Below are 116,390 nucleotides of genomic sequence, written 5' to 3' on the forward strand. Positions count from 1 at the left end.
ATGTAGGCGTATTACATTTTAACTTGTCAAACTTTAAATAAATCGAATAACTTCTAACGGACTATATTAAATAAAAAAATGTATTACAACATAAACAAATTTACTTGAGATGAAATGACATAAATGTAATAGACTCTACCGTCACTCTAGTAATAATGTAATATGGTATTTTGAATAAAAACAAGCTCACTACATTCTGGCCTTCTTGAGTCGTCTCGTGTACCCAAGACAGCTTATGACAGTGTCGTTTATCTTGCATCATTCACAGTGCATAGCCACCAACCAATCCCTAACCTCTTCTCAACGTCGTTAGAGAAACACAACACACACACACACACACACACACTCACTCCATAAAAATGAATGAAATTTCGTCCGCATGCATGCGCAAATATTCTTCCACGGTAATTATCATGGTACTCCGTCAGTCATATTGCAGTTACGTTCCTTGAGAGTTGAAGATAAGTTACATCCTAGCCCAAACTTGCTGTAGGACAAAGGAGGATGGCAGCGGCAGGGTATGAACCAGAGACCATCAAGACTACCGAACGACAGTCCAGCGTGTATATTGCACGGCAGCTTGTTATCATCGGATACGCCCATATGTTGTTTACTGTTTTAGGCTAACTTACCTAGATGCATGAAAATAACATCTGCATGCTATCCAGAATCATATCAGGCCTCTTTATCTGAAATCATACCAGGTCTCTTTTATCTGAAATCATATCAGGCTTCTTTTATCTGAAATCATATCAGGCCTCTTTTATCTGAAATCATATCAGGCCTCTTTTATCTGAAATCATATCAGGTCTCTTTTATCTGAAATCATATCAGGCCTCTTTTATCTGAAATCATATCAGGCCTCTTTATCTGAAATCATACCAGGCCAATTTTATCTGAAATCATATCAGGTCTCTTTTATCTGAAATCATATCAGGCCTCTTTTATCTGAAATCATATCAGGCCTCTTTATCTGAAATCATATCAGGCCTCTTTTATCTGAAATCATACCAGGCCAATTTTATCTGAAATCATATCAGGCCTCTTTTATCTGAAATCATACCAGGCCAATTTTATCTGAAATCATATCAGGTCTCTTTTATCTGTCATATTGCAGTTACGTTCCTTGAGAGTTGAAGATAATTTACATCCTAGCCAAAACTTGCTGTAGGACAAAGGAGGAAGGCAGCGGCAGGGTATGAACCAGAGACCATCAAGATTACCGAACGACAGTCCAGCGTGTATATTGCTCGGCCAGCTTGTTATCATCGGATACGCCCATATGTTGTATACTGTTTTAGGCTATCTTACCTAGATGCATGAAAATAACATCTGCATGCTATCCAGAATGTTTGATTTTATTATAGATTGATATCAACCCATTCTCTCTGTCTGTCTGGTTAGTAGTACACGTTATTTCTCCGATACCCAATCTCGGATAAAGCTGAAATTGTGCACAATTAATTCTTTTACCTGACAACATTGGAATCAATTAAGAAAGAACCAATTAGTTAATTAACTATTGGTAATTGATTATTTTGTTTGGTATCTTAAACAAGGAAAAGAAACTGTACTTGACTGAAGTGGTGGTATAAACTGAATTAGTGCCTTTTATAGGTCACCGCTCTAAATTGGAGTACCTCACTGGCAGAGTGGTTAGCAGGTCGGCCCAAGAAGCTATGAGCCACGAATTCAAATTCAGGTCGATCCCCCTACCAAGCTTCTTCCTAGTCCAAACCTCTCGCAGAACGAAGAGGGCCAGCAGGCAGGGTACGAGCCTGGGACCATTGAGACAACTGACCGACAGTCCAGCGCGCATACTGCACGATCTGGCAGCCATCCTGGTGGTGTGCTAGTTTTATAACCAATCAGAATGTTTGGCTTTGACCTCATAATTTAAATAATTTGACCTCAACCGATTAGAAATGTTGGACTTGATAACTTTTTATTTCCGCAATATTACTAGAAATGGTAGCATACACATGTTTAAAACCCAGATAAAAGATAACAACTATATCAGATCTAGTCTTTATGCGACACATACGACATATAACTCAGATATGGAAAAAAGCTTTACTTGTGTTAACAGACCTCTATACGCACATAGTAAATAGTAGGTGTCAGGGTTGTGTTAAAGCCTTAGCTCGTTTGCCCGGGCCCCTGACATTCAACAGGCACCTTCGTGCTTACAATAAATAATGGACTCACTGTTAACAATGTAACTGTTTAATGACATGAATATAAGTAATAATGACAACTGATGGAGTAATGACATTGAGTCTAAAATATTTGAATATTGTGGTTATAGTAATTAAACAATAATTCTGCACCTTGCTATCACACAACGCCACACAATATGTTGTTTGCTATTAGATTATATTTCTACTACTTTTAAATACAAATTATAATTTAGTATCATATACTTTTCCATAATTAGTTGTACTTCTGTAATTATACCAAGCCTCTTCTATCTTGGCTACCCTGTACTTTGCTAGAAAATTGCCTCTGTGGATAGTCTAGTTTTTTCTTTTGATCACTGTAAGTCGATCAGCGAAAACGCTAATGCTAAACACCTAATTGAAAAGGTGCTGTTGGGTCAAGGCAATCTGAGATGCCCGAGCTGTACAGTTCCAATTTAGGGACGCCACTCTTGTACTGGTGTCCCAAGCTAAGGCTATAGCCTGCCCGTGACAGGTCGAAAATGTATTTGGTCCCTAAACCGAACAAAGTTGGCCACTTCTGTTTTACATCTACAAGATCCATTGAGTTAAACATCACATCTTCTCTTCATACCTTCGTGGTATTGTCTCTAGAGTCTTTGCTATTTGAAATAAAGTTTGGTGTTGGCTCTCTGAAATCTACAAACATTATAAAGCTTCTATCAACTCGATCTGTGTCTCCGTCTTGTAAAAAGTTTATACACGTTCTTTCTTCCACGTTTCATCTCGGATCAAGCCGAATTTTCGCACACTTATTTATTTTACCTGACTAAACAAGAATCAATAAAAAAAATTAAAAATTTACCAATTAGTAAAGTAACTATTGATAATTATTTTATTTGGTATCGAACAAGGGAAAGAAGTTGTACTTGACTGATGTGGTACTATTATAAGTTGATTAGTTCCCTTCATACTTTGGTTTAAAGTTTGAAACTAACAATACATAAATATAAAACCTAATATTTTCATAAGCACTTCTCTTGTACAGTGGTTAGTATGTTAGCTGGATAAAGCCGAATTTCTCACACTTATTTCCTTTACCTGACTAAACAAGAATAAACAAAATAAATTAACCAATTAGTAAATTAACTATTGATAATTATTTTATTATTAATTATTTTATTTGGTATCGAACAAGGGAAAGAAATTGTACTTGACTGATGTGGTACTATTATAAATTGATTAGTCCCCTTCATACTTTGGTTTAATGTTTAAAACTAACAATATATAAATAAAACCTACTATTTTCATAAGCACTTCTCTTGTACAGTGGTTAGTATGTTAGCTTGAGAATGCCCTTGAGTTCGAATTCAGGTCGTTCAACTTAATTTGTTTTTTAGAAATACATTTTAAAAAGCGATCACGGTAATATGTCCTTCTTACTCCTCGTCCTATATGCTAGGACAAATTTGTACAAATACTCCTTTTTCCCTAGTGCTATTAGAGCATGGAATGGGTTGCCTGAGCTAGCCAGGTAAAACCAGTGACTTGGCTGAATTTAAGTCATTGGTTAATATGCATGACTAAATGCATGACGCGTAGGACGTAATCATCTTCTTTTTTGAAGTAACGTCTGTATTATATAAGATAAGACCCATTTCTAACTGGTCCAGACAAGTGATAGGATCATAGAGTTGATATAAGCTTTGTACAAACAGATTATTTCAGTGATTTAACATGTTGAGTAATACAATAATATATTTTGTTAGTAGTTTCACAGCGTTTCTATCAAAATTGACTCTGAACTAGATCAAACAAAATGTTTAGTATATAAATATAAGTAAAGTAAATCTATCACTAAGATCTAACAGCTGACAACCACAATCTGTTCATATTTATAACAGTTTTATGTTTCCAGATTTCAAGCAAATATAAAAGTTGCTTCATAATGGGAATTCAATATGATTATTTACTTTTGAAGCCTAGGCATGACATGTAATCTTGTCTATCTTCATAAATCTGACCTGCGTTATAATCTTATTGAGAAGATAATCTCTACATGAGTGAACGTCCCTCCTGGCTATGTGTTCAATGGTTCAGAGACTGTATATAAAGGAAGAGTGGGCCCTTTAAGTTTTCATCTTCTTCAGATCCTCGATCAGTCTTTGAGACGGACATTTCCGTAGTCAAACTGCCGTAAGTTGTTTTTTTTTTCAATTCATAATTTGTAAACACAAAATGAGTTGTTTTTTTAAAGTTATATTATATATGTAATATGAGTTAACAGAATAGTACTACCTATAGTGTATCACTATCGTGTGTTGTAGGTTGTAGTTTACTTTGTACTAATTTGTACTTGATCAAAAACGATGACGATACATATTGTAAGGACACGATTAGGAATTTGGCTAAATAGGTGTTACAATAGTGTGTCATAATTAACGAGATTGTTTTTCTATAGCCAAATTATCGAGATAAACTCGTTTCTTGTACATTTAAGCATTTAATTTCAAACAGGGTTCTAACGATTTACCTATAACATTTTCTAGAAAGCTTATGTTTATCTTTGCGAAAAATATTACTAGCTCATTGGCTGCAAAGGGAAAACTCTGGTTTTACCGTTATAGTTTTTTTCAAAATATAATCATCTTAAAATTTTAATTTAGTCTGGAGATTTATATCTTGAACACGTCAGTGGAAATTCCCGATTCTATTTACTAAACAGTTAAAGAAACACACACAAAAACGTTCAGGAACATTTGCGCACCGTCTAAGGTAGAAGTCAGTTTAAGAATATTGTCTTCTTATGTGTGTAAGTGTGGATCTATGTCACCAAGCAGGAATTGTATATACTTTGAGTAGATTTATACAAGGCCGTAACCAGGTTTTTGTTCTCGGGGAGGGGGAAAGAGAAATAGCCGCTGGTTAATAAAATTATATTCATTAGTTATTATTATCGCTCTTATAAAAAGTCATCAGCTTCATAAAAGAGAAATTGTCTTTTTAAACAAAATGTTTTAGGGTCACTTGTTTTTTTTTTTTAAAGATTAGTTTTGTGTTTATAATTGGCGTGACGTTTCCAAGGCCTTTTTTTTTTTTTATTTTTGGTTTTTATCTCCACAGATAATGTACAAGTCTGTTATCGCTGTTCTTCTCTTGGTCGCCATGGTTACCGCCAATGGTGGATACGGAGGTGGTTACGGTGGAGGCTGGGGAGGATTCGGTGGAGGATGGGGAGGACTCGGTGGTGGATATGGAGGTAAAGGTGGATGGGGCTACGGTGGAGGACTAGGAGTCGGCCTTGTTGGTATTGGTGGATTCGGTGGACTCGGCGGATGGGGACGTGGCGGCGGATACGGATACGGAGGTGGATACGGAGGCGGATATGGTGGTGGATACGGCGGTGGATACGGTGGTGGATACGGTGGATACGGCAAAGGTGTTGTCAGCGTCTTGCCCGTTGTTGGAGTCAGTGGTGGCTATGGAGGCTACGGCTATGGTGAGTAATACATCTTTATTGTGTTTATGCTGCTCTGTGTCAGGATACATTGTGTACATTGCACATCAAGATGAAAGAAACATTTTATTCACAAAAAGTCTTACTACATAACAGTTGGCTACTCCACTGATATATATATTTATTTTTATTTGTTCAATTCTTTCCCACTTCAACTAACCGTATTATATTTACAATATTAATAATTGTTGATTTTTTTGTATGAATTTTTTATAAAGCTCTTAAATAATAGACTAGAACACCGAACAAATAGAAATTCTTGAACATTTATTATTTAAGCCTAGTTACAGCTTTACTGTGAATCATCATTTACTCTTCAAAATAACATTATGTTATATTCTTACAACAGCTGGTGGCAAAACATTGCTGTAATTCAGTTTCCAATTAGATTTCAGTGTACTCAGGGGCATGCTAAAAATCCCGAATCAAATCTAAGTGTTCAGATGCGAACTCGAAACCTCTTGGTTCAGAAGCAAAAAGTTTTATTCCTGAACCACCATTCTCCCCCTTGTCTATCAAACTCTTGTTCTATTTATATCTTTTGACCTACATTGTATGTGTTAAAACCATTTTATTAAATTCTTATTATTTGAATGCGTGGGAAGGAGGGTGCCAGAATACGCTAAGTATGCTTAAACTTTGCTTGGCTACCTATGAAAGGGGCTCGAGGTTCGACACCCAACTCGAGCAGATTTGTGTTTACTGAGTGCCTAAAGGCAGCACGGAAAATTTCTCGTAAATACCCCCTCCCCCACCACCACTGGTCTATAAATGAGATTGGACCACGGCGATGAAAGTAGGGCAATATAAAAGCTATAATTTATTTATGTATTTAATGATTACAGTATATGTGTGTGTGTGTGTCCTAAACGCTTCATTAAATGTAATATATTATTGTGTCTATTGGTTTCATTCTTCTGTTGTACATTTGTTCATTCTATATTAGACTAAACACAATATTGTCTTGTTTTTTTTCCCCAGGCGGCAAAGGATACTACTAGAAGATAAATCTGAGCTATTTTACACATTACCATTTAGAATACAATCATGTAATTAAAGTAACAGAGATAGATCAAACTTGGCTTTGCTTTCATTCTTGACAGTTTTGACAGAACGTTGTTGTTATGGCTGTGTAGATGTGTGAATAGTTATTATCACTCTGATTTGTGTTTGTGTCTGAAGCTAGAATGGTTAATAATTAATATTTAAGAGACTCATAGAGATGTAACTTTGTCTCAATTATTGGCTCTATTGGATGCTGTATATTAAACACTAGAAATAACAAAGGTCTGACGACACGAACTGTGACGCGGCAACACGCTATTGGTCTAGACTCTAGACTGTCCACAGGTTCAGACGTCGCAGGTCAGTGTTCAGGCCTTCTATAAGGACTGGTCTCGGCCTTAGCAATGATCTAGGGCTTAAATACTGGCTGCCCATGACGCCCTCTAGCAGGTTTGGGCAATGACTTCCGTGATTCTACACACATACAGTTGACACCCATTATCGGGAAACAACGCCCCTCGTACTTCTAACGCCGCCACTGAGTCTATGAACTAACGATGTAGAATCTTGGCCAGATTAAACAACAGAATCCTCTAGAGCCACCAAAAGACTTTCTCACTGCGTGTATTTATAATGTCGAGTTTGAACAATTATTTACCTTCATAGGAGATAAAATATATTTTTACAATGAATATAAAATACAAAACAAAAATGTTTTTTTGAAATAACTAATATCAGAATATTTATATATATATATGTATATGAATTAATTAAAGTGTGTTCGCATTTCAAATATCTCATTTAGAGACTTTTAAGATATGTATTAATTAAAGAAATGAAAAACTATGTTACAAAAATAATGCTTTGAACGAAGGCAATCAGATTAAAAAATACATTTTAACAAATTACATTTTGAAATACAAAATCATATATACATTCACAGATAAATACATCCCAAAATGTATCTATTTACACTATAATAACATTTACACAATGCTTTATACAATGAAACATACACACTGAATGCCATGCTGAAACTTTGAAATAATTGATTATAACATTTCTTCGTAGTTTATGCAATGTGTTTAAATAGTTTAAGTATCAAGTTTTAACGTTCCAAGAACGAATGCACAGAATTATAATCAATTCCTTTCTGCATGCTTCAAAATAGCCGTGCAGTCTAATCTTTGCTGTTGATCAAACAAAGAAAAATAGATAGATATGATGTTAATTGGGCTATTGTAGATGGTTGGTACAACGTGCGCAAATGGCTTATATACATGTTTATTAAATCAAAGTTGTTTGATTTGATTTTTATGAATATTTTGAACTAAATCAGCCTCACTTATGATGTTAATCAGGCGTCTAAGAAAAAGGGTTGGTACAACTTGTGCAAATGGCATATATACATGTATATAAAATCAAAGTTGCTTGATTATGAATATTTTGAACTAAATCAGCTTCAGTTTAGATCTCAAAACATAATAAACAATATAAGAAAAAGGCGTTGTTAAATGTGGATAATAAAGAGTTTCTAAAGAGTGCATATTGTATTCTCATTAAATAAGAAAAAAACAATTTCTTTGAATCAAAAACATTGTGACTTTTTTGTTTAACATCGCCACTCTTTGAATCTGTTTATTTGATCGATGTCAAGCTGGTCTTCAACCTCCCCACCTTAAAAATCATGGACGTAGCCGGGGATGGAGGAGATGGGGTTTAACACCCGAAAAGAAATCCCCCCCCCTATAAACTTCTTCCGAAAGAATGAAGAGTCGGAATATAATACAGATTATGTATACACACACACATGGCGAGGGGTGGGGAGGAAAAAATCAGCCCCCCAACCCCCTACAAAAACGTCCTGGCTATGCCCATGTTACAAATACACTCAATCCCTTTTAAACAAAGTTATAGCACTTTTGTTACAAAACCTTTTTATCTTTTTAAAGTCTGTAAGTTGCCAAATCATCATTGGATTTGATCGCGGTCACTGACTGAAGTTCACTGTCTTGTGAATGTTCGGAAGAATCTTCTGACTTCCTTTTCAATGGTGAAGTTCCGTTCTGTTTTATTTCTACTGTCATTTCCAGCGAGTTGTCAGCATCGGAAGTTTGGCGTAATTTTGTACAGTATTTGCATGTAAAGGCTCTTGCTATTAAATTGTCTACAGGCTTTAAAGAATGGCAACACAAGGGGAGAAACTCCCAGGTGCGGAGTTTGCTTGGCAGAAACTTCGGTTTTTTCTTTTGTAGGATGTTGATAATGATGACGACGATTAAAAGCAGTACAACTGGTCCTCCGAAAGCTCCGAGGTAGATCCAGCCAGCCATCGACAGTCCAAAGACGATAGCAGGAATAATTATAAACATGAGGATGATGTAGAATATGGCAAACCATCTGTACTTTGAAGTTATTTTGCCAAGAATCTTTGCGAGAACGATGGGCCATCTGAGATACGGGATAGGATAAAAGATTGCAATGCCCGTAATGTTAAAAAAGAGATGGCACAAGGCTATTTGCATGGCTAGCCTAATCTTATCACCGCTCTGGGAGAGCGCAGCGAAAATAGCTGTAATTGTTGTCCCTATGTTAGAGCCTAATGTCATGGGGTACATTCTGTCGACAGACACGATCCCCAGGCCAACCATTGGGGTCAGTGTTGAGGTAAAGACGGAACTACTTTGGATGATCATGGTCATTCCGCAGCCCACCATTAGAGCTACGTAGCCCGTGAAGTAAGCGAAAGGTCCCGGGAAGTCCGCGTTGATAAATTTTTTGATCACTTTGGTGACGGACCCTGAGAGCATTGAGTTGAGAATCTTGACAATCAGGAACAAGGCGAGTAGAAGAAGTAACAAAGAGCCGATGAGGATGATGGCTCCTACAGAGGCGTCGTTCAGATCGGTCAGTGAAAACAGACTTTTACCTAAAGAACAAAAAACATGAAAAAGTTAAGATTCGTAATTGAAATTCAATAAAAGATGATAAAACAAAAGCATTCTCTTCGAGATGGAAAATTCAGGAAGAGTAGAGTGTTTCGCGTGGATATAAACAGCCAGAATGACCTACATAGATTGACATAACTGAAGTGTTGTGTATTTATGTTCTTGTTGTATGTTGTGAACTGATCTGTTCTTATGTGTCAAAATGTCTTGGTGTCCAGGTCAGCTTGTGTGTGTGTGTGTGTGTGTGTACTGTGTTATCGTGAACTGTTTTGTCATTCTTGTTCAATAAAGCCTAGAATCAAGACATGTCTTCTTGTAGTGTTTCATTAGGTTACTACATGAAGCAAACAAAGCCTGCTGGGAATCGATTTTTCAATTTTCGGGGGGAGCGGGGGTTTAAATGTATGTTCGACGGTCGGAAACTGGTTGTTGCCCCATGTTCCTTTGCAATGCAGTAAAAAGAAGTTCCCTGATTCTACCAGCGCTTTCGGCAAACTGAAAAACGATGATAAGTTAATATTATTGTATTATTATTATTATTTAAATAGATCCCCGGCGGACATCACCCGTTAAAAAATATATAGGTCGTGTCCATGTGAAACACTGCGCTCATCCTTAATCTTGGAATCGAGAACATTGTCAATAATGTAATTGTTTATTAATTATGTCAATTTTTAAGCCATGAACATACCTATGAAAATTCTTGTTAACAGTCAGAGGGAAGTATATATATCATTGATTATATTTCAATGATGAAGGCAATAACATATTAAGTTTTGGCGTCTTCTGCGTCTGTATGTGTAGTAGAATTATCATGGCAACATGAACTACTGTACTCTATCTTAATACTCGCAGTTTACGACATTCGCTTTATTAATATTTTTATTTATATTTTTAAAAAAGCAACACAAGATCATTTTGTTTTATTTATCTGTCCATGTAAATGAGGTTTAAAATTGTAATAAACACTGGTCAAAGCTGAAAAGGGACTCAGTTTGTCCGTACTTATGATCATGATTAAGCTTAAGATATATGAATCATTATTAATATAGCTCTATCATCGTTTTTTTATGCTAAGGTTTTTAACACCATAACCTATTGTCACTTTTTTTTTAAAGAAATGCTTTAATATTTCTGATATTTCCAGATTTAAACCTTTTTTTCTCAATATATATTATTTTAATGGCTCGTATTGAAAAAAATGATTTTCTTGCGTATTAGAGTCAACCAATGACATATAAGGTATACATCTTTAAGCACAGTTATGAAAAAGAGTATTTATTTGAGTTTATTCAGAGAATTTCTGGAATTACCGAGCTAGATCAAAATATTGCTAACTTCAAAAGTATGAACAGTTTTTCTTAGTCAATATTCTGCGAATTGTAAATGTTAGGGGCTGGATTTCACTTTTCTCTTTTGTCACAGAAAGTACAGAAGTAAAACTGTGCACGTCGTGGTCGTGGGATAGTCGATTCGGTTTGTTCTCACAATGGTACCCCGTTTGAACCTTCCTCACCTTTGTCCTCTGACAAGCAAAATTAAAAAAAAAAAAAACTTTTTTTGTAAACAAAGCTTACAATAAATAAAGGGAAGGCAGCTATCAATAGCTTCCATATCTCTCAATATGCAATTTCTTTTTTATCCCCTTTTGTTACATAAAACAAAACTATTTATCGCTAATTCGTTAATTAATTAGTTTTCTTTTTATTCATGTATAATAAATGACAATGTATAAATGTGCCCAATTTCAACTTGATCCAAAATGAAAATTTGGAGACTTCTTCTTCTTCTTCTTGAAACTGTCAGGTAGAGTTGAGCCTTCGACTCTCGGAACTCTAGGCCAGCAAAAGTGAACAAGAGCTCCCTCTCACAGGCCTGAATAGGAACAGTGTACACTGTTCAGTCTGGCGGGTGGGTCGGACTCACGGCAAGAGGCCGCATACACTAAGACCCCCCGTCATTTTTCTTTTCTATACCAGGCTAACCGTGCGGGACAAGCCATTTATGTAACGGCCCCTTGAGGAACAGCGCCTGGATTGTGACAAGGTTGTGGGAGCTTTTTTCAACTCCGCGCAGTGCAATCGGAATGCTCTCGCACCCCCTTAGGCACCCCCACGGGAGTCTTGTTTTGCTACCCTTTATCCTAATCGTTTCCTCCTACGATTGTTTCCACCCGGGCGCCACTATGAGGCAGGGTAGCATACCCAGAAAATTTGGAGACAAAAAGTGTAAAAGAATCCACCCAGACAGACAGACTGAGTTGATATAAGATTTTTAAAAAGCCTTTACGTATAAAAGAACGTCATTAGCCTGAAGAGGATTAAGATGAAATGTGAGAATGAAACATCTTACATCTTTCGAGATTCACTGTTTGGTTGATCACATCCTTGGTGTCCCACTCAGCAGTAAGTTTGACCATGGTCACACCTGCATTGATCTCATCACAGAGATGACGCAGTGAGCCGCTGAGACTGGTGTCGCTGCAGTTGACCTCTACGTTGTCGTGGTGGTTGATGGCTGTGTCCACCTCTCGGACTTGGCTTTTGCACCATATTTTCAGGACGTTGCCAGTCGCGTTGACGTTTTTAGCGACGTCTTTGATAACGTCTTCGTTGATCTAGCGAGGAAAGATATGTACATTTATAAAATAGAAACACGCTGGATATAAAAATACTGTTTTTAAAACAAAGCTTATATAAGGGAAAGAACCTTACAATTGCTGCCATATTTCTCAGTACTGAAAGATTTATTTCCCTTTTTATATAAAAAAATTATTAAGTAATTGGGTTTTTTATCATTAATTCATATTTTAATAGAAAATGAAGTAGGAGAAACAGCGTGTTCAAAATTTGTACCAAACAGACATTTCTAAATACGTAATACCAGTAAAAAATCACAGTAAATTAATGCGATTAGATAATGTCTAAAGAATTGTGATGTATATTGTTGATGAGTTGTGTATTTTAAAGGCGATATAATATTTTAGCTCTGTAATATCTCTTTTCCTAGCTCTTTTATTTGTAGCACAAAGAAACTTTTTTTTATCTTAGAAATCAAATACTTATACATACTGTATAATATTTGTTGAAAGGGAACAGTCAATATAAAACGTAAAGGCAGAATATATAGTTTCAATGTTATATACTTTATACCGGATAAACAAAAAACTCTTACTATTTATGGATTAGCCTCCATGTAAAACAAATATCCATGATCTACTTCTACTAGTAGACCTAATTCAATACAACTTATATTTATTGTAAACGTATTATTGTCAAGTAATCAAACACGTCTCTGCACAATTTTTAGTATTGCATTGTAATAACTTAAGGAAGGCAACTCAACTATATGGATGCTTATCTACATTGGGACATCACAAATACATAGAACAATGTCTGCCTTGAGCACACAGCCTCTTTATAAGTTCTAGACATGGGCGTAACCTCGTTATCTTCTCCCTAACATAATCATCCTCCTCCGTCTAGTCTTTAACAATGGCACCTTCTGCAATGGCTTGGATGGCGGTGTGCATGGCAGGGTTATAAATTAAATTAAATTAAATTATGGCTTTTATATAGCGCTATTTCATGCTTATAGCATGCTCATAGCGCTTTGGTCCAATCTCAGTTGTGGACCAGTGGGGAGGAGGGGGTATCTAGGAGAAGGTTTTTCCGTGCTGCCTTTAGGTGCTCAGTACACACAACTCTGCCGAGACGAGTGTCGAATCTCGAGCCCCCTTCATAGGTAGCCAAGCCAAGCAAAGTTCAAGCGCACTTAACCTCTCGACCACTGTAATAACAGTATTTTAGTATCTAGTAGAAGTATTGTAGTATTTTAGTGCGGATGAAAACGTTTGGTAACTTCAGTTGATTTGGCCGAAACTAAATTTAACTTGAAAACGTTGGTCATAAAACTATTGTGTACCTGGACTATAGCATTGATAACTGGCTTAGTGATTGCTTTCAGCATGTCTGGAGCTTTGTTTCCACTCCCAGCTTTCAGGCCCATTGAGTCGACCAGGAGACCTGAGAGCCAGCTCAGGTAGCCCACGGCGATTTCTAGCGGTAAGAGAACAACCACTGCCAAACAGTTGAACATGTCGTGTACCTATAGTAAGTAGAGAACCAATCATTAGTTCCAACCCTTTCCAATTACTGTCAATTTAGTAGACATTTAGGTAGATTTAAACTAAACAGTTTGCAGAATAGATAGATAGATAGATAGATAGATAGATAGATAGATAGATAGATAGATAGATAGATAGATAGATAGATAGATAGATAGATAGATAGATAGATAGATAGATAGATAGAGAGAGAGAGACAGAGAGAGAGAGAGAGAGAGGGCAGATAGACAGATAGACAGACAAACGGACGGACGGACGGACGGACAGACAGACATATAAATAGACAGACTGACAGATGGATTAATGTATAGATAGAAAGGGAGGTAGATAGGTAAATAGATAGATAGATAGATAGATAGATAGATAGATAGATAGATAGATAGATAGATAGATAGATAGATAGATAGATAGATAGATAGATAGATAGATAGATAGATAGACTTACGGTAGCTCCCGTGAAAGCCCTTCTGAAGACGCTCCTATCACTTATTTGTGCAAGGGAGACAATTATATTGGTGACTGACGTGCCTATATTAGCTCCCATGACAATATAAACAGCTTTCTCTAAAGGAATTACTGCGAAAATAAAAAGTGCGCTTAGAATTTGCCAAAATGTTTGAAATACATAGCAATTTTGATATGTTTTATTTTTATTTTATTTTTGGAAAAAGTTTTTAGACAAAGTAAAGTTAATATATGGTTATAAAATTGAATATGTGTGCATATAATTGTATATTTGCTACTCAATGAATATATCAATTACAGAGTAAAACAATAAATGCATAGAGAAAATACATTTCAAAAATGTTGGCATTTTCCATAACTTATGAAGTAACTATTTCGAACCTGAGAACAGGATGCCCAAAGCATGAGTGACTAACAAAAGCTATTGAACTCTTTGAAGTCAAATTACAATTAGGATAAACATCAAACAGATTAAAGAATTCGATAATGGTTACCAAAGACAGTTTCTTTTTCTTACGGTAAGTGGACTGTGCTCTATCATTGTCGTAAGCACTTAGCTGCTTGGCAGTGAATACTGGACAATCAACTTTTTTTTTACCCTTTTAAATCAATACCACGCTAGTGATTGAATAGACATACTGGACAAGCGGGCGTGATGGCAGACTGATAATTAAACGCTTGGCTCCAGAACCGAGAGGTCACGGGTTCGAATCTCATTGAAGAATGGGATTTTTAATTTCGGGATTTTTAGGATGCCCCTGATTTTAGTTGGGGAAAGTAAAGGCAGTTTGTCGTTGTGTTGGCCTCATGTATCAATAGATCTGTTTCAAGAAACCAGGTGCCAAATATAGAATAAAGGCGCTCTCTAAAAGCCATGTCTTGGGATCAGTGCCAGAAAGGGTGACTCACAAAAATAAATAAATAAAGATGGATCACTTCAACTTCAAAGTTTTTGTTCAGTCCAAAGAAAGATTCTCATACAATGCAGTGGCGTAACTAAGGGGGGGGGGATGGGGGGGAGAATTTTAAAATCCCCCCGGGCCCCCACCTAGGGGGGGCCCCCAAATGGGTGTCCGAAATTTATTTGTAAATACATAAATTAATATATTTGATTGACAAATAGTGTCAACGGGTGTCTTTTTTTTATCAACATTTATGGATTAAATTTATCACAAAGACTAAACCTAGATATTCTAAAAAAGTATTTTTGCCGCAGAGATCAATTTTTTAAAAACTGCATGATATACAGCGAATTCCAGGTATCTTGTTACCTTTACTAATAATATATCTAAATGGCGAGTATTTTATGGCTACACTTATTAACCTTGAAGTAAAATTTACAGAATCGAGTATAACTAAAAGTTATTCTTAACAATGCTAAAATTGTCCATTATTCGGGTTTGGCGTCTATAATTTCAGAATTAAACTTCACACTCGAATTATTACCCCTTTATTCATCTTTCCTCAATTCAATGGAAACTCTCTCTTTTTATTTACATCTAATGATCTAGTCCTTTTGCTTTCGCACAAAACATAAACAAAAAATAATGACTTAATATCGTATAATATTAATACATCCTTCCTATTCAAGTTATTATTACACACTTCCTTTTAAAGTTCTTAATAGTGATATCGACTTGCAGGGCCGGCCCTAGCATTTGCGGGGCCCTATACGAAACGGATCGCTCGGGGCCTAGTCTGGGTAGGGATAAGCATAATGTCAAAATTATTTTTTTTTTTGAATTAGAAAATAGGCCTACTTTCGTCTTTGCAATAAATTTTTATCAAACGAAAGCTCGCAATGCCAATTTTTATTTATTGGCACCCCAAAATGTCAATTTCGTCTATTCTTCAGGAGATTTGAATAAATTAAAAAAAAAGTTCAGGACTTTATCGTATATTTTGCATTTTCATGAGATTTCCTGAAGGCCCTGAAAAATCAGGAGGTCGCGAAAAACCCTGTTATTTTATATAGGTTATAATTGTTTAATTTAATAATGTACACTTGGAATTAGGGCGGGGCCTATGAAAGCGCGGCGCCCACTGCGACCGGCACTGTCTACTAGGAACTTTAACTATTCGTCCACTTCTGGTTGTCTTGACTGAACAAGTTCTCTAGACGTTGGTCTATAACTGTCTGTTTCGTTTGTTGCAACAGTTTGCAGTTCATTGTCTTCATCGGTATCATAGTACCCAGAGATGTTTTCATCGAAACTCTTATTCAAAAAGCGTTGATTTCTTCTGTATGTTTTTCCGTTTGTCTTTATGGTGTAAGATCTGGGTGCTATATGTTTTTTTTTATGACAACTGCTTTCTGCCATGTTTGACCTAGACGAACTCTCCGACAGAATAATCTTTAGGTAGTCTTGCTTTTGCATCGTATTTCACTTAGCTTTTCATCTGTCGTTCGTTGAGTAATGTCTCTGCATTTTCAGCTACCAATGTTTTCAATAGTTTGTGATCAGTTGGAATAATTCCCTGAGTCTTCTACTCGTCAGTAGTTGTGATGGTGAATACGGCAGTCCACTTATCGGAGTATTTCTATACTCGAGCATAACGAGATATGGATCTTTCCCACTTTTGTATACTCTGAATCCTTTTGTTTTCGCACAAAACATAAGCAACCAATAATGACGTAATAATATAATATTAGCACAGAATCTTCTTCATGCAGTGGAAAATTAAGAATTTTTTGCCTATCTGGAATTCTGGTCAAAGCTCCTGTGCCCAATTAATATAGTTCGGAAGAAACTACAAAAGTCTGGACTGCATATACGGGAAGCTGCTGAGGAAATTAGTACCCTTTCATGCTTTCTGCAAAATGATGAGAAACTGACAAAAACCCAATCCATCGAAAAAGCAAAAGAAGGTAGTGAATACTATGGATTCCCTGTAATCAAAACAACCATATGAAAGAAAAGACTTGATGGGAAGTTGAGTTCTAATGAAGGACTGTCAATAGAACTGCAATTCAAACGTGTTGCGACAGAAGTGCTGGACAGATTTCATATGGAGATGAAGGGCCAATTCCAAAGGCTGGAAAGAAAATGGACACCTTTGGGTTTCTTCTTGAACCAAGACACCTGTTAGATGAAGACACGCTTGTGACAAACTGTGCTATTTTTCCTGTTTGTATGATGAAATAAATGTCAAATCGCTTTTTCAATGATGTCATTGATGCACGAGCACTTTTCATCAACAAACCAGTAATACAATCACCAATAGACATATTGAGGAAACAGGCTTCATATGGTAATTACGTGTGCTCAAACTTTGCAACCTCCTCCGAATACCGCTAACTCAGGCCACTTCCATTACGTCATGTGAGAGATCATTCTCAAAGCTCAAGCTCATCAAAAACTATCTCAGGAGCACAATGACGCAAGAAAGGCTTATCATGGTTTTAATGTCAGTGAAGTCACAAATACTAGAAAGTATCGATGTAGTTGATGTTATAGATGTCTTTGCTGCACAGAATGCACGACGTGAGGCGATATCAATTTAGATTTGTCATTTGTGCATTATTTAACTAATAAACAACGGTATTATTCATTAAAAGAGTCTTGATGATTACTTTTATTAAGTTTACTGATATACTGAACCAATTTGATTTGGGGCTTATATATTTTTGCGTACATTATCTCATGTCATATGTCGAATGTCAAAATGCAAGGGGCCCCCCAAAGAGGTCAATCCCCCCGGGCCCCCAAATCCCTAGTTACGCCCCTGATACAATGTGTGTATCTCCTCCCCTATTTCCTTTCATAAGACTCATGTAGAGATACACATTGTAGGAAAATGTTTTGACCTCAAGTCAGACAAAGTATAATTGCCGATAAACAAATTATTTGGTAAGGAGTAGGATTTAATTATGTCATCTATGTTTCTATATTTTGTTTAAATCTGTGTATAACATGAACACTGATCCTTACTGTTAGATCCTACCATAGTGACGACAATGGAGGTGGAAGTTGAGGAGCTCTGGACCAATACTGTGGCCAGGAGACCAATCATCAATCCAGCCAGTGGGTTCGAGAGAACACCGCTGTTGAAAGCTTTCCCAGCAGTTTTACCTGCACCACACGAAAGTTGGATAAGTCATTAGGTGTTGTTTAATGTTTAGTGTTTTAAGTTAGTACAATCAAGTGTTGCGTTTAGTGTAGATTTAAGCATATTTAAACATGGGAAAAAATCATGCCACAATGAAAAAAAAATTTTAAAATGGAATCACGAAAACATCTAAATAAGATACAGATAAGTTTTAAGTTTCAGCATTTTTGTTTCATTATTAAATAAAAGGATTAATTAACAAAATAGATTCGTTTTTCTGCCTCAAAGGTTTTTATAGTTGTCTGTATCCAAGTGTTTGTTATGGTTTTATTGTTATGTTATAATTTTGAGTTATAATATTACTCTTATGTTGTGGTTTACTCGTATGTTATAGTTTATTCGAATGTTATGTATTTATTTTAATGTTATGTTTTTATTCTAATGTTATTTTTTTATTTTAATGTTATGTATTTGTTTTATTGTTATGTACTTATTCCAATGTTATGTTTTTATTCTAATGTTATGTTTTTATTCTAATATTATGTTTTTATTCTGATATTATGTTTTTATGCTAATGTTATGTTTTTATTCTAATGTTATGTATTTATTCTAATGTTATGTATTTGTTCTAATGTTATGTTTTTATTCTAATGTTAGGCTTTTATTCTAATGTTATGTATTTATTCTAATGTTATGCTTTTATTCTAATGTTATGTTTTTATTCTAATGTTATGTTTTTATTCTAATGTTATGTTTTTATTCTAATGTTATGTTTTTATTCTAATGTTATGTTTTTATTCTAATGTTATGTTTTTATTCTAAAGGTTATGTTTTTATTCTGATGTTATGTTTTTATTCTAATGTTATGTTTTTATTCTAATGTTATGTTTTTATTCTAATGGTATGTTTTTATTCTAATGTTATGTTTTTATTCTAATGGTATGTTTTTTTCTTATGGTTTTATTCTTATCTCACAGTGGCAGAAGTAGAGGTATGTTGACAGAGTGGGTTTACGAAAAAGAAGAAGCGATTTTATAAATACTGTAATGAATAGATTGATCCACGGGTCAGCAATAATCTGCAAATAAAAGTCTGACCAGAAATGGCCAATTCAAATTCTATTTGCATTGTCTAAATGTGTAAACAGATTTACTGTTAAGCTAAAAGAACATTTGGATTGAAAATTTCAACTTTTTGAAAGAAATAGTTATGACACATACAGTGAACTATACTTTTGTCAGCAGTGAAATTTTAAAAGAGGCTTTTTCAAATCCTCGCTAAAAGACGTCATCTGCTTTAATGATGTATGCTGAATTTCTTTACACTATGTTTTTTATTAAAGAAATATGAAAGTAATATTGTTACGTTGCGACCTTTTAATGTCGCCGAGACATATTTTACATATGTTCTGTTTTACATATGTTCATAAAACATTCTTTAAACACTTGTATAAAGCTTGTCGTTATGTGGACTATTTCTCTATATTTAAAATATATTTTTAAGTGCAAAAAGATATAGTTATTTTAGCGTTATATTAATTAATATCACGTTTTACAAATAACTTACCAAAGATTATTTTATAAAGGTTTATTAGTAAATTCGGTCTATAGAATATAGATAATATAATATATAATCATGAAAGTCTTACCGCCCAAGAGCTGAAAACCAGATTCCAGTAAACCAAGGGAAATAATAAAGACGTACAAGCAGGCAAGGAAAGATAACAATTTGAATATTTGTACGAAGACAAACTTGACTTTCTGATTTGTTGTCATATCTGTTGGAATCAAACAAAGTCATTTTAAATTGTTGTCATATCTGTTGGAATCAAACAAAGTCATTTTAAATTGTTGTCATATCTGTTGGAATCAAACAAAGTCATTTTAAATTGTTGTCATATTTGTTGGAATCAAACAAAGTCATTTTAAATTGTTGTTATATCTGTTGGAATCAAACAAAGTCATTTTAAATTGTTGTCATATCTGTTGGAATCAAACAAAGTCATTTTAAATTCCTTCACTGGATTCAAAGCCAAACTCAGTAAGGTTTTAAACGAAACCCAAGCTAGTTCAAATATTAAGTAACATCTACTGTAATGGAAAATTCTTGTCAGAAGAAGTTAGGAGCTATAAAATACACAATACTATGTTTACAAGGTTTTGAACTGGCATATTCTGGTAGGGATGCACCGTAATTAAAATTTATATTCTAGAATCGTGGGCGCAATGGTTGAGTGGTTAAAAGCGCTTGGGGTCCTTGGTTTGATTCTCGGCGAAGACTTGGATTTGAATTTCGGGATTTTTAGGGCACCCCTGAGTTCACCCAATCCTAATAGGCACATGACCTTAGTTGGGGAAAGTTAAGGCGATTGGTCGTTGTCCTGGCTGCATGAAACCTTGCTTACCGTTGGCCAGAGCAACGGATAATTTAACATCATTGATCGCAAGGTCTTAAAGGGGAACTTTACTTTTAAAAAAATATATATCAGAGAGGCTACATGAGGGTACCTCAAGCCAATTCAAAGCATGTTCAAAGATCTCACCTTTGTATAGGATTTCATCCTTTTTGGACAGACTTCCAGAACCGATACTCTCCACGTCTGAGTCTGTATCCTTCGTACCCTTGCTTTGTGCCTTCATGTCTGTACTTTAGTTATTGACCTGCTAATGAAAAGTATTGACATGACATTGACCGTAAACCAAAAGCTGCTTTAATTACCTTGAGTTTTGACAGAGTATTACCTCATAAAAAATTGAATCGATGCAGTTTGAAAAAAAATCATTTGTCATTAACTTTTAAGTTATGAATTGATGAAAAACTAACAACTAAAATAATGAATTCATAAACAATTGAACTGTTGAACTTATTAAACAATAAAATAACGAATATTTCTGAACAACTAAAATAATAAATTATGAATAACTGAAACAGTGAATTTATGAGCAACTATATTCATTAATTTAATAACAATTAAAAATTAAATTTTTAAAAAACTAAAATATTGAATTTATAAATAATTGAAGTCATGAATTCATATACAATTTAAGCCATGGATTTCTCTATGAATAATGAAAGCTATAAACCACAGTTACGTAAAAAAAAAGGTTAAAGGACCAAAAATACTTAGCCAGCAATTAGACTAATTGTTCGTCACGTTTAATAAGGCGCAAAAAAAATATTACAAGATGGAAATTATTTGCTTAGATTGTAAATATTTAAACATTAAAATAAAATAAAAATTCTTTTGTTCATATTTTTTTTAAACTTTTATTTTGATCCAAATCTAAATACAAACAATTACCATAACCCTGATGGCGATCCGTACAACAAAATATGATATCATGCATTCTTTACAATAATTATATGTTTTTGTTTAAAATTCAATGATAAATATGTCTGACATTGTCAATAATGATAACATTTAGATTGTGTGTCGAAATCTTATAGATATAGATATATAGGCCTATACATATCTATGTCTGTGATTGAAATCTGAAGCTGAAATTGATTAACATTGGCAAATAGAAAAAACAACGTCATATGTAACAATTACTAGAAAAAAAAACTTAAAAATAATTACTAATTAATTAATTAATATTATTATTAATTATCTTATTAATATTATTGATTAGAAAATGCACGCGAAAATTTTGAATGTAATAACCGTTTTCAATTAGGTTTATTTTTAGAAGAAAAAATATTTGTTTAGTGTGTTTTTAAAGCAAGTTTTTATTGTTTCTGTAATCCTGTCGGTGAGCTTATTTAGACTCCATGTTTGTCACTGTCTGCTATTCAGTCTTATGTGAATAGCTTACTTGTAGGTGAGAGTGAGGACAGAAGACAGACGTGAGAGTCTAGAGGAAAGACGTGGGAGGCTACAAGAAATAAAAGACTTGAAAGTGAGACTACAAGAAAGACAAAGATGTTGATGCGCACAAATTGAAGTCTTTCGTGTAGGCCACTGTTTGAATGTTGAGAGATGTTGATGTTATAGTTATTTCAGCATTGTATTTAGAAATATCACGTATTCACATTATACAAAAAAACTTACCTAAAATTATTTCTAAAGGCAACAAGTGTGGATGTTGTCTTTCAGAAAGGTTACGACGTAATGACACTAATGATGAATGTGCGATTCATTACGAGAAAACAGTCGTGCTTGATTCAGGTGTCACAACTGAAAGGACCGCAAATACTATAAGGCTTTATATACCACACTCTTATCATATAACTATGTGTGTGTCAATCAAGTCGGGAATAACTTTTTTTTTTGGATTGAATGTTATCTAACCTCTAACCATTCTACTGTAGTCGACATTATGTCATGAGTTTAGTTTTGTTTTTTGTTTTTTTTAAATAAAAAAGGACTATTTTTACCGATTTCTTATTTTTACTTAGCCTAGTAACCTTTTTCAAGACCTAGATGTTGTTGTTTTTTACACAGTTTTTAAGAACTGCTACCTACTGCTATTTTCTCTTATTTTTACCTCATCAAATATAAAATTTGTCTACAATCACTACTCAGTAAATCAGATTCATATAAATATAATAATTACAATTTCTCAAAGTCAATATCCGAATAATAACTTTGGGTTTCATTTTACACTAGAGTCCCAGGCAACTTAGTTTAAGGCGATTTAAAAGTGAAAAAAAAAACATTGCAGAGTGCTGTGTTAGTTTTCAATGACAATTAGTTTCGTTCATTTCTCTGATGAAGCTAAAACAAAAAATTTCAACATTCAGAACTTACGGACATGCAGCTGATTATACAGTGCTCATTTGTTTCTTTGACCGACATTCAAAGAGGCTACAGGACTGTACTACAGGTATTACAATAACTTATCAACTCTACCAACTCTACCAACTAATGTCGTTAAAGACAGGTTAAATCTTAAATGACTTGTGTTTAAATGACTTGTGTTTAAATGACTTGTGTTTGTTAAGTGCCTAATCCAGAACGGAAATCTTTTTCCATATACCTCCCCCCCCACCCAATTGGTCTACAAAAAATGAAAGATGCACTTTTTAAAAATAATATAGTCTGCTAAATCTGTTAACTTTAAAGCTTCACACATGTACATTTATTTTAACCCGTCCTACCTTATGTTCAAATAACATTTTCAACTTAGCATTCATATGTATCTCTTGTTCTCCTAACCGACGATACCAAGATGATTTGACCACATGAAATTTAATACATTTTTGGTCTTATAAACTTTTTTTCGTTTATATATAAAAAACACGCATTCTCATATAATTCTATATCTACTATAACATTTCCTGATAACAAACAAACAAGTTATTGAAGTTTAATCCTAACAGGGCAGTGAAACACAAATGAGCAAAAGGAATAAATCCATCGGAACGTGGAAAATAATTACGGAGTGAAAGAGTTAACTTTCATATTTCAGATTCCTCTTTCGTTTGTCATGTGAAAAAAAGGCCAGTGTAGGAATGTAACCAAAACCAATCGTCAGTGAAGGCCTGAACACTGACCTACGACGTCGCAACTTCTGGGCAGTGAGACCCATACTTGTTGCCACGTCACAGGTCTGTACTACCTGGCATCAAGCTATTGGTCTCTTCTGCCTACAGGTTGCGACATCGTAGGTCAGTGTTGAGGCGTTCTATAACTAATGGTGTTGATTGTCTGCGATATTGGGGAAAACTTCTTTGTGCAAAATTATAGCTTTAAAAGACTCAATTTTTTTTTTATTTCCTACCTGCTTCCAGCTTTTAGCAATTTTTTTTTTACATTTTGATCCATGAAAAAAATGTAAGCTAATAAATGCAAATGTTATAAAACATTATGAGCCTAAGTAATCTGTATTAGCTTCTATCAACCCACCCTGTCTGTTAGTCTGGTCAAAAGTGTGTACACGTTTCTCCCACACCCATTCTCCGATCAAGCTGAAACTTCGCACAATTATTCATTGACCTAGACAAGACATGAATCAATAAAAAAAAAGTAACCAATAGGAAAATTAATTACTGGTAATTCTTTTTTTTTTTCAATAGCAACAAAGGTAACTAATACGTCAGCATTCACAGACATGGCTAAATTAGTTGGGTTTAGTCCCCTTAAATAATTGTTAACGCTATTTATCCCTCTCGCATTCTCCGATCAAGTTGATACTTTAAACAATTATTTATTGTATTTAACAAAACATAAATCACTAAACAAAAAATACTCAATTAGTTAATTAATTATTGGTTATTAATTATTTTGTTTGATATCGAATAAGGGAAATAACTTCTACATTGTTAGTAGATATAGTTTTAAGGACAGAGTTCTTCTCCTTTAGATAAGCTTTGTTTTTTTTTTTTAAAAAAAAAGGATTTTTTTTTATATTTTGCTTGTTTGTTTGTTGTTTTTTCTTTTACTCATATCTTTATTTGTACAACAATGTGGGATAAGTTCAAATGTCTAGGCTAAAGCAATCAAGTTTTATTGTATAGGATGCAATCACAAGGCAGCATGTTTCAGCCAGAGCTCTTCGTTATTGCTTGGTGGCAAACAATTTGATGATCTGAGCGAAAAATTAGACAAGGTTGATTGGTCAAGATTATTTTACAGTTCCATACAAAACAGAGAGTGCTATAGCGCTGGGCTTCCGAATCGAGGAGTCTGGAGTTTGAATCCTGATGAAGACTGTGATTGAATTCGGTTTTTTTTTTTTAAGGATGCCCATGAGTTCACCCAACTCTAATGGGTAAATGACTTACGTTGGGGTTGGTTGTTGTGCTGGTCACATGGCACCCTCTTTACCCGTCGGCCTTAGAAACAGGTGAGCTTTACACCAACTGCCTTAATATAAAACAAGGTCTTAAAATGGGAGGGGGGGCTGCCTTTACGTAACACACAAAACAACACGTAGACAAGTCAACAGAAGAAAGTAACTAGACAATGTATAGGAGTTGAGAGAAAGACAATGTACAGGAGTTGAGAGAAAAGACAATGTACAGGAGTTGAGAGAAAAGACAATGTACAGGAGTTGAGAGAAAAGACAATGTACAGGAGTTGAGAGAAAAGACAATGTACAGGAGTTGAGAGAAAAGACAATGTACAGGAGTTGAGAGAAAAGACAATGTACAGGAGTTGAGAGAAAAGACAATGTACAGGAGTTGAGAGAAAAGACAATGTACAGGAGTTGAGAGAAAGACAATGTACAGGAGTTGAGAGAAAAGACAATGTACAGGAGTTGAGAGAAAAGACAATGTACAGGAGTTGAGAGAAAAGACAATGTACAGGAGTTGAGAGAAAAGACAATGTACAGGAGTTGAGAGAAAAGACAATGTACAGGAGTTAAGAGAAAAGACAATGTACAGGAGTTGAGAGAAAAGACAATGTACAGGAGTTGAGAGAAAAGACAATGTACAGGAGTTGAGAGAAAAGACAATGTACAGGAGTTGAGAGAAAAGACAATGTACAGGAGTTGAGAGAAAAGACAATGTACAGGAATTGAGAGAAAAGACAATGTACAGGAGTTGAGACAAAAGACAATGTACAGGAGTTGAGACAAAAGACAATGTACAGGAGTTGAGACAAAAGACAATGTACAGGAGTTGAGACAAAAGACGATGTACAGGAGTTGAGACAAAAGACAATGTACAGGAGTTGAGACAAAAGACAATGTACAGGAGTTGAGACGAATAGCATACGCCGCTATTTTGCAGGGCCGGTCTTAGGCCACGCAACCTATGCGACCGCAGTTAGCCTCGGACTTTCATGGGACCCGCGCTAATTCTAGGTGTATAAATTATTAAATTAAACCATTTTACAACTTATAACAGATTTTTCGCGGCCTCCTGATTTACCGGGAGCTCCTGGAAATCTCCTAATATTTCAAAATATACGAAAAAGTCCTGGAGATCTACGGAAAACGGCATTATCGCGTAATTGTGGAATCTGGTGAAAGAAGATTCTCTCGCCTCAAACTAATGATCTATGTAGGAAACAGAATTCTTATGATATACTGTATGACTTCGCTACACGCAAGGCTCGTGTAGTAATTTTGTGCGTAGTAAAGAATGAATAAAATGCAAAGACGAATATATTTTCTAATACAAACTCTTAATTTTCACTTATTATCCGTATCCCTTCAAAAACTGGGCCCAGCGATATCCGATTTGCATTGGGTCCAACAATGGTTAAGTCCGGCCCCGCTATTTATTGACGGATGAATATAGAGTACATTACTTGTTCTCCTTCCATGACTTCTTGGTCACAATGGTTATGTCCGGCCCTGCTATTTAGTGACGGGTAAATACTATTTGTTCTCCCCGACCCTCTTTTTTTTTTCGCCTCTAAAATTACGTGGGGTAACTCTAGTCTGTCCGACTTGCAGAAATAAAAGAGTAATCTTTCCATTACTAGGTGTCCAAACTCTTGAGCCATGAAGAAAATTATATATAGATCTATATAGATTGACAGAAAACGAGACCAAATAATTATTTGATATAAGTTATTTTAATTGTGAAGTCTATTCTACTGAAAATTAGAAGATGCGATATAAATTGATTTGATATTATGTTTTTTCATTGGTCTGGATTTAAGTATTAAATTAAAAAAAAAACTATTTAAAAAAGGGGCGGATTTGAAAATGCATGTCTAGTAATAAATTTACTTCCCTTGATTTGAACTAATAATACAACTTTTTTCTTTGCTCCATCAATACCCCCCCCCCACACACACACCAATTTTTCGATTTTTTCACAAAACAATATCTGTTACTTCCACTTTTCGATAACCGCTGTGAATAACTTATGTTAAGGGCTGGTTGATAGGTATCAGGGTAAAGTTTCAGTGCTCAGAAAGTCAAATGTAGCATAAGAAATTGCTCGTCCACTTCAAGATTCAAACCTGATTCCTTTACTTCTCTAATTACGACACTTAGTCATACAGGCCACATTCAATTTATATCTACTTGGAATTAGAAGCTACCTTTACTTATAAAATATTTAACACCCTACACAATTGCAGCGCAGCTAGTGATACAATTCTGTAAGTATATAGACTAAAAAGAGTCGACCTAAGAAAAAAAAAACCGGCTGGAAACAAAGACATTCTGAGACTATTTTCAATATTGTTTCGTTAGTCTAGTCGCACAAGTGAACCACGTGATATTTCTCACACATTTGATTTGTGAACTGATTCTAAAGATCATATCACACAAAGTTTGTGGCCAGTTTTTGATATGAGCAACGAAATCTTCGTTTTAACGTTACAGGATCTTATCTGTGCGATACTCTCGCAGCTATTTATAAAGGATTTTGAAAACATTTGACTGGCTAGAGAACACCAGTGACGCCGTTCACAAAGCATGAGTGAAAACATTTATCAAACTATATTCCAGGTGACCTTGTGGCCCTGGATCAGTGAAAGATACAAGGTTGACTCGTGGCTCACTTGTGTAATGTCTGTTCCAAACCCTATATAATTGATGATGCAATTCGTGTATTTGTTTATCTGGTAAAGTGGCACACTGATAATTAAGCATTGAGCCGAATATTATTACCAGTGAAAACAACCCAAACAACTACAAACAAAATTAGCATATATTCAGTTACAGATAACATTAGTTTTTAAAGAATGAAATTGGATATTTTAAACACGGCAAAATGATGACCAATTTTAAGTGGATTTTTTGGGGTATGTGACTTTGTTATCAATTTTGAGACCAGCATTTACCAAACTAAATTATTCTCGATAACTAGGACCAAATAGAAGATGACAAATTAAAATAAAGAATAAGAAATGATAAACAGATAAGTGAAATGGTGCCACCATTTTTCAAAAGTTTCTCTGATTATTGATTAGTGGCTCCTAATTTCTTTTTTTTTTTTTTTGATGAATTTTCTCTTATAAATTTTGACAAAAAATTTTGAAATATACAGATTATATTCTAAATAACTAAAGAAATGAAAAGAGTTTCATTTAAAGGCCCAGAATAATTTTTTTTTTCAGTTTGAAGAAGAAACTATTAGCTTGGTTGATATTTTCAGGTCTCATTAGCTTTTCGAAGGAAGAAAAGATAACTTTCAAATCAATATACTTGAAGTCTGCTATATTTTTGAACCGTCAATGCCGGCAATACGAAATCACGTTTAAACTCACGTTGACGATGTTAATGAAAAAGAAATGATGGGTTCATATTTTTGATACAGATCTGCCAAGATCAATCCCGTCACGGCCCGAGACTTTTAAAATGAAAAATAGTCACAAAACTTTTCAGATACGGCTATTAGAATCCACAAAGATGGCGGGGTGATCGTCCTGTATGGCACTGGCCTGAAGACTTTCTAGAATGAAGGTAAACTTGATGTATTTGTGTATGCAATTAGGAGTAATAAGTAACATCAATTATAATGAAAGGAAAGCAACTTCTTGTAACTTTAACATCTCCATTAACTCTTTCTTTCCGTAATTATTTATCACATTCTGGTAGAATCAACGCTGGTAGCGTCAGTTAGGAGAGAACGAGTTAAAATTGTTTTTTATTAGTATATTATTAGTTGAAGCTTGACTTTGAATCTAGACACACGGCCTGTCTTTAAATCTAGAGGCATAGCTGCACTCGGCCTGTCTTTAAATCTAAGAGACATGGCCACACTCGGAATGTCAGCCCATTCGAGCTTAGAAAGCTTCAAGATAGAATAACTTTGTGATACTTGGCAGTTCTAAGATTTTGTAGACTGTCATCTCTGTAAATTGAAAACTTGATAATCAAGTTAATTTAAAAAGCCATAAATTTGTCTTTTAAATCCATTATTCTTGTAATAGAAAAGTCATTTAAATAAACGTTTTATCGAATCTTGTCTTTTTTTAGCGCCCGAAAAACGGGAAAAGACGCTTTTAGTTTTGTGTGGAATGTCTGTCCGTCCGTCTCGTTTAGATCTAGAAACATAGTGAAAATCCGACATCATAATATTTTAGACCATTCGAAGTTCTGATTCAACGGCTACTTTTTCTTTTTCTTTTCTTTCTGAAAGAAAAAAAAAATCTAATTTTTTAAATCACTTATGCAAATAGTTTTTTTCATAAAAATACACCACTTTTACAACTATTCACTTTTAATAGTAACAAACACGGGAGGCTCTTTACCATATCGTGTACGCATTTGTGTAAATGGTTTTATATTTTTTGTCAGAATTTTTTTTTTACATTTGTATTGCAAAGTTATAATAGTTCTGTCCTACTAACTACTATATTTACACAAGAAAATGTTTACTTTTTAAAGAGAAAAAGTCTATATAGTATGTATATAAGCAGGACATAGTTTAAAACAACAATAAAAGTAGTTTTTCATATTATCGCGTGCACTGCAGCGCTGTGCGGTAGTCATAGGACCACTAGCGGATCCAGAACTTTGGAGTGGGGGGGGCGATTTTTTTCCAAACCCTATCCCTAACGCCCAGTAAACCCTAACCCTATGCATAAACGTGCGTACAGCATATATATATATATATATATATATATATATATATATATATATATAAAGCAGTGTTTCTCAATTTTGTGCGAAGAAAAAAAGTCATGTTGAGCCCTTTCTCTTGATAGCTTGGGGGTCTGGGGGAGCGCTGTAAGCTCCATCAGTGGGGTTTGGGGCGAAACCCGACGCCAAAAGCGTTTTTTTTTTCATTCTTTACTGCAAAAACGCATTCTCCTGACATTTACAGCTCATTATCTATCAGTGGGGCGCTGGGCTTAGCCCTGACGCCAAAAGCGTTTTCTTGCATTCTTCACGGTAGAAACGCATTTTCCTGACAGCTACGGCTCATTACTTATAAGTGGGGTTCGGGGCGAAACCCCGACGCCAAAAGCGTTGTCTTCCATTTTTCACTGCAGAAACGCATTCTCCTGACATCTACAACTTATTACTCATCAGTGAGGTTCGGGGCAAAGCCCCAACGCCAAAAGCTTTTTTTTCATTCTTCACTGCAGTATCGCATTCTCATGACATCTACAGTTCATTATTCATCCTTTAAAAAAATGACCTTTTCAATATTGTTTTACTTTTAAAAATATTCTAATATGATTTAGATATGCCCTTAATACATTGCAAAAAAAAAAAAACGATTTGAAGATACCCCACATATTAAGACTTTGAAGATCGCCGCCAAAAAAAATAAATTTGAAAAATAATATGTTTATAAAAAAAGCTCATTTGTAAGTGATACATTTTATTCAATAGGCATGTTTGTAACTTCGTTTTGTTATAGAACTATAATTCAAAGCTCTAACAAAAAATTTTGGAAGTGGGAGGAGAAATTAAGTGGACCAATTATATTCTACTCTAAATTTGTTTGCATTTTTAGGATTGAAGCATAAATTACGAGCTATAATCCCAAATTTATTTAACTAGAAAAATAGCAGATAGAGTAAAGGTTGGAAAAAAGGCGACTAGGAAAAGAATATTTGGGTTCAGAACTTATCTCAATGGTTACTTTTCTACTGAAAAGTTTCGTATGAATTCTAAATTTTCCAAAGCAAAGTCTTTATTATTAAAGAAATTATTTATAAATTATTATTAAAAAAAATATTTATAAATTATTATTAAAAAAATTATTATAAATTTATGTGAAATTAAATAAACTCTGTCGCCATATTTGACAATTCTCTTTTGAAACATCATGTTTTCGTCTGCAAAGTGGAGGGGCGGTAGTGTGAAAACAATTAATCATCGTTCCTTTTTATAATTTCTGCTAATGATTGCATTTTGGCATTAAAGAATAGGGGTGGGGCGACTCGATATAAGAATTTAATTTAAAGCATATATAAATTATATTAGTGTCAGATTTTTCTTTTAATTTTGTAATTTCTTAACTATAATTCAAAAAGAAAATAGGTTAAGGTTTTTTTTAATTGATTCATGTGAGTGTCAGTGTTGTCATCGACTTAAAATAATTGTGCAAATTAATAATAATTATAGCTTTTATATAGCACTACATTCATGCTTATAGCATGCACAGAGCGCTATGGTCCAATCTCATTTGTGGACCAGTCCCGGGGGATGAGGTATCTGGGAGAAGGTTTTCCGTGCTGCCTTTAGGCGCTCAGTAAACACAACTCTGCTCGAGTTGGGTGTCGAACCTTCATTAGTTGCATGTACATATTTCAAGCATGCTACATACGAACATCACGACAGTGTTGGCGGCAGACGTAAGATTTGAAGATTTCTTTCCCGACGAGACTCGGGTATATTTTGATCTCTTTTATGGAGGCCCCTTCAAGTTTCTTGTGGAGGCCCTGGGGCTGTAGCCCCGCCTGCACTCCATTAAATCCGACCCTGGATGAATTGCTTGTACGAATAATTATGAGTCTTAAAATAGGAGTAAGATTCAAAGACATTTTTCATCAGTTAAATTGTAAGTCGTGTTCCTTTGATTTGTACAACTCACTAGAGACCTAAATACGTACTAGAGCCATTGCCCCCTACTGATGACGTAAAAATAGTCAAGTATCCCTTTCAGACCTTTCCGTCTATAGGGTAGAAGATGTGAAACTCATCTGTATTTGTTTTGCCGCCGGTTAAAGAGGGTGTCATGTGACCAGCACAACGACCTACTGCCTATACTTCCCCCAAGTAAAGTCAAATACTTTTTAGAATTCATCGAGATTTGAACCCGAGATCCCTCGGTTGGGAAGCCTAACGCTTGACCACACAGTTCCCACGCCTGTTTGAGATTGGATATTGACAAATATCTTTTATTAATATTTACTGGTTAATGTATAACTTAAGTAAGTTATTTTACTTTTTTTAGCATTTATTTCCTTTTATTGCAAAAACATAAATTTAGAAAGTTAAACTTTCAAGTTACATTTTAGCATCAATGACTGATTGATTGATTGATTACTTGTTTGATAGGATTCAGTTTTTATTATTGAAGACATAGTGAAGTCTTACATAAACTTGATCCATACTAAAGCCTCAGAAAACAAGTTGTCTCATCTTTAGAACATGCTAAAAAAATATTTAATCTCCTTCAGATCACATACGAGCTTAGTTGACAGCTTCATGCCTTTTGGCTATCTACTGAGCGACTCAATAAAATGTATTTAAAGGGAGGCTAGTCTCTCTAACTTTCCATCGCCACCAGGTCTTCAGATCTACCAATCTTCAGTGAGACGGACTTACCGTAGTCATTACACTTGCCGTAAGTTTAATTTTGGAACTTTTGATTATTTGTGTGACTCTACAAACAGGTTTTGGGAGGCGAGGTGGCTTGTTGGTATAAGCTTCGTTTCCGAACCAGGGGGCCCGTTTTATTTTTATTATTTTGGGATCTATAAGACACCTTTCAGTCCATCCAGCTCTAATGGGTGTCTGACTTAAGGAAAAGTAAGGGCGGTTGGTCGTTGTGCTGACCACATGACACCGTCGTTAACTGTGGGTCACAGAAACAGATGAGCTTAACATCATCTGCCCTATTGATCGCTAGGTATGAAAGGGGAACTTTTTGTTTTACTAAACAGGTTTTATATTGAATATTTATCATTAGAAAGTAATTGATTGATGAGACTACAAAAGTTTCCCTTTTCGACGGGGGAAAAATAACCTCTTGGTGCTAGAGTTTGCTATAAGTGGACGATGTAACAATGCAACCTAATTACCATCATCAGTAAAAGTTATTATTTTCGTTTTGTTATGTTCACTTCCTATAACCGTTTAATTATAAGAAGGATTTTTTTTAAGTCTAATTTGTTCATATTAAATCTATCCTCATCACAAAAGCAAGTAAGACAAAAAAAAACTTTACATTTCTTTAATGTGAAAGCGTTTATTATGAATCTGCAGCCTGTAATAGTGAGACAAGTAACCAAACTAATGTAGCCTATTTGTGTTTAGTTAAATAGCTAAATGCATATCAACATAAGTAGATGAGGGTTGAAAAAAAAACAAACAACTTTACTTCTTATAAATACTTTACAAAACAACGCCTTGTTTCATTTTTTTTTTAATTTTCACATTTTTTGTACCTACTATTAAAAGATCTCTATGTCCAGTCTAGATATAATACATTTAGGTCTATGGTAATGTAATTATCTTGCTAAAGAATATTAAAATTGATTAAATAAGGCCCGTGTAAAATAAAATGATATTTAATTAACTCTAGTTCCACATTTTATCTCCACAGACAATGTATAAATCTGTTGTCGCTGTTCTTCTCTTGGTCGCCATGGTTACCGCCAATGGTGGATACGGAGGTGGTTACGGAGGAGGCTGGGGAGGATTCGGAGGCGGATGGGGAGGACTCGGTGGTGGATGGGGAGGTAAAGGTGGATATGGCTACGGTGGAGGACTTGGAGTCGGCCTTGTTGGCATCGGCGGATTCGGCGGACTCGGCGGATGGGGACGTGGCGGCGGATACGGATACGGTGGTGGATACGGAGGTGGATACGGCGGTGGATACGGAGGTGGATACGGTGGTGGATACGGCGGTGGATACGGCAAAGGTGTTGTCAGCGTCTTGCCCGTTGTTGGTGTCAGTGGTGGATACGGAGGCTACGGATATGGTGAGTAGTCTGACTGTGTGTATGTTATATAGTACTGTGTTGTACTGCGTCCATGTTGTACTGTGTCTATTATACTTTGTACTTTATCTATGCAGTACTGTGTCTATGCTGTTCTGTGCTGTGCCTTTTCTGTACTCTATGTTTTACTGTGTATGTAGTGCTAAGGATAAAGATGATTATTTAGTCTTTTAATGGCACTTTATGCTTTATGAGCTTGGTGACTGTTATGAGATGGACATTTAGGCCAGTTAAACAAGGGTAATACATCATTTTATTTTTTAAACTGCCTTCTTTAATTGTGATTATAATTAAAGCCATTATTCAATTATAATGGACACATTGAAACTTTAAGTTCATATTTATTAAGTTTATGTTTATCATTGAGAAGGTAATTTTAGGAGACAAGATAATAGTGCTGATTATAAAACTATACATGAAATAATGCAACTTGACCTCATTTGTTTATAACATAGAAAGACTTCTATTTACTTTTAACCACTAGAATGTAGGCTTATTTTATCTTATTAATTAATAGGGGAAAGTGTAGTCATTATAGTGAAAATTCAATACATATATAAATATATTGATAATTGTTAAATAAGGTTGAAATTGTTATATTCGCTACTATTATTAATGTAGATTAATTATTTGGTAAACCATCACATTGGAAGATTAGTTGATTTTTATTTACTTGATATTTATATCGTATGTAATGCTGTCTTGTTGACTTGAGTTCTCTGACTTTATTTCACAGGTGGTGGCAAAGGTTACTATTAAACCAACCATCCGATTCATTCTTCAAAACTCTTCAACCTTATGTCCACTACAAGGTTCATTCGAAAATAAATTGAAATTTTAAATCGTTGTGTTATTTAAAAGTGTGTTACATATAACAAAGTTACTTGTGTGATATTTATTTGTTAGTAATTTTGTGAGTTGTTCTAATTTAACAAAAAAGTTCAGTGCAACTTAGTTATTAAATTATAAATAAGTATTCTTTGTACATTAGTTAGTACACTATTGTAATAGCTCCATGGCAGGCAACTCAAACACAGGGAGTTAAGATAATAAACATGCTTAATGGGCCAAAACAAATGCGACAGTCCGCCTTCATAACACAGCTTTTTCTCAGCTGTAATACTTGAACGGAAGTTAACTCTGCTCTCTATCTAAGCCAGTGTGTTCTTGTCCCGTTATAAATGGTGCTCTTCTCTAGAGTGCAGGTTTGCGGTGTGCATGAAAGAGCTACAACGCTATTCTTAGGTTTGGATAATTAGATCTTTAGATGCTTGTATTTTGTATGTAAGTCTATGTCGCAAGCAAGTGCGCTGAGGTATATGTGTTTATGTGTTTGTAAGATTCCTATGTTTGCTCAGAGCTGAATATTAGTTTTATGCCGTAACCCAAACTCCCTGCAGAATGGGAAGGGAAGCAGGAGGCCTGGGCTTAAATTAGGAACTTTCTGGATGAAATTCCGTCGCGCATATCAATCAACCAGGCACTCATAAAAACTCAACAATTGTACATTAGTACATCATAATTATGAATTATCAAAAGTTTCACTTTCATACTGTCAACTTCAAATAAAAACAAAATTTTAACAAATTAAAAAAAAAGATTTATTACAAATTAATAATTTATTTATCTCAATACAACGGTACAGGTAAAATTCACAATTAAAATTCACATTCACACACACACAAATACACACACATTTACAAACAGATGTCATCAGTAGAAATGTTACATTTTTTACATAGTGATATAAGTGAAAGATGAATGTATGATTAAATATAACAATCCCACTAACCAATAAAAAAAAGGTTATTCTTAAGTTTTGTTACTTTAATTCTGATTGTCTTTCAATACAAAATTCATCCATCATAATGGCAAATCTTTGGAAATGTTTCACAATAAATACGTAAATGTTTGTCCAATAATAAACTGCTTTTTCAACTCAACATACAGTAAAACTTCAGTATATTGTACATAATATTATTATCCACATGACTCACGCTTTAATTGCTCTTCAGAAATGCATTTCACTGCCACAGACTTTCACATTCAAGTTGCGCCAAACAGTAGTCAGTGTTTGTGCTAATTTTTTTTTGAAAGATGAAACTTTCATTATATTTTTGTTAATGGGACTATTTCATTGGTCCAAAATTTGTTCATAAGGCTGTCTTTGATAAGCCCCGGCTTCTATGCCTGAGAATCTATATAAGCTCATGTATTAATTCTCTATTTTTTAGCCAAATACAGGCTTAGTCCAATGGCATACTAACACCCTGAGAAGTATGCATTGAGACTCGAGGATTTAAAAAGGTTATTTTTAAACCAAACCAAGCTTTTTCAGAACCAACATTTAAAATTTGCTGCATTTGTCGAAAACATCGTTCTGAAACTCTGTCGATGAAGAATCGAGAAAATTTTCAACGTCATTTGATTCGATTGTTTTTAATTTGCAGACTTTATCTTCCTTTGAATGCTCTGTTTGATCTTTCAACATCTTGTCCTCTTCTAAAATGTCTTTCTTCTTGACTTCTGGGGTCTCGACGGTTATTGTCATTTCAAGTGGCTCTTCCTTGTCTTCCTTTGACGTTTGCTGTAGCTTTCTGCAGTATTTACAAGTGAAAGCTTTTGCGATTAGATTGTCGACTGGTTTTAAAGAGTGGCACCACAAAGGAAGAAACTCCCATGTACGGAGTTTGCTTGGTAAAAACCTCGGCTGTTTCTTCTGCAGAATGTTGATGATGATGACAATGATGAAAAAGAAGAGAATAGGTCCTCCGATCGCTCCGAGGTAGATCCATCCAGCGATTGAAAGCCCAAAGACTACTGCGGGTAGCATTATGAACATGAGGATGATGTAGAAAATAGCGAACCACCTGTACTTGGAAGTGATTCTGCCAAGATTTTTAGCAAGGCTCACAGGCCACCTGAGAAAGGGGATTGGGTAGAAGAGCATGATTCCTGAGATGTTGAAAAAGAGATGACATAATGCAATCTGCATGGCAAGCCTCATTTTGTCTCCACTCTGGGAGAGCGCTGCAAGAATGGCTGTGATCGTTGTCCCTATGTTGGATCCCAGGGTCATGGGATACATTCTGTCGACGGACACGATCCCTAGTCCCACCATTGGGGTCAGTGTTGAGGTGAAGACGGAACTGCTTTGGATAATCATAGTCATACCGCAACCCACTATCAATGCTACGTAACCCGTGAAGTATGCGAAGGGTCCGGGAAAGTCCGCGTTGATTGTTTTCTTGATGACTTTAATGACTGATCCGGACAGCATTGAGTTGAGAATTTTGACAATCAGGAACAAGGCAAGGAGCAGAAGAATCAGGGAACAGATGAGTATGATGGCTCCGATAGGTGCATCGTGAAGATCACTCAATGAAAATAAACTATCACCTGGTGAACAGAAAACATTTTGTGTTTATAAGCGAAACAACTTGAAGACAAACATCCTACATCTTTACATTAACAGCAAACGTGGCGTCTACGTAAGTCGTTAAAATATGTAAATAATGATCGTCGTTTCTTCTGTTGGTCTTGTAGTATGACCGTACAAGAAACGAAGGGAAGACAACATCGAAGAAGTGTCAGGCCTGTCAATAAAAGAAATTTTAAACCTGGAAAACGACATAGGAATGGAGAGAATCGGTCAACAGCTTATGTGGGGCTCCCAAACTGTCTAAAAGACTACGGGACAGGTGAAGGAGCTGTATTTATTTATTCCAAGCACTCTACACGCGTACACCTCTTAATCACGACATTTTTGCCAGCCGTAAAAATAAGACAATTTTTGTAGAAATTAGGATATATTCTTCAATTTTGTGGAGGCCCCTATCTTGAAGAGGCAATGTCCTCCCTTAAATCCGGCCCTGTTTGGTGGCAGAAACACATAAGAGATGCAAGGTTTCAAAGAGAAACAACGCTTTCTTGAAAACACACATTAAAAGCATTCCTGTCTACAAAATATAGACATATAAATTATTGAGAACTTTAGAATATGTAGTAAAGCAAGCTTTTTTTTTTTTAGATCTATAGCTGAGGGTCCTAGCAATGGAATTGAGATGCTACAGAAGGATCCTAGGTATCACGTTCAAAGACCGCATCACAAACCAAGAGATTAGAGATAGGGTTATTGAAGCGATCGGACTCATGATGACCTGCTAACTATAGTAAAAATACGCAAGCTTAAAATCTATGGCCATATTACAAGATCTTCGAGACTCGCAAAGACCTTCCTTCAGGGAACAGTAACATATCACATTATCTTATTATCTTATTTTAATGTATCTTATCTTTGACTTACATCTTTCTATGTTGACAGTCTCATTGACCACATCCCGAGTGTCCCACTCAGCGGTCAAATTGATATTCCTGTACCCAGCCATGGAGCCAGTATTGACCTCAGTGCAGATGCGTCGCAGGTTGTTGCTGAGACTTGAGTCGCTGCAGTTGACCTCCATAAAGTCGTGGTGAGTAGTGGAAGTGTTGACCTCAAGGACCTGGCTCTTGCACCATCGCTTCAATACGTCACCTGTATTGTTGACGTTTCTTGCCGCGTCACTGATCGCGTCTTCGTTGACCTGTTTAAAAAAAGCGGTTGGGGGGGGGATGTGTTACTTGAAGACAAATAAAAGAAAATAGTGAATAATTTAAAGAAGTAAACCTGGATACAATTTAATGATGATAACCTTGAGATTAGATGCCTACGGGCCGCACAGGGCGACAGGTGATGTGGGGTATTAAATTTTCCCCCACTATGCACCCAAAATCCCGATTTATCACTCTGTAGAAAGACGCCCCGTCCGCCTGATTTATCACTCTGTAAAAAAAGGTGCACCTTCCGCCCGATGTATCCATCTCGAGCACATTACCAAAGACAGCTCGTACTTACAAACCCTGTCACCTTAGGGCATTACATTAACAAATTGAAATTTTGCATATTTATTCATAGTCGATGGTAGTACACGAATCAATAAAAAAAATTAACCAATTAATTAGTCATTTTAGTAATTAATAAATTTTGTATATATCAGAAAGGGAGCTAAACCTTGTCATTTTCATAAAAAGAAAATGGCAGTAATTAGCGGTTCTTCCCCTTGTGTGAGCTCCTTTTTTTTTTTTTATTGCTTGTGTTTTGTTTCAAATAAGTTTCGGCTATTATTTTTTTAATTATTTTTTTTTATTTATTTTTATTTTTTGCTTCTTACTATGCAAAGAAAACGACAAGTACATTTCTCACTACATTGAATGAAGATATATATATGATATCTATGCATTATGATAGACCTCAGTCATTTTAAAAGTGGAACATAAGATTGTTTTAAGACAGAGTAATGTTGACAGGCTCTTTACCTGGACTATTGCGTCAATCACAGGTTTGGTGATAGCTTTTAACATGTCAGGAGCTTGACTTCTGCTGCCAGCCTTTAGACCCATTGAATCGACTAGAAGACCTGATAGCCAGCTTAAGTAACCAACGGCTACTTCTATAGGCAATAGAACGATGACCGCTAGCCAGTTGAACATATCATGAACCTAAGACAGGATTGAAGTAAGATTGATATTTTATTTTTAAAAAATCAATCTTAGTTATTTATAAATATGAATAATTCCACCAAGGTCTGATTTAGATAATGTCAAATTCGTAGTGAACTGAGTCTATGCACTTAACGTTATACACAATAAAAGTTACATTTACCGTAGCTCCAGAAAAAGCTCTTCTGAACTCGTTCCTGTTACTGATTTGAGCAAGGGAGACAATGGTGTTGGTTACTGACGTTCCTATGTTAGCTCCCATGATAATATAAACAGCTTTTTCCACGGGTATTACTGAAAATTAAAAAAAAAGATTATTTGTTTTATCGTATTAAAATTACTATCACTTCTAATACATATACTTCACATATTTATGAAAGGGCTATGTCGCTAAATATCACTCTACAATCAGACAGAAATCTGTATTGGAAATTAACCATTGTACAGAAGGCTGTCTTTGTGAAGCGTTATCATGCATTCCCAGATGGTGAGACTATATTATAAATGTATAAAAACATGCTTTTATGTGTTCATTAATAATGCTTCATTCTCGTCGCTGTAATATAATTATTATAATTATAAATCCTGAATAGTGTAACAGCATTGTACCTCGTGTAGTCAGTACCAACAATGAAGAAAGGTACTTACTGTTAGAGCCTACCATCGTGACCACAATGGAGGTAGAGGTAGACGAGCTCTGGACCATAACTGTAGCCAGGACACCGAGCATTAGTCCAGCTAGGGGGTTAGACAACACACCACTGTTGAATGCCTTGCCTGCAGCCTTACCTATGAACACAGTCATGTATTGATTACGTACTTGATCAGAATATTTACAGTCGTTTTCTTTTTAGATACTTATTTTTCACTTTGTATTCTAAACAGTCAATTTTCCTTAAGAAAATCTCTATAGGGTCTAGCTAACATTTATATCTAGAATCGGCTTGGTAAGGCATTTCTTAAGGTTGCTGAGGACACATCAATCGTCTGTAAAAACGTTTTTAGGATAGTATTTTCTCCCTTGGCATTAAAGAGAAACCTGCAAGCAAATGCTTTTTAGACTGCAATTATTTTATGTAATCTTTGGATATTCATTTTAGATACTGAATTTTTTGTTTATTCTCAACACTGTCTCAAAGTAAATGAAATTGAGAATAATAATTTCAAGCATGTTTCTTAAAACTAGATTAAAATTCGTCATTATTATATGTGAAGATATTTCGTAAATATTTATTTAGATGTAACAAATTGTCTAGATGTGGCCTGAATGTTTCAATGTTTACCTCCTAATAGTTGAAAAGCAGACTCCAATAAACCAAGGGAGACAATGAAGACGTACAGACAACTAAGGAAAGATAACAACTTCAGAATAATTGTGAAGACAAACTTGATTTTCTGTTTCGTTGACATATCTGTAAAAAGTAAATTATAAAATTATTGTTTAATTGCATTTGTATGGCATCAATTAGCTTATTAGCATTATAACTTTTGTTATGTTTATGCATCTGTTTTCATCTTTTTTTAACATTTTATTAGCATTATCTATATGTTGCTACACTTATATGATAAAGAGTATATGCATAGTACGGGCCCATACTGAGGAATATATACAAATGTCTAGATATAAAGAAAGAGCAAAGTACCGCTCCTTATGACCGAAGGATAACGAGGGTGCCATGTAGTCAGCACAACGACCAACCACCCAACCACAGCCTATATTAGGCATCCCTTAGAGTTGAATGGACTCATAGGCGCCCTAAACATCCTGTAATTCAAAATCTCAATATTCACCCGAGACCTCTCAGTTTGGAGGCCAAGCGCCACCCCTCATATACCTGATGCTGATTAATAAATAATATAGAAAATCTATTTCACACCTTCCTTCAATCAACTATTAAAAGCATCACTGACCCTTAAATAGAACGTCCTCCTCTTGAGATGAGCATTCGGAGTCACTGCTCTCGTCGTCTGTCTTGCCATTGGTACTTCCTTTCCACGAGTTTTGTACTTTCATTTCAATAAGCCGCCTTGTGTTCACCTGCTGGAGGGAATAACAATAGAGCTATACCTGGACGCCAATACTCGCAACAACAATAGAGCCATACCTCGACGCTAATACTTAAAATAGTAATAGAGCTGAACCCGGACGCTATTACTCACAAGAGGACTGTACCTGGACGCTAATATGCACAATAACAATAGAACTGTATTTGGATGCTAACAGTGACAATATATTTGGATACTGTTGAGAACTTACCCATTTATCAAGTTTAGAGATTCAATATAACATTTATGTGACATCATTTGAGCTGCTCTATTATAACTTATGTTTTTTTTTGTAGTTTTATATTTCAATATAGCACACAACTAGTTCTATGTTCTAAATTTTAAAAAGTACATTTTATGGTTTCATTACCTGGTTAGAAATGAAACAGCAAGCTGGTTCGTGTTTCTCCTAAAACTTAAAAAAAAACTTAAGCAAAAAATTACAAAGTAATAAAAGAAATTGTTTTAAATATGTTGTAAGTTAGTTATTATCTTCTTTGTCAGAGAAGGACAATTTAAATACATCACATAGTCGGTCTTATATACTTGGTTTTAAACTCTTATCAATTAGCTCTGCTGTTCACCCTCACCCCTTTCCACACTAGTCACCATGTGAATGGAATGTGTCCCTCAGCTAGTGTTCTTATCTAGACTGTGACCTTTCAATTGTTACCAAATATTTTTTGTGATTACGTACGTTTACATGTAAATAAAAAATTAAGACCAGACTTTTAACCCTTTCTTTGTAATTTACTCAACATAATTTGTAACCTGTTAGTGTGAAGATCTTCATTGAACAGACTCGAAGTCTCTTCTAAAAAGGTCAACATAACGTTACTATTTAATGACTTCCTTTATGTCTCAATTCGATGACCTACTTTTTTTTCGCCTTGATGTAAGTCACTGATATTTTCTTGTATTACTACAGACACACCATGACAAAAGACTAAAAATCAAAGTAGTAATAATGAGTAAAAACACTACACAATAACCTACAGATATGACAATATAACATTTTTAAAAGTTATAATGCACATCCTTATCCTTTCCTTTGTTGCATGTTGTAAAGGGTTAGAGAATAACCAAGTTATTCTTTCTTACGTTACCTGTTTCCTGGTTTTGTTCCCTGTAGGAAGGTCTTTGCACACACGAAAACGTAATATGGCCATAGAGTTTGAGTTTCCGTTTTTTTACAATTATTATCAGGTCATCGTTGGGTCCAACCGCTTTAGTATCCCTGTCTCTAATGTCTTCGTTTATTATGCGGTCTTTAAATTTGATATCTAGGATCCTTCTGTAGCATCTCAAGTCCATTGCTAAGATCCTTCTGTAGCATCTCAAGTCCATTGCTAGGATCCTTCTGTAGCATATCAAGTCCACTGCTAGGATCCTTCTGTAGCATCTCAAGTCAATTCCTGGAATCCTCCTGTAGTATCTCAAGTCCATTGCTAGGATCCTCCTGTAGCATCTCAAGTCCATTGCTGGGATCCTCCTGTAGCATCTCAAGTCCATTGCTAAGATCTTCCTGTAGCATCTCAAGTCCATTCCTGGGATCCTCCTGTAGCATCTCAAGTCCATTGCTAGGATCTTCCTCCTTAGCTCTGCAGTGATGTCTGGTAGATTTGGTAGTTATGGTTAAATTTCATATCACAGGATTCGAGCCCCCTTCTTTTGGTAGCCAAGCGGGTTTCGCCTCTCAGCCATACATCTTACGTCGATGATAGTGATACCGATAACTCTTGGAGGCTCATTCTGTACCATGGAGGCGCGGTGGCTGATTGGCAAAGCGCTTGGCTTCAGAACCGGGGTCCCAGGTTTAAATCTTGGTGCAGACTTTTATTTTAATTTTGGGATCTCTAATGTGTACCTGACATTAGTTGGGAAAAAAGTAAAGGCGGTAGGTCGTTGTGCTGGCCACATGACACCTTCGTTAACCGTGGCCCACAGAAACAGATGACCTTGACATCATCTTCTCTATATATCACAAGCTCTGAAAGGGGGACTTGACTTATTCTGTACCAACTTTGAAATCCAGACCAACATACAAGAAAATTTTGAGCAGACACCAATTATATTTTTCCAAAAATAAACCAACTTTTTCTTATACATCATGTGCTGTTGTAGTCATTTCAAGAAGTTTGCAAGAGAGAAACTCGTCTTTTAAATCGCCACTAAACTCGGATGTTTGCTATCAAAATGACACTACAGTTATTTCAGCTTCATAGATTAGGTTACAAATGAATCACTGGGGTTATTGAATTCCTGTTTAAACTATTGAAGTCAAACCAAACCATTTAAAAACAAAATCCGCTTTTTCTTTTTCTTTTCATCACTTTCTTTTGTTCGAGACACTGGCGGATCCAGGCGGGTGCGGTAGGGGCGATCCCCCTCACACACACTCGACCGACCCCCCCTCCCCGAAGGGGACGGTGGACTAATTTTAGTAAGGAAATCACACAATTTGTATATGAATTTATTAGTTATATTAATAATATACACAAATAATTATATTTCAACCTATTTTTTACATTTTTCGCACCCTCCTTTCTAGTATTTTGGCCGATTTGGTGGGATTGGGAGGGGCGATGGCATTAATCCCGCCCCCCTCCCACAATAAAGTTTTGAGTGGGGCGGCGGTCCAATTTATTTGTAGAAATCACATCTTGTTAAAAAAATAATTTAAATATCTAAATAATTAAAACTTGTTATTGATATTTTAACCGATCTTTATATTATGTCGTACCCCTGTTAGCCGATTGGGTGGGGTGGGGGGAGCGAATACATCTACTGCCCTTCCCACCTAAACCATTTGAGTGGGGGGGAGGTCCTACTTTTATTTAGACATCATAGTTTGTGAACAAAATTATTTGAATTACTATATACTTTTTATATTATATCGCTACACTTCTGGTATCTTAGCCGATTCAGTGAGATGGGGGGGGGGGGGCGATTGCTTCTACTGCCCTCTGAGTGGGGAGGGCGGTCCTTTTTTTATGGAGAAATCATATTATTTGAACAATATTAGTTGAATATCTATTTAATATAAGCTACATTTTGATATTTTAACCCATTTGTATATAATGTCGCACAGACTCTGATCTCAAATTTTATCATTACTAACTATAAAATGAAAAAGGGTTGTGCCAGGTGGGAGGGGCGATACATGCAATCGCCTTCCGCCCATCGGACAAACCAATACTTTTTTCTTCTTGTATTTTAGTTAAGAAATTACAAAATGTCACTAATATAATTTACTATAAATTATATTGTTATTTCGAGTCGCCCCACCCCCCTATTCTTCAATGCCAACTTCAATCATTAGCAGAAATTATAAAAAGAAGTGAGGATTAACTTTTCTACCGCCCTCTCCCCTTTCCAGACGAAAATAGAAAAGTCAAGTATGGCGGCAGAGTTTATGTCATTGCACACGAATTTATCTGAGTTATTTTAAGAAAGACTTCGTTTTGGAAAATTTAGAATTCATACAACAAATTTTCATTGTAAGAGTAACAATTGAGATGAGTTCTGAACCCAAATATTATTTCCCTTGTCATCTTTTTCCAAACTTTACTCATACTGATATTTTTTCTATTGTATCAAAAATTTTGAGACTATAACTCACAATATATACTTCAATCCTAAAAATGCCAAAAGATTTAAAGTAGAATCTAATTGGACCACTTAATTTCTCCTCCCACTTCCGAATTTATTTGTTTAGAGCTTTGAATTAGAGTTCTGAAATAAAACAAAGTTACAAACATTTCTATTGAATAAAATGTACCACTTACAAATGAGTTTTTTTTTAGATATTATTTGTCGAATATTTTTTTTCGGCGGCGATCATCAAAGTCCTAATCTAAATATGTTGCTTATCTTATCTTTTAAGGAATAAATTGGTTGTATTTGCAATGTAGTAAGGGCCTGTAAATTCAAATTAGAATATCTTTTAAGTAAAACATTATTCAAAAGGTGCTTTTTTGAATAGGATAAATAATGAGCTGTAGATGTCAGGAGAATGCGTTTTTGCAGTGAAGAATGCAAGAAAACACTTTTGGCGTCGGAGATTTCAGCGCTCCTCAAGGCAACCTAGCTGTCAAAAGAAAGGCTTCAACATGGCTGTTTTTTTTGTTGTTGTTTTTTTTAAATTATTTTTCGAATATTTTTTTTTCGGCGGCGATCCTCAAAGCCTTAATCTAAATATGTGGGGTATGTATGTATATGCTGTACCCGCTTTTTTGCTTAGCGTTAGGGTTTATTGAGCGTTAGGGTTAGGGTTTGGAAAATAAATCGCCCCCCCCCCACTCCAAATTTCTGGATCCGCTAGTGGTTCGAGATCCATTGTATTGTTTGGTTCCATAACGACAATATTCCCTTCAATAACATGCAATAATAACTATTAAACGATGGCGTATTACTAATTATAAACGAAATCGCTTTAGAAGTGCTTCACGACGTCACCATAGAAATAATATATGATTCCCAATTAGCTTAATGTTGCATTATGCATTTACTTACATTAACTTAAACTGTTAAAACTGTTATTTATTCCGCAACAATTAAAATGAATGAATAATTATTATTCACATGTCTGCAACATCAATGCTTGAAAAATATTTAAAAAAAAAAAGAAACTTCTAATGGAAAAATAAATTTCAATGTCAAGTTTGACACGTTAGAATTGACAAAGTAAGTTTATATTTTCGACGATCTTATGCGACCAAGAGAAATTTATCATTCAACCCCCAAAGGAGTCGCTAATCACAGGTTTAGAACCCCTGCTGTTCTTGGACAAAGTCATTATAAGGAACATTTAATCATTGAACCGATTGCAAAAGCAAGCAAAATAAACAAAACACTTTAAAAAAAAAAAGCTTATCTAATGGGAAGGAATTCACATTTAAAATAATGTAGAAGTTAATACCTTTTTCAAACAAAATAATTAATTACCAATAATTAATTTACTAATTAGTTTATTTTTTTAAATTCATCAATGTTGTGTTGGGTGCAATAAATAATTGTTTGAGGTTTCAACTTGTTGCAATAACATGTACAAAAACACAAAACCCCACATATTTAGCCATAGTTCTGAATACTGGCGAATTAATTTCCAATAATTTAATGATTATATATTTTACAATTGATTATTTGGTTTCATTATTTTTCGTGTATTGTCTTCGGTAATGAATAATTGTGCAAAGGTTCAACTTGATCCGAGAATGGACGTGGAAGAAGTAACGTATTCAGACAGTCAGAGTTGTTAAAAGTTTTGTAATTAGCCAAGTAAACGAATAGAAATCTCTCATTGACCTAATTGACCAAGTTATTATATGGATAGGCGAATGACTTAATGACAAAATGCTCTTCCACGAATAAACATTGTAATGATGAGACTATGAATAATAATTAGTCATTAATTACAAAAAGTTAATGAACTAATTGTTTTTTTTTATATTGATTCCACTGTTGTCAGGTAAAAGAAATAATTGTTCAAAAATTTCAGCTTGATTCGAGATTGGGTGTGGCAGAAATAACGTGTACAAACTTTTTACCAGACAGACAGACAGAGTTGATATAAGCTTTTTAAAAAGGCGTCTGCCTTTCCTACTATATCATGATAGGCATCTTTATTAGGCTACTTTCAATGATGCAGCCTAGGTATGTGAACTCATCTAGCTGATCATTATATACCTTTAAATAAACTAGATCAAGCTCAAGATAAGCTTCTTGCCATTAGTTTTTTTGAAACCTTCAGGTCTATCTTTAAAACTAAGATGTCTACATTCCAGAAATACTTGACATTCTTCCTATCTAGAGCTGATTTTTTTTCTTCTTCTTGAAATTAGGATGAGAACAAAAACATACGGCACGCCCCGAACTTTTTGTATATAAATAAAAAAAAAATAGATAGATCTAAAATTTAAGCTCAAACATTTTAAACAGGGCTCGTAAGCAAAAAGGGGGAGGTAATAAACGTTAACCACAGTATTGAACAATACATATACATTATATAAACAACGCCCCACGTAGGCCCTATTGTAATTAGACTGAATTAATACATCAATAAAATGTATTTGCTCCATTCATGTTTGTTTACTTCAAAAACAAGATAATAACTTTTTGTTAAACAAATTTACTTTAGAAGGGTGCTTCATTTAAGACCATTTAAAATGATTTACTGGCCATTGCTCAAACACCGGATAAAAAGAAAAGAATACCGCAGTTAACGTAGTGATTGTGTATACTTTTCGCTAATTCAGTCTTGAATTGTAGATGAAATACTAGTAAGTCCGTTTGCATTTCTTTTTTCAAAAACTTGACTGGGACACACTTTAAGGGGCAGAGGTCAAGGTGTTTATAAAAATTAGCTTCCAATATCAAAACTACGGCTGCATTATTCATTACTTTGAGAACATAATTGTATGTGTTTCGATTGCATACGCTAAACGTGACAGTGTATCGCAATGTGAACTATCGAAAAACAAAGAGTTATCTATATGGTTGACATTGTCTTGAATAATTTTGTAAAACAGCCACAAAACTCTAGTTATGTTTCAGATCATCGAAAAATTCAGTTTCAGTTTTTAAACGGATTTGTTAAAAAAAAAAAAAAAAAAAGCAAGGTAAGTGTGAAATTTACTTTTTTTTTTTCTACCACCTTCTGCCACCTCAAGGGAGCTTATTCAACTTATACCCCCACATCTGTCAATTTCTTTCCCTTGTTCGACACCAAACAAAATAATTAATTACCAATAGTTAATTAACTAACTGGTTTTTTTTTTCTTTGGCAAAATTTTAACTTGATCCGAGATTGGGAGTGAGAGAAGTAGCGCGTACAGACGTTTACCAGACTGAGTGAGTTGATACAAGCTTTGTGATAAAAAACTTAGAAAGACACAAAGATCTCCACATTTCCTATTCTTTATGCCCACGGTTAACGAGTGTGTCATGTGGCCAGCTCAACCGCCAACCGCTTTACTTTTCCCTAGAGGCGCCCAAGGATTCCGAAATTTAAAAACTCCAGTCTTCACCAGGATTCGAGCCCGGGACCCCGATCCTTAGGCTAAGCGCTTTAACGTTCAGCCACCTCCATTTGTAATTTATAAGATAGGATAAATGTTCCAATTATTACTCCCATATACAGGAATTTCCTAGTGGGAAAATAACTATAAGGTCACGTAACTTATCAGTCCATTTACAATCATTTCGTTGACTCAAGGTCATTTCCGATGACCTAACATCGACTGTTCACGTCAACCCCTCATGATTAAAGATTTAGTTGCTTTTTAAATTAAATTTAGTGCAGGAAAAAATCTAGACCAAGTATACTGGGACAAAAATGTAGGTCAGCCTAATATTAGTCCAGCGTTTAAAGACAAAATATTCCAGATAATTGTGGAAAGAAAAAAGTCAATATGGCGGCGTGTGATTTGTTTAAAAACACAAACCACTAAGGGAACTTTATTTTATTTTTTTTTTAAATAGGGGGAATACTAAATTATCCAAATTATAGTATGGGGGCTTCGGCTCGCTAGACTTTTTAGGATAAGTATTTTCTATTATCTTTTCAATTATTCAAAATAGTTTCGGTCAGAAAGTTCGTGCTTATTGTGTGTCCATTTGGTTTAACTCTGAGCTATGCGCTTTTTTTTTAAAGTTCTGCTCATTGAAATGTAGAAGCAGTAGATCTAAGAATTAAAATAATTACTCATTCCTTGAACAATCTACTGAAGTCTGTTTCTAATATATTTAAAAAAATTTATGTCATTATCGGCATATATATATATATATATATATATATATATATATATATATATATATATATATATATAGGCCTATATATATAATGTAAAATTTCCTCGCACAAATAATTTTCGGTCTTTTTTTTTTTCGTCTATATTTATAATTTTTTAACATTTTTGTCTCAGCTCTGGGATGGCGGGCCGGTCTAGCAGTATGCGTTTGGGACTTTCATCACAATAGTCTCTGGCAGTACTGGATCTAACACTGCTAGCCACCATCGGCACCATCCCTTACTGTTCTGTGGAAAGTTATGACATGGAGGTAAAATACTTATTGAAAAATTGTCAGAAAGTTAGACTACAAAACAGGTACTTTAATAGCTATAGTAATTTATATTTTTAATTTGACCAATCAATTGTTTACCTTTTATAATTTATTTACTTTTTTACCGCTAAGTGGATAGCTGTATTTCTAAATAAATTTCTTATCCACATCAATAGTTCTAAGGAAAAAAAATATTATTTACATACATAAGAAAAGTAAGGGGACGCTGTGGCTGAGTGGTTAAGTACTTGGATTTTTAGGTCGCCCCTGAGTCCACCCAACTCTAATAGGTATATGACTTTAGTTTGTCGTCGTGCTAGCCACATAATAGGTTAGGTTATCTATCAAGTTGGATCGAGTTGGAATCCTGACTCGAGATGAGTTCCTAAAGCCAGTATAGGCAACACCAGCACTTTCTCACAGTTATACCTCTAATACACATGTCCACAAAGAGATTGGACCAGACTGAAAAGCTTTCGCAAATAGTCTGAAAGATACTTTATACTAAAGCTTTTTAAAAAAAAAAAATATATATATATAGTTAATAAGTGTAATTCATTGTTACAAAATACATTTCTTTTCACAGAGTTCACAAGTAAGAGTTAACAGAAGCAGTCAGTTTGGACTTGAATGTTTGAACACGTCTAAAGAGATACTCTTTATCTCTGATATAGAATACTAGATCTCGTTGTTTGACAGTCTGCATTACAGTAGTGACGAGGTCTGTGAAACACGAGTGACTAGACTTATCTGGAGTGTTTCCGACTTACTATGTGAACCCTGTCTAAAAAAAACATTCCATTAGTTCGTGTGTCACTGGTGCCTCCAGAGTCAATGACCTTTAATCTGATGATGTAATATTTGGCCGATTCAGTTCTTGAAGTTACCCACCAGACGTCTTTCTCTGTTGTCTTCTTGCTGGAACAATGCACCAAAGCAGAGTTTTGGAAAAGTCTTTTATTCAAGCACTGCTTCATGTGTATGAATTGTTGAAAAAGGAATTTTACATTTTGAAAACATCTCTAAAGCTTCAAATCCCTACAAAGACACCATGGCATACGTTTTGTGCTAAAATGAATTCATACTCTAGACATCATTGTTCGTCTGTGGTTTGCATAAATGTTTATGAAAAGATAAACCATATTGTTCTCTTGCGTAAAAAGAACCAACAAGAGAATAAATTAATATTAATATTAAAATGTAAAATTGTCTAACGTATGGTCTCCAGTTTTACTTTGAAGTTAATGCAATGGGTAAAATGCCTTGAGAAATGTATACATTGTTTCTGCCTTAAATAGTTTGTCCATAAGGGTTCTATGATGATCACTTTCTCCATCCAGGGAGGATGAGGGCTTTGCATTGCGGTTTTGTGACTCCTCGTGTGGCTGGAGAGACCTATGTGAGTCCGGCGCGTTCTACCTAAAAATATCTAGCATCTTCTAGAACATAGACACACATCCTTCTTCTTCTTCGTTCTCATTTCTATGTTGGAGCGTTCAGAGTTCAGATGACTAGACCAATATATGAGATGTGCTGCGCTGTGGTTTCCAAATCAGGGAGCTCTCCATATAGTTTTCTTTCTATTGGGGTGTTTTGGGGCCAGAGACACTCATCCGATAGACAATTTCTTGCACATAGACACAAATCCGTTAGACACTTTTCTAGAACATAAACACATTTCTTGAGCATAAACATATTTCTTAAACATTAAGACACTTATTGACTCCAAAATTAAAACCAACGGAAATTATGAAGCCTTCAACAAAAAAAAATGTCTTCATTTATATTGTTTTTTTTTAATTTTAATTTGGAAATCAACAAACTATAATAAAAAAGTAATTATATTACATGAGTATATAAACAAACAAAAAATAATATCATAACAGTATGGTAAGGTATTTAAACATACTTATTTTTTAGCATAAATTATTGACTATTTTAATACAAAATATTTTAAATAACAAAAATATATAATAGTTCTTAATACAACAATAGGGCTATATCATTACAAATTGACAACAAAGTTTTGCTAATGAAAAAAAAAACTCTCTGAAATTAAGATATCCTGTGTTCGTTTCTTTGGTCAATTCCATGTGGTTTAAAACACAACTAAAACACTTATACATTGGATGGGCAAGACTTATGACGCTATTCTTATACACTAGGTATTCCCAAACTTTTTCTTCAACTTTGCACATTCTGAGTATTTATTGGAACACTTTGCTTATTTTTTTTTTAGAGAGATTAATTCACGTGGTGGCCTACTAGTTAATTATTCCAGTAGTTTGTGAATCAACTATTCAGGTCACTAGGGTTAGCGGAATACAGTTTGGGAAACACTGTTATACACAAACAAAAACAAACAACAGTAATACCTATTATATAAGAAAGGCGCATGTAGGCCTATGTATGTATGTCTGGAATAAAAATCAAAACGTTTGACCAATCATGATAAAACTTGGCATAAATGTTCCTTATATCATTGCGAGATCGTAGTATACGTTTAATCTACCTCCCACAACTAGAGGACCCTAAAAATAGACAAAGAGTACCTTATTGTATGCATATTAAAGAACGAAACTTTTTAATAAATCGGGTAAATCCGTTATATGTTATATTTGATATAAATATGTTGGCAGAACGGGTAAACCCATTTTCCCAACTTTTTTTTATTTTCGTGGCCAAATAAAAAAATGTGAAGGGAACATTCTCCATCTTTGACATAGATCTAAATTCATCCAGTAGATCAGTAATACCCAAACTAAAGCCCGCATGCCGCGGGTCAAATCTGGCTAGTGTAATCTAAGTGAAGCGTAATTCGTAATAAGTAGTTACTATACAACATTTGGCATTGTGCTATATTAAAAACTTGTGTTAAAAGTCTAGGATGAATAGATTTTAGCAAAAAAATGATTTTTATCATAAAGAATTAGATTTTTGTTTTCATTTTTTTTTAAATTCACTTCATCATGAAGAATTGATTTCATTATTTTATCAAGAAGAATTGATTAAGATCGGTAAACTGCCATTCACATCTTCCAGTTCTCTAGAGTTAAAAACAACGATCAATTCTTTCTTGCCAACTTTGTTTGGTGTAACACTCACAGTTGATTGAAACACACCATTCGCTGGAACTTTGCTGGATAAAAGAATATATACAGAATTAATTATATTGCATATACATTTATATTTATTCTATTATGGGAGAAAAATAGACGTGACCCAAAAAGATTCCATAACTACTTCAATGTTACGTTACTCTAAGAGACTAAATGTATACTTGAAAGTATGGGCATCAAAACTACAAAGAATACACCACCATTCAAACATTTCCACGCTTAAGAATATTTATTACAACCATAAGTATTTAAGATCATAAAGTTTTTCTATTTGTACAAAATTGCAGCCTATGAAACTGGATTTACAGTCTTTAAACAAGATTATTTCAGTTGATAAGTAGCGTTAGCCTGAGCAGTCGAACCAATACATCTTGGTGTAGTAGGTTTTCGAAATTACTACAAATAGCATTGTCCTAGTGGTATGGACAGTATAGAGGGACTTCTTATGGCCCGACAGTTATGCTGGGCAGGACACGTATCCTGTATGGGAGAAGAACGTATGCCAAAAAGCGTTTTTTTTTTGTTTAGCTAAAAGGTGATCGACGTAACAGAGGTTTCCCATGGAAACTCTTTAAAGACCAGCTTAATCGGCCACCGGATGACAATGGTTATGCTGCCCTGCATGTGGCAAAATATGTAGGTCACAGCTGGGGATGAGTAGCCATGGGAAATACTGTATTCCTCATTAATCTTCGGACTCCAAACAGGCCTTATTATTATTATTATTACATGGTATAAATCTTGTAAGTTAATGTTTGACAGTATTATCAATGAACACTAATAACGCTCTAACAAGTATGAGATAAATTTAACAGTTTGTCATTTTCTTCCTTTTATTTCAAAATGTTGGCATACATTCTGCTTTCACTGTTATCTACTGGGCCTAATTTGAAATAAACAAGTCTAATAATGAATAGAGCTCAAACCTCATTTCTAATCTCTTGGCTTGTACCACTCCGTCAATCATCAGGTAAGTTTTGGTTAAAGCTTTTGAGAGAGGATTGGTGAAGGAAACGTCCACCTTCAGCTCCTGGCCTAATTTTGATTCTGTTGGTCCCTGAAAAATGGGACAAATTAAATGAAGAGTCTTATGAATTACTCAATACAATTAAAAGCTGTCTGTCTGTCTGCTCGGAAAAAAGTTTAAATGGTTTATTTTTCTCCCACTTCCCGTACTCTAATCAAGTTGAAATTTAGTACAGTTATTTTTTTTTACCTAACAAAACATGAATCAATTTTAAAAATTAACCAATTAGTTAATTAGTAGTAATAAAAAAAAATATTTTGATACCGAAATAAGGGAAATAAATGCTACTTAATGAGATGTGGATGTATTTATTAATGTACTCCCCATTATAACATTTCATCACATTTGTACATCCACTTCCCATTTTCGCATCAATTTGAAATTTACACATTAATTATTCATAGTCGAAGACAATACACGAATCAATACAAAAAAATAAGCAATAAGTTAATCAACTAAAGATATAAATTTTTTTATATAGCAGAAAAAAATCTACATCCTGACATGTTGAGATAAATTGCAGTAATTAGCGGTACTAGCAGAGTTTCTATGATACTAGTGAAGCGTATAGGGACTCTATATAAACCAGAGAGTTAATGTGAAAAGTCTGTGGTCGGTAGAGTCATAAAGTCGTCAGTACTGTAGTCTACTGTGCGAGGCAGCAGAAGAGAGATGTGTACGACTCGATGCAAGTTAACTAGAGTAGAGTTAATTGGAGTGGACTAGAGTTAAACCCTATACAGCAAACTACGGTGGACTTGAGTCGTTACAGTCGATACAGTTGAAGTAAGACGTGTAAGACTCTGATGACGTAGTGTAAGTACGTCTCGGGACAGCTGAGTAGAGCGGCGGCTCGGTGCAAGTTGAAAAAGATTGAAGGGCAATACGAAGTACACTGAACTGTAACCAACCAGATTTGTACAGAGTCTTCTACGCTACTTGTTATATTCAGGATAAAGTCAATAAAGTTCTATGAAGCTGAAAGTTGAGTCGTCAAGTTCTTTGCAGTGTTTTTTTTATAGGTGTGTCTACTAGCACATTTTGCGGAAGATTAAAAAACACGTAACAATAATTTCTTTTTTCTTTTCGATTTTTTTTTTGACATTTCAATAAACGGGCAACATTTTAACGATCCCCCTAACATAGTACTAGATGTACTAGATTGACCTAGAAGAAATAGGTACACCATAGGACAAATCATCTTCTCTTTTTTTAACTAACGGCTGTATTTTAAAAGGTCTAATCATAGATAGATACTAGAAAGTATCACCAGTTAACACAGCAAGAAACTTATAGAAAGAGGCGAGACATGCATGTCACAATGCGTGTGCATTTGATACATACATCTTCCTCGGTCGGTTTACTAAGTGTGTCAGAATAAAAAGTGTCAGACTATCAAGAGTTTCAAAATATTTCAGGTTCTAATAAAATGAATCGATAGATAGATCGCAAGATCTGAAAGGGAAACTTTACTTAACTTTTTTACTTTATTTAACGAATAAAGGTTCACTTTGATTTTCTTACCTGTATGACCAGGTGAGGCTTCCTCAGCCTGTACGTATCTTTCTTGACAAATATTTGGTCACTTTCCTCCACAAAAAGCATCACTGCAATGTCCAGCATGCAACTGTCTTTTAGTTTACTTTCATAGTCTGATGCAAAGATGTGCACAGGGAATGACAACTCTGTTGCAGAAAATAACTGTCATTTACAAAAGCAGAACTGAATTTTTTAACAACTAAATAGCATGTTATACACTCAAGTGAAAATTCAGGTGAAGTTTTGTTATCACATAAAAAGAACAATTACATCTTTGAAAGATTTGTAAGTTCATATTATTGACATAAGTTCTAAGCCAATATTAAGCCCAGCATCGCCTTGATCACTGCTTGAATTGCTTCAAGTAAGGAAATGTGTTTCTGGCTCTTTGCGTCTCGAGAAATTAAACTTTTCACGTGCAGCTTCTCATATGATTGAAGAGGCCAGTCATAGAAACATATCCATGCTTATGTAGACATTTGTAATCACCCTGGGGCATTTTATATCTTCTTCTTTCTTCTGGTGTGTATGTACACCATCTATACTCCAGAACCTTCCTTTATGTTTGCCTTCCATGTGGATCTATCCAGGACCCTTCCTTTATGTTTGCATTCAACGTGGATCTATCCAGGACCCTTCCTTTATGTTTGCATTCAACGTGGATCTATTCAGGACCCTTCCTTTATGTTTGCATTCAACGTGGATCTATCCAGGACCCTTCCTTTATGTTTGCATTCAACGTGGATCTATTCAGGACCCTTCCTTTATGTTTGCATTCAACGTGGATCTATCCAGGACCCTTCCTTTATGTTTGCATTCAACGTGGATCTATTCAGGACCCTTCCTTTATGTTTGCATTCAACGTGGATGTATCCAGGACCCTTCCTTTATGTTTGCATTCAACGTGGATCTATTCAGGACCCTTCCTTTATACTTGCCCACCATTTGGAATAAGGGTCTATCGAATGCTTTTTTTTTCCTAACAGTTGGTATAGATCAGTGGCGTAGCTACCAATGTTCGGGTGGTGCGGGCCGCACAGGGCACCAAGTGGAGAGGGGCACCAAAATTCCCCCAGTGTGTATTAATTTCCTATTTCCCTGAGCGTTTCAGTAAAAACGACAAATTGTATGGACACGAACAAACGTAAACTGCTGTATTTTTAAACATGAACTAACGATTTATAAACTAGTCATGTCGCTATTTTGTTTCATCTCCTTGACTATTTCTTCAATACAATGTAAGCTATAGAACAGTTTAAATCTAATTTACTAGATTTATTTCGGACACACGGTACATGTTGTTACTACACTGATCAATGCTCTGTAATATAAAAAAGAAGAATAAGATAGGCCAACCTTTTTTTACTTCATTGTTTAGTCCATTAGTTTAATCTAGATATAGAGTCTAGAGGGTGAAAATCTGTTACATATTGCGCATGCTGTTATTGTGTATGAAATAACTGAACAATTAAAATAAACAAAGAAAAATGAGACGGTTATCATTGAATCCAGAAAAAAATGATGAGACCGACATCCTGAATGATGAAAAAGAATACCGCAGGTTCTAGAAACTAAAGGACAGCACACAAGCATGTCTTTAGTAAACTCCTCAAAAATTCATACTGAAGAAGCTGAACCATCAGACAGTGTAAACAATACAGAAAGCAGGATAATAAACTCTAGACTGAACGACATTTGAGATAGGCCTGATGTCATCACAGATAATATTCGCATATACCTTGTCACTCAAGGTTCTGAAACAGTTCAGCGTATGGACAGTCAATTCAGAGAGGCGTATAGACATCAAGAATCAGCAAAAGGAAAGGCTAGAAAGCTTCCAAAGGCTTGGTTTTTCCGGCAAATGTCAAACGGCGAAAAAGTTCTTAGAAAGTGGATGTGTTATTCGCCAAAAAAAAGAATCCTTATTTTGCTTCCCCTGCATACTCTTCTCGACAAGATCAAGTACCAAATCTTCATTTAAATCCAAAGATGGATACAATGATTGGTGGAGGTTATCCCCGAAAATAGAAAAACATGAGACCAGCAGAGCTCACATTCAGTCATCGCTTGCTTGGGGGGAGCTTGAAGTTCGCCTGTGAGTAGGGAACAGTATTGACAACAAGGCCCAAGATTTGATTATACAAGAGACGAAAACCTGGAGATATTACCTGAAGAGAATCTTGGACATCATTCGTTTTCTCTCAAAGCAAAATCTGGCACTTCGTGGGCATCGCGAGCGAGCAGAAGAAGTGTTGGAAGGGCAAAATCAAGGCACTTTCTTGGAGTTAGTAAAATTACTATCAAAGTACGATCCACTCTTGAGGGAGCATGTGCTTCGAACTAAGCTTTGTTCCAGACCGAATACATACATGTCTCCACCAATACAAAATTAATTTATTACAATATTGGAGAATCACGTTAAAAACAAATCATACAGCAAGTAAAACAAGCCAAATATTTCTCTATTATTTTTGACAGTACACCTGACATCTCAAAGCTGGATCAAACTTCCGAAATAAATTTTACGGTACGTTGTCATGGATAATGACAGGTCAAAACTACGGTGTCCAAAAACGTATTCTAGAAGTCAAGCCCAAAGCACTATTCATTGCCTGCTCAAACCATTCTCTTAATTTAGCAGGAATTCGAGCTGCTGAAGCTGAAGTCAATTCGGTAACATTTTTTGGTACACTGGACCGTTTACACGCCTTTTTCTCAACTTCAACACACCGCTGGGATATCCTCATCAAAATAACTGGAACTAGCCTTAAACGTTTAGTTGAGACCCGCTGGAGCGCCAGAGGAGAAGCCGTCTAGATGATTAGGGATACATTTTCTAAAATTATAGAAACTCTGGAGACTTTAACTAGCAGAGATGAACATTCATCGGCTAGATCTGAAGCAGGTGGATTATTGGTTGCTATTCAGTCTTTTAATTTTCTCACCTATCTTGGATTTCGGGCTCCTGTCTTTACAAAAATTAATGATGCGCAATTCTACCTTCGAAAACAAGGATTGTCTATTCGAGACTGCTCACTCAATTAAAGAAATTAGAGACATTTTTAAGTAGTAATCGAGAGGACATCGCTGAAGCCAGCATTACCTTTGCCGAAAGCGTGTGCTCAGATCTGAGAATCAGTACAGAACCTCAAAAACGTATGGGCCATAAGAAAAAGATGCCTGGTGAGAAAAGTGACTACTCTGTACTTACACACAAAGAAGAGCTTCGAAGGGAAATTTATTCTACCTTGGACAGGATTGTTCAAGAAATAATCACCCGATTTGAGCAACTTCATGATGTAGCAGATAGATATGAATTTTTGTCGTCTTCCCAGCAATTAAATCCTCAGGTCGAAATCAATCTCGATAGTACTCCTAGCGACATTGATAAAAACGAATTTCTGCTGGAGCGAAAGAGGCTTCAACGGTTTGTCACAGTTTCATCAGAAGTCTCCGCACTTCCAAAACAAGGACCTGTTGAGCTCTTGAATTTTATAAAAAATATCAGCTAGGTGATTCAGTTCCGAATATCGTCATCATGATTCGCATATTTTTGCTATTGCGGTAAGCGTCGCTACATGCGAGAGAAGTTTTTCCAAACTTAAACTGATCAAGAATTACTTGCGATCAACGATGACAGATTTACGACTCACTAATTTGGCCATTTTGTCCATTGAACAAGAGCTGGTGGAAAAAATTGATTTCGATAAAATTATTGATACTTTTGCCAGCAAGAAAGCGCGTAAAACTCACTTGTAGTATGTTTAAGTAAGAGTGATGTTTTGAATTAACAATATTTGATTAATGAATACATATTATTTTGAACAAAAAAGTAAGGTTTTGCAATGTTATTATTTAGTTATCTTTTTTTTTTGGGGGGGGGGGCATCAAGATGAGGTACTGCACCAGGCATCATATACTCTAGCTACGCCACTGGTATAGATTCTGAAGAGCTTCATGTCTCGCTTGAATGCATCAGTAGATCTTAGAAGTGGAAAGCATGCAGCTCTCGTGCCTTTTACTATATCATCATGCAATATTTCTTGAGGAAGGAAATGTATATTTGGACATTTCCAGCCTATTCTTTTTTGTGAATGCTTAGTAAATAAAACGATTATTTGAGTGGGAAGCGTGGTCGATGGGTCCAAGTATGTTTGAACTTGGCTTGGCTTGGCTACCTAGAAGAGGCTCGAGGTTCGACACCCGACTCGGGCAGAGTTGTGTTTACTGAGCGCCTAAAGGCAGCACGGAAAACGAACACCTAGATACCCCCTCCCCCCCCCAACTGGTCCACAAATGAGGTTGGACCAAAAGGGCTCTGAGCATGCTATAAGCATGAAAGTAGCGCTATATAAAAGCTATAATAATAATAATCTAAGTGCGCTTTGATCTAACTTGTTTTAAATGATTTGAAATAAAGAAAAAAACTCGTTTATCCTCCTAAGGAGATGATGTCCATCTTCGATTCATCCTGAATGACATGTACATGGGAGTCATAGGCCGAATAGTCTTCAAAAAATTACTTGAGTCCATTGGAACTTGGCATTGAGGTCTCATCACACACTTTGGTCAGAAGTTTCAAGAGGCTGTTTGGCAGCTTTACGGGGTTTCGAGTGGGGTAAATGCACTAGGGACGCGCCTTACGGAGGGGCGCGATATAGAGAATTTTTAAAATCTGTACTCATCGTAGAAATACCCGTAGCCCTAATTTAACACTCTGCCAGGGCCACGCGCACTGCTAAGGCCAGCTCTGCGTCACGAGCCAGACACTGTCCACTGGTTATAAGTTTGGCATTACCTCCTTTGCTAAGTCTAATGTGAAAAAATTACCTAGTTAAAAAAAAAAAAACTTTAAACCTCTATTAACTAAGAACTTCAATTTTAACACACGCAGATAAGAAAAACAATTGAAATCATTTCTCTGATACGAATATTATTAGATTGTAAGAGGCGTGTTTTATGTAGATCAATATGTTTTGTACGTGTTTGTCTTACCTTGACCTGGATCGAGCTTAAGGCTAACGTTCTCTGACTTGACCAGGTCAGCTAGAACACCCGTGTAGAACATTGTTTTGACTTCCATTTTGCCACCAATAGTTCGAATACTGTTTCCTGAGTTCTTCATCTTCAAGGTCAGATCAAAGTTCCCGCCAATAAATGTTTCCTTGGTATCGGCCAACAAAGAGAACTCAACGTCCTAGGTGACACATGCATAGATAAGTTATTTGAAATAGATTGAGAAACAGACCTATTGATTGAATCAGAAGGATGCAAGTGTATTGTTGTAACCGCATCAGAGCACCATTCAAGACAAGCAGTAGAAGACATGTAGATACGGGAAGAAGGAATGTTGTAGATCTGGCTGAAGTTATGGGAGTCTGAGCAGTCTGGGGCTAAGTGATGTCCTTTGTGATACTAGTGATCTGTTTGAGAGACCTGGAACTACACTGGGAAGTGTGTCGTTGGTCTGTTCTAGTATTAAGTAGGACTATTAGAACTTAAGACATTGCTCCCTGTGACTTGAGAGCAGAAGTCCAAGTCGATTTTTTGATAGCTTATAATAAATACATCGTTTAGGCCTATTATTACCATCTGCCTTTCGTTGAGTGGTTGCTTAGGGTTACAACAGTATTAATGGTGGGAGTCGCTAATTTAAGCGGATGGCGAGCAAAAGAGAATACGTTACGTGATTTAGAAAAGTGTTTTTGCTATTGATGTCATAGTATGAATGTGTAATTTTCAACTAAAGGTGTACCTACATCTATTTTTAGAAGTTTTATGTAATTAATAGTGCAGAAGACTGGTGCAGTGATCGGCTGAATAAAAATTGTAAGAAAGAGAAAGAGGAGGAAAAAATTAGAGAGAGAGAGAGAGAGAAAGAGAGAGAGACTTCAGGTTTCATTATTATTGAGTGTGTAGGAAATTTTAGCGTTTTAATTGTTACATGTTGGCTTTTTATTTTATTTTTTTATTTAGTTATTTTGGAGTTGTGATCATATCTAATATTACTAGTTGCTAGAAGATACAGATCAATACATTAGTAAACATTTTATCTGTTAATTATAACCAGTCATCACATATAAGCATTACCGATTAAAGCCTAGATTTATTCTCCGCCCCTCTCTTTTTTAGCCCTGCCAAGGCATCCAGACTTTAAAGGGAAAAACAAACTAAATGACGCACATTTCTGTGTACATTAATAATAAAAACAAGGTTACAAAGAAAGTTTGTGTGGAAATACAAACTCAAAATCGGTCCCCGAAGTGATCCATCCAGGCAGGTAAAAAGGCATGGAGAAAGAATGGAGAAAGAAGGTTGACAGATCTTGTGTGGTGCCCCAACGGTCCAGCAGACCAAAGGATAAGTGAAAGTGAATGTGAAGTTAAATGCGAACCTGGCATAACTGATGTCTTATAATGAATATTTAATTGATCTAATTGTTTTGTAAAGGGTCAATCTCTTAATTAAATGGGTATTGAACCCTTTTGGACAAACTCAGATCACAATCTAAGATGAATCCAAACTAAGGGAGCAGCTTATTAAAAAAAATCCACAAACGAGGAACTTAAACCAATGTTTGAACAAGATACCATACACTCTTATTACAAATCAGATTCCATTCTTATATCCTGCATTATGAGTTATTGTACAGAAATTGTTCGCTGCTCCGTCTTCTAATTTGGTACAACGTGGAATCATGGCCGCAATGAGCCTCATCACAAAAGAAACTGACAAGAAATTACTACTTGCTAACATTGAGCCGGACATAAATACACTTCTAAAATCTCTTCAACCACATCCAAGATATTAATCTTTTAAAATTTAATTTTGATTAAAATTCTAATTTCAATAAACACTCCTTCAACAAATTTTGTTTAATCTACATTTGTGACGTATGCATTAATGAAGCTTTTTTGCCTAGGGGTCCGTGGGCCAGTTTTGACTATTTAAAGGGGTCCCCATTTCAATTAAGTTTGATAACTTGGAACAACTGCTTGCTAACTCTACAATGGACATTCAGATGTCAAAACTGTAACGCATAATATCCTGTCCGACCAGCCAGAGCAAATAATATCAAGCAACTCTCCTTTAAAGCTTGCGATTACTCAACACATTTCTAGGTCAGAACATACTGGTTACTCACAGTTGTAGGTAGGTTGTAAATGTCCTTCCTGTTTGATGCCAGTTGGTTGGCTCTCAGCACGGCTGCTCGTTCTTCTGGTGAACCTGTTCAAGAAATGTAGAGATCAGTAAACAGTAAGAGATTTAACCAAGGTTGTCAATTCTACTTGTCAACCTTCCAATAAAGAGACAAAAAAGTGCTCTAAATATATATTTCAAAATAGTCTAGGCTGTATTAGACAAGGAAGATAACTGTTTATGAAACGACGTTGATATGTTATCCGAGTTACTTACCTTCTTGGGCTTTGTATGAATTAGTTACGTCTTCACGATCTCCAGAGTTAGCAGCCTTGGTACTAATATATTTGCCAACTCTATGAAAAACGGACTTATTAATATATTTATTTTAATAAAAAAAAACAACTAATTATAAAATATAACAAGGTTACAAAGACAGTTTGTGAGGAAACACAAGCTCAAAATCGGCCCCCGAAGTGGTCCCCCCAGGCAGGTAAAAAGACAGGTATCAATATTTTCAGGAAGAACATCAGAATTAAATTCTATCCAAGAGAAATGACAGAGAAAAATGGAGAAAGAAGGTAAACAGATCTTGTGTGGTGCCCCAGCGGTCCAGCAGACCAAAGGATAGGTGAAAGTGAATGTGAAGTTAAATGAGAACCTGGCCTTACTGATGTCTTATAATGAATATATAATTGATCTAATTGTTTTGGAAGGGGTCAATCTCTTAATTAAATCCTAAAAAAAAAAAAGAAAAAAAAACATTTCGTAAAAAAAAAATTCATTTAGTTAAGTGTTCTATGGCAGTGGTGTAGCACTGCAGTTCACGCGTTAATATGAAAACCTACTTATTAATTGTTGTTTTAAATTATGTCCAACTTATATGCATACTAAATAGATTTTTTTCTCTTAAAAAAAGTAAACATTATCTTTTGGTAAATGTAGTAGTTAGTAGGATAGAACTTACATAACGTAGCAATACAAAAGTAAAAAAAAAATTTTAACAAAAAATCTAAAACCATTTGCATAAATGTGTTAAAAATATGGTAAGTAGTCATCTCGCCTACTGAAGAGCCTCCCCTTATTTTTTTACTATTAATAGTGAATAGTTGTAAAAGTGGTGTATTTTTATGAAAAAACTGCTTGCATAAGTGATTTTTAAAATTACATTTTTCGATTTTAGAAAAGCAGAAAAGTAGCCGTTGCATCAGAACTATGAATGGACTAAAATATTATGATCTCGGATTCTCACTATCTTTTCTAGTTTACGAGATCTAAACGGGGCGGACAGACGGTCAGACATTTCACACAAAACTAATAGCGTCTTTTCTCCTTTCGGGGGCCTCTAAAAATAAACTAGTTCTAGCGCGTCATTGAACTAAATCGATAAATGTAAATTCTTAAAAGTAGGCCTATAAATTGTATTTTTTATGGGGTTTTTTATGTTTATGTTAAATCTTCCAACATTAAAAGTAAACGTGAAGGTCTACAAAACAACCGAATCAAAAAATAATGACATCATGCTTAAATAGATATAAAGATGTAATTACATGTTGTAGTCTATTCCTATGACCACCATGGTACCGAGAGCATTCGGCCTCCAATGGACACGGTCAGCGTTCACTTCAGCAAAAACAAAAGAACCGTCGTAAGGTTCGTTCACTGCACCTTGTTTGATGGCGGCGACAGAGACAGGTCCACAACAGTACACACCTATGTAAATAAAGCGATGAATCACTTGAATCATAAAGGAAATCGCAGAGTTATAATAGAGGATTCGATGTTTTTAGAAGAATTAACTGCGAGTGATATGTCATCAGGGCATAGAGTATGAGATCAACCAGAAGCCTCCCCCCGTCATTAAATAAACTATTTTAATTTAAATTACAATTATGTTAAAAACTGAAGAGATGTGTGTTTTATATCTCCAGCATTTCTAACATAAGACCGAACCACTTAGCTACTTATCCAGGAGCCTTGAGTTCAAATCCCGACTCGAGGTGGCTTGTGTTTGCTGGCTATAGGGAAACCTTTTCCCAAATACCTCACCCCTCAGATGTCTAAAGATATTGGACCATAGCGCACTGAGCTTATCTTTTAAAGATTCTTTTTATTTTACTTGGTAAGGTTCTTCCCAACACTAGACATACCTAACACATCTCTGACACAACTCCTATGTATCTTTTTGACCAAACTATGATCTCTATGCAAACAACAGAAGTCATTACAGTACTACAGTGGACATGAACACTCTTTGTGATAGCTGAATTCACGCTTGTTATTTCATCTTCGTGCAACTAATTCTTACAAAGGTAACACATCTGTCAGTTTATATAAAATTTTTCTTTTCATGGAAAAAAAAGAAGCTAAACCCCTAGCCTACACTTAAAGGTTTCCATATATTTGTATACATATTTCCTTTTTTTTTTTCTAAAAGTATTTATATAGGATAGGTGCATAACATAATGTGGACTTACAAATAAGTATCTCAAGAAAAGACTCGAAATATAAAGAATGAAAGATAGTGTCTATGGATAATTGGAGGAGTTCAACACTGCATTTTATCTTGGAAGCGGAACTGTCGTTAACTCTATCTCTAGTAGACTTAGTACATTTATAAGAATAAACATGTATTGAGCTTCAAACCGTTAGATGTTTCCTGGGGAGTGGCATCAAATGCCTGCCAGCCTCCATAGCCAGCAGGAAGATCAGGTCTGGCCATCCAAGCTTCATTCCAAACATGGAAGTTCCTGAACATGGAGAGTTACCATTGTTGATTGAAAAGTGTTTAGATTTATTTTATCTAAATGTGTATAGATTTATTTTATCTAAAAGTGTATAGATTTATTTTATCTAAATGTGTATAGATTTATTTTATCTAAAAGTGTATAGATTTATTTTATCTAAATGTGTATAGATTTATTTTATCTAAAAGTTTATAGATTTATTTATCTAAAAGTGTATAGATTTATTTTATCTAAAAGTGTATAGATTTATTTTATCTAAAAGTGTATAGATTTATTTATCTAAAAGTGTATAGATTTATTTTATCTAAAAGTGTATAGATTTATTTATCTAAAAGTGTATAGATTTATTTATCTAAAAGTGCATAGATTTATTTATCTAAAAGTGCATAGATTTGTTTATCTACTTGAAAAGAAGGTTATGTATTTTGTTTTTTCCAAATCATTTGTTTTTAAAAACATTCTATTTATACAACATAAAAGAAAAAAATATATTTTCTATGAACAATATGTTAACACCTTTTAGAATAAATATTTTTGCATAACAATTAGATCGATATTTCATGTTTATAGACGAGATCTATCTTTTGAACACAAACGTTTGGAACTTACCAAATGGAGTCGTTTTCTACTTCATTATCTATGGAGCCATCTATTTTATGGTGAACATCGATAGTGATTGATCCGTCTGTGTCATGGGCTGACTGAAAGTTGGTAACACTACGTGTAGGGATTCCTAACGCTCGACAGACTAGGATTAAACATTTGTAGAGGATCAATGACACGGGCGATTAGGGATTAGGTCTACTGTGCATGTAAAGCAACTGACACATGAAATTAAAGCAACACATGAAAATAAAAAGAAATATGTATACAAACACTCAACACATATGACACGCTTAAAATTGTATGTTGTGCAATGTGACTCACATGACTTTGTATGCAGTGGCGTAGATAGGGTGGGGGAGGAGGGAGAGAATTTGAAAATCCCCCCCCCCGGGCTCCCACTTGAGGGGGGCCCCCAAAAGAGTGTTTTTACATTAAAAATTGAATATTGCGAAAAATGCAGGGAGCCCAACGAGGTCAAGCCCTCCTGGCCCCCAAACGATGGAAAATTTCTAGCTACGCCCCTGTTTATGTGTATAGAGTTGCACTGTATAAATTTAAAAAAAATAAGGGAGGCGCGGTGGCTGAGCGGTAAAGCGCTTGGCTTCTGAACCGGGGGTCCCGGGTTCGAATCCTGGTGAAGACTGGGATTTTTAATTTCGAGATCCTTGTGCGCCTCTGAGTCCACCCAGCTCTAATGGGTACCTGACATTAGTTGGGGAAAAAGTAAAGGCGGTTGGTCGTTGTGCTGGCCACATAACACCCTCGTTAACCGTATGCCAATACATCAGATGACCTTTACATCATCTGCCTTATAGACCACAAGGTTTGAAAGGAGAACTTTACCTTTTTACTTGTACATATGCAAAGAATAACAACAGAACATACAGGAAGTACACAAAACAGAAACAATAACGTACCGGAAGTAGTAACTGCAGAGAAAACCCAGCACTGGCCGTATTTGACGGGTTCTTTGGTTTTCCAGTACTCCTCTAATATGGCTGGAGTTCCAGTCCAAGAGGCAGGAGAGTGACCATCAGCATAATTCCCTGACCATCGACCAACAACAACTCCGTCATCATCATTGGAATTAACCTGTACGAAATAAAAGACATTTAACTTTAAAAAAATATATATAATATATAATATAGAATTTTATTTAACTCTTTCTCTACGTAATTATTTTTCCATGTTTCTAATGAATTCTTTATTTTAATCATTACAATTTCACTCCCTGTTATGATTAAGCTTCAATAGCTTTTTCGTTTGTTATCAGAAAATGTTTTATTTTGTATAGAATGAAAGGGGGATGCGTGCTCTCTTTTAATAACACACAATAAAGTTTATAAAATTAAACATTAATTTAATCTAATGGTGTCAAATCAACGATGGTATCGTCAATTAGGAGAGAATGAGTTAAATAAGGGCAAATAAGGGCAAATGTGTGTAGGCAAATATTTAATAGGAGCACACATTTTTCTTTTATAGGCATGAATTTTCTCCGTACCACAAGGTCCTCAGGGCTCCCAAATACCTGCAGGGAAAGTAGCAGGGAAAAGAAGAAGAGGTAGACAAAGCGATGGGAACCCCGTCGTCCTGCGGGAGGTTTGGACTAGGAAGTAAATTATCTTCAATTCTGAAGGAACATCCGAAACATGAAAAATATTTTAAAAACATTTGTGCTACTCCAGAATTTGAAATGAAACACTTTACCATTTTGTTCACATTGTTTCAAGTCCACCCTTAAAATTTTTTGTTTTAATGTGAACGTTATGAAGAGATCAAAACTGAGCGTTAATTTGGCAGAAGAAACATTGAGAAAAACAGATTGAGAAACGCTGGTCTAATGAAAGTAAAAAGACTCACGACTCACCAATGCTGAAATAGCCCTGACTACGTTGACAGGGTTGCCCCTGACTTCCACTTTGAGCTTGGAGACATCGAGCAGATATAGAGCTACGTCTAGGACGCATGTTTCAAACTGTAAATGTGTATATAATACAAGATTCAGGCCGAGTTTAATAACGTATTGAATATATTAAAGCTGTTAACCTTTCATTGTGATCGCTATAACAGAAATTTAAAAAAAAGTAATTGTAGTGCATATCTAGAAACTACTCGAGACAAAGACAAATTTAGTGCTAGACACATTATCAAAGTCGAGTTGGTAAGACAGGCAAAACTATAACAAAGATTAAGAATATTAACTTAAACAGTGTAGAGCCTGTCGCACTGCATGGCTGTGCACTAGAGGGAATAAAATCCTGTACACAGCTTTATATTCACAACAGAAGTTAATAGCGACACAGATGCAAATATTAAAGTAAGGATCGGCGTTGTTACCTTTATAAATCTCAAGAAAATATGGACCTTTAGCAAGTCGTCTAGAAACAAGAGTCATAAATAAAGCCAAGTTTCGGCTATACGAAGTCACAGATTGATCAAAACATTAACCACATAATTCTTCAAATCCACGGGCTTGTCTATTGTCATCAGTGAAACAGTAACAGTCCAAGAAGAAATCAGAAAGATAATGTGAGAATGTACAGCACACGCTTTTCGCTAGTCAGTAATTATCATTATGTGATCGCCCAGTGGTCGGTTTTATAGTGACTTGAAAGCAAACACTAAAATAGACAAAGTTGCAAAGTTGTAGAAAGGGGCCAATGAGATCTGCTGTAGGCTGCTCATACCGAAAAAGGGATGATAAACTTATCTTATGAAATATAGACGTTACTTCAAAAAGAAGATTATCACGTCCTATGCGTGTTCCTAGGTCAAAATAGTCATGCATGTTAATCAATGACTTAAACTCTGCCAAGTCATTTGTTTTCCTGTCTGACTCTCAGGTAACCCAATCTATGCTCTTCTAGCACTAGGGAGCATTTGTACAAATTAGACTGTAAGAAAGTTCCAGCAACAATGACATTCACATCGAAACAGGAATAAGAGGCTGTAATAATGTGTTATAAGTGTGTATTAGTTGAAGTAATCACCTGTCCGAAATTCCAAGGCTTAGAAGTGATGTTTTTCTGGCTGCCTGTATATAATTTACCGATTTCATTTAAGACATACTCATTCAGTAGGTCCGAGTCGCTCATATATACTATGTCATCTAGGGGAGATAAATAATATATAGTCATTTAATTTTGTCATATTGTTTTTGAAAGTATAATCAACAAATCAATACTATTAAAATTATCCAATTAGACTGTATTAACCTACATAACTAAGCCTACAGTCTACAAGGTAAACGTGTGTGTGTGTGTGCGTGTGCGTGCGTGCGTTTTTATTTGAAAGATTGAATTCGTTAATTAATAACTGTTCAATATATTCCAAGTCATAATCTCTAGCGGCACCAACTTTAAATGATTAATACAACGATAATGGTCGAGTCTAAGTGTATACCTGATCTGAAGCAAGAGAAAGAAAGTAAAATTTCCCTTTCAGACCTTGCGATCTATAGGGCAGACGATGTAGGCTAATGATCATCTGTTGCTATGGCGGAGGTTAACGAGGTTGTCATGTGGCCAGAACAACTGCCGGCCGCCTTTACTTTCCCCTACTAATGTCAGGTACCTATTAGAGTTTGCAGGAAACATGGGCGTCCTAAAAATACTTAAATTCAAAATTCCAGTTTTCACGGAGATTCAAAACCAAGAACCCTCGGCTTGGAAGCCAAGCGTTTTATCACTCGAGCACCACGTCCCCTGGTCTTGCGGTTTGCGAGCTGGACTGTCGTTCAGATTTATCGATGGTCCCGGGTTCAAACCCTGCCCACTCCCATCCCCCGTCGTCCTGTGGAAGGTTTGGACTAGGAAGTAATTATCTTCAACTCTGAAGGAACATCCGAAACATGTCAAACATTTTACAAAACCAACATATCGAAAGACAAATGTTGAAACAAAAAAGCCAACTTCATCGTTTTCTCAGCATGTTAAGCGAGTGTTACTAGCAGAGGTAAGAAGGCCACTAAGCTTGACCAAACAGAGAAAACAGTTGTAATTTTCGACGTATCACATTGTTTTTATTCGACAAGTAAATACTGCATTCCTCACTAATCTTCGGACTCGAAGACTAGCCTTATTATTATTAGATGTATTAATAAATAAATAAGTATATATATATATATATATATATATATATATATATATATATATATATATATATATATATATATATATATATACTGATGACATGTTTTTTTAGTTGTTGTTTTTTAAGACAAAATTTTAATGTTTCATTCTGTTTATGTCGAACATAGAGACATTGTTCACTGTCGAGACCTCGAGGCGTGGAAGTTCATTGTTTGAGCTACAGAGATTATGAAGACTATTGAATGAGAAGATATTAAAATTTCACCTTTACACCAGGGGTTAAATAAGATGTACACCTGATCAGGCACTTTATATCTTTGACTTTTGTCTTTAGGTGCATCCCTTTTGATGACGTCAAATATCAATGTCCATTTGCCAACGAAACATGTGGGACTGGTCTGTAGGGTTAGGGTCAATTTGTTTCCCTGGTGTGGTTCATAGATCAGAGAAGAAAAAAACATTTTTAGGAACGTCAACAAAACAAACAAGAAATAGGAATGTTTAGAAAATGACGCAAACGTAACAATAAAAAATTTTCTAATTCCTAATAAATTTAGAAAAAATATTACAGGTGGCTAAAAGTAAATTGAACGAAAGTCAAATTGAAGAAAAAATGAAACTTACATTTTTGCTGAGTTGTGTCGCTCCCCATTCTTTAGGTCCGATTTCAGATGACAAGAAAAAGATGACTTGAGTACCTTTACTCACTAGTGGCTGTTTACCTAAAGTTTAAAAAACAAAAGTAAGTTAGTAACAGGTTTAACATGGTGCCTTCTTAAACTTCTTAGGAGATCTAACATCCGTGGGCATCAGCTGTATCGGCACTTACCGCTAGTTTGGATACATTAGTTGCGTGGAAGAGGGGGGAGTAACTACTGTGTGGACGACATTGTTACTGTAAGAGCCAATGCCTAGGCATTAATCTCATTTTCATGAGATGGTCTATAGTCTCCTCGCGACTGGAGGCCATAATGAAAATAAATGAATAGGAAAAGTTAAAAGTAGAAGCTATCTCACATCATTTTAAATCTCACTTTCTTCTAAAGAAAACGAAAGCAAAATATTAGGGGCAATGTCATATCATAATAAGTAGGCCTAAATGTATTCAAGAAATGTTCATGCATATTTTTCTAACACAGGCTTAAATCACCAAGCAGAATAGTCACTCATTAATTATAGCTTTAAAAAAATCATGTAATACCATAACCTTTAACAGATATATATATATATTAAAAAACGCAAGCTCAAAATCTATGGCCATATTACAAGATCTTCGGGGATCGCAAAGACCTTCCTTCAGGGAACAGTACCAGGATAAAGAAGTAGAGGCAGACAGAGAAAGCGATGGGAGGACAGCATTAAAGAATGGACGGGCATGCCATAGAAAGAGGTTCTAATTAAGGCAAAAGACAGAGGAATGGAGCAGGACGGTCAATGAGTCTTGCTTGGTGCCCCAACGGTCCAACAGACTAAGGGATAGGTAAAAGGTGTGTGTGTGTGTCTTTGTGTTTGTCTGTGTGTATGTCTTTGTGTGTCTGTATGTCGGCTACCTGACTCGTTTAGGACTTAATTTCTTCAATAAGGAATATGAATTTTAGTTTTATAATTTTTTTCATCTATTGATAAGTAAAAGTTTTATTTTTACCTATTGTGTAGTAATAGACTAGTACGTTTATCTATTGATAGGTAGAAGTAAACTATTATGCTAATTGTGTACTGGAGTATTCACCTGTTTCAAAAGTAATTCTTAAGTCTTGTGAGGCTTCATCTAACTCTTGAGACAATTCCACGACCACTGTGAAACTCTGACCTCGCCTGACAACCAGTTTAGGGTTGACCACAGTCCTGCAGATGTCAAACGTGCTAGTCTGATGGGCTTTGCTGTTGGCCGCAATGTTTAGATCAACTTTGGTCACAGCCGGGATGATCTTTTGCACTGCATCTATTTGGACAAAGTTCTAGAGTGAATGATGTATCTAGATTTTTTTTTTCGACCAGCTTGATTTTAAAATCTTCCTCTTTTCATCTTATGTTTTTCCTAAAGCTTTCATTATATTGCCACCACATTTCTTCACATCGCTTTCTTTTCAACAAAGCTTATATAAACTCACTATATCTCTCTGTCTGTGTCTGTCTATTTATCGGTCTAACTAGCTGGTAAAAAGTTTGTAAACGTTATTTCTACGACACCCAAACTCGGGTCAAGCTGAAATTTTGCACAACTATTTCTTTTACCTGACAACACAACAATCAATGTACAAAATTAATCAGTTAGTTAATTAACTATTAGTAATTAATTATTTTGTTTGCTATTTCGAACAAGGGAAAGAAATAGCACTTGACTGAAGTGGTGGTATATGCTGAATTATTCCCCCTTTATAGATTGTCGTCTGAGGCTTATTACAAATTTAATTATATGACTGATCCAAACTAAGTGATACACTAAACCTAAGCTTTGTTTGTTTTTTTAAGTATTTGTTTAAAACTCTTACGAAAGTGTCTGTCTGTCTGTCTGTCTCCTCTATCTCTCTCTCTCTCTCTCTCTCTCTCTCTCTCTTGCGATTAAAATAGCATGTTAGTTCAAGTCAATTGTTCATATACATAGGAAAAATCAATGTGAAAAGGGTAATATCGAGAAAAATAAATTGAAATAATTAGCAGGGAAAACAGTTTTATATTTTTTCCCTATTTCTATAAATGAAAATGCCCAGGGCTAGGGTTTGGTGAAGGGCAGGCGGAGCTACAGCCACCGGAGACTCCACAAGAGAGGGGTTCCCACAAGAGAGATTATAAACAAAATCATCAACGACTTTTCGTCGAAAAAGAGCTCGCAATTTTTCTATTCGATAACTCGGTAATTTATTTTTTATGTTTAATTTTATCTGATTTCAACAAATGTGATTCTGCAGTACTAGAAAGTGCACTAAAATAATGATAAGTGCACTAAATAATGATAAGTGCACTAAATAATAAGTGCACTACAATAATGATAAGTGCACTAAAATAATGTTAAGTGCACTAAAATTATGATAAGTGCACTAAAATTATGATAAGTGCACTAAAATAATGATCGAACTTTCAAACAACATAGCATATCAACACTTCCAGGATGGCTGCCTGGTCGTGCGATATGCGCACTGTACTGCCGTTCGGTCGTCTCAATGGTCCCGGGTTCATAACCTGCCCGCTGTCATTCCCCGTCGTCTTGCGGTAGGTTTGAACTAGGAAGTAGATTATCCTCAACCCTGAAGGTACATCTGAAACTTGTAAAGCATTTTGTACAACGGATACACCAAAAAAGCTTTCTATTCAGGGATTAGCCGCCTTGTAGGAAATGTTTCAATAGGCTGGTCGTACAGTCCCACGAGATTACTCAATTCTAGGGTTTAATATAGACATTATTAATAGATGTAATCAGTGGTGTAAACCTTTTTAATGACATCAAGCACTTTTAAACTTTATCAGCTTTGATGTCAGTAATCAGAGGATGTAAGCCTACAGCCCTAGTTGTAGATAGAGGACCACTATTTTATTTTTAAATCTGACTTGTTGTGATCGCAATGCGCATAATATGTGTGACATCACATCCGCCTCATTTTTGCCCTTGTCCTGTGTAATACTTAAGCCATTATGCACTCTCAGAGTCAGTATTAGGCTTGCTGTATTCTTTTATAAAAGAAACAATAACTTTTGGTTTGTTATAGCTGATCGGAAAACTCCAGTATAAATAGAATACCCAAAAGACCGCATTCCTTCTTTAAACAAAGTCTATTATATAGTTTAGAGATCGTAGTCTCATTATTGACATATTGCCACAATTCTAATGATATTAACTGACAAAAAAATTTGAAGTAAAATACTTATTATCAATGAAGCAGGAAGGTGTCATGAGGTTAGCTCAACGCAAATCTACCTTTCTCAGGATTTGAACAGAAGACTCCTAGATTCGGAAACCAAGCGTTTTATCATTTAGCCACCCAAATCGGGTATATGATAATATATATAGTTCGTCCATTGAGGTTCGACGATGACCACTTTCGTCACCATGGGAGGTTGGGAAAGAAGGGGGTGGGAGGATTAGGGGCTGGCACTACGGTTTTTGTGCCCCTCGTGTGGATGGTGAGACCTATGTGAGCTGTTAGATAGCTAGTTTAGATAGTTGGGTTGCGCACTTTATTAGACTGACGGTGAACATACAGTTTATAGTGACGACATAGACTTTGGGTTAGAGATTAGAATAGACTTTGATTAATCAGTTACTGCTAGACTCTTGAGGGGATAACATCGTTATTAGTGACAGACTAGACTGTGGCCCATTCTGTATTAAACGTTATTGAATTTTCATCTTGAGTGAACTTAGTCATTGAGTCTGTGTTCCTGTTTAGTACCTGTTCATTCTTGTGGCGGATGTCATCCCTTCCCTTCCTTTAATTAAACATAATGTTGTCTTTTAGGGAGGCAGGAGCCTTCCATTCTGCAGATGTGGCCTGCACATCACGATTGAGGCTGAATCAAGATTGTGTGAATGCTTTGCAAGCCAACTCTTCGGGGGACTCTAGTCTCAAGTATATTTTCTTGCAATGATGATGTTAATGTACCGGTAAATTCTATACGCTGAGCGAATAATTCTTTACGCATCAAGCTGATAGCGAGCAAGTAATTTACTGGGTCCTTATATTCAGTAACCTTTATCCGTATCTCTTAATTTAAATAAATCTCGTCAAAACAGTTCAGGTTTTTAAAATAGAATTAAAATTCTTGAACTTAGTGAACGGTTTATTGACAACTTTCTCTGAACTTTGACCTAGTACTTTATACAATACATTCAATAATGCACTTTTAGCGGCAATATTTACCTGCATTGATGAGAGATAATCAATACGTGTCAAAAGTATGAAGCAGTGGCGTTGCTAGAGGATAGTGAGGGGTGCACCAAGTGAAAACCATGAGGACATGACACCGATGTGATAATACACAGAAATATCAATATTAAAACAGAACGGAATTGTGCACATTAATTGTGAACTAACCACTAGGCCTACATGTGGGTAAATGTAAGCAAATAGATTTTTATGTTATATTTCATTAAAAAGTTAAAGCCGATAAAAGATTTTAGCTAAAATTCTTTTAGGTAGGGGGTGATGGGGAAGACACCATGTGCAAATTTCACCGGGTGACAACAAGCCTAGTGACAACGAAGATAGATAATGATAGAAATATTGTCATTGACAAGGTTACTTTTATGTACATTAAAATAAGATAAGCCTATTGGTGCAAACAAATGGAAATTCAGTTTAACTACAATTGTTGTTACAGTTTGAATAATTAACATATATGTCTAGAATGTTTTTGAAGATATAGACTTGCCTTGTATCTTATCCACTTACCTGAATTGACGCCCAGCGAACTAGGCTGAGAGCCTAGTTTAGGATTTGTTTGAGGTTTCGTAAGAGTTTCCTGGTTGTTAGAAGAAAATCTTCCGGCATTTTGAACTCTGTATGGATTAACACTAGCGTTACGACAGTTGCTGGAAGATGATCCCATTTCTCAACAGTCAATGAGATTTTTCTATCCTGTCTTTCATAAAGTCTATACAACTAAAAGACACACACCAACTTAAAGTGACTCTCGAGTAAACATTGGTGTCTATATTGTATATCTCAGTTCATGACTTACTCAAATATATTCTTTCTGACGAGTGCAAAGGCAACACCACACTTACCAGAAGACCCGGTTATGGGTAGATCTTTTCAGGTGTCTTCTCACCCCGGAAAGCCGCTGTTTTACTGATGACAAATCTCTTCCTTTGTCAGCTCACAGTTAGCTTAGTATTCGATAACTGTCTAGCGACATTGTTGGCTGGTAAAGTTTATCTGCATATATTGTCTTCCATTTAATTCACCTTCATTAGTTGTGTTTTGACTATTTTTCTCCAAAAACGAAGGTAGCGGTTGACAAAAGAGAAAACATTAAGCTTTGGCTTTTAGGACTGATTGAATTATGTCCATATGTGTTTATGAAATATCCTTATTATTACACTATTACACCTCAACTGATGTTATGGAATCCGAACAGAAAAAAACTAGAACAATAGGTAAGAAATAACTTGGTGTAACATCTTGCCTCACTTGATTTGTGCATGTGTGCAGTAGATTTGGGCATTTGTGTGCAGTCAGCTGTGATCGAAACGGGTGTGTTTGTTTACTTTCTCTAGCACGTGGATACGGTCGACCAGCTCAAGTGTGACAAACACTTTCTATCAATAGCGACAGATCAGATCAATAACTGATAATGCCTACGTTTTTTTTTTAATCCAAACAATTTGTCCTCTATGAAAAGTTTTTTGACGAAACTAATAAGCTAAACTCAACTGTTTCCCTGATTTGTTGTAGTGAAAATAAATACAAGATTGCTTATATTATTTATTCATAATATATGTGTTACAACTTATACATATCGGAATGTTACCCGTTCAGAATTAATCCTTGTAGTCCAACAAAGTATTCATAGATATGACTAGGTCACAGCTGGGTTCACGAACAATAGTGCAACATTCCGACATGAAATGTGTTTTTATTACGTCACCCAAGTTAGTACATCAAACAGTTTATGTGATAATTCTTATCAAGGGAAACAATATTGACATAACTAAATATCCATGTGATCAGAATACCGTACCTTGTCTAATATTTTTAGTTGTTTTTGTTTTTTTTTAATGAAGTGCAAAAAAAAAAAACATATATTTTTAATATTATTGAAATCCATTCATGTTGAATAGCTTTAATTAATAACGGCACATTTTGACTGTAGTTGATGCCTATTTACAATCGACGAACAAACTAAGTGAATAAATAAATCAACAAAAGATGTAAGTTTTAACTCACGTGTGTATTACATAAACAGAAACAGTTAACAATATCATCATTCATAATATACATCACATTAATAGACTCCTTCTGTAAATTCCTTTTGAAGACCTTTCACACACACACACAAAATATCATAGAACCTTTGACCTCTTTTTGTAGGAATGGTTGAATATCATTACTAATAAATATACAAAATGAAAAGTATACTACAAAGTCTCAGGACAAAATCATGATTAAAGACCCTTTTCTTTGACTGTAAAAAAAAAAATGTCATTCAAAGAATGATGCTAACAATAAAGCAACAAAATGTATGGAAATAATGACAAACATGAATCCTAAGACAAGTAGATGCATGCAATCTGGTGAGTTTCCAATAATAAATATTTCTTGTATATTAAGAAAGAATTATATCATCTAAAAATATTGCCTTCACATCTCACATTATAGGGAAAAATACATAAAATACTGTAGACCTAGAGAAATAATATCTTGAGCATTAAACATACTTTAGTAATATACAAAAAGAGCTGAGTGAATAGTATGATTCCTTTTTTAAAAAAGTATTTTAACAATAAATTTACAATTAGATTTTGTTGAGTTTAGTTGAAACAAATATTTATTTGAGAATTTCACATTTTGATATCAAGGGAAGTAAAACATTATTATGTGTATCTTAGCCAAAAAGAAGATAAATTGTTTGTTTGTTTTTCTAATGAATGTGATTGCAATGAAGTACTATTGCTAGTAGAAAATATCTTTCTATATAGTTTTGGACAAGTTAAAAATGAAAATTATCACTTTATGTTTGATGAGCTTTAATTTAAATTAAAAAAAAAACTAATTCCTTCAGCAAAGAGAGAATTTATTGGTATTCAATTGGTGGCCATTTTGTAGGGTTCTCAAAGTAGCCTTTTGCCTTTAAAATTGTTTTGCTGAAAATAAACTTGCTGATGTCGAGGTGTAGTTTCTTTAGGGTAACATATTTCAAAAGCTCATTTGTTGATCTCAACCGTTTCTTTGTTGGGCTGTTTGATAGAGTCAAGCAATATATGTTAGTAAGCTAATATAAAAACAAAATGTAACAACCATTTCATTGCAAGTCTTCAATCTTCTAGTTTTGATCACTTTCATTCTCAGAAAACTTGAATCAGTTTGAGGATAAAACAATGCAATCGGAATAACCAGAAATCTAAGGTTTTTCTTACACTTTTTCAAGGACTCAAAAGATAATTTTTTATTTGGACATTTTCTTGATAATGATGTAGTTTTGTGTTGTATTTCTATTTTCAATCTTTTCAACCCTCATTTTTTAATGACCTTAGATCAGTGTTTCCCAAACTGTGTTTCACGAAACCTTAATGTTCTGCAAGGCCTAAATAGGTGTTACACAAACTAGTGGAATAACAAACTAGCAGGTGACCATGGGAATTTATCTCTCCAAAATATTTGCAAAGTGTTCTGCTAAATACTCAGAATGTTTGAAGTGCTTTGTTAACATTAAGGAAAAAGTTTGGGAAACATTGCCTTAGAGCACCTAATATTTTTACCAAATTTCTTATCAGTACTTACTTTCCCATTTAGTTTAGAAATGTTACTCAGATTAGTTAAATATTATCAATTCTTTATACTTTCACAAAAAAATTTTTGTAATAATATAAAGGTTTTTTACTACCTGATATAATAAACATCACAAAGTCCTGCTGACTTTCCAGATTTTCTTCTCACAATTTGAAGTTGCCATGCATTTAAATTTTCAATGGAATTCCCTTTGTTTGTGTTTTCGACATTGTTTTTGGATTGTATTTTGAGATTTTCTTGAGAACAACAAAGTAAACAAAACATTAAACTGTTTATTATTTTAATACCTTATCAAATTTTTTTTTCAAGAAATTAAAAGAATTGTCATTGTTAGTGGTTACCTTGGAAATATCAACAGCTTACTTACCCACATGAGACATTTCCTCAAAATCACCATTCACTGGAATTTTTAAATCTTTGGTAGCACTAATGATCTAAGGAAAACAAATGTTTCACATTTAGAGATGTTTATATTTAGATCAAACTCTGGGGCTCAGAGTTTGACAGGTGCAACAAAAAACATCAGCATAAATATTGGAGCTTTAGAGTGTTTCAGCCCTATTTATATTTGTTTTCTAGATCTATCCCTTTTAAAATTCCTAACTCTATTTAAACAGTAATGGTGTTTGATGGGAAGCATAGTTGCTGAGTGATAAAGCACCTTGCTTCTGAAATTGTGGTAATGGGTTCAAATCCTGGTGAAGACTGGGATTTTTTTTTTTCGGATCCTTAGGTTGTCTGGGAGTTCACCAAGGTCTAATAGTACCTGACATATTTGTGGAAAAGGCGGTTGGTCATTGTGGTGGCCACATGACATCCCCATTAACCATAAGCCACAGAAACAGATGACCTTTACATCATCTGTTCTATAGATCACAAGGTCTGAAAGGGGAACATAACTTGACTATGTATGTGATGACTGTAAGATTTCAAGTTACACCCTTGTGCGTTTGCATCTCTAATTATTTTATGCCAATATGAAATACAAAATTCTTCCCTTTGATAAGGTCTAAAACTTTATCAAAAGGTAGAACTTTATACACTTCTAATTCTGCAATGTATAGTTATTTAGTTTATAAAAGATTAAAGCATGTAAGGTTATTGGGAAATGGGTAAAAGTTGTTAGACATACATAGATAGAAATTTATTTCTTTAAAATAAAAAGACATCAAACTTAAGTATCTTTTTGTTAAGTTAGTATTGATTTGTATATATATTTTGTATATATTTTAGCTTAAAATGTTTTAAGATAGTAAGAAGTTTTCAACTACAATGTTATCCCATGACGATTTATCTGGATATCAGGTTTATCTAGTGACTATATTCAAGTATGTTATTTAATTGATTTTTCTAGTCAACTCTAGAGAGTTCTATTGTAGATTCTATATGTTCTCTAGTACATTTCTCTTGTTCCTCTAGTAATGTTCCAGTATGTTACTTATATAGATTATCTTGTAGGTTCACATATATGTTTCCATAGTAGTTTCTAAAAAAGTTTCTTTAGTAGCTTTTGCTTGAAGGTTTCTACAATATGTTCTCCAGTACTTTCTCTAGAAGATTCTTAAGAACGGTCTCTAGGAGGTTTTTTTTTGTAAGTGTTCTATTCACTAGTAGGTTTCTTTAGTAACTAGTAAGCTTAAAAAAAAAAAAAGATTTTTTTTGGTTCATTTAATATCTCTTAATGTGCATAACATAGATGTAATCAGAGAAAGATAAACATAATAGCTGTGTGTTCACATTGAGAACAGCCTTGAAGGTTGTTTTTTTTAGTGGGGGTGGGGTGAGGGGCAACAACACAATAAAACTCTACTAAAGAATAACTTACTAAAAGTTCCTGATCTTCATAGAGATCACTTGTGGTCTTATAGTAGATGTCTCCCCAGCATTCACAGGCTATGGCAGTGCTTTCACATTCATGTCTAGCTCTCTTTACAAATCTCATCCAGTTGGATCTTCTTTGATCCGAACAGTTCAGTTTGTACAGGAAACGGCCCCGTCTAAACACCTACAAGTAAAATGTACCAATTTCTATATTTATTATAGAATGTTTTCAAATAGCCAGTAGATCATGTTAACTGCCCCACATAGAGGAGTCATCTAACTACCCAAAGACCGCTCTTTCCCTCAAGTACAACATGAAACCATGAAGTTTCGATAAGAACAATATAGGTTATAATATCTCTAACAAGACACTTTCATAAAGCACTGATCCCGAATTAAAAGAGATATAACTGTTAATGACTCTGTGAATAAAACTTTAAAAAATTGTCAAAGGGGGAAAAGGTCATGCAAATAAGAATGGATTTGGGAAGGTATAAAATTGGGAAAGGGGGGGGGGAGTAAAAAAGTGTGTAATTACAAAGCTAACATCAACTGACTCTGTCTGTCTGGTAAAAAAGGTGTACACGTTATTTCTCCCACACCCATTCTCGGATCAAGATGAAACTTCGCACAATTATTCATTGGCATAGACAAGACATGAATCAATAGAAAAATTAACGATATTTCTACCTCATGCATTCTCCAATCAAGTAAAATAAAGTTGATACTTTAAATAATTATTTATTATACCTAACAAAGCATGAATCAGTTTTTAAAAATTAGTAAATAATTACTGATAATTAATTATTTGTTTGATATTGAATAAGGGAAATAACTTGTATATTAGGCTACTGACATAGTTTTAAGGGTGGAGTTCTTCCCCTTCAGATGAATTTTGTTTTGTTTTTTAATTAAGGATTTTTTAAATATATTTTCCTTGTTTTTTGTATGTGAATAGGTCGGTCATAAACAAAAAATCACCTAAGTAAGTGCTACCTGGTATGTATAATGAAAATCCCCAACATTGTCTTGTAATTGACTGCTCACTCCAATTAACGGACCAAACAATGTCCCCGCTGGGATGAATCTTTGAGCAAAGACACCGATACCTACTTCAGGTATGGTGCTTTTTTTAAAGGCTAAGGCAGTAGGCAACGAGAGATGACAAAAATTAGGATCACCATATATGACATAAGAATGGTCCTATAAGAGGGAAAAAAATTATTAGTTTTTATTAATAAGCATCAATGATTTAACAAAAAAAAAAAAAAAGAATTATAATTAGAACTGCAGTTATAATTCGAGGCTTACAATGCTAGCGTCTAAAGGGGCCAAGCCAAGAATTCTATCAGCCAGGGGAGGACTGGATGCTCAAATCAGCCCGCGCATTTCCAAACAATCATATGTCCATGACATCCAATTCTAGGTCTACCTGTCCTAAAAATCATTATGTTAAGTTTGATAATCTATCGATAACTGAACGCATGCATAAAGTGAACACTATATCCTTATAAAAAATAAAGGACTTGTGTTGCTTTTTAATCACTAAGTATGTAGGCCCTAAAACGATGAGCCTGCTAGTAGCACTGTCTATGCGGATGTAAGCTGTTAAATTATTTCGGAAAATGTGTTAGATTAAGTTTGCATTACACTGTAGAGTCTGTATAAAAGTTATTTTGTTTTTTTTTTTATGACGCTGAGGAGGGCCTCTTTTACAAGATAATATTTTGAAACCTTTAACAATTTAATACGTTCTATATGAAGCCCCTTAAGATGGCCTTAATGGGTCCATCTGGGTACCGGTCCACCGGGCATTTGCCCGAAAGCCCATATAGCCAGTCCGCCCCAGCTGCCAGCAATCTCCAAAGGAATATGAAATGATAGGGAAAAGGCTGCAATCAGTGGCGTCACTAGGGTCGGTGTCACCAGGTGCGGTAACCTATGTGTGCCACCCCCTCCCCCGCAGGAAAAAATGTTATAGAAATAAACAGGCTGCATTCGGGTTTCCATGTCGTAAACAAAACCGAGTTGAATTTTGCAGACGACATAGCATTAATTTGAAAAGTATACACGAGATGTATGGCTAAAGACGCCCTCAAAGTTATGCATATTGGGTGCAGGTTACCCAGTACCCCATCAATATTGGTCATACAGATCCTGAACAAATAGAAAAGTTCACCTATTTAGGCTGTGCTATCTCAAGTGATGGAGATGCATATCATGGTGTTGCATGTCGGATTGGAATGCAGGAGACATCTTTCAAAAAGTACGGCCTATCTGAAGAAACAAATCAATTAGCTTGGAGATTAAAATCCACCTACTCAATACAATCATTATCCCAACGGCCACCTAACTTCGAGACGTGGAAGGATGAAAGAGGCTGAGCAGCGATGGCTGAGAAGGATCCTACGAATAACATACCGAGATAATGTTACCAATAGAGAATTTTTTCACGCACAGACATTCGCCGCCTAAGGAAAGTTGCGACTGAACGTCGATTGACATTTGTGAGACAAGACCAAACATTTTAACCAAAGACAGCCTTAACATGAAAGCCGAAAAGAGACATGCAAAAACATAACCGTCCACGTCTAACATAGCGTCACACTTTTTTAGAAGTTCTGAATTTCGTGGTCACCAGCTGAGACGTGGCTTTGAATGTAGCCTTTGATTTCTATGGAGAGAGCTTGCAGCCCTGTGCGTCGAATGGCGTGCGAGGGGCTTAAGTCTATGTGTCTGTTTGTTTTTTTTCAAAATATTACAATAAAAATGTTACGTTCGCCACTCAACTGGTCAGAAAAGATATTTGGAAAGCTCCTTAAGTTCACTCAGAGTAGTCCGGAGCAAAGCCCCGTGCGCCAAGCGTTTTTCTACATTTCTGAGCTTCAGACACTCTATCTTCTGGCTTCTACTACGCATTATTTTCTCATAATAGGAAGATTACAAGACAAATAGAATTAAATTCAGAAGGTTTGAGACATGTTGATATTAAATTGTTAGAAATATTTGATGTAGTCATTTTTATTTTTAAATTTTTTCGACTTGGGTGTCACCCCCTGATGGGTGTCACCCGATGCGGCCCGTACCCTCTTACCTAGTGACGCCACTGGCTGCAATATTATGATTTATTCTACGTTTAGTTATAAACTAAGGAGTCGAGATCTTGAGGACAACTAAATCTGTCGTTAGAAAAAATGCGAACTTCTTTTAACAGCTGCATCTGTACGACACTTTACATGACAGTTAGCACTATCGAGCTCGTGCAAAAGACCAGTCAAACTCACGTAAAAGAAAAAAATTAGAGAACATAGGTCTGATTGGGCACGCTGTGTGCAACTCGCCAACTACCGTACTGACGTGGAACCCGCTAGAAAGAGAGGACAAGATACACTTGGCGACGCGAACAAGACTTGGACACCTGGAACATGAAGGAAAGAAATGTACACCACAGGTCAGCGGCCTATACCCTAGAAGAAATGATGGGCTGTAGCGAGACCAATCGTCACAGAAGGCCTGAACACTGACCTGCAATCTCCCCAAACTGTGTGTAATGGAGACCCAATGGAGACTTAGCCATGTTGTGCAGACCTGTGACGTGGCAAAGAGCTATTGGTTTGTACTGCCCATAGGTTGCGACATCTCAGGTCAGTGTCGATGCCATAGTTATAAGTATATAAGTAAAACAACCAGGCAACGCTCAGTTTGACCCGCTCTTTAGAACTCAAGGTATATATATATTAGATTTCTACATTTCACTTCAGAGATTTTAATTTCCAAAATGCTAAATTGTTTTTCAAAAGTTCTTACAATAGAGTCGGGGTGATGGTGATGTGATTTATATCTAGGACAGTGAAAACTGCAAGCACTACATCCTGAAATAAAGCAAAGCAAACTTGAAGAATAAATTTAAACATCGATAATTGTGTAGGAGTTATTCAAAAAAAAATTATCTTAACAAATTGCAGACATTTGTGTATTTTTTATAAAATTTTTGATTCAAACTAATATACTCAAAATATTAATTAATTTGCATGGTTTAGTGTTTCAATATTCTTGTAAAATAGCCTTTATGTGTAAATTTTACTGAAAGTTTTCGATATCATTGTTTGAGTTTTGATTTTTCGGCATTAGTGAAAATAATATGCTTACTAATTAGCAAATATAATTAAGTTGTGTCAATCTAATATAGCCATGTCTGTTTTTACTTATATGCACACTAATCCTTACCAAAAATAATGCAATCTGTCTGTCAGGTAAAAAGTTTGTATACGTTATTTCTCCGACATCCAACCCTGGATGAAGCTGAAATTTTTGCACAATTATTTCTTTAAACTGACAACACAATAATCAATTTGAAAAATTAACCAATTAGCTAATTAACTATTGATAAAAAAAAATTTTGGTTGGTATCCCAAACAAGAGAAAAAAGTTGCATTTGACTGAAGAGGTGGTATAAACTGAATTAGTCATCTTTATAGATTGGCATCTGAGGCTTAGTGAACACAAACATGAAATGGAAAAAATAGATAACTATACAAGCTTCCATGTTCATAGACTCTTCGCTAGTATAGTGGTTACTTCGTTGGCTTGAGAAGCCTGAGAGGGCTTTAGCCCACAAGTTCGAATTCAGGTCGTTCCCTTTTATTTTTTTTTTAATGCATTTAAAAAGCGATCACCCAGATATCCCCTTTTTTTTATCCCCCTACCTCTTTCCAACAGGTCCAGACAAGTGATATGATCAAAGCGTATGAGAAAGCCAAAAGCATGAAATTGCGCTAAACAAAACAATTGGTAAAAGAAATATTTCTAATCACACAAATTTATTATTGTTGATCTAGATCTTATCTTATATAATACAGACGTTATTTCAAAAAAGAAGATGATTACGTCCTACACATCATACATTTAGTCATGCATATTAAACAATGAACTAAATTCATCTAAGTCAATGGTATTCCTGGCTAGCTCAGGCAACCCATTCCATGCTCTAATAGCACTAGGGAAGAAGGACCATTTGTACAAATTTGTCCTAGCATATGGAATGAGTAATGTGCCTTTATCTTTGTGTCTTTTTGAGTAGATCTATTACAAATTTAAGCAAGCTATTATAGTACAGTGCAGGACAGGCCACTGTCCTGTTGGCTCATATTTCTCGCGGCTATGGCCAAATTTTGATTCACGGTGCCCCCGCTGCGGGGAAGAAGAGGAAACCGTGCCTTATATTCTGTTTGCCCCAGACTTGCTGATCTCCGTCTCGACAGGTCTGGGAAACCCAAATTCTCGACATGTATGGCGACATTTATGCACTACGCAAGACAGCAGGGTTTTTGTCCAGAGCTTTTGCAAGAGAGGATTTGAGCCTCTCAAGCCCTCACTCTAATGGAGTTTGATGATGATGATGATGATTACAAATTTAATTACATAACTGAACCAAACTAACTGATACACTTAACACAAGCTTTGATGTTTTTGCAGTATTTTTTTTATATTTTGCTTGTTTAATCTAACATTCATTAATTATAAAGTGAAAAACAATCGCTCTATAAGTATTTTCAAAGTTTTTTCTTGTTATTAATAAAAATTGTTTTCTATTTTTTCCTCTATTTAATTCATAATGTCCAACCCCAAAAAATTGCTCTACATGTATATGCTTTAGTTAAAAATGTTATGTAAATCAATAGTAAATAAACTTATAAACTTTGCCAATAAAACTTTTACCTGTGCAGTCTAAAGATATCAGTAGTTTTGCTGTTAAGCTGGTCATTTCTATAATAAACAACATTTTAGGCATTATAAAATCGTCGTTTACATGCAATTAAAATAAGTGACTTAATTAAAAATCTTTCCGATAATTAAAATCACAAAAAGATGTGTCCATTTAAACGCAGCAACTTTCTAACAGACAGTTCTCAAAAAAAATAATAAAAAGATCTATAATTAGGCCTATGTTATAACTCAAAACTTCCTGCATGTCTGCAGGAGAAAACGGCAGACAGAGTATGAGGTCGATATCATCTTGAAGACAGCCCTGTCTAGCAGCTAACATAGATCCTCCCGCACCGTTGGGCGCAAAGCGCGGCTATCTCTTCTTATTTATTTCCCTTGTTGGTATCAAACAAAACAAAATCTTTAACAATAATCAAATGATTAATTGTTGTTGTTTTTTTTTATTATTGATTCTATGATAATGAATAATTTTGCAAAGTTTCAACTTGATCCGAGCTTAGGTGTGGAAGACATATATATACAATGTTTTGAGTTGATATAAACTTGTAAAAAGGATGATTCCTTAAACACACAGTCATGTTGTACTTTCACATGAGAAGATCGCGGGAGAGAATGTTACTCCAAAATTGGGGTTTATAGCACAATAAGAAATACTCCATGAGATAAGCTACAGTCATCTTATGAATGATGGTTTCCTACAACACAACAACGAACGAATTATAACAATTTGAGATTATATTCTGTGACATTTGAAGTCTCAAGAGACGATCTTTTCCCATTTGCAACTTCTTGTGTGACTAAAGAGACCAATCCTTGATACTTTCCGATTCTGCTGAATTTACATTAATGGCATATGAGATTTTGTTATATTTTATGCCTGAAGAATGTCTTCATTTGATAAACAGTGATTTTTGGTTGACATCCTTGTACTTCGAAGCTAGTTTGTAGCTGCTACTTTAATAGATTCTATAAAATATCTTCGATAAAAACATTTTTTAAATCAAAGCTATGTTCGTGCAGCTGGTATACATATGAGAGTAAGCTTTCACGTTTTGTTTGTGATAAAAAGTATGATGTAATGTCTTGAACATTTTAATAAAATTTAACAAAATATTTAAATATGCTTAGCCGAGATTTAAAAATATGTACATAGATTACATTTATTAATTGTGAATAACATGTTCCAATATTTAGCCACCGATTCTTTTTAAAAATTGTTAGTTATTGCATTTTTCCACTTGGGTGTCACCCGGTGCGGACCGCAACCCCCTAGTGACGCCACTGTATTTAATTCTAGCCCAAACAAAGCACATACCACACGACCAGGCAACCAACCACAGTCCAAATAACATTCACGATATTAGTCAACATTTTTTAAATTATCTTTCTTAGGAGGAGGGTATAGGCTATACTTTATATACTAAATCAAAGCATATTGAAAACAAAATGTTTATTACAAGTTTATAGGTGTTTTTTTTTACATTATTCTCAGCAAGAACTTCTCTTGCCATATTTGCCGTTCCAAATCGTCGCATACCTTCTATAGCTACTACGAAGACAGCTTGCGCAAAACGGCGCGGAAGGATCCAGATCTAAGTCAAAGTCTACCGTTGGTCAAGGCACTCAATAAGATGTTAATTTAGATTACCGGTACTAGTTAAATTTGGTACTCTGACATTAAAACCCACCCAAATATTCTGTAGAATAACTCCTAATAACAATAGTGTTATGACTTACCATCTGTTCGTGGAGATCAAGATCGTGTGTCAACACACTAGAAATGTTTAGGACGACCACTGTGTTCACGTGCAATCCAAACAAAGGCTCATTATTGACATGAGGGCATTAGTCAATTAATAATTCCTATATTACAAAAAAAAAATCACGTACTCGAGGGGCGTAATTTGATTTCAGATGGTGACATAGGATGCATACGAATTATTATATTCTTAAGAAAGTTGCAGACAATATAGATCTAGTTCTAACAGCCTTTATATCTATGATGATGATGTATTAGATCTTGAGTCTTGGACTAATCTAGGCCATATTGAATCTGTATACCGGTAGGCCTACTCGCCAAAAAAGGATAGATCTCTCTATAGTTCTATAACTACCGGTAACCTACTGGTACCTAATAAAACAAGAAAATGAGACGATAATCTTTATAGGCCTATCAACAAAATATAGATCTAGATTTATTTCTAGACTAAATAAGAATTAGATCTAAATGAGAAACTACAGTCTGTTATGTGCAGAATTGTTTCATTTGAAGACAATCACGTTTTTGACTAGATTGGCCTACTACAATCTAGTGTAGCCTACTAGTTTAAATTAGTAGCCTACTGTTAGATCAAGTTCTACTCAGTAGACCTATTAGATCTAGAATAAACATGAAGAGGAATTGATATTCTAGATCTTAGTTTTAGTACACCTTAAATAGATAAAACATGTATTTTACTATTTTTACAGTGTCTTTTTTTTCTGCAAGCTGGTTGATGTGATAATTTCTTAAATGTTTTTGACATTGCGTTTTTTACATCTCGGGGGGAAAATGAGAAATTATAGATCTATAGCCTAGATTTAACTACGCTACAACCTTCTCTTATGTATAATCTATTGGTATTTATTTTATTAAAGTAGGCCTATGTGATAGTATTTTTATATTACGTCACACCACTTCCTGACAAAAGTAGGCCTACAAATAAAAACTAACATGATGTTTTTTACAAATTTATTTTAATATTTAGATCGCAGATGACAGGTCTATTCTTATTGATGCTGATAACGATATAAAAAGTATATCGAGAGATCCAGTGTTGTTGTTTTGTAACTATATTTTGATGGTTTAGTTTTATTTACATGGTCTGGATTTCATTTTATTTTTTAGATCTCCATGTGAATTCTTTTTTTTTTTTTTGCTTTCAAATGTCTTTACAATGCTGAATCAAGCGCTGAAAAAAAAAAGGGGATGTGATAGATGGGATCACGAGCGACCATCCAAAGTCCGCGCGTAATAGTTGCCCCGTACTTATAAAAAAATGAGCTTTTGTCATTTTCAAGTCCGCCCGCAAATATAAAGCCTTCAAGTATTATAATGAAACCCATAATATTTATGATTTATACACAAATTTAACAAAAAATCAAGTATTTTCTAATCATCTCTTTTAATAATAATAAAGATCAGTAGCAAGTATTTTATATTTTACTAGCCGGATATGAACCGCGGCCTACTGGCCTTAGTTTACTGATAGTGAATTGGATTTTGAACTGTCAAACATGGCGAATGTTTCCTTTACATTTTGTTTTTTATTTTGCCAAAAAAATACTCACTATTTGAGGCGATCAAAAGCGCAGTTGGCTTCAGTGAGACAGTTGTCTAATACTGTAGCCAGCGACGCTTCGTTGGACACTGTGCTGCCCAGGTAGCCTACGTGAAGTTGGCGACAACATTGAGGAGGTGGCCAATCACGTTGAATTTTGAAGCTGAGTAGATTCCCTTAAGGAATTGATTCCTGGAACTTCTTGCGCATGACCATTGTTTTTTTTTAAGTTGATAGACAAACCAAACGACGCAGCAGCTTCAACACATTCAAAGAAGGCAAGTTGAAGCTCCTGCTCTTGTGCGATAATAATAATAAGGCATGTCTTCGAGTTTGAAGATTAATGGGGAATGGAGTATTACCTGTGACACGCAGACCTAGCTGTGACCTACATATAAAATACTGTATTGCCTTTAGCCTGCTATATAATGGCGCATTTATCCGTAAAGAGAAAATCAATAGAAATTATTCAAATTTGGTAAAGTAATCGACTTACAGGTAAAATGTGCTGCCCTCATGGAGAAGTCGACCCACTTTATTTAACATTACTACAAAAGCATATAGTATTGAACAAAAAAAAAAAAAAAGAGTGTTGGAGTAAACTGCCGCCCTGCTGAAATCAATTATCCTAAAGAGAAATGAGCCAATAGGTCATCATCATCCTAACATGTGAAATAGAAATGTGCCTTTTTGTGTCTTGATATTTTATTAGGTTTTGTTTTTGTCAGTTTTATTTGCATAGTTTGTGTATTAAAGCTACTTTACTTTTTAATCTTCTATGTTTAGTTTAGTCTAATGTGAGTATATTAATTTGTTATAAACCTCACGGGTCTGTTAAGGTCTTAAGACATCCCAAACAGAGTACGCATTTTCTAACATTAGTTTTATTAATTAAGGCGAAATAGAAATTGTATTACTAAATTTGATTTAAAAGGATTTGATAAGTATGACCAATTTCATCAATTGGTGGTTAATGCCCGATTACAATAAAGCTTTCCTACTCTTAATTAAACAAAAGGAAAACTTTGTGTTGTCTGTTTAAAAGAATCATAAATATTTATTCAGATTTGCTTGTTAAATAATTAACACTTATGATGCCTAACGCTGATTGAATGTATTCAACACTTATACACACTTTCAACTGAAAATTTTAAAAAAATTGAATACGATATTATAGATATTTACTTTATTGAGCGCCTAAAGGCAGCAAGGAAAAACTTTCTCCCAGATACCCCCACCCCACTGGTCCACTAATGAGATTGGACCATAGCGCTCTGAGCATGCTATAGGTATGAAAGTAGCGCTACTTAAAAGCTATATAATTTAAATGTGATGACAATTTTTTTTTTAAAATAAGAAACAGAGATGTGTGATAATATAGAAGCCATTGTCTGTAAAACAAAATATTATATACATTTTACTTTACCCTTGCTGTGAAAAAAAAAAGAAGAAAAATAGATGTCATTGTTATAGTAGCATTTATTAACTATCTCAGTTCAAACATATTTTATGTAGGAAATTTCATTGGGGGAAAAAAAGAGAGCATGATGAAGATTAAAGACAAATTCAGCTTAGGTGAATATTTTTTAGCAGTATTAGGACTCCCTCTTGAAGGATCAAAGCAAAAATATTCAGAACTCAAATTTTATTACTGGCAAAATGTATTGATTTTTAACATGTCAGATTAGGTTATAAATAAAGTGTAGAGTAGCCAAGATTAGGTTTATTTGTTTTGATAATTTGTAGTTAATAGAGAAATTATTTTTGTTAACATAAGTAAATTAAAAAAAAAATGTATCAAAAATTAAATAGGCTATAATACAAAATGTAAGATTCTTAGTTCTCTCAATGGAGAACAAACTGCTAGAAGTAATGTTTTATATTTTGTTATGATGCAGAATATTTATATATCTATAGAATTAAAAGCTTATTATTTTTCTTATACCGGTAGTTTGTATGTCCCTAACATAATTAAGGAACAATATTAATGTTATACCTAGAAAGAATTAAAGTAACGTTACTTAATTTTTATTAAGAGAATAAGATCTGTGGGTGTGTACATGTGAGAGAAGGGGGGATAGGGGGGGGGGGGAGTGTTACTTAATATCTAAAATATCATTATAGTTCATTAATGCCTTTAAGACATTAAAAAATAAAACAGTCTAGATCCAAAACTGTAGTTGTTGTTTTTTTCTTTTACTCTTTGAATTCTCTTAATTTATGTATTGATATATGAAGAATATTTTCATAAAATGAATCTAATGTTTCTTGGAATGAAGTGCAAGTATAATTATAACATTACAAATATTAAACAACTATAAACACAAGTAATAAAAACATAAATAAATTTTATACATCAATGTGACAATTAAAAACATGTCTGAAGCATGAGGATTAAAACTATGACAACCATCTGATACAGAATGTGTGGAAACACACTTCATTACAGGTTCGTCTGGCTTTGAAAGCATAATGAATTTTCACTAATATAAGCAAACTTGGACTAGGCCCTCATTTCCTCTTTTATTTCTTTTGTATATTGAAAGATCATTCAAAGTATTAAGATCTTTAAAAATTCAGTTCCCTTTTAGACAAAGAAATTAAATTACTTTATGTAGATAAATATAATTACATTTCTTCTTTTAAAATGGGAACTGAATGTCTGCAAGGTCATACAGTTGTCTCGATAGTCCCTGTTCTGCCTTCCCCCGTCATCCTGATGGAGGTTTGGGCAAGGAAGTAAATTATGTTCAACTCTGATAGAACATCCGAAACATGTAAAACATTAACATTTTACAATCCTGTTTTGAAGTATTTTGTCTAAAGAATATTTTAAATAGTTATTCGAGGACTCTAGAAAACCTACAATGTTAAATTTTACAATTAAACTACCATTAAAGAAAAAAAAGTTCTCCTTTCATACCTTGCAATCTATAGAGCAGATGATGTTAAGGTCATCTGTTTCTTTGGCCAACAGTTTAAGAGCAGGGTGTCATGTGGCCAGCATAACGACCAACCACCTGTACTTTTCCCAAATAAAGTCAGATACCAGATAGAGTTGGGTGGACACAGGGACTCCCTAAAAATCCTCAAATTCAAAATCCCAGTCTTCGCTAGATTTGAACCCATGACTCAAGGTTGTAAAGCCAAGCACTTAACCACTCAGCCACCTCTCCCCCTTTAACTACCATTACTAGAGCTATATTCAAATGTTAAATTAAATTTTGTATTTTCAGTCCCACAAATAAAGAAGTTGTTTGAAGATAGCTTGGTTTTACATTCCTTTTTCCCTTGAATAAAAAATATGTCCTACAAAATGTGGGCAAATGAGCGTGTCCAAAAATAAATTCTAAGCTTGTTTCACTAAAATCTTTACAGCATCTTCTGAAGTTCTTTCAGTGCCTACAATCCCATATGATGCCAAAGTATCTTTGTCATTTAGGAGAGTGCTTCTTAAATACCAACTCTGATTTTCAGGCTGTAAGTGGAACTGAAAGTTGACCAACAAATGTATTTATTTAAAAAAAAATAATAATATATACATGAAAAACACTTTAGCATAATGCAAATATTAAAAGATTATGAACTATTATGTTTTATTTATGATCAAATATGAGAAACATCTTTATTTATTTCTTAGCACTATTGTATTTTTCAATAGATAGATATAGATAGATAACTACTACATTATGAAGTAGTTTAAATTTTGTAGATTAAAAAACAATTTAGAATTTAACATTATTATGTTCAACTTGGTACTTTGATACATAGTTTTTAGTGGGGGGTATTTGATACAAAAAGTTAATAAAATAATCTCAATTTAAAATAATTGCCTTTGTTCATTACAATTAATTTAAGAATCTTTTTACTTTGAAATTTTATAAAGGAAACTACACTAATGTACTCATGATCAACTTTCCTAGTCCTATGATAAAGATGTGGTTGTACACACACAAATACAGGTGGAAAAGCTTCAGCTTTTTTTCAATGCATTAATTCTTCCTAAACTTAATGTTTAAATGGCAATACTGTTATTAATGTGAGATGTCACAGAAATTTTAGGTCATGTATTATTGTTGTTCTGTTAATGCTTACAATTTTTAACATAAAAATGTTATTAAATGTTTCTGAACTTTGTTTCACATTTTAAAAAAAAATTTAAAAAATTAAAAATGTATACTTCATCAACATAATGGGAAACTACTTCTTAAAAAATTGATGGCCATTGATGATCCCAAAGAAGAGTTTTGTATAGTTTGTTTTTAATCAAAATTAAAAGACACTTTAAAATTTTTAAGAATTTTGACTAAGGGGTACAGACTGTTGATTTAGTTATACATAGTAAAACTATTATCCAATCAAATGCTTGTTTTCCTAAGATTAATTCCTAAATATTCACTATTACAGAGTTCATGCAAATGTATTTTTGAGAATTTTGCTGTACAGGTTAAAAAGTAAAACTTACAACATTTTGAAGATTTATCTTTAATCCTAAAATAGTAATATCAAGTCCACATTCAGCCTAAATTTGAAAAAAAAAAGTTATTTTATAAAAATATTAATGGTAAATTTAAGTGAATACAAATAATTTCATGTCTGCTATTTCAGTAATGATCTTGCTGCAATAGGTGTTAAACAGCATGGGGGGGATCTAGATGGCATAAAACTTGCCAGTTATCCATTTCATGAGCTTTGCAGTAAACTAATGCTCTCTAGTTGATTAATTGATGTCTGGAAATCCTGTCCCAATAAATAACATTATCAATGCTGCTGTTACTTCTTCAGCTATCTAGAATTTAATAGAATGGCTTCTAGTTATCTTGTTTTAAAATCTACAAAGGTTTGTAGTTCAGTTTTTGAGGTAAAAATCTACAAAGTCACCAAGAATATTTGAATAATAAGTAGCTGGTTAGATTGAGAACAAGCATTCAAACAAATCATCTAGTTATTGTAGACCTCTGATGGTTTTAGATTGCACTTTGAAAGTGATGTTGAGACAAAACAGAGTTAAAAAGGTTCTGGACTCTATCCCTATATTAGAATATTCTGTAAGCCTATTCTGTTGTCTATTTCTCTGAACAGTAACGCATTGTTGGAAACTGTCCAGGTAGGTCAAGTGGTCAACAACTTTAAGGAGATGACCATTCACATTGATTTGTGGGTCTGGATTAGTTCCCAAAAGCCAACAGCGCTTTTGGTCACCTCAAACTACTCTCAAACTGAGAGTAGGGCGAAATAGGTCTCTTCACCTAGCAACAAAAATCAATGTTTATAAAACAGTGGTTCTCAACACACTTTTGTATGGCTCTTAGACATGGATGTTATATCGAAGGCATTCGAGGCTCCTGAAATGCTTCCATCAAAGATGCTTTCACACCATTATTGGCATACATTGGCAAATAACTTTTTGTGGAAAGTATAAAAGCACCAATTACCTTTTGACACCTATCCCGCATGGGAAACGACTGCATGCCAAAGACAATCTTTTTTGGCGAGCTTAAAGGAGGATGGTGTAATAGAGGTGCCCCTCATAAGCACTTCAAAGATCAACTCAAATGCAATTTCGCCCTCTCTAGCATAGAGGAAAGTAGATGGCAGCACATTAGAGACCCAAAGAAAAGTAAACTTAAACAGTACGCCGGCTGACAATGGCTTTGTCTGCATGAGATATGCAGAAAAACATGCATCAAAGACATTGCCATTAAGCCTATTCTGTGTTTATGGTAGTGTGTGAGGAAGGGAAAGGGCTTTATTCTCTACAAATTGTACAGCTTGAAAAGGAGAACAAATATTTAAAATAAAACAAATAAATAAAAATCTGATTAACTGAAATACATACACTGTGGATAGTTATAGTTCCAACTGGACATTGACAAAAGAATTCAATTCTGACAGAATGTTGAGCTTCATATATATGGCTTGGGTATTCAGCATCTGATATTTCTTTTGACATTTTGCTTTTATGTAAAAAAAAAAAAAAAAAAAAAAAAAAAAAAAGAGAAAATGAATTTAAGACACGAGAAGACTCTACATATTTTGACTCAATAATATTCTTAAAAAAAAATAAAAATTAATGAATGATAGAAACAATAGGTTTTAGATGAAAAAGTATAGTTAGTATAAGCATAGTAGATTTTTAGGAATAAATTGTATTGACTTATATTTAACAAAATTAATTGAAGAATGCCTTTTGAAAGAGCATTGTGTCAGTTTATTGAACAGAAGGTAAGCTTCCATCGAGTTAAAAAAATAATATTCAATTAAAATAGAAGAAAAAAAATCAGTTACAGCCAGATATCATAATTCAAATTTAAAATATTTAAAGTCATCAGGTGTTCAAAATTATCAGAATTATAATTATACAAGGTGCAAAACATTTTGGAAAGCTGCACTAGAGTAATATTGGATAGGCCTATATTTCTTATCTTATAAATTACTGACATTCCTTCAAAGAAGATAATTTGGTCCTACAACATGTATCCATGTGTCAATATAGTCATGCATGTTAATTAGTGACATAAATTCTACTATGCCATTGCTTTTCCTGGCTGATTCAGGCAACCCATTAAGTGTTCTAATGGCACTCGGCACACTAGGGAATAAGAAAAGTAACTTTATCTTTGTGTCTTTCTGAGTATTTTAATAAGTTGTGTTTTTTGTATTTTTAAATCATGACTCAGTGTTTTAAGTATTATTGCTTCTTTACTTTTTAGTATTTTGTCCTGAAAATCTGCAAAGTCATTGGTTTTCCTGGCTGATTTAGGCAACCCATTGCATGCTCTAAAAGCAAGGGAAGAAGGACCACATGTACAAATATGTCTAGCATGTGGAATAAGAAATATGCCTTTATCTTTGTGTCTTTCTGAGTATTTATAGGTTTTGTATTTGTAAATTATAGTTCAATGTTTTATATATAATTGCTCTTTTACTTTTTTAAGTCTTCTGTCAAAAGAGTGTCTAAATTTAGCAATTTTATTAATGGTGTTACTCTAATCAAATGTAAATATTCATTTATTAAATCTCACAGCTCTATTTTTCCTTTGTTCTAGTTTCTTTATGTTTACTTGAGTTGAGGGGTCCCAAACAAAGGATCATATTCTATTATTGGCTTGACCAAGGTTAAATAAAATTGTAGTTTTATGTTCTTGTTTGATTTGTAAACATTTCTTCTAAACCCTACTGCTTTGTTTTATTTTTTTAATAATTTCATCTATATGGAGATTTCATCATGATAATTTTTTTCATTTATTATAACACCTATATATTTAGAGTTGTTAGTCTGTGTAACTAGATAACCGTGAATTTTATTTCTTTTAGATTTTGTTACTCTTAATAATTGACATTTTTCTATGTGGAAAAACATGGTCCAATTTGATTCCATTTCTGTAATTTTCTAATACTCTTTGTAAAATTTCAGAATCTTGCGTTGTTTTATTGTTCTATATATAATTAATGCAATCGTCTGACTTTTTTTTCCTGAACTAATGCAATTGCATTTATCAATTAATTAGTCTAGTAGTGGACCAAAGACTGTTCCTTGCAGTACAACTTCTGGGCAAGGTACCCTGCCTCATCTTGCCGCCCAGGTGGAAACGATCATGAGAGGGGACGGTTAGGCCAAAGGGTTGCACAACAAGACTCCCATTGGGGTGCCAAAGAGGTTGCGAGAGCATCCTCATTGCACTGTGTGGGGATATAAAAGAGCTCCAACAACCTTTGTCAACATCCAGGCGCCATCCCACAAGGAGCCATTGCATAAATGGTGTGTCCCATACGGCTAGCCTGGTAGAATAAAGGAAAATGGCGGGGGTCGAGGTGTACGTGTCCTCCAGCCACCTCTCTAGTCTGTCAGTTTGGAGTGTCTGTGTCACTGGAAGTGAAGCTCAAATTAAACAGGAGTTTAACCCTCAGCAGTATATACAAGGTGCTCACCATTGATTCAGGCGGTAAGAGGGAGCTCTTGTTTGCTTTCGCTGGCCTTAGGGCTCCAAGTGCAATGCCAATGCACAACTTTACACAGCAATTTCAAATGAGGTACACCTGAGTTTACTGTTTATAGTATGACTGAGTATGTTCTCCCCTATCAGTATGCCTGGTTGTGCGGTTTGCATGCTGGACTGTTGTTCGGATTTATCGATGGTCCCGGGTTCAAACCCTGCCCGATCCCATCCCCCGTAGTCCTGAAGGAGGTTTGGACTAGGAAGTAAACTTCAACTCTGAAGGAACATCCGAAACATGTAAAACATTTTACAAATCCTGAATCCATGATGTAATGAACCAGTAATGAAAGCCTAGCCTAAGTCCAACAACAATATAGGGGTCTATATAATTATATATAATATATATATTATATAATTATAATAATCATTAATTGATTAATAAATAAGATAGTAGATTATTATTAGTAGATATAGATCTATATACTTTATAACTTACATTTTTAACCATTCAATTTAAAACGTAACAAAGCAAAAGTTCTAGACTCTATAGTGAATAGTGACTATAGTATATTTAATATTATAATATTATTATTAATAATTATTATATGTAGATACTAGATCTAGATCTATATTGCAAAATATTAATATTTAGTTAGATCTAGATTATTGGATCTATAGACTAGACTAGTGTAGGCCTAAGTAGTAAAAAAAAACAACAAATACCATATTCACTACATCTAGAATCTAGGACCTAGGATATACTTAGTGTAACTTAGTCTTAGTCAGATAAATTTCTTAGTAGTTGAGTAAGTAGACTAACAACGACTAAGTCTAGAGTAGTAGATATTATAATATAGGCCTATCTAGTAGTCTATTATTATTATTTATTATAGGCCTAGGCCTAGGGCCTAGGGGTAGGCCAATAATCAATGTAAATAGAAAAATATTATTTAGATTCTACACATAGTCATAGACGCTAAAATAGATCTAGATTCTAGATCTAGATGTAGACTAGATCGGAAATTTGTAATATTTTATTTAATCTAAATTTAGATTTGACTTGAATACTTGAAAATAACTAGATCTATAACTATTTCTTTATATATGGATTAGTGATTTTCTTTTCTTATAAAATACAGACGTTACTTCAAAAAAAAAACGATTACGTCTACGTAATGACGTACGTAGAAAGCTATTATCTTCTTTTTTGTTGGGACGTCTGTAACACATAAGATAAGATAAATCAATCTACATAATTGTTAGTAAGAGTTTGAGCATTATAATCTTATAGCTTACACGGAGCGCTTTATATGGTGGGACAGTGTAGGCCAGTGATGCCCAACCTAATTCGACCTGCGGGCCATTTTTATTTCCGACACTCGTGTCGCGGGCCACACGAACAAAAAGTAGGCCTACAAAAACGATATTGACCTGAAACCAGTAGATCCTGTGCTTCAATAATAAATGGGATATTTGAAATGTATCTTTTTTCCCAGCGTCAGAAGATGGCTTCATTTCCCTACTTAACATATCAGCAAGATTGGGCTTCATTTCTGTGCTTACAATATGAGCAACATTGTAGCTAGCTTTACATCCGAGTCATTTTCCTGTCTCTTTTTGGTAAATATTCCCATCAATCCTTCAATCTCTAGGCGTAGTTTAACAATCTTTTATTCGCGGCTCAAACCAAGAATGCCGCCATATTTGTTTCATAATGTCGTCTATATGTTGTTGTTTTATTTTAAATAGCCAGACTTTCTTGATGAAACAAGTATGTTGGCTTATTATCATATTCCACAAAAGTAAAGAACCGTTCACTTTACCTGGTAGAAAACGTACATTCTACCCTCAGATACCTATTTCATAAACGCGAAAATGTTAAATGTCATGGAACTTATCATCAGGAGAAAAATTGAGGACCCTAAGCCCCTAACGTGAGTAAAGATACATTTTTACAATTTTTTGGAAAAAGGGGGGATTTTCTACACTTTGTGCAGACATTTAGGCGGGCCTGATGGACTAACGTCGCGGGCCGGATCTGGCCCACGGGCCGGATCTGGCCCGCGGGCCGTACGTTGGGCATCACTGGTGTAGGCCTACCGAGTTGATTTAGCATTTCATTTAAAGAATTCATTCCATATGTCGTCGAAGGAAAAAATTTACTACGTCACACGGCCAAGTTAGACTAAAAAATGCCTTCAGCAATACAAGCAATTTTTCGAGGGTTCTTAGATATTGGTGCACCGAGTTTTTTAGCATTACATTTAAAGAATCCATTCATATCACGTCCAAGGAAAAAAATTCCATTACGCCACAATGGGCTAATACCAAAAAAAATGTCTTTATTAACACTTCATTGGTGCACTGAGTTCTAATAGAATTTATTTAAAGAGGATTAAAGCCGCATTTTTTGTGCGTTTTGTCTGTCAGTCTGTCTGTCCGTCATGTTAATATAAAAAACAACAACTAAAAGATCAGATGTTGAAAATTTGATTAACTTTTGATTTAACCAAAAGAGCTCACAGCTCAAAGCTGGCTAGAAGAAAAAGGAGTATCAATTAATGCAAGCCATTTCAAAATGTGTGTGAAACAGAAAATAAAATCCTTGAAATTGTAGATATAAGCACACAAAGACTTTCACAAAACATTAGATTCTACACCAGATGCGTCTCACTCATATACCGAATAAATCACTATTATTATTGCTTCTGTTTCTTATAAATCGCATGTTGCAATTCATTAAATTTTCTGGGATTTTGCTCAATTACTGATACAACTAGAGAAGGACTTTGTAACTTAGCAATATAATAAAAATGCAATGTTAAAATTGGAAATAGAAACCAGGGATGGCATAAGGGATACGACAATGATGCAAATATGAAAGGAAAAAAAGGGGGCAGCATTTTTTAATTTCGCATACAGGCGGCCACAACCCTCGCGGCGGCCCTGTATATATATATATATATAGATCCCCCCCCCCCCGCGAATTTTTTTAAAATATGTATTTATGTGTGTGTACATAATCTTTATTGCATTCTGACCCTTCATTCTTTCGGAAAACGTTTATTGTGCCCTAGAATAGGTTCTTCCAAGAGTGGAAAAATAGTAGATTCCCCGCCATTACTAGCAAGGAGGTCTGTGAGAGCGCTAGGTGCTCCCCCAGCGCGGGCGAACCCCCTCCGCCAAGCACTATTTCTGATATTGAAAGCCAACAAAATGCATATTCTGAGGTATCTACAGTGCATTTTCCTGCTATTAAAAAGTTTTATTTCAAAAACCTAATGTGCTATTCTTACTTTTTTTTTTATATTGAAGAGGTATTTTTTTAGCTACAAACCCCTCTGAATGGGGGTTTAAACTCAAAACCCCTTTTGGCAGCGCTCATAGCATTTTGAGTGCGTAATCTGCTTTTATTTATATTGAAGAGGTACTTTTTAGCTTCAAACTTCACTGGAGGGGAGTTTAAACTCAAAACCCCTTTGACTACACTCATAACATTTTGAGTGTATAATTTGCTTTGTTTTTATTATTAAAGAGGTATTTTTTTACCTTCAAACCCCGCTGAAGTGGGGTTTAAACTCAAAATTAAGCCAAAACCCATTTAGCTACGCTCATAACATTTTAAGTGCGTAATTAGCTTTTTTTTTTATATTGAAGAGAGGGTTTATCGCAAATTTTGTAGGGGGTTTTTAAATCAAAATCTCCCTTAACAGTGCTCTTGGAATTAGAGGATTTTCGTTTGCATTTTTTGTTTGTTTTGTTTTATAGAAGAGGGGGAGTTAACTGCAAAAACCCCAAGTTTAAAACTCAAAACCCCTGGTAGGGGTTTTAAAACTCGAACCCCCCCCCCCCGGTAGGGGGTTTTAAACTCAAAACCACCTGGTAGGGGGTTTTAAACTCAAAACCCCATTGGTTGTGCTGGGGCAAGTGATGGTTTAGTATTAAAACCTCACCTAAAATAAACAAAATCAAAGCAAAAAATCATTCACTAAATTCCGATCCCCCCCCTCCCTTGGGGGGGATTTCATTTCGGGGGGGGGGGGTTCAACCCCAAACACCCCTGGCTACGCCCATGATATATATATATATATATACCGGTTTATGTTGCTTTACAATGGTAGATGATTATAATACATCCTACGCATCATCACAAACCTATATGGCTTTTTCAAGCTGTAAGGGAAGTCGCCCCAAATCTACATATTAGGCCTAATGTTAATAATATATTATTTGTACGGTATAGTTTATAATGCTTATAGAACTAGAATAAGAGTTCTAACTTAATATCAATTTTAATTATATAAATATAAAAGATATTAATGACCAGCTCAAAATGTCTGAAAGTGTATAATGACAAAGGGATATATGAGAATGCAAATATTTCTTATTCTAATCTTTCTCACCTTAAAATTTCTATTAAAACTATAAATCCCATACGTACGGCATTTTAATTTAGATTTATGTCATGTAAATTAGGTTTAGGGTTGAAAATAACAACTTTACTCTTTATAACTAATTTACAAAATAACGCTTTGTTTCAGCTTTTTCACACTTTGTTGTAGTGTTAAACGATATACATGTCCATTCTAGATTTAGTATATATAGGTCTGTGTCTTCTTCTGCTAGAGATAGGAAATGCTCTCCCATTGGAAATGCTCTCCCATACTAAAGTTTACGAAATTGTTACACTATGGCCTGAAACAGGCCACAAGTTTTTGCTTCATTCCTGCACCTGTTACAGTTACTAGACTAGAGTCTAGAGATTCTAGATCTAGATCACTACCAAAGGCAGCCACTAATGTAGAATAGATCTAGATTTCTAGATATACTAAATCTAAAACATATAGATCTAGTATAGATATATTCTAACACAAACTTCATAAATATTTATTAACATGCGACGTGTTGGCGATGGCGCCGATGGATGGGCTACACGACACGTGATCATCGTGATGTCAGTTTTAGTTTAAGTCAAGTTTTATGTCAGTCAGAGGCAGGTGCAATCGGAATCACTGCAATGTCGCAATGTGAAAGAGATTAATGAGAATGTCATCATGATTGAGACTCATCATCTCATTGTAAAAAATGTGGACAAGTCAAATACTGAATTATGAATAGAATCGACAAACAGTCAATCACTCAGTGAGTCACTATAGTAGATTCTTATACCTGAACACCGACTTACGGGAACTAGGTCAAATTTTTATTTTATTTTTTTATTTGGTGACGGTTTAACTTACAAAAAAACTGAAAGCAGATTCTTATTCTGCAACTAAAGGACTATAAAAATAGCTGTGTTCCTTTGTATTACCACTCATAGTCAAGATTTTATTTTAAAATAAAGTGGGTCACTTCATGCTCCTATAAGTATATTGAACGCAGTTTTTGGGCTTTCTCCTCAATTGGACAGTGAGCACCGTCATTGTACACCACTATGTAATTGCTAATAAATTATATCTGTGTTACTTAATTTTTTTTAGATTGTATTAATTAAAAGAAGTAGATTCACTTTTGCAATATGTATTTATAGTCTATTTCCTCATATACTCTCTCTCTGTCTCTCTCTCTCTAACTCTTTAATATTATAGAATATAGATCTATATAGAAAATATATATATCGTTTATAGTTTATTATTTATATACCTATGTAATCTATGTGTAGAAACAGACAGAAATAAATCTATATAGATTATATATCGATAAATTAATTATTATAATTTATTAAATAAGATATTTTCAACTAGGCTACATTGGCTACATGTATTTCCTCTGTCTTTCTTTTAATTGCCATCCAAGGACCCTCTTCTAAGACTCTTCTTGTTTTCATAAGTTGGATGTTCGTTTTGTGACACATTAACACCCCCCTCCCTCCCATAGATGCTTATAATTCTTTTCATGACTCTCTCCCCCTTCCCTCCACTGCCTGTTGGATAATTTGTGACACTACAAGCTGAGTGTATACTTCTCCTCACTGCCAGCTCATCTGGAGTGATCACCTGCAGTGGGCATGGTCTCTGGCTTCAAATTAGCAGCCCGCACTTTTTCTTTCATTCATAAATTATATATTATAGACATCTCGATCTAGGTCAAGCTTATTCATTGAAAAAATCATAGATTTATTAATCCCAATAATATTTCTTATTACGATTTTGCTGTGTCCAATGAAGGAGAATGAGCTGAATTCATTATTATTCGTTGTACACCCCCCTTATTAAATTTTATTTAACAGCTAACGGTATAAATGTGATTGGAATGTCTTTCTAAAGATGTTTGGAAGCTTATTTTAATATGCCCATCAGCCTACGATCAAACAGGCTCATAATATAGCCTTCATCCCTTATATGGGTATGAATTGCCGGGGGAGGTTAAAACAACAGCTTTACATACATGGTTACCGAGAATCTAAAAAACTGCCATCTGCTTTGGAAAAACGGAACAAAATTACCGGAACTTATCTAAAATTGGACATGTGCAGTCCCGAAACGTTGATTTTTGCTCCAAACATAAAAACAAATGAATTACAAACAAAAAAAGCGACCCGTTCATTGAAGGAGAATTTGATGGGGTGTCCAAAATATAAGAAGCTACTATAGATCTAGAGTCTAGAGTATTCTAGAGACTAGACTATTCCAGACTCTTCTTATCATGTCAATGTCTTATCTCTAAATCTAGATAGATCAAGTCAAGTTCTAGTAGATGCTGAGCTTGTGTGTGGAGGGAGTCAGACCCAAGGGCCGCCCAAAACTGACCTTACCTTATAGAGAAGTCTCAGCAAGTGAAACATGAGAGCCACAGACATCAACGAAAGTATGTGGGAAGAAATAGCTAAAGACTGGAGTGCATGGAGACAGACTGTGTGTGCTGGGATGATCCTCGCTGGCTGAGAGCAAAAGAAATGAAGCGGTCTTAATCAAGGAAAAACATCTGCTGCCCTGTCAGCTAGACCTGAATCAGGATTCAGATGCGTACACATGCATGAATTGTGGTAAAGTCTGCTGCTCTAGCATTGGCTTGATTAGCCATACCAGATTCTGCCCCGTCACAAGACAAAACCAAAACCAGTGATTCATCTGGGCCCATCAATTGCCTTCTGAGACAAAAAGGAGCCATATATATAATAATATAGTTCTAGTAGTAAGTAGTTTTCTCAGAGATAGATGTCTAGATATAAATCTTAGATCTGCTTTCACTACATAGAGTAGTCTAGAGGCAGTGAGTAGAGGTTATTCTAGGTTGCCTTTGCTAAAATTCATACTCAATGATCAATTTATTGTAATAATGTAATGAAGCTAACATTAAAAAATGTATAAACTTATAACTATAGTCTAAGTATAGTTACTAAGAAAGTAAATTAGAATCTAGAACTTCTAAAGATAGATTAGTTATAGACTCAGAGCTTTTTCAGTTTTTGAACCAAGTTTATTGATACCTCATTAAATCTAGACTTGAGATTCAAATGTTTTTTTTTAAATTATGATTATGGTTCTAAGACCAGACGATCTCTAGCATTTTTAGTGGTGAAAATTGAGACTTTAGTAAATGATAAATCTAGGTCTAGTATTAGTATACTATACTATTAGTATGCATAATATATATATATATATATATAATATTTTTAAACAAAGAAAAAGGATGTGAAAGACAGACATTGATAATTTCTACTATCATCATGCCCATTGCCAAGTTCTGAATGATGTTCTATGCATGACCAAAAAATTTTTTTTTTAGACTTAATGAATGTTTGATTTTACACTTTATCATCAGGCAAAAAATAGATCTAGACTTTGTTTCTAAACTAAGTTTAAAACAATTTTTAGAAGTCCTGATTAATTAAATAAAATTAATAAAGTATTTAGACAAGAAATCTTGTCTAGGTTTAGATTTGATTGACTAATCTCAAAATAAATTGGTCTAACTTTAGATCTAATAATAAATACTTTTGATTGTGTATATTTACTAATCTAATCATTTAGATTAGCCTAGAATCACTTTTTAACTTATTTTTTTAAATCAAATAAATATACTTCTAATGAATTCCATCTAGGTCAAGATCAATTTGTGGGGAAAATTTAAATGATGCAATTAATAGATTTATAATTTTTTTTATTATTGGCCATATTGAGATAACTAATAAGACTTTGAATAAAAATCCTTTCAAAACCAAAAAAAAACATCAAAATTGGGTAAAATATCATCATTTAATAATAATTTTTATTATTGAAGTTATTGGTGATCAAAATATGTTAGATTTTGATGGATTTAAAAACATAATATGAATTCAAAAATGTATGCAGCATTTGATGATCTCTAAATTCTATTACTTCCTTTTAATGGCAGTGGCCATTTATATTAAACTACCCAGCATAAATAATTTAAATTAACACATCTTTTAAAAAATATAAACAATTTTAGGTCAACTTACCGATATCTGCTCCAGACAAGAAATCACAATAAAAACAATAGAACCAAACCAAAATAAATCCACATAATTGATCAATATAAAATCCTTGTGAAGTGAAAAGACACTTTTAAACCACAAATACACTGTTTAAAGAGATATACTGATTGAAATGGAAAACACATTATTTTCCAACCTAAAAACTGCGACAAAACTACTAAAGGTCACAAAAAAAAACAACGGAAAGTCAAATTACCGGTACATATTAGAGACAGAGTCAAATTCTAGTCTAGCAAATTATAATCTAGGTATTCTAAAGCTGCCTTATTGAACACCCTTCTTTTATTTACCATATCAAACAACTCACCTTATTTCTATCAGTTCGTTTTATTTTGATGGTTACAAAAATACTGCGCGATTCATTTATCTAATTTTTAACACATTTAGTTTTGTATTCCTATCCTATGCAAGATGATTTTTTTTACTAGGTGTGATAAAGTACACTGGTGGATATGTTTTTGTATATCATACATATGAATGTGTGTGCTTATGGTACTAAGGCTACTGTATAGCCCCATGATGCATTAGCCAAGCAAGACCCATATATTTGGCTTCGGAATTGAAAGGAGATCATGTATATTACATTTTCCTTGCTTTCCATTAATATTACAGATATGGGGGTGTTCAGTGTTTAGCATTTTGGAAAATGCTACATTATTGAAGACAATTTATTTCTAGTCTGGATAGAGTATCTTAGAGTATTTAGATCTCTAGATCTAGTAAGTTGTACCAAAAAATTTTAATGAGTCTTACATAGAATCTATTGATCAAACAATAAATGTTAAATAGAATGAAAGTCACTGAAAGAGGATGAAAAATGCTTTCCAACAACAAATTTATGTTGCTAGCATTATTGGTTCAGAAATTGGTTTATGCAAACTTGCACATTTTCTGTGAGCATAAGAAAAACTGCTGGCTTTCTCTATTTAAAGATAATCATTCCTAAAATTGTCTTCTATCACAAAAGTCTGTACAAATTTAGCCTCATAAAATGTGACAGGTTTATATTTAGCTAGCTGATTGGAAATAGAGAAGTTGTACCAGATAAGAGTCATAAATTGAATTTTTGACAGACAAGATAGATGAAAACTGACATATCTGAGAATCATGCTAAATCTTCAAATATTCTACATCTCTCAGACCAGTTTTCTTTGATTAAAAAAAACAGCAAGAATAGATGCTGCGCAGCAGTGGCTTTTGCTAGTGGGAATGTCAACTAAAAAAAGTGGGTTGCTTACTAAATTAAATTAATTTTAACACAAAGGATGATGTTTGTAAAGAATGTAAAGAGACTAACCATTATTAAAAATTTTTTTATTTTTTTTTGTATCTAGCAAAATGTATGGTTGTTTTGGTCCAGTTGTACTGTGTAGAGAGAAAAGTCAGTCAACCAATAAAGGCATGCTGCATTATGATGAACCCTTTAGGCCGCTCCTCAGGTACACTTCTCTAGGGATAGACAATGTGTTATGTGATTTCATTACTATATTGGTTCTTACATTGATGATACTGTTTGATCTAGACAGTGTCTAAATAATTAGCCCTATATCAAATCAGATTGCTGATGGATCATTTTATTTGACTGTTTTACTTGAAAACTAACACCTTGTTGTTATTTTTACTTTTGAAACAAAAAACTATAATGATCCAAAATGTTGCATCCTAATTTGATAATCTAATCCTTTATCATTATGTTTGTTTGAACAGGTAGATGATACTCACCTTGGAATGCAGATGTTCATGTACTATGAGCCTGCTCGTATTGGACAATTGTGAAAAAGTTGGACTATTACAAAGAGAAGGTTTCCATTTTTTAATTTTTTAAATCTTTTATTGTGACCTAAAAGAAATATTTATCTTGACATGAATACCTGAATATTTGTTTATTTATTTTATAATCATTAGAACATTCACACAGACCTCTATGATATGAATAAAACAGTGGAGTACACATATTTGCTCAATTCAGAGGTTAGTGGAATCTTAAGTATCAAAGTATAATTTAGTTTGTTCACGATCTTAGTAAATGTTCTACTATTATGTAACGATCAAAGGGAGAGAAGGGGTTATAAAAATTTGTTACAATCAGGAGGGGGGTCTGAAGATTTATGAAACAAAACAAAAAATATTGAAATTACAGGTCTAGTGTTCCCTTGACTTTCGCTGGTGTAACGTTTGCAGAAGGGCTATACCTTAGGTTTTCAAATATTATTGTTGGGAAAAAAAAAACTTCACGTTTTTTTCTTTTTGAACATCATGGGTTTTCTGGTGGCCTCCTAATGTATATTTACAGTATTGGAAAAATAATGAATACATCATAACTCTGAAAGAAGTCAATACTTTCTCCATCATTTTTATAGATACTATGATGAAAAATGTAATGTAATTTGTGACAATATGAAATAAGTCAATCAATTTTAAAATTAGAATTTCGGGGGGGGGGGGGGGAGGGGGGGAGTTAAGTTTTCTTAAGATTTGTTGCCACAGAGGCTGCTGGTTAAAAAAAGGTGCTTATTGCCTTACTTAATATCTGAACGAGCCCTTATTCTAGTGCTGGGAAATTAAAAAAAAAATGATAGTGAATAGCAATACTCAGTGCTGTGTTGAGGTCTCAGATCAGAGAACACATTGTCTTTGACATCCTTTTTTATTTCAACTTAACTGAAACCCTTTTCATGACAAGTATTGTGCTGAGACCATTCCCTTAGATATATGAAATAAATCAGGCAGTGTGTTTTAAGGTCTCTCGTCCCGAGACATGACGTTAAACTGCGCTCCTCTTTCCTTAGCACTTTTGGAGCTCAAAAGTGCCCTACTTCTTTTCTATCATTGTGTCTGCCTCCTCTTTTCCTAAGTCTGCCTTCATTGATCATCACACTGTCTCCTTAACTTTAAATTCTCACTACGTCCTAGACCAGTCCGTTTGCCGTGGACTGCGACGGGTAAGGGGGGATAAAGAGATCCTGGTGTTTGAGTGGTGGCTATCTGAGGATAAGCCACAACAACACAATACTTTGGCTCCAAGTTCCCCTAGACCTGAGACCCAGATGGCCCGCTCTGGGTCAACCGGCTGGTCATGCCGAGCTACCAGCATAGGTCGACGACCTATGCTGGAGGGCGGTGGCTGGAGGGTCAATCAGGGAGCTGCTGTATCGGACACATGTCCGATGTAGCAGCTGACTGAGTATAGCACCTGTGTAGCCCTGGCGGGCTCATTCTGGACATCCGAATGGCCCGTCCCCTTGTTGGACTCGATGGCGGGTGGGGAGCACAGGTGCCGAATTAACCAAAATATATATGGACAAAAAAACACACACAAAACTACTTGCCCCAGACCTGTGTCTGGGCAAGAAACGACGAATTGACGATAAAAAGGAGGAGGTCCCAAAAGGCTGTGCCACCTGGCCATCATTTCTGGTGGTTAGATGCACAGAGGAGGGAAAAAGCCTGACCAAGTTGAGCCCTTTTATTATCTATAAGGGACTCAAGTCAGTAGTGGGAGAGCCCAAGAGTGTGTCTAAGCTACACAAAACAATGGAACTCCTTGTAGAAGTAGACAGCAAGACACACTCTGATGGGCTTTTAAGATGCAGAAGACTCTGTGATCTCCAAGTGGAAGTCATGCCACACAAGAGTCTGAACACCAGCAGAGGTGTAATCAGCTCTAGGGACCTACTGGAATGTTCCGAGAAGGAAATAGTGGAGGGCATTGAAGGAGTCACCCATGCCCGGCGCATTACCAGGCGCAGGGAGGGTGAGGAGGTCAAAACCGCCACTATTATCCTCACATTCGGAACTAGGACACCGCCAGAGTATGTGAAGGCAGGATACCTACGAGTTCCAGTGAGGCCCTACATACCTAACCCCATGAGGTGCTTCAAGTGCCAGGGTTATGGACACGGCGCGGCAGACTGCAAGAGGAACACTGTGTGTGCCAGATGTGCTGGAGAGGGTCATGAGGACAAGGGCTGCACAGCCCAGTTCAAATGCCCAAACTGTCAAGCTGGCCACTCAGCCTACTCCAAGGACTGCCCTGTGTGGAAACAGGAGGTTGCCGTGCAGGAGTACAAGGCAAGAAACGGATGTACCTTTAGCCAGGCGAAATCGGCTGTACTGGCCCTACCCAAGGGCCAATTCGGCTTGACAAAGACCTACGCCCAGGCTGTTGCTAAGAAAGGAAGATCCATAGCCACACAGACGGACACATTGACCCCACCACCCCCTCCTCCTCCCCCAACTCAGAAGAAAACACCGCCAAAGAACACACCTCTGAAGAAACAAGAAAGCCCTGTTGTCATGCTAAAGAACAGGTTCTCTGTGCTCGCTGATGAGAGCATGGAGACTGAGCAGCATGTCAAAACCAATACTCCGGGAGAACCCGGAGACATCACGTCTGACACAGGTTCTCCTCAGAGAACCCAGCCAGACACCCCAACCTCTACCGAGTTAGAGGTTGACCAACTCCCTAAGGGGAGAAATCAAAGCGGAGAGGATGCCCGAGGTGAGAGAGGAGGAAATAACCTCCGCTCTAACCAGAGGGATCTCCCCTCTCCAGAGAGAAAGACTTCCCCCAAAAGGGGGTTGTCCTCCTCTCCATCCAAACCCAAGAATAAAAATACCAAGGTCACTTGAATAAAGGGAAACCCCTCCGGGGGCCTCCCAAGGCCAAATAGCTCCTAGTAGGTCATCTAGAATAAGCCATGGATTCCAGAATTGTACAGTGGAATTGTAGAGGCCTCAAGGCCAATTACGAGGAAATGCAGCTACTGATGGACTCTGAGACTCCTGTAGCTGTCTGCTTACAGGAAACATTTCTGAAAGATTGCATCAGCTTCCGAAGCTACCGTGCTTACACCAAGAATGTTGAGGATGCAGAGAGAGCATCAGGTGGAGTCTGTATCCTTGTGAAGGATAGCATCCCCCATGAGAGGGTAGAACTACAGACCACACTACAGGCCGTAGCAGCTAGGATAACGCTTCACAAGGTTATCACTTGCTGCAGCCTGTATCTACCACCAGGCGCTCCATTAAACCGAACAGACATGGAGGACCTATTGAAACAACTCCCCCGGCCTTATTTAATCCTTGGGGATTTCAATGCCCATAACACCATGTGGGGATCCAACAATACTGACACAAGAGGTCGTATGCTGGAGGATATCTTCCTCCAACATGATTTATGCATACTTAATGATGCATCACCCACCTACTTGCACCCAGGAACTGGATCATTCACATGCATTGACCTCACCGTATGCGTCCCCGGACTTCTGGACGATTTTAAATGGTCAGTTAGCAATGATCTACGGGGAAGTGATCACTTCCCAATCATCATTACTAACAATCTCCCTTCATTGGGACGACCTCAGCGGTGGAAACTGAATAAGGCCGATTGGGAACAATTCCAAAAAAGATGCTCTGAGGATATCACAGAAAATATCCTCCATGAACAGAACCCAGCTGATACCTTTGCTAGCAAGCTACTAAGTATAGCCAGGAAAGTTGTACCCCTAACCTCTGCAAATCCAAAACGGCCTAGCAAACCATGGTTTGATACAGCTTGCAAAAGTGCTATTGGTGATAGGAAAAAACAACTGGCTGCATTTATAAAGAATCCTTCCCAGGAAAACCTAAAGCTATTCAGGATAGCTAGAGCAAAGGCTAGACAAACCATACGGTCAGCCAAAAGGAATTCCTGGAGAAGTTTTGTCGGCAGTCTGGATGCCAAAACTTCTGCTAGAGCGGTTTGGAAGGCAGTAAGGCGAATCAAAGGGAAAGAATCAAATGCAATAGGGCATTTGAAAAACCAAGGACGAACTGTCACGTCCCCCAGAGAAATAGCTGACTGCCTGGCATCCTCAATAGCAGAAAAATCATCCACTGCACACTACACGCCAGAGTTCCAAAAAGTCAAAACCAGGGAGGAAAGACACCCCATTGATTTCAGGTCAGAGAACAATGAAGACTACAACAAACCGTTCTCGCTTGAGGAACTGAGGGAATCGCTGGACAAGTCACATGACACAGCGCCTGGAGAAGACGAAATCCATTACCAGTTCCTCAAGCACCTTCCCGAACCCTCATTGGCAGTCCTGCTAGGGGTCTATAACTGTGTGTGGCAAACAGGCGCTTTCCCAAACAGCTGGAGGAAAGCCACAGTTATACCGATACCTAAACCGGGAAGAGACGGCTCTGACCCAGCTAACTATCGACCAATAGCACTAACAAGCTGCATCTGCAAAACCATGGAAAGAATGATTAACAGTAGGCTGGTCTGGTACCTGGAAAGGAATAAAGTGATCTCAAACTACCAGTGCGGATTCCGGCAGGGGCGGACAACAACTGACCACCTGGTAAGGCTGGAAGCTTATATTAGAAATGCATTACTCAGAAGAGAACATCTAGTAGCTGTATTCTTCGATATAGAAAAGGCCTACGACACAACCTGGAAACATGGCATTCTACGTGACCTGGCGCTTATGGGGCTTAAGGGACACCTCCCCCGTTTTGTGGAGGAATTTCTGAAAGATCGAAAATTTCAGGTTCGAGTGGGCAACTCCGCTTCTGACACTCATGACCAGGAAATGGGTGTACCCCAGGGCAGCATTCTGTCAGTCACCCTGTTCAACATTAAAATAAATAGCATCATAAATGCGCTGTCCCCTGGCATAGAGTGCTCTTTGTATGTTGATGACTTTGTCATTCTTACTTATGGGAAAAACATGAACACCTTAGAAAGAAAATTACAGTTATGTTTAAACAAAATTCAGGGTTGGGCAAACTATAATGGCTTCAAATTCTCAGACTCCAAAACAGTTAGTATGCATTTTTGTAATCTAAGGGGACTCCACCCAGACCCTGAACTATTTATACACAAAAAGAAGATCCCTGTCGTGAAAACTACAAAATTTTTAGGCCTCACCTTAGATTCCAAATTTAATTTTCTCACCCACATTAAGGAACTTAAGAAGAAATGCCAAAAGTCATTAAACATACTAAGAGTACTCAGCCATACGGACTGGGGAGCTGACAGAGATACCTTGCTGCTGCTCTATCGGAGTCTAATTCGATCTAAGCTAGACTACGGATCCATAATATATGGAGCAGCAAGGAAGTCGTACCTAAAAATACTGGAACCAATACAAAATGCTGCCCTGCGTCTCTGTCTCGGCGCGTTTCGTACATCACCTATCCCAAGTCTCCATGTGGAGGCTGGAGAACTCCCCATGGATATAAGAATGAAAAAGCTTGCAATGCAGTATATAGTCAAGCTAAAATCCAACCCCACGAACCCTGCTTTTGACTCCATATTTAACCCCACAGAGGTAGAACTATACAATCGAAGGCCTAACGTCATACAGCCGTTGGGCCTTCGAATGAGAGAACCCATCCAAAATTTAACCCCACCCATTGACCAAATCTCTAAAATAGAAACCCCTCAGAATCCTCCTTGGCTAATGAATAAACCCAAATTAAATTTATCCCTCCTTAATTTCAAAAAAGAAAATACAGACCCAAGCATACTACAAGTCCACTTTAGGGAACTGCAGGAGAGCTACGGAGATTGTGGCACCATCTACACAGACGGATCCAAAATGGAGGGAAAGGTCGCGTGTGCCTGCTCCTTTCGGAACAAAACAATCTCCCGTAGACTCCCTGATGGCTGCTCCATCTTTACGGCCGAATTGCACGCAATATTGCTTGCACTTATGGCCGTAAAAGCATCAGAAAGGAGTAAATTTATAATCTGCTCCGACTCCAAATCTGCATTGCAAGCTTTGGGGCGGATGAAGACTGACATCCCATTGGTACATAAGAGCCTGAAGCTGTTGGACCAAATAACAGCCGACCGTAGGGATGTCACCTTCATCTGGGTCCCCTCCCATGTTGGCATTGAGGGAAACGAAGCCGCAGACAGAGAAGCAAAGAGAGCCCTAAATCATGCGGTGTCAGGAACCCAAATTCCCTACTCGGACCTGAGACAAAGTATTGCCTCTGCTACCTATCGAGAGTGGCAGAACCGATGGGAGGCTGAGACTCACAGTAAACTCAGGCAGATTGTGGCGGATGTCAGGTGGCGGCCCACATCTAAGGGTCTGACAAGGCGTGGTAGCACAACCATGTCCAGACTTAGGATTGGCCACACCTACATCACGCACTCTTTTGTACTGAAGAGAGAGGAGCCCCCACTTTGCGAGTACTGTGACTCTCGCCTCACCGTGGAACATATCCTCGTTGATTGCCCCAGATACCAGGATGTCAGGGCGAAATATTTTAGAGCCACTAATCTAAAAACACTATTTAATAATGTCGACCCTGGGAAGGTACTGGGCTTTATTCGGGAAGTGGGGCTATCTACGAAGATCTGATTTCTGAATTTGTGAACATGCACTATTTACATTAGATTTTTACCAAATATTTAAATTTTTACTACCTTTACTATTTTAACTGTGAATAGACCTTGATTTTAATTATATGACTGTATAGAATCTGGCCCTTGTTGTTTAGAGAGAGAGTGGTCCTTGAGGGACTGCAGGCACGACATGGCCTAAATTGTGCCGATGTGCCTCAAATCAACAAATCAAATCAATTTTAAGGTCTCTTTGTCCCATAACGAAGAATAACCTTTAGCTAAATAAAAGACATTTCTTCCTCTCTCAACTCCTTGTCCTGTATTTTGCAATGGTTGCATTGTGTGTTGTTCTCTTTGAATTAACCCTAAGTACATGTTGATGGAGCATTGACCTAAACTGGCTAGGACCACATGTTCTTCTCACTTTAATTTCCACCAAGCATCTTTGCAGCTTGGTTTCTTCATCTGCCTCCCTAATTCTCTGCCCTTTTCTGACTTATGCCAGGTATCTAACCAAAGAGTCTGTTCCCTTTCATAGAAGAGTGGTGCAGCAGACATGCCTACAGTCCCGCATTATGCGGAACCGTCCCGCAAAAGCATCAAAAAAGCTCACATGTTCCGCCGTTCCGCATTTACGTTTTTTTGTTCCGCCAAGTCTGAATTCCGACACAAAAAAAAAAAAAATCGCCGATTTTTCATTATTTATTAATAGTGCGAAATGAAAATACTGAATGAAAATAAAATATATATAGGTCTGTGTTTATTGTTTACATTTCATCTTCCCCCAGGACCCGGTGTGTCCTAAATTTACGAAGATATGGTTGAGTGAGCTAGATTGCTGCTAGATCTAGACATAGATCTAGATCTAGTACTCTAGGTCTAGATACTAGATCTATTCTTAGAATCTAGTAAGTGCTAATAAGCCAAATGTTCTATTCAAATCCCTTTCTTTTCCCGACAATGGCTCTACTCTATTAGTCTTGACTCTAGAATCACTCTAGACGTCTTGTACTACTATATAATAGTTACTACTAGTACAATACTGTCATGAATACAAAGTAGTAGAGACGACTCTAGATCTAGATCTATTCTAACACTAGTAACTCACTGTCTACTCTAGTTAGTAACACTAACTCAACTGGTTTCTTAGGTTTCTAAGTAAAAGGATTTTTTTAAAATACGTTATTAAAGGGAAACTCCGATAGTTTTTCAAATTTTAGTTATTGACATATTTAAATTCTGCGTAAAAAGTTGTAATAGTAAACATTATATCATTTTTTATTTAAATGCTCGGAAAATTTTATATTTAATAAATTAGACAGAAAATTCTCCACGCCCCCCAAAAAACGGGATTCTGCGAGATGTTTTTAGTTTTTAAAAACGTGACGTCACGAAGGTGCTGGCTAAATATAGATCTAGACCTATATAACCGATAAACTCTCTAGTCTAGATCTAGACCTATCGGATCGCATTTATTGTTACGCTTCACAGCTAGATCTAGTCTCCACGTTGATTTATAATCGGTCATTGTTTATAAACCTCTATTTCTACTTGAAGAAAATTAAATATTGTTCTTCAGCTTGTTGCAGTAGTTCCAATCACAAAGATAAAATCAGCAAGTATGCTGATACAGAAATTAGTGTCTCTTTTCATTTGTTTCCAAGAGATGAAGTTTTAAAGGGAAAATGGGGAAAATTTATTCGCCTGAAGAGCAAATATTTTACAAAGGCATTAGCTAATTCCTGTTTATGCTCAAACCATTTTGAGAGAAGCTGTTTCAGCAACTTCACTGCTGTGGAAATGGGATTTTAAAAAAAAATTGAAGTTAATACCAGGTGCAGTACCAACAATACATTGGATTTCCAGGCCAAAGAATTCAATTAATGATACTACTGAGACATTTTAAACAACTGAAGTTCATAAATATAAATGAAATCAGATTTGTGAGCTAGAAATTTACTACGAATACTAGATCTACTATTAAATTTCTTATTTAATAAGTAGATCTATCGTCTACGAAACTCAATTCCAACTTTTTAACTTTTGACCTTGGGGGTGTGTCTCGCCGGCTGAGCCAGCGTCAAGCTCTCTCATCACTTTTTCCATGTCAACCAATGTTAGGTCGAAACAGCACAAAAAAATCATAATTTTCTTACGGTCAAACATACAGTCATAATTAATACACCATTAGAAATTTCTTTTAAAGTATTTTAATGATGTAATAACGAAAATTTTTTTTTATCAAAGATAATTTCTTTTTCGCCTCCCTATCAATGAGTATCAATAGGATTTGAGTGCACCGTCGTGACGTCACACAGAAATTCAGTGAAAATCTGACTGTTTTGGATGCGCAGAAAAATTATGTCACAAAAACATCAATTACTAAGTTATTCTTGCAAATAAAAAAAAAAGAATAATATATTCATTATCTATAAATCAAAACACATATTATATCAAAAATTGTCAAAACCATCGGAGTTACCCTTTAAAGATCTACACCTAAATGATAATAATGTAATTAACTTAGACACAGTAATGCTAAGGCCTAAATAAGTCTATCTATATTATATCTACTTATTACTTACATTATTTACAAAGT

General features: G+C 35.3%; 6 protein-coding genes and 2 long non-coding RNA genes across 24 annotated transcripts; 4 read left to right on the top strand and 4 right to left on the bottom strand.

Annotated features, from left to right (window-relative positions):
* The first annotated feature begins 4,202 nt into the window (after positions 1–4,202).
* Positions 4,203–6,753, top strand: LOC106070527 (ctenidin-1-like). Its single transcript, XM_056035088.1, has 3 exons — positions 4,203–4,355; positions 5,283–5,658; positions 6,658–6,753. Exons 2-3 carry the CDS (start codon positions 5,286–5,288, stop codon positions 6,675–6,677), a joined length of 393 nt encoding a protein of 130 aa, XP_055891063.1. The 5' UTR covers positions 4,203–4,355; positions 5,283–5,285; the 3' UTR covers positions 6,678–6,753.
* A 136-nt stretch (positions 6,754–6,889) lies between these two features.
* Positions 6,890–22,443, bottom strand: LOC106070526 (sodium-dependent phosphate transport protein 2B-like). 2 transcript variants are annotated; one of them, XM_013230452.2, is made up of 8 exons: positions 22,322–22,443; positions 20,813–20,930; positions 19,919–20,047; positions 18,153–18,293; positions 14,201–14,331; positions 13,554–13,736; positions 11,982–12,246; positions 6,890–9,610 (listed from the first exon to the last, which is right to left on the bottom strand). In XM_013230452.2, the coding sequence occupies exons 2-8, from the start codon at positions 20,907–20,909 to the stop codon at positions 8,628–8,630; spliced, it is 1,929 nt and encodes a 642-aa protein (XP_013085906.2). In that variant the 5' UTR covers positions 20,910–20,930; positions 22,322–22,443; the 3' UTR covers positions 6,890–8,627. The 2 variants fall into 2 exon arrangements, with proteins under 2 accessions (XP_013085906.2, XP_055891060.1); XM_056035085.1 differs by having other exon boundaries at positions 20,813–20,933; positions 22,322–22,441.
* A 9,827-nt stretch (positions 22,444–32,270) lies between these two features.
* On the top strand, positions 32,271–34,647 carry LOC106058486 (ctenidin-1-like). Its single transcript, XM_013215932.2, has 3 exons — positions 32,271–32,427; positions 33,409–33,787; positions 34,542–34,647. The coding sequence occupies exons 2-3, from the start codon at positions 33,412–33,414 to the stop codon at positions 34,562–34,564; spliced, it is 399 nt and encodes a 132-aa protein (XP_013071386.2). The 5' UTR covers positions 32,271–32,427; positions 33,409–33,411; the 3' UTR covers positions 34,565–34,647.
* A 751-nt stretch (positions 34,648–35,398) lies between these two features.
* LOC106058485 (sodium-dependent phosphate transport protein 2B-like) lies at positions 35,399–41,375 on the bottom strand. The gene is made up of 7 exons (XM_013215930.2): positions 41,255–41,375; positions 40,627–40,755; positions 39,992–40,132; positions 39,507–39,637; positions 39,161–39,343; positions 38,112–38,388; positions 35,399–37,204 (listed from the first exon to the last, which is right to left on the bottom strand). Exons 1-7 carry the CDS (start codon positions 41,355–41,357, stop codon positions 36,153–36,155), a joined length of 2,016 nt encoding a protein of 671 aa, XP_013071384.2. The 5' UTR covers positions 41,358–41,375; the 3' UTR covers positions 35,399–36,152.
* A 7,130-nt stretch (positions 41,376–48,505) lies between these two features.
* Positions 48,506–50,667, top strand: LOC129927368 (uncharacterized). Its single transcript, XR_008778984.1, has 2 exons — positions 48,506–49,497; positions 50,040–50,667. It is a non-coding gene; the product is annotated as an uncharacterized LOC129927368 (long non-coding RNA).
* A 974-nt stretch (positions 50,668–51,641) lies between these two features.
* LOC106077675 (hemocyte protein-glutamine gamma-glutamyltransferase-like) lies at positions 51,642–76,269 on the bottom strand. Its single transcript, XM_056036195.1, has 16 exons — positions 75,113–76,269; positions 71,455–71,667; positions 70,350–70,447; positions 69,991–70,150; positions 68,625–68,743; positions 67,502–67,609; positions 66,549–66,723; positions 65,635–65,773; positions 64,925–65,028; positions 63,829–63,991; positions 62,555–62,634; positions 62,283–62,365; positions 60,134–60,335; positions 55,124–55,284; positions 53,499–53,629; positions 51,642–52,592 (listed from the first exon to the last, which is right to left on the bottom strand). Exons 1-16 carry the CDS (start codon positions 75,267–75,269, stop codon positions 52,448–52,450), a joined length of 2,238 nt encoding a protein of 745 aa, XP_055892170.1. The 5' UTR covers positions 75,270–76,269; the 3' UTR covers positions 51,642–52,447.
* A 327-nt stretch (positions 76,270–76,596) lies between these two features.
* Positions 76,597–101,881, bottom strand: LOC106067024 (PR domain zinc finger protein 4-like). Of its 16 annotated transcripts, none has more exons than XM_056036202.1 (12): positions 97,743–98,024; positions 97,477–97,524; positions 94,880–94,997; positions 93,506–93,562; positions 87,458–92,530; positions 85,712–85,759; positions 83,801–83,865; positions 80,990–81,196; positions 79,998–80,177; positions 78,540–78,606; positions 78,267–78,408; positions 76,597–77,619 (listed from the first exon to the last, which is right to left on the bottom strand). In XM_056036202.1, exons 6-12 carry the CDS (start codon positions 85,755–85,757, stop codon positions 77,457–77,459), a joined length of 870 nt encoding a protein of 289 aa, XP_055892177.1. In that variant the 5' UTR covers positions 85,758–85,759; positions 87,458–92,530; positions 93,506–93,562; positions 94,880–94,997; positions 97,477–97,524; positions 97,743–98,024; the 3' UTR covers positions 76,597–77,456. The 16 variants fall into 16 exon arrangements, with proteins under 16 accessions (XP_055892177.1, XP_055892176.1, XP_055892175.1 ...); XM_056036201.1 differs by lacking the exon at positions 97,477–97,524 and adding an exon at positions 96,973–97,256 and having other exon boundaries at positions 97,704–98,024; XM_056036200.1 differs by having other exon boundaries at positions 97,704–98,024.
* On the top strand, positions 101,726–114,769 carry LOC106061929 (uncharacterized). The gene is made up of 6 exons (XR_008778994.1): positions 101,726–102,122; positions 103,653–104,114; positions 106,773–106,877; positions 107,146–107,240; positions 107,344–108,179; positions 114,036–114,769. It is a non-coding gene; the product is annotated as an uncharacterized LOC106061929 (long non-coding RNA).
* Positions 114,770–116,390: the final 1,621 nt, after the last annotated feature.

The sequence above is a fragment of the Biomphalaria glabrata genome, chromosome 7 (assembly GCF_947242115.1).
Source record: "Biomphalaria glabrata chromosome 7, xgBioGlab47.1, whole genome shotgun sequence".
Taxonomy (NCBI): domain Eukaryota; kingdom Metazoa; phylum Mollusca; class Gastropoda; family Planorbidae; genus Biomphalaria; species Biomphalaria glabrata.

What these genes read in the sequence shown, in the direction of transcription:
- LOC106070527 (XM_056035088.1), top strand. Translation starts at nt 5,286, where the DNA reads ATGTACAAGTCTGTTATCGCTGTTCTTCTCTTGGTCGCCATGGTTACC. An exon ending in CTATGGAGGCTACGGCTATG is followed by an intron (nt 5,659 to 6,657) that starts GTGAGTAATACA and finishes TTTTTTCCCCAG; the next exon opens with GCGGCAAAGGATACTACTAG.
- LOC106070526 (XM_013230452.2), bottom strand. Translation starts at nt 20,909, where the DNA reads ATGAAGGCACAAAGCAAGGGTACGAAGGATACAGACTCAGACGTGGAG. An exon ending in TTATCAATGCTATAGTCCAG is followed by an intron (nt 12,247 to 13,553) that starts GTACACAATAGT and finishes TTTCCTCGCTAG; the next exon opens with ATCAACGAAGACGTTATCAA. An exon ending in AACAGTGAATCTCGAAAGAT is followed by an intron (nt 9,611 to 11,981) that starts GTAAGATGTTTC and finishes TTTGTTCTTTAG; the next exon opens with GTAAAAGTCTGTTTTCACTG.
- LOC106058486 (XM_013215932.2), top strand. Translation starts at nt 33,412, where the DNA reads ATGTATAAATCTGTTGTCGCTGTTCTTCTCTTGGTCGCCATGGTTACC. An exon ending in ATACGGAGGCTACGGATATG is followed by an intron (nt 33,788 to 34,541) that starts GTGAGTAGTCTG and finishes TTTATTTCACAG; the next exon opens with GTGGTGGCAAAGGTTACTAT.
- LOC106058485 (XM_013215930.2), bottom strand. Translation starts at nt 41,357, where the DNA reads ATGAAAGTACAAAACTCGTGGAAAGGAAGTACCAATGGCAAGACAGAC. An exon ending in GGAGGACGTTCTATTTAAGG is followed by an intron (nt 40,756 to 41,254) that starts GTCAGTGATGCT and finishes TACTTTTTACAG; the next exon opens with ATATGTCAACGAAACAGAAA. An exon ending in TGCTTTTCAACTATTAGGAG is followed by an intron (nt 40,133 to 40,626) that starts GTAAACATTGAA and finishes CTGTGTTCATAG; the next exon opens with GTAAGGCTGCAGGCAAGGCA.
- LOC106077675 (XM_056036195.1), bottom strand. Translation starts at nt 75,269, where the DNA reads ATGGGATCATCTTCCAGCAACTGTCGTAACGCTAGTGTTAATCCATAC. An exon ending in ATAGGAATAGACTACAACAT is followed by an intron (nt 62,635 to 63,828) that starts GTAATTACATCT and finishes CGTTTTTCATAG; the next exon opens with AGTTGGCAAATATATTAGTA. An exon ending in GCCAAGAGATTAGAAATGAG is followed by an intron (nt 52,593 to 53,498) that starts GTTTGAGCTCTA and finishes TCTTTTATCCAG; the next exon opens with CAAAGTTCCAGCGAATGGTG.
- LOC106067024 (XM_056036212.1), bottom strand. Translation starts at nt 85,757, where the DNA reads ATGACCAGCTTAACAGCAAAACTACTGATATCTTTAGACTGCACAG. An exon ending in ATGAAGATCAGGAACTTTTA is followed by an intron (nt 78,607 to 79,997) that starts GTAAGTTATTCT and finishes TGTTTTCCTTAG; the next exon opens with ATCATTAGTGCTACCAAAGA. An exon ending in TGAGGAAATGTCTCATGTGG is followed by an intron (nt 78,409 to 78,539) that starts GTAAGTAAGCTG and finishes GTTGTTCTCAAG; the next exon opens with AAAATCTCAAAATACAATCC.